Source organism: Canis lupus, chromosome 6, assembly GCF_003254725.2.
Source record: "Canis lupus dingo isolate Sandy chromosome 6, ASM325472v2, whole genome shotgun sequence".
Taxonomy (NCBI): domain Eukaryota; kingdom Metazoa; phylum Chordata; class Mammalia; order Carnivora; family Canidae; genus Canis; species Canis lupus.
The window spans coordinates 400,841-511,426 of NC_064248.1; the positions used below are offsets into that span (position 1 = coordinate 400,841).

Sequence of the window (110,586 nt, forward strand, 5' to 3'; positions counted from 1 at the left end):
TGCTGTTAGCCAGTCATGAGGCCACAGTTCACATTTCTTGCCAGATTCAGAATTCCATATGAAAAATATCCATAATGTTAAAGAAGTAAAGCACTAGGGCCTTTTCTTTTATTTCATCTATTTTTCTTGGTTCTGGAGTTTTTAACTGTTGACTTTGGTCTTGGTAATAGTAGATACTCCCACTACTTTTTTTCTTTAAAACTTGTTGATTCATCCAGCTTCTTAGAGAAATTTTTTTTGTGTTTTATATGTCAAAATACGTAAACTAATAATTGCAGAAACATTCTACGTATTCTAGGTTACATTAAAGATTAGACCCTCCAAATTTTTTTTAAATAGGATCTCCTCCCCGCATGTAGCCCAATTCAGGGCTTGAACTCACAATCCTGAAATCAAGACCTGAGCTGAGATCAAGAGTTGGGCACTGCACCAACTGAGCTGCCCAAGCACCCCTAGACCAAATCTTTATTTACAATTTACTTTTCAGCTTCCATCAAATTAGTTAACCATAATTTAAAGAGAATGGAATCTTCTGACCTTTCCACCATTCTCATGGGTTATAGGGTGCCTTTATGGGCATGGATGAATGTTACAGGCAGGTAGTTTCTAGCCAAGTATAACAGGATAACCATTTCTAACCATTTCATTATACAGACGTAGAATGAAAAGCTCCTTGGCAGGGAGCTAGCTATATCATGAATTCAGGCAACATGTGGATGGCTAGATTTACAGGGCCTTTTCATTTCAATCAAAAAATTCTACGTCTCCGTGATTCTGACCCCTTTCTTACCTTCTATATACCTCTGTTGCTGGAAGCTTCCGACAAGGCTCCCAATATTCCTGCTTCTTGGTATTCACTCTTCTGTATAATGAATGCCTTCCTCTTAAGTGAGGGTGGGATCTGGTGACTAGTTTCTGAGGAATGGAACACACAGAGGTGATAGGATATCACTTCCATGACTAGGTTACAAAAGACTGGGACTTCCGTCTCACTATCTCACTAGCACGTTCTCTTTTGCTGGCACCCTCTCTCGCTCTTTCTACCTGTTCACTCTGAGAAAGCAAGCTGCCGTATGGATGACAAGGACCTGAGGCCATAGCCTCTGGGCAACCGCCATCAGAGAATGAAGGCCCTCAGTCCAACAGCCAGTGAGGAAGTGAATCCTGCCAAAACCACGTCAGGGAGCGTTGAGGCAGATCCTTCTGTTGTCAAGCCTTCAGATAAGGTTGCAGCCTTGTTGACAACTTGACGCGGCCTGGTAAGAACCCTGAGAAAGGGGACACAGCTAGGCTGTGGATTTCTGGAGACCTGGACTCCTGGCTCAGAGAAACTGTGACATTATAAGTCTAGTCATTTTTTTAAAATTTTTATTTATTTATGATAGTCACACACAGAGAGAGAGAGGCAGAGACACAGGCAGAGGGAGAAGCAGGCTCCATGCACCGGGAGCCCGACGTGGGACTCGATCCCGGGTCTCCAGGATTGCGCCCTGGGCCAAAGGCAGGCGCCAAACCGCTGCGCCACCCAGGGATCCCTAAGTCTAGTCATTTTAAGGCACTGAAGACTCTAAAGTTGGGGGTAATTTGTTGTGCAGAAGTAAATAAGCAACACATCATCCAAGATTGTTGGAATCTCAATCCTCACAAGAATCCTCACTCTCTTACCATTGTTTCATCTACCAGAACTCCTTCTGGTGTATCAAATGTTTCGTTTACAGATTTAATTTCCTGAAATTTGCTCTTAAAGGGTTGGACTCGGTCACTTCAGAAGATCCCCTCAGCTGTAAATTTCAGAGTCAAATTCTTCGCTCCAAAAAAAAAAAAAAAAATCATTCCCTTTTTCGTCCTCATGAAATAAGAAGGGTTTATTGGCCACAGTAGCTGGCATAAGACTAACTGGCTGGCTGTGCAGAGGGCTGCTGGTGTGAGCTGATTCAGGAGCAGAATGTGCTGCCATGACCTCTGCAAGCTTCTCTCCCATTCCCCTCCTCCCGCAAAAGGTCCTCACTACCAGCCACCCCTCTCCCATCTGGAAGGGCTCGGACTCAAATGCTTACTGTGTGTTCTTATTGTGCTTCCTGTCTTGTAGCATGACTAAAGATATTTCTGTGATTCCTTTCTTGTTTCGTTTGAAAGAACATTTGAACTTATAGTAAAAAAGTGCCCGAATTGTCCCTTCTGTTCTTCTTTTTGAGGGCACTGAGACAAAGACAGGTTAAGTGGCAGCCAAACCCTGGACTTCCTTCCTTCAAATGGTAGGGCATTCTGAACCCTGAAGTCACTAAGCTTTGTTGGGGAACAAACTTTCGGGGTCCCTTGGGAAGATGGCGCTGCTATCAGCCCTCCCTGGATGGCCTGACAAGGACATTTCATGCTGCTGCCTAAATTCTCCAGAGGAGTCTGAAAGTGATACTGTGAACTTTAAACTCTTCTCTCTTTCCTTCTATTTTCCTTCCTTTATTTCCCTTTCTCTCTCTCTTCATACCATCTTCCTGTATCAGCTGCTATAGGCATTAAAAGAGAGTTTTTTGTGCTTGTTTTTTAATGAAAAACAGATTTATATACCTCAGTGAAAAACTTAGACAAACAACAAACTCCAGCCCCAGGCATTCTAATGAGGCTTGCCGGTCCCCATTTTGAGGTTACAATCTGTGGCCAGGACCTGAGTGACAGGTTCTCTAGTGTATAGTGGATGTTGTTGTGAAGTAACAGATTCCCTGGGGTTGCATCAGCCTATGGATAGATGGAAGGTCACATCAATAGTCATGAATATCCCAAATGTCTCTGGGTCTTCCTTTCACCTATGTCCTGGGATCATCCTTCCACCATTCAGGGGACAACTGGCAGGTTCATTACCCCAGGGCATCTACCACATTCTCCCTTAGCCCCTGCTCTGGTCTCCTTGGTTGATGTCCACAGCCCCTAGGCAGGCTTGACCCCTGCTGAGCAAGTGGCATCTTTGTAGACACTGGTATCTCTGCTGAAAACACTGCTCTGAAGCCCCTAGAGTTAAAAAATGTTTAAAAGTGCCAGTATTGGTCAAAGACTTATGGGCAAGCATCACGATCCATTTGAGCTAATTTTTCCCTAGGTTTACTTTATTTGAAAGGGAGGGATAGAGAGGAAGAAGGGAGTGAGAGGTAAGAGGTGGGGTGAGAGAGAATCTCAAGCAGACTTCCCACTGAGCACAGAGACTGACATGGGGGCTGGATCCCAGGACCCTGAGATCATGACCAGAGCCAAAATCAAGAGTTGCCACTTAACTGACTGAGCTACCTGGGACCCCAGCTTGGGCAAATTTATTTTTTTTAAGATTTTATTTATTTATTCAGAGAGAGAGAGAGAGAGAGAGAGAGGCAGAAACACAGGCAGAAGGAGAAGCAGGCTCCATTCAGGGAGCCTGACGTGGGACTCAATCCTGGGTCTCCAGGATCACGCCTTGGGCTGCAGGCGGCGCTAAACCGCTGTGCCACTGGGGCTGCCCAGCTTGGGCAAATTTAAAAAGAAAGGGAACATTTTTAAAAAGATTTTATTTATTTATTCATGAGAGACACAGAGACATAAGCAGAGGGAGAAGCAGGCTCCCTGTGGGGAGCCTGATGTGGGACTTGATCCCAGGACCCCGGGATCACAACCTGAGCCAAAGGCAGACATTCAGCCGCTGAGTCACCCAGGTGCCCAAGAAAAGGAACATATTATTAAAAAGATATTGGATAGCTTTTAGAATTCCTGGAGGCCCGGGGAAAACATGATAGGAAGCTCGGCAGATAGCAACAAAGGTCCAGATCCTATCTGGGGCTATTACAGTGAAGAAATCCCTCTCCATGATGCCCTGGCAGGACACCCAGCCTGTCCTCACTGACACAAGAATCCTGTCACCATCACCTCCAGAAGAACCTAGGTGGAGATGCTGCCACTGCATCTACTGTCCCTGACACAAAGCCTGTGGGTGTCCCCATGCCCCACCTCCAGCAAAGCTGGGAAAAGCAAGTGTCTAGTGTTTTCACCTCTTTCAGTGGGAGGTGAGCTCTGCTTCCTTAGGTGGGAGATTGCCCAATGTAGGAGCGGTTTACATCCTGGGCACCTGTGAGAGAACTAGACGTTCACTTGTAGTGGGGCTAGATCCTCTGCCCCACTCGACACTTGAGTCCCTCAGCCTGCTCTAGGCCACATGACATTTGTGCACAAAGTGCATGGTGTAGACCCCAGTGTCCACAGGACCAATTGTGGCCCCTCTTCCCCACGGCCACGTCTGACTCCTATTGATCTCTTCATGCACCCTCCTCACCTCCTCCAAACACCTGTGGAAATCTGCTTCTGGAGCAGCCATCTCACCCATCCGGGGCAACAGTTCCTCCACCATGCTGGAAATCAAGGAAATCATGAAAACTCTTTCCTAATTCATGTAGCATTTCCCCTATCTTCTGAGCAAGCAAGTGGTTGAGGGGAGCGGGGGGTGGGTCCTGGTAGGTGTGACAGTATCCTGGCAGGCAGAGCTGGTACTTAAATGTGTTCCATGTCTGGGCCTAAATGGCTCCCTTCCTTCCAAGTATCTACCTGCATCTACTGACTTACATAGAGGGACCTTGGAGAAAAATAAATTTCAATCTGTTCACAATTTAGAACTGTATGAATTTATAGGAAGAGCTTGTTGAGAACATATTCCTAATGGCATGTGGTGTGGTTGCAGATGGTTAAATGGGGCCAGACTGAAGAGAAAAGAGCAGGTGGACATAGGAAACAGACTTGGGTCTGATGTCAGAATCCATCCTACAAGTGTTTTTGCTCTAGGGAGAATGACCATGTGTGTTAGTTGAGAAAATGGTTTTACTACAATCCACCAGTTTGGGGCCCAGATAATAGTGTCCCACCCTCCACAAGTGAGCATAGTACTGAGGGAGGGGAGCTGTTTGTTTATTTGATTCTGTTACTTGCTTTTCATGGACATTTGTGGCCGGGGGAGTCAGCAGGGATTTGCCCCGCAGGGGTGGGGTGACAGCAGGAGACCTGGGGCAGGTCAACTCAGAGATGACTCCTCTGTTGGGCTGCCTTCTAGAGTTTGGGGTTGGTGGTAAAAATTATCCTGAGGCAGTGGCAGCCGTGAATTGACTGGCAGTAGCCAGTCAGTGTGGGGGCCTATACACTGGCATCTCTGAGAGGGTGTGGGGAACCACTGGCTGCAGGGTCTTGGCTCAACCGGCATGACACTAGCAATGGTGAAAGATAAACGAATAGTGAGAGTGATTCAGGGAAATAGGGGGCAGAGGCAGTGCTGTACTTGGCCTCAGAGAGGCACTTCTGAGAACCCCTGGGGGCTGTGACTGCACGGGCCCAGTTCAGTGAGCGATGATGGTAATGGTGATAATAATAGCATGCCAGATACTATTCTAAGTGCTTTCCATGTATTCCACTTAGTCCTCACAATTATATTTTTTTAAGATTTTATTTCTTTGTTTGAGAGAGAGTGTGTGCACTGAGCACGAGTTGGGGGAAGGGGGGGCGGCTAGAGGCAGACTCCCTGCCAAGTAGGGAGCCTGGTCCAGGGCCCATCCCAGGACTTTGAGATCATAACCTGAGCCCAAATCAAGAGTCAGAGGCTTAACTGACTGAACCACCCAGGCGCCCCCTCATGACCTCATTAAGTAGATATTATTATCATCTTCCTTCTACGACTCAGCCTTGGACAGGACATGTGGCAGTTTGTATTTTCCAAAGATGGCTGACACAATATCTCCCAAGCCACACATTATTCTGCAACATGACTTTGGTCCTACCATTGAAAGATGAGGTTTATTCCCCTCCACTTGAATCTGAGCAGGCTTCTGAATCTCTTGTAATCTAGAGAAGGCAGCAGAAATGAGGCACTGTGATTTCCAAGGCCTAGGAAATCTGATTTTCTAGGTCAGAAAGGAGATGCACTTTCCACCTTGTACAGAAATACCTACCCTGAAGCCCTGAGATGCCGTGGAAGTAGTCTGACTGCCGTGAGGCCACCATGCTGTGAGGAAGCTCAAATTAACCCACGTGTAGGTCCCAAAACTACAGGAAGAGAGAGGGAGAGATACCAGCAAGCCTCAGCTGCTCCATCCCCCTCAGCTGTTCCAGTCCCAACCACTCTCTGATTGCAACCACATGAAAGATACTGAGCCAACCAAGCCCTTCTGAAACTCTCAACCACAGAAACCATGAGAATAATAAAAGGATCATTGCTGTTTTAAACCACTACGTTTTGGTGTAATTTGTAATGCAGCAACAGATAAGTAACAACTTGCCCATGGCTTGTAAGTGGTGAGGCTGAAACTTGAACCTCAGTTTGGAGAACAAAAACACAACACATACACACATGGAGGCACTTTTTTTTTTTTTGAGCGCTCCATATATACCTGGGGAGGGGAACTGATTCATGCATAATCATCTGGTGTTCAAAATTCACAAGATCCACTTATAACTTTATTGTCACCGTGTCTGTACCTACAAGTTGATGCAGTCTGAGATATTCAAATTACATAGGAAAGCTAGAGCTTTTTAAAAAAAAAAAGTCTGAAAAAACAAACAAACAAACAAACAAACAAAAATATATGTCTGGTTTCTCTCTAGCATGTGAATGACAAGAATCAAAAATGTTTCTCTGGGGCTCCAGAGTAGCTTGGTGGGTTGGTGAGCTGACTCTTGGTCTCTGCTCAGGTCATGATCTCAGGGTCCTGGGATGGAGCCCCATGTTGAGCCCTGCACTTAGCAGGAAGTCTGCTTGAGGATTCTCCCTCCTTCTCCCTCTTCCTCTCCCACTGCCCCTCCCCTCTCCCTCCAACTCGAGCACACACTCGATCTCTCTCTCTCTTTTAAATAGATAAATAAATCTTTTTTAAAAAATGTTTCTCAGGACGCCGGGGTGGCTCAGTTGAGCATCTGCCTTCGGCTCAGGTTGTGATCCCAGAGTCCTGGGGTCAAGTCCCTCATCCGGCTCTCTGCGTGGAGCCTGCTCCTCCCTCTGTGTCTCTGCCTCTCTCTTGGTGTCTCTCATGAATACATAAATTAAAATCTTAAAAAAAATTGTTTCTCAAAGACTCACCCTAGAGCGGAGGAGCTGGTTAAAAACATGCAGATTCCCAAGTGCCACCTAAATCTCCGAATTTGAATCTCTTAAAGGTAGGACCAGGACTCTGAATTTTTAGCAACTCTTCAGGGAATTTTTGAGCCTGTTAGAATTTGAAAACAACTGCTCTATGACCAATATCATTTAACCTAGAGAATATTCAGGGTGGGGCTTACAAATTACCCTCCCCTGAAAAATCATGCTCTCATTAACCCTTCAGTCAATGTTACTGCCTGAATTTGCCTGATCCTGAGAGGCTTGACAAAAATACACATTCCTATGCTTCTCCTCTGCTGGGAATCAGATATGAAGCAAAACCTGGGGAATCTGCATTTTATGTTAGGTGTTAAATGTTCTTGAAGTAACTACACGATTTGATGTATTTCATGTAGTTATTGGAATACAGATCAGTTAAATTTGGTATAGCATATACCCAATATGATAATCTTCGTCTTCAAATAGCAGTTTATTTTAAGCCATTGCTTCTGGAAAAACCTAATTTCACTGAATGCCACATTTTTTTTTTATCCATAGAGACCAAGATTAAGACAACAATAGTTAACATTTATTAAGCACCTACTATTTAACCCTCCTCAAACACTCTGAGGCAGGCACCACTGCCATCCCCAGTTTATAGATTAAGATACTGAGGCAGAGGGACATTCAGGACCTTTCCAGGCATATGCAGCTAGTAAAGAGGTAGAGCTCCAACCTATGCTCTTAACCTAAACAATACTGTCTCTCTGCCCTTATCCTAGACCAATTTCTCTGATGTTCCACATATGCCTTTATTCAACACTCTTTTTTGAAATGTAGTTTTTATATGAAAGAGGTTTACCTTGTGCTGTGTGTGACTCATGGCTAAAAGGTTGCTAGAAGAGGCCTTGTTTCTTCTAAAAAATATTTTCTACACCAGCAAGGAAAGATCACCAACAAAATGATTAAAGACGATAAAACCTTTTGTTAATGACGTCTGAATAATTTATTCTTGGGCTTCCTGTGAACTGTTGAGGAGTTCATAGAGTATCTTGGGAAGTCTCTAGGAAGTTTCAAAGTAACCAAAATGATGAAATTTCATAATAATTATGTTTGAAGACAACTGCTTTTAGCACTAGTCCCACTAGGAATTCAGCATCTTGGCAGGGGTTTATTTATTATGTGTTTTGCTTTAAACAGGAAGCATGTACACTTATTAGCTTAAAAGTGTTCTTGTCCTCATGTAGAGAGGAAAGTGTATGCAAAAAAAGTAAGTGTGGTGTGCAGGGACAGCCAGGTACAGCTGGCATAGGGCTTCGCAGCTGGCTAGGATATGGACTGTGGGCAAATTAACTCACCTCTTCAGGGGCAGCATATGAGTCTCATCAGAGAATCTCGGAAATCCTCAATGAGAGAATCCTATAAAATGAGGGTTTGCGGCAGTCGCTAGCAAGTGATAGAATATTCTTGGTGATAGAATGTAGGAGAATGCAGAGACATTTAGGTTAGCCAAGCAGGATGAAAAACTGTCTGGAGATGGCCATGAAGTGCAGAAAGATGCCCCAACTCCTGCTGGGGCAATAGGGAAAACATTGATTAGGTCACAGCAGGTCTCCAATGAGAAACTAGGTTTGGTGAGTAACTGGAGAAGTAGAAGGAAAAAAGTGTGTTTCAGATACTCTTGCTGCATAATATATATCCTCTTAGTTTCAAAGGGTTAAAAAACAATCAATCCCTTCCCCCCCCCCCATGGCTCTAGGAATTGACTGGATTCAGCTAGGTGGTCTTCACTTGGGTTCCTCCTGCTGTTGCTATGGTTGGGGCTGGAGTATTGCAGTCTTCTTCAGTTCCATGTCTGGTGACTAATGCTGGCTGTCAGTGGGGACCTGGGGCTGTTGGCTGGGAAATCTAAATGCCCTCTCTGTTTAGCCTGGGCTTCTTCACAGCATGGTGCCTGGGTTCAGAGAGCAAACATCCCAAGAAGACCATGAGGAAGGGGTATCATCTTATATGATCTAGCCTCAGAAGGTACAGAGGGTCACTTCTGCCACAGTCACAGACCCTCTTGTACTCAAAGGAACACAAACCCTACCCTGACAAGAGTGGGGTCAACATCACAGTGAAGAAGGACTTGTAGCATGGGGGGATCTTGTTACCTCCATCTTGGAAAATGCAATCTGCCATAGAGGTTAAGTACAAAGAGCAGAATATTGGATCTTAAGAATTCAGAAATCTGGCCATTCAAAAGGATCACAAGGGCCGCTCCTATGGGCAGTTTAAATGGAATGGAAGCAAAGGTCATCAGAGTTGAGGAAGGTATGGGACGATGAGTCAGGGGAATTGCATGGCCCTCACATGGACACTGACATCCTCAGGAAAGCTGAAGACTTGAGAGAGGTATGGTGAAGGCAGAGAGGGCTGACACTGCTGTAACGGCTTCTAAGCCTTTGGTTCTGGAGTGATTAAAAAAAAAAAAAAAAGTAATCCCCACGGGGAGGACTTCTCTTATTTGGGAAAAGATATTTGCTGTGGGTCTATTGTTTGTGCAAAGATACTAATGGTTAACATTTTTACAGTGCTTATCCTTTCATTCAAAATGTATTTACTAGGTACCTGCTCTAGTCAGGTCTATTTTTTTTTTTAAGATTTTATTTAATTATTTTGAGAGAGAGAGAGAGGGAGAGAGTGCACAAGCAGGGAGAGGGGCAGAGGGAGAGGGAGAAGCAGACTCCCCGCTGAGCAGGAAGCCCAACGTGGGGCTTGATCCCTGGACTTCGGGATCATGACCTGAACTGAAGGCAGATGTTTAACCAACTGAGCACTGAGAGAGAGAGGCAGAGGGAGAGAGAGAATCCCAAGCAGACTCCATGTGGGGCTCCATGCGGCACTCGATCTCACAACTCTGAGATCATGACCTGAGTTGAAATCAAGAATCAGAAGCTTATAGCTGACTGAGCCACACAGGTGCCCCTTGGCAAGTCTATTCTAGATGCTGATCTAGACGCTGATACAGTAGTGAACAAAGCAGACAGAGATCTCTACCCTGTTAGGTTTATATTTTAAAGGGAGAGACAAACATAAAAGAGATTTTTTTTTAAAGCATAACACATATAATGTTATACGGTGGTAAATACTAAGGAAAAAAAATCCACAATCTCTGTGCATATTAGATCCTAGCACAGGGTCTAAGAGCATGGATCTGAGAGCCAGACAGCTGGAGCTTGAATCCCAGTTCTGCGACTTACTAGCTATGTGATGTTTGGCCTCTCTGATCCTCAGTTTCCTTATCTGTAAACCATAGAAAACAATAGTTCCCACATCGACACTTGTTGTCAGGATGAAATGAGTTAATACAGGTAAAGAATTTATAACAGGATGACAGGGACATTGAAGCCTGCTGGGAGGAAGTCACAGGCTTCAGAGTTCCTACTGGAGCTCTGGGACCAAGCTCAGGTTATCAGTCAGGAACCTTGCTGGGGTTCATGGATCTTGGGAGGAAAAGACCTCCATATGAAGACATATCAAAGGATCCTCAGGCTGCCCCAGGGTAGTATGTGGGATGGCAGCGTATAGATGAGATCTCAGCAGATTTCAGGATTTAACCCTGGGTTCAGCCTACTGCAGACCCAGGGAAATATCTGTTTTCACCTTGAAGCAGGAACAAGATTTTGGAACTTAGTTATACTAATAGAGTAGAATGGAAAGGGAGAGGTGGTGAATAATGCACTCATTACATTCTAGTAACAAGCAGAGCATCCGAGTGAAATTTCCCTCTGGGAAAACACATAGGTGGAAAGAGGGAGAACACTTGAATCAGACAAGCCTGGGTTCTTATTGAAGTTCTACCTCTTTTTTTTTTTTAATTCCAGTTAGTTACCATATAGTATAATATGAGTTTCAGGTGTACAATATAGTGATTCCACCCTTCCATGCAACACCCAGTGTGAAGCTCTACCTCTTAAGTAATTAGACAACTTACTCAACCTCTGAGGCTTATTTTTCTCCTGAAAACTGAGGATCATGATACCTACACTATACAGATCTTTTTTTTTTTTTTTTAATTTTTATTTATTCATGATAGTCACAGAGAGAGGGAGAGGCAGAGACACAGGCAGAGGGAGAAGCAGGCTCCATGCACCGGGAGCCCGACGTGGGATTCAATCCCGGGTCTCCAGGATCGCGCCCTGGGCCAAAGGCAGGCGCCAAACCGCTGCGCCACCCAGGGATCCCTATACAGATCTTATGAAGTTTAAGTATAGCTTATCAAGAGGCTGGCACAGTGTCCAGCACTTAGATGTGTGATCAGGTTATGGCCTCTTCACCTAGTGGGTCAACAGGTCACCTGTGTACATAGGATGTGTACTGGTCCACTCCTCATCAATATTTAAAAATGAGCATTTCTTCTGTATCGATGGTTATGAAATGATATCAGAATCCACTCTCTCTCAATAGGACATTTACTTTGAGTGATGTTTTCCTGAAGGACCCTGGGACACCTGGGCTTTCACAGATTCTGCTGTAGAAAGATATCTGGCCAGCTACTTCCAATATTGTCCTGCCATATCCTTGCTGTGACCTCTCCCTAAACAAAAAATGAAGAGTATAGCATCCAGCTCAGCAAAACAAGCTGGGGGGCATGAACAAGCTTATGGAAACCTTTTAGGATTTCTGGTTTGAGCATGGTAGATTAAGCCAACACAGAAAACAAAAAAATACATAAATATTGGATAAAACATTCTCAGAAAAAAAACTTTGCTACATAACCAAGCTTGGCAGGAATAAAGGCACATCTCCAGGTGTTGATGAAAGATAGACCTTGAAACCAGCACAGGGAATGGAGTTGTAGCTGCAGTGGCCTGGGGGGATGTGGCCAGGGATGCTGGCCTCAGAAACCAAGGTGATGAGTAGAGCCAAGATCCCTGCTAGACTGAATCTGTCCCTCCAACAAAAGGGAATGGGGAGAAAGTCTTTGGGAGCACAGAGTTGGAGGTTTCCTGAATGAAGTGTCATTCAAGCTGGTCTCATTCATTCATTCATTCATTCACCCATTCACCAAGTACTGTGCCAGGCACTACACCAACTACTGGGAATATAAAAGACCCAGCCACTGGCCTCATGGAGTTTGCAGTTAGTGGAGACAGCATTAAATGGGCAATTACAATGCAGAAGCTCTACGTGCATTTTTTTTTTTTTTTTTTAGAGAGAGAGAGAGAGAGTTTGTAAACGGGGAGGGGCAGGAGGAGAGAGAGAATCTCAAGCCAACTCCATGCTGAGCATGGAGCCCAATGTGGGGCTTGATCTCAGGACTCTGAGATGACCTGAGTGGAAATCAAGAGTCAGATGTTTAACCAACTGAGCCATCCAAGCTCCCCTCCAAGCTCCCCTCCACTTTTAAAAACAGCTTTATTAAGATAAAATTCACATGCCATAAAAATATACCTTTTTAAAATGGTTTTAGTATATTCATATTGTTGTGATTCCACCACCACTATTGAATTTCAGAACATTAAATGACTTCAATTAGCAATAATCGCGCCTCGGATAAACCTCATTGGCTACGATACTGCCACTGCGCAAAGCTACTTCAAAAAGAAACTCCATAACCATTAGCAGTCACTTAGTATTTTCCATCACCCCAGCTCCTCGTTACTAGGAATCTATTTTCTCTCTCTAGAGGTTTCCCTATTCTGGGCATTTCATTTAAAAGGAATAACACAATATGTAGCCTTTTATGTCTTCTTTCACTTAGCATGTTTTCAAGGTTCATCCATGATGTAGCGTGCATCAGTATTTTGTTCCTTTCTATGGCTGAATAGTAATAGTCCATTGTACGCATATACTTTTGTTTATTCATTTGTCAATTAATGGAAATTTTTGGCCATTAGGAATAATGTTCCTATGAACATGCTCATGTGTAAGTTTTTGTGTGGACACATGTTTTCAATTCTTTTAGATATATACCTAGGAGTGGAATTACTGGGTCATATGGTAATTCTGTGTTTAACATCTTAAAGAATTGCCAAATTGTTTTCCAAGTTACCATTTTATATTCCTTACCAGCAATGTATGAAGTTTCCATCTGTGTATAACTTTTGATGTTTACATTCTTGAATTGGAAATCAACCTCCCAGAGTTGTGCCTATCAGGAGAAGAAGGTCTTGGCTCTCTGATGGTACTGCAGAAAGGGTGATGAACAGCTTTGCCTGTCTGGGAACAGAGGGGCTTCTTTTGTACAACAATAGGGCTCTTCTGTGTGAGCCCCCAACAGGGACAGCCTCACCTAGTTTCTCTCACAGTGTGAGCTCTGTGAGGCAAGGGCCATTTCTCATCTTTTCCACTATGTCTCCAACCCTTACAGCTATTCCTGGCATGTAGTAGGTGCCCAATAAATATTTGTGGAATAAATGATTGGATCAGCCTCTTGCTTCGTCTGTCCAGTTACCTCTTCCTGCTTTTGGGAATAGCACTCCTTTATTCTTTGGGAGGGCTGCTTCTTTGTAGAATCTCCTATGGGTATGTGGGCTGCCAGACCCAGCACTCTTTCTAGCTACAGGGACCATGAATGACCTAAGGCTGGTCAACCTGGAATCTTCATTAGGATTTTTTACAGTGAACTTAAGAGATGATAGGCAGTTCCTTTCTGGTAGGAGAAGACAAAGATGCAAGATGGAAGAACTACAGTAGCTACTTTTCCTTCTGAATGCACAGCTTTCCTGAGAGAACAAAATCAACACATAGATGGGCAGAGAGAATCCTGATGGAGTTTGAATCCCTGGCCTTGTGAACTGGGTTTGTATTAGCAGAATCTTCACTATTATAATAGAGGTGGGAAAGTCTTCCAGGAGAGAGAGATAAGTAAGCCGTGAATAAGTAAGGAGTTTGAAATATCCAAGGTGAGAGGTAGTGAAATGTAAGTGAGGAATTCAAAGTCTTCTCTATCGTTCAGCAAAAAAACACCACTAAGAGAGGGAGAAGGCAAGACATCATGTGGGAGAAGATATCTGCAATAAACTTATTGACAGAGAATTTGTATCCAGAATATATAAGGAATTTCCAGGGGCACCTGGGTGGCTCAGTGGTTGAGTGTCTGCCTTTAGCTCAGGGTGTGATCTCGGGGTCCTGGGATCGAGTCCCATATCGGGCTCCCCGCACCAAGCCTGCTTCTCCCTCTGCCTATGTCTCTGTGTCTCTCTCTGTGTGTCTCATTAATAAATAAATAAAGTCTTTAAAAATAGAATTTCTATAATCTCATAAGACAGACAACCTAATTTTTTAAGTGGGAAATAGACACTTCACAAAGAGAACTTTTATGTACTCAATAACCATATGAAATGTGCTCAAATTCATTAGTCTTCAGGCAAAGACTATTTTCAAACCACAATGAAATCCCTCAAGAGAGCCACCAAAATGTGTAAAAAGTAATAGCACTGATACTGCCAAAGTTTGGTGAGGCTGTAGGGCATAGAGAAATCTCATACATTGCTAATTGGAGTTTAAATTGGTATAACCACTTTGGAAAACTGTTTGATCATGTGGTGGCCCTGAGTACACAACTTAGATCTCCCTTCAAGACAGCCTGCTTCAAGGGGGCTAGTTGGCCAATAGCCTCCAGCTGCCGTACCTTTGGATCCACCCCAGTGTTCATGTTGAGGCCATGGTTTTTCTAGGCTGCTCCCAGCCAGGGACTGTGCTAGTTGTGCAGAGGTGCTAGTTCCAGGCCATCCTGAATCCTGCCTTGCAGGTAGCTCCTATGGTGGACACTCTGTACACTGGGCTCCCTGACAGCCTGGCTGGGACTGCAGGCTTTCACAGTGGTCAGACCTGCATTGTGGTCTGGAGGTTCCTCATGTCTGCTTTTCCTCCATCTCTCTTTTATCCTTCCCAGGAATTGCCCCTGTAAATTTCTTGCACATCGAATTCTACCTTGGCATTTGCTTTGTGGAAGACTGAATTGACAGAGGCAGTATGTACTAATACTGTCTGACTCTAAGCCCACTCTTGGACATATTCCCAATAGAAATGAGTGCTCATGTCCACCAAAATATGCTTATAGAACATTATTAATGGCAGCTAAAAGAAGATCAATGTCTATCAACAGTGGACAGAATGGATAAATAAAATTGTGGTTATAGTCAGGAACAAGACAAGAATGTCCATATTGTTATTTAACATAGTACTGGAAGTCTTAGCCTCAGCAATCAGACAACAAAAATAAATAAAAAGCATCTAAATTGGCAGGGGAGAAGTAAAACTTTCACTATTTGCAGACAACATGATACTCTATGTAGAAAATCTGAAAGACTCCAGCAAAAGATTGCTAGAATACATGAATTCAGCAAAGTAGCAGGATGTAAAATCAACATACAGAAATCTGTTGCATTTCTGTACATCAGTAATGAAGCTGCAGAAAAAGACACCAAGGAATTGGGATCTATCTCATTTACAATTGCACCCAAAACAATAACATACCTAGGAATAAATCTAACCAAAGAGGTAAAAGATCTGTACTCTGAAACTTTATAAAAGAAATGGAAGAAGACACAAAGAAGTGGAAAAGCATTCATTCATGTTAATTGACTGGAAAAACAAACATCCTTAAAATGTGTATAACTACCCAAAGCAGTCTATACATTTAATGCAATCCCTATCAAAATACCACGAACATTTTTCACAGAGTTGGAACAAACAATCCTAAAATTTATATGGAACCAGAAAAGACCCTGAATAGCCTAAACAATCCTGAAAAAGAAAACCAAAGCTAGAGGAATATTGATTCTGGACTTCAAGCTATATTACAAAGCTGTGATCGTCAAGACGGTATGGTACTGGCACAAAAACAGACACATAGATCAATGGAACAAAATAGAAAACCCAGAAATGGACCTACAGCTATCTGGTAAAATAATCTTCAACAAAGCAGGAAAGAGGGGGATCCCTGGGTGGCTTAGCGGTTTAGCGCCTGTCTTCGGCCCAGGGCGTGATTCTGGACTCCGAGGATCGAGTCTCGCATCTGGCTCCCTGTGTGGAGACTGCTTTTCCCTTTGCCTGTGTCTCCGCCTCTCTCTCTCTCTCTTTCTATGTGTGTGTCTCTCATGAATAAATAAGTAAAATCTTTTTAAAAAATCAGGAAAGAATATCCAGTGAAAAGAGAACAGTCTCTTCAATAAATGGTGTTGGGGAAACTGGACAGCAGCATGCAGAAGAAGAAACTGGGCCTCTTATACCATACACAAAAATAAATTCAACATAGATTAAAGACCTAAATGTGAGGACTGAAACTATAAAAATACCAGTGGAGAATACAGACAGCAACCCCTTTGACCTTGGTCATAGCAACTTTTTACTAGACACGTCTATAGAGGCAAAGGAAGTAAAAGCAAAAGTAAACTATTAAGACTTCATCAAGAGAAAAAGTTTCTGCACAGAGAAGGAAACAAAACTAAAAGGCAGCTTCTGGAATGGGAGAAGGTATTTGCAAATGACATATCGGATAAAGGGCTAATATCAAAATCTAGAAAGAACTTATCCAACTCACCACCCCCAAAACTGAATAATCCAGCTAAGAAATGGACAGAAGACATGAATATACATTTCATCAAAGAAGACATCCAGATGGCCAACAGACACATGAAAAGATGCTCAACATCATTCATCATCAGGGAAATACAAATCAAAACCACAATGAGATACCACCTCACAGCTGTCAGAATGTCTGAAATTAACTACTCAGGAAACAACAGATGTTGGTGAGGATGCAGAGAAAGGGGAACCCTCTTGCACTGTTGGTGGGGATGCAAACTGGTGCAGCCACTCTGGAAAACTGTGTGGAGGTTCCTCAAGGAGTTACACATAGCGCTACCCTACGATCCAGCAACTGCATTACTAGGATTACTAGGTATTTATCCAAAGGATACAAAAATACTGATTCAAAGGGATCCATGTACCCTGATGTTTATAACAGCCTTATCAACAAGAGCCCAAATATTCATCAACTGATGAATGGATGAAGATGTGGGATACACACACACACATACACATGCACCACACACACACACACACAATCGAATATTACTCAGCGATTAAGAAAAATAAATCTTGCCATTTGCAACGACGTGGATAGAGCTAGAGGGTATTTTACTAAGCAAAATAAGTCAGTCAGAGAAATACCATATGATTTCACTTGTGTGTGTAACTTAAGAAAACAAAGCAGATGAACATAGGAGGAGTTAAAAAAAAAAAAAAAAGGAGACAGGGAAGCAAACCATAAAAGACTTTTAACTATAGAGAACAGACTGAAGGTTGGTGGAGGGAGGTGGGTAGGGGGATAAGCTAAATGGATGATGGATATTAAGGAGGGCACTTATTATGATGAACACTATGTTATATTTAAGTAATGAATCACTAAATTCTATTATTGAAACCAATATCACACTATAAGTTAACTAACTAGAATTTAAATGAAAATTTGAAATAAAAAATTAAATATAAAGGTAAAACTGCTATTCATATTGTGGACTAGAACACAGCAATGAGAAATAACAAGAGCTATGCATGATAGCATGGATAAACCTCACAGCCATAATGATGAAAGAAGCCAGATGGTCAATGGGCCTCATCAAGTCAGGAAAGGAATATAGAAGGAGGGGGGTTGTGGGAGACTAATCTCATTCAGATTTATGGAAACCAGTACCAGTAGAGAGAGTGGTGATCTTTTGGGGACTGTGGTAAGCAGCCTTTAAGATAACTCCCAGTGATCCCATCTCCTGGTTTCCATGCTTTTGTGTTAACCCCTCCCTTTTGATGCAGATAGGACCTAGAAACTAGCTTCTTTTTTCCTCTCTAGCATTATTAAGAAATAATTGACGTACAACACTGAGTAAGTCTAAAGCGTACGTGATGATTTGATATATGTAGGTATTGTGAGATGACTACCACAATAAAGTTAGTTAACACATCCATCACCTCATACCTTTTGTGTGAGTACGTGGTGAGAACGTTTAAGATTTACTCTCCCAGCAACTTTCAAATATATAATATGGTATTAACTACATTCACCATGTTGTACCTTCGATCTCCAGAACTGATTCATTTTATAATTGGAAGTTTGTACCCTTCGACCAAATTCTCCCCATTTCCCCCACTCTCCAGCCCCTGCCAATCACCAGTCTACTCTGTTTCTGAGTTTGGCTTCTTCAGATTCCACATACAAGTGAGATTGTATAGTATTTGTCTTTTTCTGCTGACTTATTTTACTCACTGTAATGTTCTTAGGATTCATCAACATTGTCTCAAATGATAGGATCTCCTTCATTTTTATGGTTGAATAATATTCCATTGTTTGTACAATACCACATTTTCTTTAACCATTCATTCTTTTTAAAAAGTTCATTTATTTATTTGAGAGAGAGAGAGAGTGCAGAGGGAGGGGCAGAAGGAGAGAATCTTCAAGCAGACTCCCCGGCTGAGCACGGAGCTTATTGGGGGGCTGGATGCTGGTGGGGCTCCATTGTGGCAGGCAGGGTACCCACTGAGCAGGGACCTCATTGCATGGTTCCACTCCACAGCCCGTGATATCATGACCTGAGCTGAAACCAAGAGCTGGTTGCTCAAGCGACTGAACCCCCAGGCACCTCTTTATCTGTTCATCCTTGATGGACAGTTAGGTTGGGGACTAGCTTCTAAGTAACAGAAGGAGTAAAAGTGAGTGGCTGTCTATTCTGAGATGAGCTTACAACAAAGACTTCCATTTCTCTCTCCTATTCCTTGCCCCAGGGGAAGATAGCAGCTTCTTATAGAAAAGGTACAAGTGGCTGGAACTAATGAAGGACCTGAGGCCTGACAATGGTGTTTGAGTGAGACTGAAAGAGGATTCTATGCCTTGAGATGCCTGCAGCCCTGGCTGACAAGTTGAATGCAGCTTTGTGAGGGACCCTGAACCAGAGGACCCAGCAAAAGGGCACCCACATCCCTGACCCACAGAAATTGTGAGAAAATAAGGGACTTTTGTTTTAAGCTGCTAAAGTTGGGGTAATCTGTTTTCCAACAATAGATAATACAAGCACATTGCTTATCACTCAAAATCACTAAATAAAGCTCCTGAAATCTCTTTGAGAGATGCAACCAGGGGAAAAACTGGCCACCTCCAAGAATGTTTCTTTTTTCTTAAGGACAGTGACAATCACACACATGTATATTCTTTTTAATTGTGACCAGCAGGAAGCTCAGAGGCAAATTTATGGTTCAGTTTTAATAATTATGCAAGGCCTTATGACCTGCTTATCTGTGTTCTTACTCCTGGTGTTTCCCTTTATTCTGACTTTTTTCCTTTGTCCTGGTTTTTCAGTTCATTTTCACATTTTTCTATACTACATTATGTTAAGCCATCTCAAATTCACCTTACAGAGAAGCAAAGCATTCATAATAAAATTTTTGGTTTTTTCATAAATAATTTTTAAAGATATTTAAGTTTGCACCTGTTGAACACGAAGGTGCTTGGTGGGGAACAACAGGTAATGGAAGCATGGCTCTGGAGCTCTGGGCATTGGCCAGGGATAATTTGGATTGGGTCAAAAAATATCAAATAATAATGACAGGAAAGGAAAATACGCTGGCAATTGATGATCACCCCTCCCCGGGGGGAGGGGCCGAGGGCTCCCTCAGTCCCGCAGGCTGGTGTCTTTGGAATTTATTCTTCAGTGCCCCCTGCCCCTTTCGCCCCTCAAGCCCCGCCCCGCCCCTCCGGCCCCGCCCCTCCCGGCCCCGCCCCTCCCGGCCCCGCCCCCTCGGTCCTGCCCGCCGCGCGCGCCGCGCCGCCTCAGTCTCCGCCTGCCGGGCCGGCCTCCCGACGGTTGCGCGCCCCGCCCCTCCCTCCGCGCCCGCGCGCGCCTTCTCCGCCCCGCCGGGCCCTCTCCTTTCGGGGCGGTTGGGCCGCGGGCCTGTGGGGGCGGGGCCCAGAGGAGGCGGTAGAGCCAATGGGGCGCGGCGGCGGCGGCGGCGGTGGCGGCGGCGGCGGAGGCGGCGGCGGCGGCGGCGGCGGCTGGGTCGGGCCCCGACGGGCGGCGGCGGCTGAGGTGGAGGCGGAGGGAGGCGGCGGCGGCGAAGGCGGCGGCGGCGGCGGCGGCGGCGGGGGGAAGATGGCGGCGCCCGTCCTGCTGAGAGTGTCGGTGCCGCGGTGGGAGCGGGTGGCCCGGTACGCAGTGTGCGCCGCCGGGATCCTGCTCTCCATCTACGCCTACCACGTGGAGCGGGAGAAGGAGCGGGACCCCGAGCACCGGGCCCTCTGCGACCTGGGGCCCTGGGTGAAGTGCTCCGCCGCCCTGGCCTCCAGGTAGCCCGGCGGGGGGAGCGGGCCGGGAGCGGCCGAGCGCGGGGAGGGCGGAGGCTGGGGGTGGGGAGCGCGCGGCGGGAGCTCGGGCCTGGGGGGTGGCGGGGACCGGGCCGCGGGGGGACCGACGGCGCTGCGAGGTGGCCGGGGCGGGGGGCTGCGGCCCGCGGCCCGCGGGAGGGCCGCGGGGGTGGCGGTGGCGGGGCGGCGAGACGGCGAGGACGGATGAGGTGGCGGAGGCAGCCGGGAGGCCGGAGCGCGCCGGGAGCACTTGGGCAGGCTGGGGCCGGCCGGGAAGGAGCGCCAGGGCTCGCCGAGGGTGGGTCCCGGCCGGCTGGACAGATTTCCCAGTTGTGGCGGGCGGAGCTGGGTCGGGAGTGTGGGACCCTGCGCGGGGGAGCCGCGAGGTCACCGTCCGCCGCTCGTGCCGGCTGGTTGCAGCCCGAGGCTGTGCGGCCGGCGTGGGCTCGGGGCTTGCCTTCCCACCGTCTCCCCGCTGCTAGGACAGGTGTTTCTGTGGTCAGGCCTCTTTGTACTCAGCGCTAAGGAGAATTTGCAGACTTCTTGAGACGGTGACATTTGCAGACAGACACGAATTTGACCCTACTCTGGAAGAAGATACCGGCACTTAACATATCTGATTTCTTGGATTCCCCCTCGTTTATTTCCGTGCGCCCAAGAGGGGGAATTGGCCTGACTTTGGGTCTAGTTAAAGCTTTCTTTACCTAAAATAGAGGGGTATGTCAAGTGTAGTCAATAGAGGGGCATTAGGTAGACTTTTAAACATTGTAGATTAATGTAATGGGAAACTCATAGAAGATTAAAAATACACACCTTGCCTAAGTAGAGGGATTGGTTTGTTTTACTGATAGCTTCAAGTTTTTAAAAATGTTCTAGTGATTTATCTGTCACATTCTGTTTTCTGCACTAGGTTTTCCTAGGCAAGTTAGTTTGGAAAAGAAGAGGAATTTACATCCTGAAGTGGCTGCTTTTTTTTTTTTTTAAGAGGAGAGTTCATTAAAAGTAGCAAACGTAAAATAAATGACTTCAAAATTGATAGGTTGCAATTTTTATAGAGACATGCTTAATATGTTGCATTTCTTAACAGTAGTTATATTCAAGCAGTTCCCCCCCCCCCCCCCCCGTTGATCTGTAAATTGCTAGGTAGACGGTAATGTATAGCTCACTAGTTTATTTTGACCTACATATTGGTGATTACATGAACAAGCAAGCATTGGAGTTTGTCTTGTTATTGTTTACAAACTTCAGGTTGCCAATCTTTTTCTTTCCACTTAGAGGGTTCTGTCTCATTTGCCCTTAAACCAAAATCCTGTGCTTTAGTGGGAAAATAGTCATCATTATTGCTACATTAAACACATGTTTAAAATGTAGATATTAGTTAACAGTTACAATCTATCAATGTGACAGAAAGCTCACATTTTTGGTTGGGTATTTTGAACCAAGTCAGTAGACTTAATAGATTCAGCATCCCTTTGAGAACCACAGAGTGTATTTTATGCAAACATTTGTATGTTTATTTCACTTCCAATGGAAAGGACTTTTATACTTAAAAGTTCCTCGCACCCAAAGTTACTTGAATGAATATGTAGTGAAGAGTCCATCCAGCAGTAGATTTCAAGTGATTTTTAAGAAAAGGAAATAATAACTTTTGATACTAGATTAGTATGCAGTTTAGGCAGATTTATCACCAATTTTAGATTTGCAAATGTTGTAGCCTATAATAAATTAAACTGGACCTTTTAACTTGTGGGCATGGAAAGAGTGCTTTATGTTATTCAAACTGTATGATTAAATTTTTAAAATTGACTTTCCTTTAAAAAGGAGTGTTTTTGAATCATGCAATAAGTATAGACTATAAATATTTTCACATATCCTTTAAGATCCATGTTTTTGTGCCCTTCTAAAAAAATTTTTTTAAAGATTTTATTTATTTATTTATTCATGAGAGACACACACACACACACACACAGAGGCAGAAACATAGGCAGAGGGAGAAGCAGGCTCTCTGCCGGGAGGCCGATATGGGACTTGATCCCGCAGACGCTCAACCACTGAGCCACCCAGTAGTCCCTCTTTTTTAAATTTTTAGTAAAGCACCATAAAATAAATAACATCAAGTAGAATATTGAGTATATATGTATAGTAAGTATATATAAGTATATAAGTAAGACTAAAAATAAGTGGATCTCATCATAGGGTTTTTTTTTTAAGATTTTATTTATTTATTTGACAGAGCACAAGCAGGAGGGGTGGCAGGTAGAGAGAGAGGGAGTAGTAGGCTTTCTGCTGAGGGGGAGCCTGATGTGGGGCTCAATCCCAAGACCCTGGGATCCTGACCTGAGCAGAAGGTAGATGCTTAACCCACTAAGCCACCCAGACACCCCTCTTTATAGTTTTTTTTCTTTATAGTTTTAAATGTGAATTTAATATGTTGTGATTGGAACTAATGTTTAATTGTGTAGCTGTGTACACAAAATATTTTAAATCCAGTGTTCTCTAAAGGAGGATAGGTAAGAAATAAGACATGGCTAACAAAAAAAAATAAAATAAAAATAAAAATAAAAAAAAAAAAGACATGGCTAACAAAAGGAGTTTATTTTCCATAAATAAAGTTTATTTTCCATAAAATTATTTTCAAGACATTTATTCAGTTTGATCAGCCTGTTTATAGACTACTTGCAAAACTACATATATGTATATGCCATATATATGTGTGTGTGTGTATGTATATATATATTTAATGGAGGTTCAGAAATTTGGAAATTAAAATGGCTTGAGTCCGATTTATAGACCAGTTTTTTTTTTGGAATAGGGAGAATAAACATCATTAAAAGTTTTTGTTTTGTCAGAATGGCTTTAAATAAAATCACATTATTGGAGACCTCAAGTAATTCTTTTTATTTGACTTCAGTATTGTTGTTACTTAGCAGAAGTATTAAAAAATATGACTATTTTAGGAAAAGAAAGTCTGAGCCCAGGTTAGAGGGAGTAGAATTGCAGATAAAGGATAAGAAAAATTATGTGATTTAAAGAATCCTGAGGAGAGTCCTCTACCAGAACCCACTGTTAACTCATGTGACTTTGGATTGCTAAAACCCACTTTATTTGCATTTCTCAATCCTTAACTCTCTTGATCCAAATAGAATAGAGATTAATGAGAGAATCTTGAAGGATGTGTGTGTGTAAAGTCCTCAAGTATTTTGGGAGCCAACTCTCTAAGGGAGTAATTCCCAGACTTTGGATTTCTTTCCTTTCCTTTTTTTTTTTGAATTTTACTTTTAAGTAATTTCTGCACCCAGTGTGGGGCTCAAACTCACAACCCAGAGATCAAGAGTCACAATGTTCCACTGATTGAGCCAGCCAGGTTTCCCCCAGACTTTGGATTTCAAAAGGAATCCACCCCCCCCCCCCACCCAAATTGGGAGGGTGCAGTGGAGTTGCCAGTTTTTCTGTTTGTTTGTTGTGTTTTTTTTTTTGGCCAGGTCTAGCCAATAAAAACAGCAACAGTAACTCACATCACTAGCTACTTTCACCATCATTTCATTTAAAGAAAGGATATTTTAACTCAATTTGTAGACAGAATTTCAGAATAGAAGAATCAACTAGCTTTATTAAAAGATTTTCTTTTTTTTAATTAATTATTATTATTAATTATTTATTATTATTTATTTATTTATTTTTATGATAGTCACAGAGAGAGAGAGAGAGGCAGAGACACAGGCAGAGGGAGAAGCAGGCTCCATGCACCGGGAGCCCGATGTGGGACTCGATCCTGGGTCTCCAGAATCGCGCCCTGGGCCAAAGGCAGGCGCCAAACCGCTGCGCCACCCAGGGATCCCAAAAGATTTTCTTTCTTCTCCTTATTTTTCCTCATTTTTATATAAATCAGTAAATAGTCTGTTGCAAAGCTGCATCAGTTTCCCAGTCAACATTAAATAACCCTCATCTGGTACAGAGCTCAGATCCAAAGATTCTGGGTGGGCTCCTACCTCTGCTACTTGTTAGGCTGTGGTCTCAAGCAAGTCACTTATCTTCACGGAGCCTCAGTTGCTTTTTGTGTTAAATGGGGCTGTTAATACCTACTTTGCCAGATGAATAGTGAGATTAATCATGATATAAAGAATAAATACCTGGATGATACCTGGAATAAATTATATACTTAGTTATAGCTATTATCATTGATTGGAGGTATCACCTTTTTTTGCAGTCTCTGATAATAAATGCCTCTAAGTAGTATAAGTTTTTTGTTTTAGTTATAGTCATTTATGTATTTTTTAAAATACATAATTTATGAGGGAGGTAGAGGGATAAGCAGGCTCCCTGCAAGGAGCCCAATGTGGAGTACGACTCAGGACTCTGGGATCATGCCCTGAGCTGCAGGCAGACTCTAAAACACTGAGCCCCCCAGGCGTCCATGTGCAAAGTATTCTTGATAGGTATTTTCTGCAAGTTACATTAGACCCCCTCTTTTTAAAATAAATTTATTTATTCATAAGAGACACACAGAAGCAGAGACATAGGCAGAGGGAGAAGCAGGCTCCCCTCAGGAAACCTGATGTGGGACTTGATCCCAGGACCCTGGGATCACGACCTGAGCCAAAGGCAGACGCTCAACCACTGAGCCACTTAGGTGCCCCAGGTCCCCTTCTAAAAAGGATTTTTATGTTAAGATTAGCACAAGTGATCCTTAAAGATTAATAGGCTTGACAATTCTACATTTTTAAAATAGCGTTTGAAAACTATCAATTCCTCAAAAAGTTGCCTTCTTTTGCAAAATGTTGAACTAGTACCTCTCATGGCTTAAAAAAAGGAGTAGTGCCATCTACTTACTACCTCTTTTATTGAGATCTATTTTTTTAAGATCTTTTTTTAATTATTTTTTTAAGATCTTATTTATTTATTCATGAGAGACACAGAGAGAGAGGCAGAGACATAGGCAGAAGGAGAAACAGGCTCCGTACGAGGAGCCCGATATGGGACTTGACCCTGGAACCCCAAAATCATGACCTGAGCCAAAGGCAGATGCTTAAGCACTGTGCCACCCAGGCATCCCTTTTTTTCTTTTTTTAAAGTAAGCTCTATTGCTCAACATGGGGCTTAAACTCATGACCCCAACTGAGCCAGCCAGGTACCCTGAGATCTTACATTTTTAGAATAGAACCTAGAAGTCTTTGCTGCCCCTTGCTTTGTCCACCTAGACTCAGAGGTTAAACAGCTTGCCCAAGGTAACAATTAATGGCAAATGGGGACTAGAAGCCTAGCTTCCAAAGTACTTATTTAAGGACTGCCCCCCCCCATTCTTTTCAGTTGAATTTTTTTTTTTAAGATTTTATTTATTCATGAGAGAGACACAAAGAGAGGCAGAGACATAGGCAGAGGGAGAAGCAGGCTCTCCGTAGGGAACCCAATGCGGGACTCCATCCCAGGACCCTGGGATCTCGTCCCGAGACAAAGGCAGAGGCACACGCTCAACCACTGAGCCACCCAGGCATCCCTCTTTTTTTTTTTTTTAAGATTTTATTTATTTGTTCATTTGTTCATGAGAGATACAGAGAGAGAGGTAGAGATGCAGGCAGAGGGAGAAACAGGCTCCCCATAGGGAGCCTGACGTGGGATTTAATCCCTGGACCCCCAGGATCATGACCTGAGCCAAAGGCAGATGCTCAACCGCTGAGCCACCTAGCCGCCCCTTCAGTTGAATTCTTGTATAGATAATGCTTCACATTCAAAGATACTAAAGCAAACATGGTGAATAGTCTTTTTCATACCCCTTCACTCTGACTTGAAGTTCTCCCTCTCCGTAAGCAGCTGTGAAACTTTCCAGAGCCATTTTATGCATATACAAGCATAAATATGACCATATTTTTCTTCCCATTTTTAAACAAAGTTATCATGTTATACATTCTGATCTATACCCTACTTTTTGCTAGCATTCTTTCCATCACCATATGTATTTAAGTGCTTATATTCGTACTTGGTGCAATGTTAATAACTGCTAGTATGTAAAAGAAAATTTGTTCTAGAAGTTAGTTTTGACTAATAAAATATTGGTTCTTATGTTATTGTTTCTTGGTCTGGAAATTTCAGAAGCAGTATGAACTTAGAGTATAAGAGGAAAGAATACATTACGAAGAGTAACTGGACTGCCATGTGTTAGAGATAACTGTTAATATGTAAGATAATGTTTACTGTGTGCAAAGCAGTGTTCTAAATGCTTTACTAATTTAATTCTCATAACAGTCCTATGAGGTGCTTTTTTTTTTTAAGATTTTATTTATTTATTTATGAGATACAGAGAGAGAGCGAGAGGCAGACACACAGGCAGAGGGAGAAGCAGGCTCGGCTCCATGCAGGGAGCCCGACGTGGGACTCGATCCTGGGTCTCCAGGATCAGGCCCTGGGCCGAAGGCGGTGCTAAACCACTGAGCCACCCGGGCTGCCCCTATGAGGTGCTTTTATCACCATTTTACAGATGAGAAAACTGAGGCACACAGAACGTAACTGAAAGTTGATTTAGATAGTACGGTGGCAGAAGCCTGATTCTAACCCAAGCAACCTGTCTCAAAAGTCCAAGCTCTTTGCTACTACTTTGAATTCCATTTAGATATGATATTGATCAAGTGATACCTATATTAGCCAAATATTTAAAACTATGCAAGCATTGGTGCCTTTTTTTTAACATCTGTATGCCAAAAAATGCCTAGATTTTGCATTATAGCTTTTACTTGTTTAGAGCAATTTTTGGAAAAGCAAGGACATTATTATGAAGGCGTGGTATTCAAGAAGTTTCTGGAGTATTTGCTTTCGAAGCCTAAACTTGTGAAGACAAGGCATTTGTCTCACCTAGTTAGTGAACAGGCATGCAGAGGGGTGAGCTATCAGGAAGACTTAGCAGAATTGCTAAGAGAAGGAAGATAAGGGCATCTAGGCACCTGGGGTGGGAGGGGAAATTGGTTTGAATTTGTACTAGGGTGGGGAAGCTCTTTCCGAGAGAGGTGTTGAGTCATGGATCCACTGTACATAGAATCAGAAGAATTGGACCTGGGGTGTGGTGCTGGCTAAACTACGATACAGAAGTAGAATTTAAGAGGGATTCATTTCCTTGATGATGTGGAAGACTCCAGGGAACAGCAAGAAGAAAAGCAGAAGATGGTGGCCATTTGAAGGAATAGCAAGTGGTCCTATTTGAATGATAGACCCACTTGGGTGGAGAAAGGACTGGAATCTAGAGCTTGTCCAGAAAAATGCAAAACCAGGCATTCTTGTAAACCACATGCTCTTGTAAACATGGACAAGACTTATACACACTGATCCTGGGGTTTCTCTTCTCTGTAGTATTTATATTCAGTTGTACTAGACAGGTATTAGATGTTCAGTTTCCAAAATTCATTCCCCCCAACTCCTAGTTCTGTGGCAGTGCAGCAGGGATTTCATAAGCATTTGATTCACATTTTAACATGTTAAACTTTAAAACATTTATAAGCATGTATATATTTTCAAATGTATAACATGCTAAATCAGTAGAGACCACTGATTTATACCACCAGGTTATCTCAATGGTGTTATGCTAGATGAAAAAAAAGTGCCAGTCTTTAAAGGTTACACACTATATGAATCCATTTATATAACATTATTGAAATAACAAAATTATAGTGATGGAGAACAGATTAGTAGTTGCCAGAAAGTTCAGAATTGGGGAAAGGGTGGCTTGGTTAAGGAAGGTAGCATAAGGGAGCCTTGTGGGGAAGGAATATTCTGTATTTTAATTGTGGTTACACTGAAGCTACAACTAATAAAATTGCAAACTGGTGAAGTCTCAGTAAACTCTAGATTGTACTAAGGTTAGTTTCTTGGTTGTGGTATTGTACTCTAGTTATGCAAGGGAGGTTTGGTGAAGTGTGTTAGGGACCATCCTGTGCATTTTTTTTTTTTTTTTTGCAAATTCTTGTGATTTATAGTTATTTTAAGATAAAAAGTAAAAAAGCAATTATTTAGAATATTTGAGGGAAAATAAGCAAAAGGAAAAAAATAAAAATATCCATAATGCCAACACTCAGGATTGCTTTCTGTGTGTAGATACTTGAATTTTTAAGAAGACTACTGATTAGGATTATAGCTTTATATTGGTATTTAAAAAATTCAGGCTAGTGCTTGTTTGCTCTTGTAAAATTATATCAGCAAATTCACTACTATAGAACTCTCATTGCTTTATGGTATAACATGTGACTGCCTTATGCATAATATACTGATGTCTTGATTATACAATTTATTCTTAGAGATTTAACTTAGAAATGTTCTTCTACTTAGACTTTTGGACAGGTACAATAAAAGCCTTAGAGCATTAATGTACTATTAAAAAAAGATTAGCATTTGCAACTGCTAATCTCTTTGGATCAGGTTTTTCTTGATACTGTGCAATCAGAACAGAACAAGTCTGACCGCCCCCAATTATCCATAACTTAAATAAAGTTTGTGTTAATCAAAAGACCTTCATTGTAAATGTTATAAACTTGAGCTTTTAAAATATACTGATAGAATGAAATACTGTTTTAATCTGTTTTTCAGTATAGATTCACATAAAATTTCATTTGGAAAAACATTCTTTTGCCAAAAAATTCTTTTAAACCATTAGATTATAAACTACAGTTTCTTTTGTTATAAAGCATCTGTAATTTAGGGGAATGTCAAGATGCTGTTGTCCTCTTGTGTGATAATTGGCCTTTTCAAAGAGAATCATTGTTTTTGAGAAGTAAAATCATGGAAGATCCATGACAAAATAAGAATTAAAAGTGGAGTATAATCAATTCTTCTGCTTTTAAAAGTTTAATTTACTTCTGCTTGTGCATTATGCTAAGAGTAAAGATCACAGTCATTAAAGCAAGAGTACCTGGATTGAATTCTTGGCTGCATAATTTGGTCTCTCTTCTCAGTTTCCACTTCATAAAATGAGGGTAACAGTAGTGTCTAACCCAGGATTATTGGGAATATGAAGTACACCAATCCATCAGTATGTATAAACAGTCTTAGCACAGTGCCTGGCACAAAAGTAAGTGCTCGTAGATGTAGCTAATATTTAAAAAAATGGTTGAGATCATATTGTACATATATCTTTTTTCCCCTCATATATCTTTTTTCCCCTCATTTAACAGGTCACAACTATTTTTTCTTGTTCTTAAAAATTCTACTAGTAATGAGTGTAAGAGAATGTTAGGAGCCCTGTACCCTTGTCATTGGGTATTCTCATTATTTAGACCTTTATGAATTTGTTTTATGGAAAATATCGTCTCTGGCAGCCGTGGTGGCGCAGCGGTTTAGCGCCGTCTTTAGCCCAGGGTGTGATCCTGGAGACTCAGGATTGAGTCACACGTTGGGCTCCCTGCATGGGGCCTGCTTCTCCCTCTGCCTGTGTCTCTGCCTCTCTCTGTGTGTGTCTCTCATGAATAAATAAATAAGTAAAGAAAAGAAAAATATCATCTCATTGTTTTGATTTACATTTCCCCCCAAGCAGAAGCAACTTTTAGTTGGTTTTCACATTTTTATTGTTTTTTAATATTTTATTTATTTATTCATGAAAGACACACAGAGAGAGGCAGAGACACAGGCAGAGGGAGAAGCAAGCTCCATGCAGCAGGAGCCCCACATGGAACTCGATCCTGGGTCTCCAGGATCACGCCCCAGGCCGAAGGCAGGCGCCAAACCGTGGAGCCACCCAGGGATCCCCTTCATGTTTTTATTGTTTGCACTTCTCTTTAGTCTTGCCTGTATACATCTTAGAATTTTTATGTTGATTAGACAAATGCCTTATATATTTAGAGAATATGGATATTTTAACATTTGTTAATACTTTTGCCATGTTCTTTTTTCTTTTTTTTTTTTTTTTTTACGATTTTATTGATTTATTCAAGAGAGACACAGAAAGAGAGGCAGAGACACAGGCAGAGGGAGAAACAGGCTCCCCACATGGAGCCCCATATAGGATTCATTCCCAGAATACGGGATCACGCCCTGAGCCAAAGGCAGATGCTTAGCCGTTGAGCCACCTAGGCATTAATTTTTGTAGTACATAGATTTTTTTTTTAAGTGTGCAAAAATTTTAATTATTTTTCTATGTAATTTTTTCCCATAGGTTTTAAGATTAGAAGGGCATGTCTCATTCTGATGAATGAGTATTTATGATTTCTTTTAGTTTTGAAAAAAAAATTACTTAATCATGTAGAATATAGGTTACAGATGAACCTATAACCTAATTTTTGTATAGACATGTTTAATGTTCACTTGAATTTCTTCTGGAGATTGCCTGTTTATACCTTTGTGCATTTATTTCTCTTCTAAGTTGTCTTTTTTTCTTATTGGTTAGAGGGAATTCTTCAGGTATCACAGTAATTTTTTGTTGTATGTATTACATATATTTTCTTGTTTCTCACCTTTTTTTATTTTTTTATTTTTTTTAAATACTCTTAAGGCATTTATTTATAAAAACGTTCTCTGCCAAGATTTCACATTAGCTTAAAATTCAAATCAGTCTTTACATTTCTCTACTGAGGACTCCACCTCAGTGTATGACATAAAAGCACCTTCTCCAGCAGTGAGTGTTACCAGCATCCACACAGTGAGCCCCATGGTCAGCCTCTCTGTTCCCCAGGTGACCCAACTAGATGTTAATACTGCTCTGCTACAGGGTAAAAGCTCCTAACTCAAACTCATTGGAAAAGGGGTGAAACTTCTGCAAAGTGCACTTTAAGAAGAGGTACTGTTTGCTCATGAAAAGAAACCAGTGAGTCCTCTAAGAATAATAAAAGGGGATATTTTACAGTTAAGCACATGGAGTGAAGAATTCGGATGTTGCTTTGCTGGTCCAGGCTGTTAATACTCTTCTTGTTCCTCCTGTGGGCCTCCTTCATCAGGTATCACAAAGCCTTCATCTGTGGCATAGAGAATGTCCACGATCCTCTGCAATACAGGGTTGTTTTCCCCTTCGTTCTCCTGGCAAATCAATTCAATGTTTCTTAGCTTTCCAAAGTAGAAATCTCTCTCTTTGTCCAAGTCTTCGACGGTAAGTTTCAATACATTGACCTGCTGCATCAATTCAGCTGCTTCATCATCCCCATTGCCCACACCAGGATTCTTTCGCACCACACCCGAGCCAGCCTTAGGGGTTGCAGTAGTTCTGTGTGTTGCAATGGGCCTCTGTGGAGCTGCACTGCTAGAGCTGAGAGGTTTCTTCGGTTTGTTCAGAGCTGGAGCAACAAGGGAGGGAGCCACTGCAGTTTCTTGACCTTGTCTGGCAGCTACAGGGTCATAGTCTTTTCCATCATAGTTTGCATCAAAAAACTTCTTGAACCACTGAACAAATTCAAAATTGTCCTGAAACTTTCCTTTTACTAATTTGTCCACAGGAATTATTTTGTCAACATTCATTCTCTTAAAACCTGCTTGTAGTATTTTGAAGTTCTGGATGTATTCATGCTCTAGTTTAGCCTGGAATTTCACTTTCTTCAAGGCAATGGAGCCAGGGAATAGCATGTCCATAAACCGACAATAGGCAGCCCCTGAGCACAACTGTGCAATCTTTGTCAGATTCAGCTGCAGAGACTCATTGATCCAGGCCAGCATATCACGTCGACTTAGGTTATCACTGGTGACGAACGTTGAGTATACGTTCACTGCCATCTTCGGCTATCGACGGGACCGTGTCCACTGCCTGTGCCTGGCTTCGATTCCATCTTCGTTTCGTTCAAACCGCCCGACCCCCTGTTTCTCACCTTTTAATTTCATTAATGGTATCTTTATTCAACAGAAGTTGAAACTTTTTTATGTGATGCCATTTTTGACTTCTTGGTAACTTTTAGGTTGTTTTCTTTCTTTAATCTTATTTAGCAAACTCTCTAGCATCCTAAGATTTTTTTTTTAACTTTCATGTATTTTGTTTGAATTTTTTTCATATCTAGCTCCTTTTAGTTTGAGTGGAATTTACTTTAGTGTGGGACGTGAGGTAGGGATCTAACTTTTCTAAATTGGTGGGCTTTTGCCTAACTCCATGAATTGACTTGACCATATTTGAAATGACACAGGAATTTCTTTATATGCAGTAGGGTCTCTTTTTGGATTCTCAATTCTGTTCCAGTAATATGTTGTCTGTTTTTCTACACATTTACATTACTACAGTCCCTCTCTCCCCTGTGGCTTTAAATAGTTTGATATCTGATAGGGCAAATATGCCCATTTTAAAACATTTCTTTGGCTATTCTTATGCATTTACTGTGTCAGGTGAATTTTAGAATTTATTTTGATCTCTAAAAAACCATTCCAATGAGATTTTGAATAGAATTATTACTAAATTTATAGATGGATTTGAGACAGAGTCAACCTTTACTTACATTTTCCCATCAAGGAACAAACATACCTATTTATTCTGGAGTTGCTAACCTGTTATTATTTTAACCTAGATGCCCATTGTAGTTTTGTTTTGTATATGATGGATGTAGTGCTGGAAATTAAGAAATTTCATGATGGTATTCTGAACAGGGATCCCAGTAACAGAATTCTCTCCAGTCTATAGCCACTCTTTTCAAGTATATAGGGTCCCTGAGGAGGAAATTTGTATTAATATTTGTACCTGCAAATGAAAACTAAAATACTTTGCATTTTATTCTTAACTGGGACTTGGGCACTAAACTCCCAAGACAAAAGACTGGAATGAGCCCAGCTGGGTTCACATGGAAATGCTTTTTTATTTTTTTCTCAATCCAGTTAAGCCTAAATTGTTTCAAACTAAAACAGGCTGTGAGATGGACCCCGTTCATCTCTTCAATTCTCAAACATGGCTAGATTTTTCCCATGTGATGTGAGCAGAGCCTGCTCTATCTAACTCATTCCTGTCAATGCTCAGGGCCATGTAACCAGAGAGCACGTTTGCTTGGGCTGACTGCTGATCTGGCCTTGGCCACATGCCTCAGGCCTTTTCTGCCTAAGTAGTAGGTTTGGCCCTGGTTCTCACTTAGAGAAAAGAAAGCCCTCTTGAGGCTTACCTTTTAATGGTGATTCTGTCCAGTATCACACACACCCAATCAGTGCTCTCAAATTTGTCCACTTTCTTCCTGAGAGTCAGAGAAAAAGAACAGTCAGGGAGACTTGATCCCTCACTTCTAAAGATAACACAAAAATTTTCAGCCGTTCTCAGAAACATTGGTTTTTCTCTTGGGTTGTTACTTGTCTCTAAACCAAAAAGAGTTGGAGTAAAAAACTGGCTAAGTATTGCACATAACCCATATCCTTTCTTAACTATGCATCAACCTGCAGTGGGTGACTTATTACTCAGGAGACGTTCTCTTCCCTTGCTTAATGGTTCATGACATGTTCTTGATTTTCCTCCTACCACTTGGTTCCTTCTCAGCTTTCTTTACTGGCTTATCCTCCTGTACCTGCCCACTAAATGTTGACACACCAGGGATCAGTCCTACACCCTCTTGTCAGTCTTTCTTTCCCTAAAGTCACATCCATATCCATGGCTTCACTCAAAGATGAACCTAAAATTTAGATCTCTAGCCTGGAAATTTATGTCTCTAGCCTCAATTTTTTTTTAAAGATTTTATTTATTTATTCAACGAGAGATGTACACAGAGAGAGGCAGAGACACAGGCATAGGGAGAAGCAGGCTCCAATGCAGGGAGCCCAATGTGGGACTCGATCCTGGGATCCTGGGATTATGCCCTGAGCTGAAGGCAGATGCTCAACCGCTGAGCCACACAGACATCCCTCTAGTCTTAAAATTTATCTCTCTCCTTTGAACTCTAATTCTGTTTATGTAATTGCCTGCTGGACATCTCTGCTAGGATGTCTTCAAAGTACTATATTTAACATGTCCAAGATTTAATTAATACTCTTCCCTGGGACACCCGTGGCTCAGTGGTTGAGCGTCTGTCTGCCTTGGCTCAGGGTGTGATCCCGGGATCTGGGATCGAGTCCCATGTTGGGCTCCTTGTGAGGAGTCTGCTTCTCCCTCTGCTTATGTCTCTACCTCTTTCTCTTTGTCTCTCATGAATGAATGAATAAATAAATAAATAAAGTAAGTAAGTAAGTCTTTAAAAAAAAATTCTTCCCCTGAAAATGCTGTTTCTCATTCCAGTGAAAGGCATCACCACCTAAGCAGTTGTGCAAAGCAGAAACCTGGGAGTTGTCTTTGGTTGTTTCTCCATGAAATCCAATCAGTCAGCAGGTCCAATTGTTTTTTTTTTAATCTTTTTTTCTGATTTGTAACATACACATGGAAGAGTCATTGAGCTGTGCATCTTTTTTCATGTAATAATCACAAACTGTAACCCTTGTAGCCAACAAACATTCAGGTCATTAAATAGATGATTGTCAGCACTTCAGAAAGCCCTCCTTTAACTCTCACCTTATTAAATATTCTCTTCCTCCTTCTCAAGATTAACTGACTTCTTTTATGATAGTTTCTTACTTTTCTACCTAAGGTTGCATCTAAACTTGGTAGTTTAATTTTCCCTGCCTTTTGAACTTTATAAATAGAACCATTTAGTTTGTATTCTTTATTCCACCTCAGCATTATCTTGTGAGATTCATCTGTTTTATAGAGCTATAGTTTGTTTCATTGCTGAATATTCTGTTAGACAAACGTATCACAATTAACTTATTCCTTTTTTTGAATGGACATTTAAATTATTTTCACTTTGAAGCAGGTATGAATTATGATGCTATGAGCACTTTTATGTATTTTCAATTTTAGTTGGTAATGCCAAACTGTTTTCTAAGTAATTGCAATAATTTTGATTCCTACCAACAATATATCAGATATCCTGTTATTCTACCTGTATGCCAACTCTTGGAATTGTCAATCTGTTAAATTTTATTAACCATTCTGGTGTATATGTAATGGATTTTTGTGGGTAGTTGAGATGTATTTCATATACATTAAAATGCAAAGATTTTAAATGTACAGCTTGAAAATGTTTTCACATATGCATGTGCATTCCTATCACCCAAGAAAGTTCTCTCATGCTCCTTTTCGGTCAGAAGCTGTTACTCTGACAATCCTGCTTTGACTTTTATCACTATAAATTTGTTTTGCCTATTCTTGAACTTGATGTAAATGGTCTCATAACAGTATGTACTCTCTTTTGTCTGGCTTCTTTTGCCCAACATAATAGTGTTTTTTGCAGTTCATCCAAGTTGTTGGTTTTATCAGTTATTTTTTATTGTTTAGTGCCATTGTATGATTTTACACACCCACATGCATGCACACTCTTATTTCTCTAGGGTATATATTGAAGGGTGGATTTTTGGGTCATAGGGTAGGTGTTTAATTTTATTAGAAACCACAGAATAGTTTCCCAAAGTGGTTGTTCTGTTTAAATTCCTATTTGTTTTTTTGTTTTTTTTTTCTTCTTATTTATGATAGTCACACACACACAGAGAGAGAGAGAGGCAGAGACACAGGCAGAGGGAGAAGCAGGCTCCATGCACCGGGAGCCTGACATGGGATTCGATCCCGGGTCTCCAGGATTGCGCCCTGGGCCAAAGGCAGGCGCCAAACCGCTGCGCCACCCAGGGATCCCCCCTATTTGGTTTTAATTTGCATTTCCCTGATTATTGATGGGGTTGAGCAGCCTTTTATATGTTTATTGGCCATTTGGATTATCTTCTCTTTGAAAGACTCATTAAAGTCTCATTAAAATCTTTTGCCCATTTTTCTGCCTGGTGTTCATCTTACTCATTTTAAGATACATTAACATATGTTTGTATATCTGTATATATGTATATTGTAAGATATGTATATACATATACATATATATTTTTTCAGGTAAGCTATATTACAGATATCCTCTTCTACCCTGTTGCTTGCTTTGCCTTTTTGTTTTCTTAAAGGTGTTTCATTAACAGAGATTATTAATTTTAACATAAATAGCCTTCTCCTTCATAATCGGAGCTTTTTGTATCCTAGTGTTGAAGATATTCTGCATGAAGATACTTTCTATTAAATTTTGCCTTTCACATTTAGATCAACATTCTTTTTTTTTTTTTTAATTTATTTATGATAGTCACAGAGAGAGAGAAAGAGAGAGAGAGAGAGGCAGAGACACAGGCAGAGGGAGAAGCAGGCTCCATGCACCGGGAGCCCGACGTGGGACTCGATCCCGGGTCCCCAGGATTGCGCCCTGGGCCAAAGACAGGCGCCAAACGGCTGCACCACACAGGGATCCCTAGATCAACATTCTAAGTGGAATATTTTTAGTGGTCTGGGTTGGAGTCAACTTAATTTTTTTCCTGTATGACTATTCAGTTATTATTATTGTAGCACCAGTTTAAGATCTTATTCTCCCTTGCTCTGTAGAGTTATTTTTTTCATAAATCAGCTGATTGTGTACAAAAGGATTTGTCTGGGCTCTTGTATTCTATTCTTCTATTTGTGTGTCCTTGTGCCAGGGTGCCACTATCTTAACTACTCTATTTCAGTAGTTCTCTGGGACTATGTCCCTTTCATTTCTGGGACCAGGTAGGTCGAGACCTTTTCAGAGAGTCTTTGAGATCAAAAACTATTTTCATAGTAATAATAAGATGTTATTCACCTTATTTTACTCTTTTCCCTCACCAAGTGTACAATAGGTTTTCTAGAGGCTGCATGACATGTGATATTGAAACAGATTGAATGTAAATGCAAAAAAAAAAAAAAATGAATGTAAATGCAGGTATGACAATTCCAACTGTCTCCTCTTAAGCCAGATATTAAGGAGATTTACTTACAAAAATGTAAAACACTGCCTTTCTTTTCATTAAATTGTTATGTTTTGGAAAACAGTTATATTTCATGAAGAATTTATCCCTGTTAATATGTAATCTGTTTCTTGTTTTTTTGTTATTTTTGTTTTCATTTTTTTAAGGTTTTTAATTTATTTATTCAAAGAGACACAGAGAGAGAATGAGAGGCAGAGACATAGGCAGAGGGAGAAGCAGGCTCCATGCAGAGAGCCTGACGTGGGACTCGATCCAGGGTCTCCAGGATCACGCCCTGGGCTGCAGGCGGCGCTAAACCGCTGCGCCACCGGGGCTGCCTATTTGTTTTCAAATTTTTATTTAAACTCAGTTAACATACAATGTTATTTTTAGATAAGTAAATATTTCACAATTTTGTGTTAACTTCAAATGTGATAAATATAGTAGGTAAAATCACATTAACTAAAATCCTGTAGAGTCTCCAGTTTGAGAATTACCTGATCACCAGTAGGTAATGAGTCTTGGTTATTGTTTGCCCCTTGCACTTGCATATATGTTTTAGAGTCTGCTTACAACATTCTGCAGAAATACGCATTTGGCCTTGAGTAATACTGTTAGGGAGAGGTTTTGCACATCTTCTTAACAATTGTTAAAGAAAAAAGTCTACACAGAAATACATTATAAAAAAAACAAGAAAGCAAAGTATATCTGAAAAATATGAAACTTTAACAAGGGACATAAAAAAATTCAATAAATACATGACACATAACTTGAATAGGATAACTCTCACATCAGAAAGATGTCAATATGCCCTCTAAATTGTTGTGTTGTGTATTACTAGATACACTTTTGCATTTTGTCATTTTAAAATTGAGATATGCCTTAAAATTGAGGATACCTTCCAGGGGTGCCTGGGTGACTTAGTGAAGTGTCTGACTCTAGATTTCAGCTCAGGTCATGATCTCCAGGTTTTACGATGAAGTCCTGTGTTGGACCAGTCCTATGGGGAGTCTGCTTGGGATTCTCTCTCCTCTCCTGCCCTTTGTCCTGCTTATGTGCTTGCTTGCTCTCTGTCAAATAAATAAGTAAATAAATCTCTAAAACAAAAGAAATTAAAGAAACCTTCCATTCATTTCTGGCAATGTTGTAGTAGTGAAGAAGTTTTATTTATGAACATCTTAATGAATTTATTTTACTTATTTTCCTTTAATTATAAGCACAAGTCACCTATGATATAAAGACAAAACAGTCTGGGATGCCTGGGTGGCTCGGTGGTTGAGCGTCTGCCTTTGGCTCAGGGTGTGATCCCGGAGTCCCACATTGAGCTACCTGCAGGGAGCCTGCTTCTCCCTCTGCCTGTGTCTCTGCCTCCCTCTCTGTGTGTCTCTCTTGAATAAATAAATAAAATCTTAAAAAAGAAATAAAGACGAAACAGTCTGTAAGTCTAAAAGATGTATTTTAATAGGCCTAAAAGAAAAATCCTCAATCACAAAACAGGAGTCTGTTCATGTGGCAGTGTCCTTTTTTTAGTGCTGCATAAAATTGTGCATCTTACATTGAAGGTATTTTGGACTTGATAAAACATAATTTGTAAACTCAGTGTAATCCCAGTGAATATTTCCACAGGCTTTTCAAAACTCGATTCTAAGGTTTCTATGAAACAGAACCAAAGCAGAATTTTTCATAAAAAATATGAAAATCAATACTCATGAAGAAGGGGGTTGCTGCTGTTAAAGTCAGTGTTAAAGCTGAAGTAATGAAAGGCTCCAGACAGACAGGTTATCCCTGGAACAGAGTTGACAGTAGTGACATAAACTGTTTATGTTTATAGAACTGTTACAGGTAATAAAACAGTGAATTCTTCAATAAGTAGTGTTGGATCAACTTAGTAGCCATTTGAGGAAAAAAAGCTAGCTTGTCATCTCATAAACACAAAGACTTTTATTGAGACGTAATTCACAGATAGGAAAGTATACATATTTTAAGGGACCAATAATACATTTGTGAGTATACACACAGAATCTATCATGTAGATCAAGATATAGACTATCTCTGGCATCCCCCAAATTTCCTTTATATGCCTCCCAGTCAGCCCCCCTTGGTAAGCCACTTTTCTGACCTCTATGCAGAGGTTTTGGTTTTGAAGTAAATCATATAGTAAGTCTTCTTTTGTGTTTAGCTTCTTTTGCTTAACGTTATGTCTGAGATTTATTTATGTTGCATGTAGCAGTTCTTTTATTTACTGTGTGTAGTGTGTTATTATGGCACACTTTATTCTGCTGTTGATAGAATTTTTGGTTGTGTACATTTTTTTTCTTTTGGCTAAGATGAATAAAACTGCTTAGAACATTCTTGTATGTGTTTGGTGGGTGTTAAGTACTCATTTGTTATTCCAATTTGTTATTGGAATTGAATGGAACTACTAGAATATATATATATATATATATATTCAGTTTTTTGAAAACAGTTTTCCAGAATAGGTGTACCGGGTTACACTCTTACTGGCAACATATGAAAGTTCCAGTTGCTCCTAAGTTTTACACAATCCCAGAATCCATGAAGAAAAAAATCGATGAATTGGCCCACAAAATAAATAAAATCTTTTGAAAGGAGGGAAGGTGCTTCCGTGGCTTAGTCGGTTAAGCTCTAACTCTTGGTTTCAGCTCAGGTCGTGATCTTGAGGTTGTGGAACTGAGCCCCCCTGTTGGGCTCTGTGCAGTGTGGAGCCTGCTTGACATTCTCCCTCTCTCTCTACCTCCCAATAAATGAATGAATGAAAAAATTTTTAAATCTTTAAAAAAGGGATCCCTGGGTGGCGCAGCGGTTTGGCGCCTGCCTTTGGCCCGGGGCACGATCCTGGAGACCCGGAATCGAATCCCACGTCGCGCTCCCGGTACATGGAGCCTGCTTCTCCCTCTGCCTGTGTCTCTGCCTCTCTCTCTCTCTCTGTGACTATCATAAATAAATAAAAGTTAAAAAAAAAAATTTAAAAAAAATCTTTAAAAAAAAGAATTAACATACAAAAATGGTGGATTCTTAAAACCATAATGGTGAATGAAATAACTGGTGTGAAAATACAAGTTTCAAAACAGATGAAATTAATCTGTGGTGTTAGAAGTCAGGATAATGTTACCTCACTGAAAAGGAACACAAAATGAGCTTTTGGGGGCTTGTAATGTTCTATCTTAATGTGGGTCCTGGTTACAGAGTTATGTTTACATTGGGAAAATTCTTCAAGCTGTAAACTGAGAATTTATGTACTTTTCTGAACATAAACTATAATTCAATAACAAATTTTAAATAAAAATTGCATTTATACACACAGTCATAAGGAATGTACATACCCTTTGTTTAGCAGTTCTTTTCTGGCTTGTAAACACACACATACATATATATATACACTCTTATACATGGGGGTTAAATAGTATGAAGACATTCATTTCTATGCTTGTAATAACAAAAGTTTTGGACAAAACTTTATTACCTGTGTAACTAATGGTATTCTTACATGGTGAATTAGCAGCCCTTAAAAGGAGTTCTTTGTGAACTAATTTAGTAACATCTCTTAAAATATTTTAATCTTTTTTTTTTTAAGATTTTATTTATTCATAGAGACAGAGAGAAAGAGAGAGAGAGAGAGGCAGAGGGAGAAGCAGAGAGCCTGACGTGGGACCAGGATCACGCCCTGGGCTGCAGGCGGTGCTAAACCGCTGCGCCACGGGGGCTGCCCTCTTAAAATATTTTAAATAAAAATATCAAGCAAGGTGCATGAATGATAAATATTATATGCTAATACAGTTGACCCTTGAGCAACATGTGGATTAGGGGCACTGACTACCTGTGTAGTCTAATCTGCATTTTTTTAAATTGAAGTATAGTTAACATGCAGTGTTACGTTTCAGGAGTACAGCATTATGAATCCATAATTCTATACATGCAATTACACTGTCACCATATAACATTACTGTAAAATTATTGACTGTATATGCTGTACTTTTCATCCCTGTGACTTACTTTATAACTGAAAGTTTGTACCTCTTCCCTTCACCCGTTTTGCCCATCCCCTCACCCACCTCCCTGGCAATCACAAATTTGTTCTCTGTGAGAATTTTTGTTTTTGTTTGTTCATTTGTTTTGTTTTTTAGATTCTACATATAATGAAATCATGTAGTATGTCTTTTTCTCACTGATTTCACTTAGCATGATACCCTCTAGGTCCATCCATATTATCGCGAATGGCTAGATTTCATTCTTATGGCCAAGTCATACTCCAGTGTGTATGTATACCCCATCTTTTCTTATCTATCTGTCCATCAGTGGGCACTTAAGTTGCTTCCATTTCTAGGCTCTTGTAAATAATACTGCAGTAAACGGAGGTGCATATATCTTTTCAAATTAGTGTTTTCATTTGGGTGAATACCTAAGCAGTGGAATGGAACTGTTGGATCATACAGTATTTATAGTTTTTTGAGGACCTCCATACTGTTTTCCACAGTGGCTACACCAATTTACGTTCCCACCAACAGTGCACAAGAGTTCCTTTTTCTCCACATTCTTGCCAGCACTTACTACTCCTTGTCTTTTTAAACTAGCCATTCTGACTAGGGTCAGGTCGTTGTGGTTTTAATTAGCATTTCCCTGTGTATAACTTTTGACTTCCCCAAAACTTAGCTGCTAATAACCTGCATTGACTGGAAGCCTTACTGATAACATAAAGTCAGTTAACACAGATTTTGTATATTATATGTATTCTACACTGTATTCTTAGAATAAAGGAGGCTAGAGGAAAAAATGTTAAAGAGGAAGAGAAAATACATTTACAGTACTATGCTATATTTGTCAAAAACAATTTGTGTATAACCGGTGAAGTTCAAACCTGTGTTGTTCAAGAATCAGCTCTATTTCTGTGTGGGTATATTTTTAAGTCATTTACGTAAATATGTAAATAGAATATTCCCGGAAGGATGAAAGAATATATTAATGCTGGCCCTCTCTGACGAGACGTTGGTGGCTGGGGGACAAAATGAGAGATACTTTCTCTATATACTATTTAACTCTCTTAAAACATTTTTCATAGTGGCAAAATGCGCATAACATAAAATTTACCAAATTAAGCATTTTAAGTAAACAATTCAGTACTGTAAGTTTATTCACATCGTTGTGTATCCAATCTCCAAAACTTTTCATGCCCATTAAACAATTCCTTATTTCCTCATCTCCTTTATTCCTTAGCAATCACAATTCTACTTTGTGTTTCTATGAATTTGACTACTCTAGATACCTCATAAAAGTGGGGTCATACAATATTCGTGTGTATCATGTATTTTTGTGACTGGTATATTTCACTTAGCAGACTGTTTCAAGGCTCATCCATAGTATTTTGTGATCCTTGGATTCTGTACCTTGTTCATTTATTACATTTTTTTTTTTAAGATTTTATTTATTTGAAAGAGAGGGTACACAGCAGGGAGGAGGAGCAGAGGGAAAAGCAGGTTCTCTGCTGAGCAGGGAGCCTGACCCAGGGCTTGATCCCAGGACCATGAGATCATGACCTGAGACAAAGGCAAATGCTTAACCGACGGAGCCACCCAGGCACCCTATTACCTATGTTTAAAAGAGCATTAAGATAAAAAGGTTATGACCTTTTCATCTGGAGCTGACTTTTATTCAGTAAAAAGTTGGTAGTGTGCATTATTCATGTCAACCAATATTTAATGCCAGTTTTGGCAGCAACTTTATGCCAAAATGCCATTTGAAGCTTTACTACATGTTTCTCCTTTTTTTTCATGTATAAATGCCAATCAGAATGGAGGGTCATTTCAGTCCCCAGCCTCTTGACTCATTATGCTCAGTAGTTTTTCCCCTGGGCTTATTGTCCAACTTTGGCCCTCCTCAGAGTCTACCCCTTTACCTCTTGGACAGTTTGGTTCTGAGCCAAGGCCATTGCTTCCTCTTTGTAGATTTCTCCTGTATCTCTGACCTGGGGAGGTGGGTGGGAGGAGAGATTTCATTCTCTAGCTATTCAGTGCTGCTTGAATCATTATTCTAGAGCTTTCTGCAGTAATATTGTTTCCTGTGAACTGAAACTCATTTTTTCATTAGGATTGTTGACTGGATGCGGGGACAGAAGAATAAGTTGAAATGACTCTGAAATTTGAGAGGACTTTGTACCATTAAATAGAGCAGAGAGGGATAGGCAGACTCTAGGTGGAAGGTGCATTACTGGTCTTTGAATATATTGGTTTGAGATACTGACCTATGAAATAGCTTAAGCTGTGAGCTGGAAGTAGGGATTTAGTAAATAATTTCTCATTATAAATTTAGTGTATGCCTGTGTATGTGTAGAAGATCAGAAAAGTATATAGAAGAAAAAAATCCATAAAACACAATCATTCTGAACATTTTAATTGAATTAACTTCTGGGTTTTTTTGTCTGTTTTGGTTACATGTTATGAAAATACATATATAAACTCACATTTTTAAAAATTTATTTTAAAGATTTTAGAGAGCATGAGTGGGGGCGGGCACAGGCAGGGGTGAGGTGTGGGAGGAGGGACAAACATGCGCTGTGCTGAGCATGGAGCCAGATGTGGGGCTTGATTTCATGACCCTGAGATCACGACCTGAGCTGAAATCAAGAGTCGGTCACTTAACCAACTGAACGACCCAGGTGCCTCTGAGGTCTCACATTTTAAAATGGAGTGGAGATTTTACATTTTGTATTCTGCTTTTCTTTGTATTCTCTTCATGAATGAAAAAGTCTGAGGCCAGTTACATATGATACTTCTGTTGTGTTAAGAGTCAGCAGCAAAAGAGGTCATAAATGAAATTGTAGGGCTTGTTGAAAGCACACATGGTAAGATCCTGCACAGATGGAGAAGAAAATGTGGCAAGGACAGAACTTTGGAAACTTGCCTATATTTGAGGATTCAAGAATAAGAAATCTTAGAGAAGTAGGAGAATAAGAGTTTAGTGTCAAACTAAGAGTGGAGCAAATTCCAAGGGACAAGGGAGTAGTTAGAATTGTTAGATATTAAAAGAGAGAACACTAGGTGAATACTTTAGATAGGAAATTGTGAAATCACTGGTTGACTTACAAAATTTGTTGAGCAATGATGGAATAACAGGGACTGAATTTACCCTGCTACCTTAAACCACTAGAAAATTAGAATATGAAATAACAATTTAGAGACAGTGGGTAATAGGCAACACAGGACTGTGATCAATGAAAGAGAAACGAACCTACTGAGCTTAGTGGTTATCCCAATTTCTTGTCTGTAGGTGGTTTTCAGGCTACAGAGCAGGGAACCCCAAATAGAGCCCAGTTGTTTCACTGAGTTAAAAAGACAGCCCAGGGGATCCCCGGGTGGCTCAGCGGTTTGGCGCCTGCCTTTGGCCCAGGGCGCGATCCTGGAGAGCTGGGATCGAATCCCACATCGGGCTCCCGGTGCATGGAGCCTGCTTCTTCTCCCTCTGCCTATGTCTCTGCCCCTCTCTCTCTCTCTCTCTGTGACTATCATAAATTTAAAAAAAAAAAAAAAAAAGAAGACAGCCCAGGGCATGTTCCTGGAGTCCTGGGATCGAGTCCCATATCAGGCTCCCTGCATGGAGCCTGCTTCTCCTTCTGCCTATGTCTCTGCCTCTGTGTGTGTCTCTCATTAATAAATAAATAAAATCTTAAAAAAAAAGAATCAGAAAAATGGAAATAGATCCAGAGATCATAGAATTAACAAATAAGTTAATTAAAGCAACTCTTTTAAATATGCTTTATATGTTCAGGCAGGTAGAGGAAATGGTTAATGTAATGGAGAGAGAAATGGAAGATATAAAAAAAGACCTCAATATAATTTTCAGAGATAGAAATGAAGTGAAAAATATACTCAAGGGATTAGTAGATGAGGCACAGCAAATCAGTGAACTTGAGGATGTAACAATAGAAACTGTTCAAAATGTGAGGAAAATGAATAGATCATCAATGTCTAAAACAGGGACAGTAGTCAGGAATAAGCAGTCTAACATGTCTATTGGAGCCCAGGAAAGAGGGAGAGAGGAGAACAAAAGACATTTTTAGGAATAATGACCAGAAAATTTCCAAATTTGATGAAAATTGCAAATCCACAGATTCAAGAAGCACAACAAATCCCAAGGAGAATATCTCTCATGAATAAATAAATAAAATCTTAAAAAAAGAAAAAAAAACAGGCAGAGAAAAAAGACACATAATGTTAAGTAACAACAATGATGGAATCCTAAAAAATAATGTTTTAATTTATTTTTAATAAACCACTGAGCCACTCAGGCGTCCCTATCTCTGTCTTCTTAACTCAGTGAAACCACTGGGCTCTATTTTGGGTTCCCTGCTCTGTAGCCTGAAAACCACCTACAGACAAGAAATTGGGATAACCACTAAGCTCAGTAGGTTCGTTTCTCTTCTTTCATTGATCACAGTCCTGTGTTGCCTATTACCCACTGTCTCTAAATTGTTATTTCATATTCTAATTTTCTAGTGGTTTAAGGTAGCAGGGTAAATTCAGTCCCTGTTATTCCATCATTGCTCAACAAATTTTGTAAGTCAACCAGTGATTTCACAATTTCCTATCTAAATCCAAAAGAAGGCAGGAAATGAGGGGAAAAGGAACAAAGGGGGGACAAATAGCAAACAGTAAGACTTAAAACACAGGCATATCAGTCTGTCATTACACTAAGTGTAAATGGTCTTGAAAAATTCATTCTATAAAAAATAGTGAAAGGGAATAAAGGGGAAAGAAAATGAGTGAGAAATATCAGAAAGGGAGACAGAACATGAGAGACTCCTAACTCTGGGAAACGAACTAGGGGTGGTAGAAGGGGAGGTGGGCAGGGGGTGGGGGTGACTGGGTGAAGGGCACTGAGGGGGGCACTTGATGGGATGAGCACTGGGTGTTATTCTATATGTTGGCAAATTGAACACCAATAAAAAATAAGTTTATAAAAAAATAAAAACAAAAAAAACAAAACTCATTCTGATTTTTTTTATAAAGATTTATTTATTTATTCATGAGAGATATAGGGAAAGAGGCAGAGACACAGAAAGATGGAGAAGCAAGCTCCTCACAGGGAGCCTGATGCAAGACTCAATCCCCCTGACCTGGGATCATGCCCTAAGCCTAAGTCAGATGCTCAACCACTGAGCTACCCAGGCGTCCCTCATTCTGATCCTTAAAAATTCTTTGCAAAGTAAAAAAGAAAAAAAATTACATCAAATAACATTTTAGTGCACTCTCTTCCAGTTGATTTTTATCTATAAATATGTATTGTGTACATGTATATATGACTATATGAATGTATACCCATAAATACACGCTTTCTTTTTAAGAAAAAAATTGAGGCCATCCTATTTTTTTCATTTAACTTTGAGTCACAAGCATTTTGACACGAAATAAAATATTTGAAAAGAGGGGTACCTGGGTGGCTCAGTTAAGTGTCTGCCTTCTGCTCACATCATGCATGTTCCCAGAGTCCTGGGATCAAGCCCCAGGTTGGGCTCCCCGCTCAGCAGAGTCAGCTTCTCCCTTTATCCCACCCCCTGCTTGTGCTCTCCCTGTCTCTTTGTCAAATAAATGAATAATTTTAAAAAATTCTGTCAATTTCTTTGCATTAAATCTAGCTAGAAAACAAAATGTGTACATTTATTTTACCTTCTTCTTTCCCTCCTTCCTTTTTTCCTCCTTTTTCTTTTTTCCTTCCTTCCTCCTCTCTTCCCCTCCCTCCCTCCTCCCTTCCCTCCCTTCCCTTCCCTTTCCCCTTCCCTTTCCTCCTTCCTTTCCTCCTTTCCTTCCTTTCCTTCCTTTCCTTTCCTTTCCTTTCCTTTCCTTTCCTTTCCTTTCCTTCTTCCTTTCCCCTTTCCTTTCTTTCCCCTTTGCTTTCCTTTCCCGTTTCCTTTCCTTTTCCTTTTCCTTTTTCCTTTCCCCTTTCCTTTCCCCTTTCCCCTTTCCTTTTCCCCTTTCCTTTTCCCCTTTCCTTTCCCCTTTCCTTTTCCTTTTCCTTTTCCTTTCCTTTTTCAGCAATATAGTACTGTCAGGCACCAAGGAGACAGTAGTGAACAAAACAACATGGAAATCGACAGTAGTATACTGTATGCTCAATAAATTTGTTAAAAGAATAAATACTGTTTTTTTTTCTTTCTACAACTCTTATTATTGGTAAAGTTGATCTGTATAATATATTGTTTTAAGATTTATTTATTATTTATTTTAAAGAGAGTGGAGGGGAAGGGGAGCTTGAGAGAGAGTCTTAAGCAGACGCCAGGCTGAGCATGGAGCCTTTTGCAGGGCTCGATCTCATGACCCTGAGATCATGGCCTGAACTGAAGCCAAGGGTCAGTTGCTTAAGTGACTATGCTACCCCAATCTGTATATTTCTTTCTTTTTTTAAGATTTTATTTATTCAGGGATCCCTGGGTGGCGCAGCGGTTTGGCGCCTGCCTTTGGCCCAGGGCGTGATCCTGGAGACCCGGGATCGGATCCCACGTCGGGCTCCCAGTGCATGGAGCCTGCTTCTCTCTCTGCCTGTATCTCTGCCTCTCTCTATCTCTCTGTGTGACTATCATAAATAAATAAATAAAAACTTAAAAAAAAAAAATTAAAAAAAAAATTAAAAAAAAGATTTTATTTATTCATTCACGAGAGACACAGATTGAGAAAGAGAGAGAGAGGCAGGCACAGGCAGAGGCAGAACCAGCCTCCATACAGGGAGCCTGATGTGGGACTCAGTCCCAATCCCGGGACTCCAGGATCATGCCCTGGGTGGGCCTAAGGCAGGCGCTAAACTGCTGAGCCACTCAGGGATCCCCCCCAATCTGTATATTTCTAACATTTTTTTATCTTACCTGTTTTGTCCTTTTTATTAGAATTGTGAGATAATGTATTCATTTATTGTTTTATGTCACTTTTTGTTTGGTAGTATTTCATCTGCTACTCACTGTTTTTTTAAAGATTATATTTATTCATGAAATAGAGGGAGACAGAAACAGAGGGAGAAGCAGACTCCCTGTGGAGTAGGGAGCTCAATGTGAGTCTTGATCCCAGGACCTTGGGATCATGACCTGAGCCAAAGGCAAACTTTTAACTGACTGAGCCACTCCAGTGCCCAAGATTTATTTATTTTATAGAGAGAGTGTAAGTGAGGGGAGAGGCAGAAAGGAAGAGAGAGTATTTCAAGCAGACTCCCTGCTGTGTAATGGAGCTCCATCTCGCAACCCTGAGATCATGACCGGGGCTAAAATCAAGAGTCGGTCACTTAACAGACTGAGCCACCCAGGCACCCTTGCTACTCCATACTTTTATTGCTGTTTTAAATTTGGCAAGTTACGTTTTTCATCTCTGAAAATCTTTTCATCTCTATTAATCTTTCCTCATATGCAGAATTCTCTGAGATTCTTTTAAAACATTAAATGCTATCTGCATTTTATTATTTTCCCCTCAGTTTACACCAGCTACTTGAGACTATCAAGACTTTTATATCTTGTTTTTTTATATTTTGCTCTAGGGTATTTAAACCTCAACTATTTAGTATATTTTGAAATACCTTTGGGCTGGGGAATAAAAGAAAATGTTTATTTGTTTATTAGTATTGTCATTTGCTCCTTTACTTCACTTGGACACAATTAAAATGTGGTATCACAAGGTTTTTAGTAGTACAAAGTTAGGCCTCAAGTTTTTATTTACAAAGTTTGTTATGTGGGAGTATTCTAGACAGCATCTACTTCTTGAACTATTTTTTGAGACCCCAGAAGGTCACTGGACCAAAGATAAACAAGTAATCAAAGAAAGTTTGAATACAAAATACCTATTCTTGAGAGGACTATAAATTGGGAATGTGAAAGAATTTGTTGCCTTTTCTTAATTACTTATACTTTGGAATTTTGACCTGGGAACTCAAAGATAATTGAGAGTTCCTATTCTCTTGAAGTCCACTTTAATGCCAGACACAGATGATATAAGCAAAATAAGTAAAACAGTGGTGTGTGGGTGGGGGGGGGGGGGTGTACCAGAAGGCGAAGGAGATCCAAAATTTGTAATTTACATTTTCTACTGAAAGAGGCCAGCAGAGGTTTTTGCAGAATGAAGGAGATTTGAGATTGCATTTTGGAGTGATAGCATTTAACCTGGGATGAATTTAAAAATTACAAAGCAGTGAATAAGGTTTTCTTCTAGTTGTAAGAGTCCTCATTTAGGGATGGAATACAAAACTTAATGTTTTGTTCAAGATAGGGGATTTGTAGGAGAATGGGACTGAACAACAAAATGCTTGACAGTCAACCTCAGCTTTGTGCATAGAGCTGCTAGAATTCTATTTCACATTAATGCACAATTAACCATTAAAACCTTAAGTTAAAATGGAGGTTTAACAATTTTTTCCTTATATTTGAAAACTATGGTAGCAGTAATTCTTATGGCCTTAGGCATCTTCTTAGCACTGATAATTGTCTTGAAAGAGTGGCTTAAGTTTGCTTTCACAATCCAGAATGACCCTCGATACACCTCCCAGTGTCCAATCTTGATTACCGACAATATATGCTACTATGAATATTACCATTATTTTAAAATCAAGGGGGGAAGGTCTAACATTTTCATTGATATTAGCTAGTGTAATGATCTACAGATTTCTGAGCCAGGTGCTTAATTATTTTGAAGTTCAAATTTACTTGAACTTTAGGGAGTCTGAGATTACAATCAGAACAGTTTGATGTTTCCAAAGACAATCTTGTTCAGTTTGTTAATCTCAGCTGGATAGGTTTTGCTTTTAAGAGAATCTTCATCAGTTTCCCTTTTCCATCAGAGACAATAGTTTCGATGGCTAAAATTAAAATTAAAGACAAAAATATGTTCCAGTCCAGGTTCTCTTTACTTACTGTGAAAACAAGCAGTGTGCCAGACCTGTGAACTCTGATAAATGGAGGCCACAACTACTCTGTATATGATTACCAGCATCTGGTTAAGACATTTTTCTACATTCTTAAAGTTTCCAAATACTTAAAAATTTAAATTTAACTTTAAATGTTTACAGAATCTCAATTAGTATAGATTTATTCAGGATTTATGTGGGTTTATTCTTACCAGAAACTCAAGATAACAAGTAGCTACTTAAGGCTAGCCCAGTGTTTTTCTTTCACTGTAGTAAAAGATAAGTTTTTAAAATTTCCAATCCATTATGGACTGTTATGTTTGCAAAATGAACTATTAAACAAATGAAAACATGCTAAATACAACTCAAGTAGTCTATTCAAATGACAAAATTACATTTTAATAGAATCAATGAAATATGAAGAATTATAAAAACTATGCATGTATGGTCAATTACTATGGTAAATTTCTATATTACACTCTTAACTTTATGTTGTTTGGTAATCGTATCTAAAGTTATGAAATAGTGGGGCACCTGGCTCCCTCAGTCAGTGGAACATGTGACTCTTAATCCTAGGGTTGTGAGTTCAGGCCCCACGTTGAGTGTAAAGATTACTTTAAAAAAATAAAGTTATGAAATAGTAATTGGGTATTTTAAAGATGTAACATATACCTTGAACAAACACTATCTTATCAGTATTTTAAGTTTTAATGTGACATGAGAGTACGTCTTGCTTATTAATTTATCTAGGTTGGGTTGAAGATAGTGTTATTTTCAGATGATGGCATTATAGTTAAACTTGTTAATGCTTTGATTTAATAACACTCTAGAGAAAATATTGAGTTATATTGGTAGGATTAGAAGAGATCTTAAAAGCAGTTTCAGGGATCCCTGGGTGGCGCAGTGGTTTGGCGCCTGCCTTTGGCCCAGCGCGCAATCCTGGAGACCCGGGATCGAATCCCACGTCGGCCTCCCGGTGCATGGAGCCTGCTTCTCCCTCTGCCTGTGTCTCTGCCTCTCTCTCTCTCTCTGTGTGACTATCATAAAATTAAAAAAAAAATTAAAAAAAAAATTAAAAAAAAAAGTTTCATCAAACTCAGGCTATTCATTAGAATTTAACCAAAAACAAGTGATGCTGTAGTCCCCAGTGTATCCTTTATCTTTCAACAGTAGCCAGTTCCAACAGTTTAAGCTGTAAGTGGTTAAATTATCTTTAAATGAAAGAAATGGATTCGGTTCTATTACATTTCCTATCTGTGGATCTCATTTCAGGGTGTTCTGTTACATTTATCAGTTGTATGGTGATAAGCTGAAGAAACACTTCTTCCAAGTGAACTTTGGTTTTTCACTTTACTCTTACTGCTACTGAAAAACATGTTGCATCTCTTCCTTGTTAAGAAGCCTTAAGAACATTCAAAGTTCTGAAGATATTACACAACTTGGTTATCCAGTTCACATCTTTAAGAAATTGGAACCAAACTTTTTATCTCACAGAAACACTAAGAGTTTGTAATTTCAACTTGCCTTCGGTAGCCATTGTTTTAACATTGACATTGTTTTAACATTAATCCATTAATAATCATTTATAAGATGTGTTTATATTTTACATAATAAAAAGAGTACTCTTTAATGCTTTAACATTTATATTTTCACGATTTTTGAGTTCAGCTGACTTTTTATATAACTAGATTTTGTTTACAAAAGAAGCAATGTGTTAATTTACTTTCAGATGCTCCTTCATGTGGGAAATTACTCCAGAATGTTTTCTTGTCATATCAGTTGTGTCATCAGAACATTGTTCTCTGCAAAACTCCAGGCCACTCTTGTTGATGGTGTAATTCTTAGTTTTATCCAGTTCAAAGCTGATTGACTGTGTTTGCTAGCTATAAAACTGCAAACAAGAATTCTTCCTTCATTTCACCATCATATTCAAATAACATATTAGTAATACCTATGGACTTGTCCAGGTGCAATGAAAAATACTTTGCAAATATGGTTTTGTAAATTGATTCTTCCAGATCATGAGTTTCTAAATGTGGTTTGCTGTGTTACCTTTGGAAAGTATTTACCCAATATTTCTAAGCAAGTATTTTTGATGTAGTTATTATCTTGTTTCTTAACAATTGTATTTACCATTTTAGTTTTAGCAGTACAACATGCTAGGAGAGGAAGCCTGTAAAACATTTATGGATGAGATACTGTTTCTGTTAGCCTTTTAGATTCAGTATTCTTTCTTTCAAATAATTCTTTTGGTTTTAAACTTATTTTTGTGTACATTTTGTATGTAAATACTCCTGAAATTTAGATGGTTTTGTTGGTCCATTAACCAGTATATCTCTGCAGTTAATATACTGTGATGTTAGCAGTTCACCATCAATTATGGCTACAAAAATGAACTCACTATAAAAGGGATCATACTCCTGAGTGAAAGTAGGCCTCTGTTAGTCTTCAGAATCAATCATATCCTTCATATTCATTTGGTTTACTGCTACTGGTGCATTCAGAAAGGGCATGTCTTCACTAAAAAGATGCTGAAAAATCCACCAAAGCTGGTTTGTCCACATGTAAATTAGGTTAAAATAATATAAATTTCACTTCCCTAATTTAGTGAATTATGTTAAATTCTAAAATAAAAAGCAAGTTTGAGTTGAAAATGTTCATAAACTTAACTAGTTATAAAAATGAATAAGCCTGCACATCTCAGATTCTTATACACCTTTAGGTAGCTGACAAGATGACCTTAAAATATCATATGTAACTTGATTCTGTGCCATATGCAACTCATGTGAGTTTGACAGCACTTGTATCTGTCTATACTCTGTTCAAAAAGACTTCCATGTCGGGATCCCTGGGTGGTGCAGCAGTTTGGCGCCTGCCTTTGGCCCAGGGCGCGATCCTGGAGACCCGGGATGGAATCCCACGTCAGGCTCCCGGTGCATGGAGCCTGCTTCTCCCTCTGCCTGTGTCTCTGCCTCTCTCTCTCTCTGTGTGACTATCATAAATAAATTAAATTAAAAAAAAAAAAAAAAAGACTTCCATGTCATGGCAGTGTCACACTTTTGTGAAAGTTTCTAAGTGCTTACTTTCAGTTTTTGAACTGCTCTCAACATGGATCCATAAGAGAGTTCATAGACCATCACTGGTTTGTGATCCATGCTTTGAATGTCAGATAATTGTATCACCCTCAATAAAGCTATAGGCTTTATATGTACTAGTACTTAAGTCTAGAAATAACCAGTTTCACTGCATCTTTTAAAAGGATTTGATACCTCTTATATGACACAACAGAGCACATCACACACTTTTGAGTTATATATACATAATAAGATAATACTAAGGTAAAAAATGCCTCATTAGAAACCGGAAATACCATAACTGATATTTAATCATCATTACATTTTACTTTTCAAATATTTGACAATGCATTCATGAAACAGTGTGCAGGCATTTACAGTTTTAACTGAAATTTCAGAGTATTTAAAGTCTTCTTAAATGTTTATGAAGTGTGAATATCCTAATGTAATTTATTAGTGATGATAGAGCTGTAGAGCATTGTTTCTTCTTCAGGCAGCCATCAAGAACCATATACCATGTGGTGTAACTTGTGACCCTCCAAGATCACAGTGCTTACAGCTGATACTTTCCACTGCACAAGTATCTGAACTGGCTTCACTGGGTACTTGATTTGTGTAATGGATCAATGAGAATAACCCAACTTTATTATGAAAATTTTCAGATATACAGAAAAGTTTAAAGAATTTTATAGAGTGGCTATACATCTACTACCTATATTCTACCATTAACCTTTTGCTATACAAATATCCACCTCTATCCAACCATCATTGAAAAAAAAAACCTAAATACATGAGCATGCATATCATAAACTAGAGTTCATTATGTATTTACAGTTTGTCTTCTTAAAAGCTAAAATACTCATAAACTGCAACACACCGAGACTATATGTTCTCTGAGTTTTGACATAAATGCATATACCTTTGTAAGCCAAAACTGTGAAGATACAGGGCAGTGGTACTCAATGAGGGGCAATTTTGCCTCCCAGGGAACATTTGACCCTGTGAAGATATTTTTGGTTGTCCTAACTGTATTGGGTAAGGGTAGGTTAGTACTGACATCTAGTGGGTAGAGTCTGGTCACAATTCTTTGTCAGTAGTACCGCTTTGGAGAAATCCTAATGTAGAACACTACTATAACCCCATGAAGTTTCATGTTGCCTCTTGCCAGTCAATTCCCCACCCCTCATCCCCCAGCCTTCCAGAGGTATCCATTGCTGTGATTCATGATAGCCTTGCCTAAAAGGAAATGTTGCATATAACTCTTCAGGGAAGGCAAACATTTTCCCATTGTAAAAGAAATCTCTTGTAGGGTTACACATAAAGGACACAGATATATAGACAATGCTTTCAGCAACATTTCTATAGCAAATAAAGGAGTTCATCTGATTGTTTCTTTTAGAAACTGCCAAGATGTAATGCTAACATGAAACTCAGTGCAAGCAGTTCTACATAGGAGAGATGATATTGTCCAAAGGCATAGATTTCTGATGGTCCAGGTTGATTTCCAGTTAATACTCATCAAAATGAATGATTGGGATGATCTTCAAACATTCAAATCCTGGTACCCAACCCCCCCCCCTCCAGGATTTGATAAGATAAGTACAACATCCATTTCAAAGCATAGAGAGAGTGTAGGTAACATGGTGCCAGCTAGGAAATCTACCAACTTTGGAGAACAAATAAAAGGAAACTGAGGAAGCTTGCCTTCCCTTAATGTTGGCTATGCATTTTTTGCCTTGGAGGTGTTAATTGAGAAGATTCTTCTTTAAAAACCAAAACAAAGAGTTGTGATTTCACTCCAGCTGAAGTTCCAAGTCCCCAAAGTTCAACACTTTTTCGTCCTTAACAGCTCAGATGGCTAATAGTCATATGTTTATTAGTCATTGATTGATGAATTGATGCATTTGTCGAAGATTACTTGATGACGTCATTCAATCTCATGATTTTAAATACCACCCATATGCTGACAACTCAAATTTTTATCTGTAGCCAAAAACTCATAATCCAATTGCCTACCTGAAATCTCCACTTGGATACATAAAGGGCAGTGTAAAACTTGTGTCCCAAACTGAATTCTGTCTCCCCAAAGCTTTCTCTCTCCCAGCTCAGAAAAATAACTTTTGTTTTCATCTGCTCAAGTTGAAACCTTGGTATCCTCTTAGACAACTTTCCTTCTCTCTCACACTGCACATTCAGTGTGTGAGCCAAGTACTACATGGCTCTACCCTCAAAATTTAGGCTGGTTCTTTTTTTTTTTTTAAGATTTTTATTTATTTATTCACAAGAGACACAGAGGCAGAGACTCAGGCAGAGGGAGAAGCAGGGTACATGCAGGGAGCCTGACGCAGGACTCGATCTCAGGTCTCCAGGATCACACCCTAGGTGGAAGGTGGTGCTAAACCACTGAGCCACTGGGGCTGCCCTAATCCTGGTTTTTTTTTTTTTTTAATTAATTTATTAATTTATTTATTTTATTTATGATAGTCACACAGAGAGAGAGAGAGGCAGAGACACAGGCAGAGGGAGAAGCAGGCTCCATGCACCGGGAGCCCGACGTGGGATTCGATCCCGGGTCTCCAGGATCATGCCCTGGGCCAAAGGCAGGCGCCAAACCGCTGCGCCACCCAGGGATCCCCCCTAATGCTGGTTCTAAAACATTTCTTAACCACCTCCACTTCTCTCATCTGGTCCAAGCCAACATAATCTTTTTCTGGGATTACTGCAGTAGCCTCATAACTAGATTCCCAATTTCTGCCTTTCCCCCTCATAGACTGTTTTTCAGCCATACAGCCAGAGTGATCCTTTTAAAATGTAAACTGGTCCCACCCACAAGTTAGCTCCCTGTTTCATTCAGGGTAAAAGCCAAATTCCTAATAATGGCCTAAACACCCGCATGATCAGCTGACAACCTTGTCCTGATGTTTTTTTACTTTCTCCCTCTTGCTCTTCCCTTCCTTGATATGCTTACTTTGTTGTGTCCATGCTTTCTGACTCTTTTTTTTCAAACCAGCCAGGTGGGCATAGTTTGCTTTTTTACCTCAGTAAAGCCTTCCCTGACTACCGACTTTAAATTTTAAATGTAGTTTATCAAAAAAAAAAAAAAAAAAATTAATTTTAAATGTAGTTTAAATTGCAGTTTTTCAGTCCTATACTCACTTTCCCTGCTTTGTTTGTCTCCATCTGATATATATTTTACTTGCTTGATTGCCTCTCCTTCCATGAGAATGTAAAGTCCATGAGAGCATAAAATCTTGTCTGTTTTGCTTATTGTATTCTGAGCACCTAAAACAGTACCAAGCACAGGGTGGGCACTCAGTATTTGTTGGATAAATGATTGAGTCCCTGCCCTACTACATTCTGTACACTGTGCTGGACTGGATAGCAACAGTGAGTGATTCCTCTCCTCATGGAGCATAGACTCATACGGAAGACGCAGTAATAACAGATACATGTACAGAATCAGAGAAAAGCTCTCAAGGAAATAGCTTAGTTTGTATGAGTAAAAAATGTAGGAAGCTGACAGGAGGGGTAAGAGGCTCTTCCCTGGTCAAGGATCAAAAGCTGGGATCTGAAAAATGAATGTTAAGTAGCTTCTATAAGTGGTATGCCTTTTCTCATTCTTGAAATTGTTTTTCTCTTTTTTAAATTAAAGATGGGTCTTTCTAGGAATTGATTCCTTTTATTAATGTTTGATTTGTACCGTTATACTTGTTTCTATTTAATTGACTATTTGTATTTATTTCTTTTACTTTGGGGAGGTTTAATTTGCTATTACTTTTCTAACTTGTTGAGATTGATACTTAGATCACTGATGCATGTATGTGTTTATGGTTATAAATTCCCTCTACACAGTGTTAGCTAAATCCCACAAGTTTTGATAGTAGTGTTTTTAGCAGATATTTTAATAGGCCTTTCACATGGTTAATTTAATCACTGATATATCTGGATTTAAAAATAACATTTCACAATTTATTTTTTCTACTAGTTCTGCGTTCATTTTACTTCATTTTACTTTCTCAAACAATTGTGGTTTTGGGTTTTGGGAGGTTTTTTGGCTAGTCTATGTAACAAAGCCTCCATTAAAAACCCAGAGGGACTGGACTGGGTTCAGTGAGTTGTTGGGGCTTGCAACTGGCCTCTGAAGTTGGGAGTGGAGGCAATCTTATAGGACTGAGCCCTTAACCTGTAGAATCGGATGCTATCTCCAGGTAGATAGTGATGGAATTGAGTTGAATTCTCAGCTTGCTGGTATCGAAGAATTGCTTGGTTTTGTGGGGGATGGGAAGCCCCTACCCCACGTTGGAATTGGGAACGCCAATATCAAAAAATACCTGCCCATTCTTTTAAGTCATGGTCCATTACTAGCTTAATTGCCAAATCTAGGAGGTACTTTTTACTTTGTATTTTATTAATATTTTCCTTGGGATTTGATATTGAATACTATTTTCTTTGCTAAATCTTCTCTTACTCACTCCTCTTCTACTCTTTCCTGGTTATACTGCCCTAGCCAATTTTCATTCATCCCCATGGATTCCTTCTCTATCATCTTTTTTCTAAAAATTCTCCCTGAGCCTTCTTATTCATGGCTGTCATTTTTAGAACCATACTGCTAAATACACATTTTAGACCCATTTATAAATTTTTAGATTTTTTACTTTGGGCTGCTTACTGAACATGACTATCAGGATTTCTGGGTGGCTTAGTGGTTGAGCGTCTGCCTTCAGCTCGGGGTGTGATCCCGGGGTCCTGGGACCAGAGTCCCACATCAGACTCCCTGCCTGTTTCTCCCTCTGCCTGTGTCTCTGCCCCTCTCTCTGTGTCTCTCATGAATCTCTCTCTATCTCTCTCTCTGGTGAATAAATAAATAAAATATTTTGTAAAAAATACTTTGGCTTTTCTAGTTCTTTTCTGTATAAATTTTTGTCACTAGCTATAAAAAAAATCTCACTGGTATTGGATTAAAATTGCATTGAATGAATCTATAGATCAGTCTGAGGAGAATTAATATCATATATATATTGAATCTTCCAGTCTTTATAATTTTTTAAAAATTTTTATTTATTTATGATAGTCACACACAGAGAGAGAGAGGCAGAGACATAGGCAGAGGGAGAAGCAGGCTCCATGCACCGGGAGCCCGACGTGGGATTCGATTCCGGGTCTCCAGGATCACGCCCTGGGCCAAAGGCAGGCGCTAAACCGCTGTGCCACCCAGGGATCCCGAATCTTCCAGTCTTTAATCACAGTATCTTTCTCCATCCATGTAGATCTTCTTTGATTAATTTCATCAATGTCACATAATTTTCAGCATACAGATACTACACTATTTTGTTAGATTTCTATGTATTTTCTTTATTTGTATGTGTTTACATTATTATAAGTGATGCTCTAAAATTTTTATTTCCAATAATTCATTGCTAGTGTCTGGAAATAACAGGTGATTTTTGTATATTGATCTTGTGTTGTATGACCTTATAAACTCGCTAAACATTAATTCTAGGAGCTTTTTTTGTAGATCTCTTGTATGGAAATAAATGAAGACCACCTACAGGAGAATAAGGGCATTGGCCACCATTACTTGCATTTGGTACAGACTCAAAAGGGCATCTAAAAGGAGAATATGAAAGCTTTTTAATGAAAAAAGGGAAAGCTTCAGGTTGTTCTAATTGGAAGTTGGTATGGGGAAGCTGGAAGCTGGCCTGACTAGAAGTGGGACATCTAGAGTGTATTTGGCTTTCTCTGGTTGGTCCTAAATTGGAAGTAGGGGCAAAAATTGGGGAGGCTGGCAGTTATTGATCAAGTCCTGGCTACTTGGAACCAGTTGATCACTACAGAAGTTGTGGTTTGGCTTCCTGGACTAGTTGTTATGGAGGTTTGTAGGTCAGAGTTCTGCTCGTGTATATGTTCTGGCTCTTGTCTCTTTGTGTATTTATCCTCTTAGGATTCTTTGTAGACAATCATGTGGCCTGCATATAGCATTTTTTGTCTTCCTTTCTAATCTGCATGACTTTGGTTTATTTTCTTCCCTTAATGTACTTGCTAGGATTTCAGTACAATGTTTAATAGAAGTGGTGAGAGCAGACATCTTTGTTTTTGTTCCAATCTTAGAGAGAAAGAACTTAGTCTTTCCCTATTGAATATGATGTTGGCTGTAGGTTTTTTTTGTTTGTTTGTTTTTTGTTTTTTGTTTTTGGGTAGATAACCTTTATCAGATCTAAGAAAACCCTTCTCTTCCTAGTATGCTGAGCATTTTCAAAATCATGAATGGATGGTGTATTTCACAAATGCACTATCTGCCTCTATTGAGATCATTGTGTAGTTTTCTTCTTTAGTTTGTTAATATGATCAATCACATTGATAGATCTTTGAATGTTGAACCAGCCTTGCATTTTCAGAATTAACCCCATTTGGTCATGATACATTATCCTTTCTGTATATTGCTAGATATGATTTATAATTTGTTGAGGATTTTTGTGTCTTCTCATGAGTGATTCTGGTCTGTAGTGGGTTTTTTGTTGTTTCGTTTTGGTTTTGTTTGTCTTGTAATGTTTTTGTCTGGTTTTGATGTCATGGTAATGTTTGCCTTACAAATTAATTGAGTTAAGAAGTGTTCTATTTTCTTCTGTTTTCTGGAAGCAGTTACGTAGAATTGGTACTTCTATACTTGGTAGAATTTGTCAGTGAAACCATCTAGACCTGGAGTTTTTGTTTTGGAAAAAGATTTGAAACTATTAGGGCCATTCAGATTCTGTTTTTTTTTTTTTTTTAAGATTTTTATTTTATTTATTCATGAGAGAGAGAGAGAGAGAGGCAGAGACACAGGCAGAGGGAGAAGCAGGCTCCATGCAGGGAGCCCGACATGGGACTCCATCCTGGGTCTCCAGGATCACACTCTGGGCTGAAGGCGGCGCTAAACTGCTGAGCCACCCAGGCTGCCCAGATTGTTTCTTCTTGAGTGACTTTTAGTATTTGTGATTTTCAAAGTATTGATCTATTTGTAAATTGTCAAATTTATGGGCATAGAATTGTTTGTAGCACTTCCTTATCCTTTTAATGTCTATACCTGTCTGTAATGATATCCTCTCCTCCATATCTGATATCGGTACTTTGTGTCTTCTCTCTCTGTGTCTGTCTCTCTCTTTTTCCCTTTGCCAGCTGTAGGTCATGGTTTATCAGGGTTATTTGATCAGGGAATCAGCTTTTGATTTTATTTACTTTTCCTGTTTTTTTGTTTTCAATTTCATTGATTTTTGCTCTAATCTTAGTTTTGCTATACTTCTTTGGATCACTTCTATGCATTTGCAGCGCAGGGATGAATCTAGGACTTGTATAGGTTCCTACTCAGAATTAGGGATCCCTTTATTGGCTTTCTCCTTGCTGGGATTTTCTTCCTAATCTCTGGTTTCCAGTGGCCCCTTTCCCAGTTCCTCTTGGTAAGAAGACAGGTTTCTCACAGAGAGTTTTAGCCCTCCTTACTGTCAGATAGTTCCACATGACTGAATTCACCCTCAGGGTAAAGCCATGAGGGAAAAGAGAGGAATTATAGGATTCCTCCCACATGCTTAAGACCACAGGGGCCCTTTTCTTATTTCTTAAAGGCAGAGAGAGGATTTTTCACATAGATTGAGGTATCTGGGCCACCATGCTTGAGGTGCAGACCTTTAGAAAAGGCTAGGAGAGAAAAATTAAATGAAAACAAATTGTGGGGGATCCCTGGGTGGCGCAGCGGTTTGGCACCTGCCTTTGGCCCAGGGCGCGATCCTGGAGACCCGGGATCGAATCCCACGTCGGGCTCCCGGTGCATGGAGCCTGCTTCTCCCTCTGCCTGTGTCTCTGCCTCTCTCTCTCTCTCTCTCTGTGTGACTATCATAAATAAATTAAAAAAATTAAAAAAAAAAAAAAAAAAGAAAACAAATTGTGGTAATTCCCATGTTCTCCAGCTCACATGGATCCCTTTTAGTCATCCTCTGGCCAGAAAGTGGGGCTTTTTTATTATCTCTTCCCCCTGGGTAATTCCACGACTTACCCCACCCTGGTTCAAAAACAGAAGGTAAAGGAGGAAGAACCTCTCAGAAAACTCCATTGCACTGGTTTTTATTCAAATTTTGGCCTTTTCTCCCTATCTACCTGCTATTTTTACTTTTTAGGGTCCTTGGGTGGTTGCTTTCTGTATTCTGTTCAATTTTTAGTTATAATCAGTGAGGAAGGAAAGGATAGGTGCTAGAGTGCCCATATTCTGTTCTATCCAAAGCTAGAACTGGCATACATATTTTTAATTTTGGCCTTGGTCTTACAAATTAACTGAGTTAAGGATCCTCAGACATTTGGGGAAAATGTCCAATTTGAGAAACAGATACAAACACACACCAAGGAACTCAGGGAAACAAATGAAGCTGCAAGAAGTAAACCTAAAATAAACATCGATGGCTGTATCTCCTTCGATCTAAGAAAAGAGTTAAGGTAAGAGGAACAATCATAGGATAGGAGAGAATGCTTAAAAATTAAATATAGCAGTAAGTAGCAGTAAGTTTAATAAATGAATTTAATAGAAGACTTGGAAGCGTACATTATGTTAATCTCCAAGAAAATGGAACAAAAGGAAAAAGAGATGGAAAATAAAGAAAAGAGTAAAAAAAAAAAGGTTTAATTTAAGACGTTCAACATTTGGCTAAGTTGTAATACATGAAAAATGTCTAGTTTTGAAAAACATGAATTTCTACATTGAAAGGACCCACCACGGACCCTTCACAATGAATAACTTAAGACCTACACCAAGGCGCATCCTTTGTGAAATTTTAGATCAATAGGATTAAAAAGAATGGCTAAAATTAACAGCTCAGGAAGTAATAGATGTTGGCAAAGATGTGGAAAAAGGGAACCCTCTTAACTTTTGGTAGGAATGCAAACTGGTGCAGCCATTCTGGAAAAACAGTATGAAGGTTCCTCAGAAAGTTAAAATAGAACAACCCTGTGACCCAGAAATTGCACTACTGGGTATTAATCCTAAGGATACAAAAACAGTGATTTGAAGGGGTACATGCACCCCTATGTTTATAGCAGCAATGTCCACAAGAGCCAAACTATGGAAAGAGCCCAGATGTCCATCAACAGATGGAAGGATAAAGAAGATGCAGTATACACACACACACACACACACACACACACAATGGAATATTACGCAGCCATCAAAAGAATAAACTCTTGCCATTTGCAATGATATGGATGGAACTAAAAGGTATTATGCTAAGTGAAATAAGAGAAAGACAAAATACTATTTGATTTCACTCATGTAGAATTTAAGAAACCAAACTGATGAACATAAGGGAAGGAAAGAATAAAATAAAATATAAACAGAGGAAGCAAAACTACAAGAAACTCTTAACTATAGGGAACAAACTATAGGTTGCTGGAGGGCAGGTAGAGGGGTGGAGTAACTGAGCGATGGGCATTAAGGAGAGCACGATCTAGTGAGCACTGGGTGCTGTATGCAACTGAATTGCATACAATTTATTGCATACGTGGAGTTTTATAAGAAGTTTTTCCTCCTTTACCTTCTGTTTTTGAACCAGGGTGGCGTAAGTTGTGGTATAACCCAGGAGGAAGAGATAAATTCTACCCCTAAAACTAATAATATGCTATATGTTAACTACAGTATAAATAAAATCTAAAAATAATTTTTTAAAAAAGTTTCCTAAAGCCTCATAAAGAAACAAAACCAGGTCATATTTAAGAGTCAGCATGGTATCAGATTTTTCAAGGACAATGACTTTAAAAATTCTGAGGGGGAATTATTTTAATTTATAATTATATCCCCTCAAAACTACCAATCCAGTGATGGTAGAAAGATATTTTCAGATCTCAGTATCTCAGAATGTTACCTCCAGTCTATATTTTCTCAAGGAAGCTACAAAAGATTATTTCACTAAAACAGGTGATTAACCAAGGGGAAAAAGGAAGATACTAAATCCACAAAATAAAAGGTTCAGTGTAGGGAAGAGGTTGGAAGTCAGAATGACAGCTGTGCAGCAGGCCCAGACAGCAGCCAGCCTGAAGCAGGTTGTCCAGGATGGATCAGAAAGGTTAAGAGTTCTAGGAGAAAACGTACAGTTTTCAGTATGGGTGATCTTATGGAAAATACTGCTCAGAAATCAATGTTCAAGAAAAAAAAAAAAAAGACTGGGAATTGTTCCAAATTTAAGGCAGCCAAAGAGACATGACAACTGAAAGCTATTTCAGACCATAAAATTGAACCTGTACTGGAAGGAGAAAAATCTATAAAAGACATTACTAGAATAACTAAAACATTTGAAATGTGGACAGTAAATTAGAGTATTATGCCAGTGTGAATTTATGGAATTAACTATAGAATAAAGCCCTATTCTTCAGAAATTCATGCTTAAGTATTTAGAGGTAAAGAACAATGATGTATATAACTTGTTCCAGATGATTCAGGAAATGTGTGTGTATGTGTGTGTGTGTGTAGAGAGAAAGAGGGAGGCACAGTAAATGATACAGCACATGGGATTAAATGATAACAATAGATGAATCTTTCTAAAGACTATATGGGTGTTCCTTATACTGTTTTTGTTTGTTACTTCTTTTATAAGTTGAAACTATTTCCAAATAAGTTTTTAAAAACTTAAATAAAAAGCATGTCAGAGTGTCAAAAAAAGCATATTGCCCAGAAAGATTTTGGAAAATTGATGGTGGCATTGAAAAAAACAAAAAGATAGTTATTAACTCTAAGAAAAGCAATATGTGTATAAAAAGAAATATAATTACAGTTTTATGGACATTTCTGGCATAATATGTTCCTGAAAGAAACTCATTTTCTATGGAATTGAACCTTCAAGATACCAGAGCTAGGAATTTATTGCTTAAAAGGAACTCAACATCAAATAAAAGAAAATGGAAGTGGGAACAAGACTAAACTGTTGTATTTAAGAATGCTCACTTGTGATAAATCCATGTGTTTGATTAGGTTGGAGCATGTGCAAGGGGATAAGGTGGTTGTTATTGAGGGCGTTCAACTTAAAATAATTCATTTTTTAGGACATGAAATATTTATTTTTAATACTAAGTAATATGCTTAAATTCTAAAATAATTTAATATAATGTAATAATTATATATATAAATATTAAGATAGTGGTTTTCCCAGGGGAGGAGGAGTAACTATAAGGGGAGCATAGGAAAGCTTCTGAGGCACTGGTATTGCTCTATTTCTTCATCTAGGTGCTGGTGCACAAGTATACTCAGCTCATGGAAATTCATTCAGTTTTATACATTTATGTGTAAATTTCTATGTGTAAATGATACTTTGTTAAAAAATATATTTAAAAATACCAAGGTCTATAGGGAAACAAAAGATGGGGTGGACCATTCAAATCCAGTGTAACTAAACAGATGATGAAGAGAGAGCAAGAATAATCCTATTTAAAATACTGGAAGAGTTAAGAGACTTGTTAATTTCTACATAAAATAAATAGATGATAAGGTCAATCTAGGACTTCACTTTAGGGCAGATGGCAGAAACATGAAGAAAGCTTGCTGGATGAGGACCTAAGAAAGGGCGGAGGCAGCTGAGTTATGGAGTCAACAGTATGTTGGAGATGTCATGAAAGCCTGAGGCCAAACCATGGTATGGACTGTGTTCCTCTGTGGCCTGCTGCATCCAGTGATCCAATCTGAAAATGGTAAAGAATTTGTGTAAAAAGAAATTTCTGGCTAAATACCAAAGAAACCACTAAAATTAGTTGAAAAGTGCTTGCCTCTGAGGAGGATGACTCCAAGATCATAGAACTGCTAGTTTTTGTCCTAAGTCTATTATTATCTGATTTTGAAAAATACAGATGTATAATTTTAATAAAATTTAGTATCATGGGGATCCCTGGGTGGCGCAGCGGTCTAGTGTCTGCCTTTGGCCCAGGGCTTGATCCTGGAGACCCGGGATCAAATCCCACGTCGGGCTCCCGGTGCATGGAGACTGCTTCTCCCTCTGCCTGTGTCTCTGCCTCTCTCTCTCTCTCTCTCTCTCTCTCTCTCTATCATAAATAAATAAAAATTTTTTAAAAATTTAGTATCATGAAAACAAAAAAATCTTACCAAATGAGTATATAGGTCTTAACACCAAGTTCCTCAGAATTTTTTTTTAGATTTTATTTGTTTGACAGAGTGTGTGCGCACAAGCAGGGGTGAGGGGCAGAGGGATGGGAGAAACAGACTCCCCACTGAGCAAGGAGCCCAACTCAGGGATAGATCTTGGAACTTCAGGATGATAACCTGAGCCGAAAACAGATGCATAACTGACTGAGCCAACCCAGGTGCTTCCAGAAATTTTTATAATAGTAATCAAATATTTTTTGAACATACAGTATTACAAGATACCATGCTAGGCCCAATACAAGTATTATTCCACTTATGTGCATTTTCCAGGATCCATTTTTCCTTTTAAGTGGTTATGACCATTTTGGGTTCTTGAGCTAATGTGAAAAAATAGACCTTTCATCATGAAAAAATTTTAAGCATTATTCAATACCTACTGTCTCCAGTGACCTAAGAATGAGGCCCTTTCCTGGTACAAGCTGGTCATTTCCACAAAAGAAACTTTGACAAAGGAGGGGCACGCTTGGGTGGCTCATTGGTTGAGCATCTGCCTTCGGCTCTGGTCGTGATCCTGGGGTCCTGGGATCAAGTCCCATATTGGGCTCCCCGCAAGGAGCCTGCTTCTCCCAATGCCTGTGTCTCTGCTTCTCTCTGTGTGTCTCTCACAAATAAATAAAATATTAAAAACAAAAAAGTTTGACAAAGATTTTATAAACACAAACATTTACTTTTCTGTTGCTATTGATTTTCATGTCCATGGTTTAACTTTACCACCTGGATCAGTATACATATTTATATGCTAATTTTTGTCTCTGAAAATTTGTTACTAAATTGATGATGTATCATAACCCATGAATTTAGATTGAAAGAAATATGCATTATTTTTTCGTCTTCACCCAGGGCATCACCTCCCATGAACCATGCTGTTAACTCTCAACAAAATGGTAGGAGAGAATGTTCTAGCTCTTTTGTCAAGAACCTCATCTTCTTTGATTTGCCTTGACATTGAGTCTGTCTTATCTGAAACTTTATTATCAAGGGTTGTTCCTATCAGAGGAATGGGTAAAAAATTATCAGAGTAATTGGAATTGTTTGGAGCAACAGAGAAAAATATATTGCAAACAAGCCTTGTATACCAAGAGGTGGAAGCAACCCAGTGTCCATGAGTAGATGAATGGATATACAAAACATGTATATACATAAAATGGCCTACTAGTCAGTCTTTTGTTAAAAGGGAAGGGAGGGGGGATCCCTGGGTGGCGCAGCGGTTTGGCGCCTGCCTTTGGCCCAGGGCGCGATCCTGGAGACCCGGGATCGAATCCCACGTCGGGCTCCCGGTGCATGGAGCCTGCTTCTCCCTCTGCCTGTGTCTCTGCCTCTCTCTCTCTCTCTGTGGCTATCATAAGTAAATAAAAAAAATTTTAAAAATAAAAAATAAAAAAAAATAAAAGGGAAGGGAGGGATCCCTGGGTGGCTTAGCGGTTTAGTGCTGCCTTCGGCCCAGGGTGTGATCCTGGGGACCTGGGATCGAGTCCCGCATCGGGCTTCCTGTGTGGAGCCTGCTTCTCCCTCTGCCTGTGTCTCTGCCTCTCTCTTCACTCTCTCTGAATGAATAAATAAATAAATCTTTAAAAAAAAAGAAAGACATTTCAGGGGCTGATGCTGGAAGTATAAATTGGCAATTAAATTGCACACATTTTGTACAATATACAATAGTTTTTAACATGCTTATGCTACTTAAGCCATTTCTCTCTTTTTAGTCTATCCTATGGAAATAAGTTAATATACAGACTGACACTTTGCACAATATATTTGTTTAATGTTGTATAATCATGAGAAGTAGAAATAGCCTGATGTTCACCAGCAATATCTGCCATTAATTACAGTATATCCATAAAATATAAAACAAAATGTTTAAGATCAAATCTAAAATGTTTTAATAAAGTATGCCGATGTTTGTGCAAGAAAAATAGCTTTATATAAAGGCATGCTATATCAAAATCATTGGGCCTTGAAAATAGAATGCTAGAGAACAGAATGTCTTGTATATACATGTCTACTTATATTTTGACATTAAACCACCACACAGTTATTCCTAACATAGTTATTTCCCACAGCAGTGCTATGAATTGAGTACTTATAATCATCTCCATTTTACAACTGAAAGGATATAGAGTCCAAGATTAAGTGACTTATCCAAAGTCACACAGCCTATTATTAACAGAACCAAGGTTGTCTGACTCCAGAGCCCACACTTCTAGCTCTGGGGGTCCACAGTGGGTAGACCTTTCCTTTGCAGAAATTACATCCTTAGTATTTTTCTTGAACATTTCAAACTTTTTGTCATGTCCGGTTCATTATGCATCCAACCACCTTTGGAAACCAACTGAATTTTAATTTCTGTTTCTTACAGCTCATTTAGATTGGTCTGTTTATTTGTTTTCAGTAAAATGGACTTCTCAGAGTTTTTTTTTTTTCTCAGAGTTTTATAACCATCGAACACAAGCAGTTTAAAATGTTTGAATAGTTTTGTTATACCAGTAGGCCATTACAAAATGCTCATACAATCTAAAATTAGAAAAGCATTGAGGCACCTGTGTGGCTCAGTTGGCTAAGCATCCAACTTTTGATTTCAGCTCAGGGTTCTGGGTTTGAGCCCCCCCCCCACTTTGGGTTCCCTGCTCAGCGGGAGGCTACTTGTCTCCACTCCCTCTGCCCTTCCCCTTGCTTGCACACACGCTCCCTCTCTCACAAATAAGTGCATCTTAAAAAAAAAAACTTGGGCAGCCTGCCTGGCTCAGCAGTTTAGCGCTGCCTTCGGCCCAGGGCATGATCCTGGTGACCCGGGATCGAGTCCCACGTTGGGCTCCCTGCATGGAGCCTGCTTCTCCCTCTGCCTGTGTCTCAGCCTCTCTCTCTCAATCTCTCTCTCTCTCTCGCTCTCTCTTTCTCTCTGTCTCTCATGAATAAATAAATAAAATCTTTAAAAAAAAAACTTTAAAAAATTAGAAAATTATAGGCAAAATATATTTCCTTGACTAAGCTTGAACTGGAGAGGGGAAATGAAAAGCAGCAAGGAGCCAGTGATCTTAAATATAAGTGACAAGAATATCCATAAACGGTATGTGTAAGCCAGCATTTCAACAAATTCTTCCTCAGAGGAAGGAGAATATCAGGAAACCTCATATTGTTATTTACTTCCTTTCTTTATTAGTTTTGTATTCCTGAATGTTTTAGTCGTTATATTAGGGCCTGGTAGATATTCCGTGAGGAGATTACAGTAAATCTTAAATTTGGTTGAGGGGGAAAGAGTGGAGTTGGAAAGACATTAAGGTTTGTCATTAATTAATTTAAATGTGATTGATGAACTCAATATAGTAGCTCTTTTTTTGCTGCTGTTATAAAAGTAATATTTGATCATTAAAGAAAATTTACAAAATGCAACAAAGTAGAAGGAGAAAAAAGTACCCTTATTAAATAAACTATTTCCTACCATTAAGAAACAGTTGATAATTGTGGTATTTATTTTCTTAAAATAATTTATTCTTTTTCTGATAACTTAGTTATACATGTTCTTTGTGGAAAACTAGGATAATACATAAAAGTTTTATAATGAAAATACAAATTAAAAAAAAAGATAAGAAAAATTACCTGTCAGCCCACTACACAGATTTTTTTTAACTGAGGTGAAATTTTATTAAAATTAACCATTTAAAAATGTACATTCAGCCCATTTAGTACACTTGCCGTGTTGTGCAGCCATCACCTCTAATTCCAGAGAGTTTTTCTTTTTTTCTTTTTAAAAAGATTTATTTTTTAGAGAGAAAGAGAGCATGCACAAAGTGTGAGTGGGAGGAGGGCCAGAGGGAGCAAGAGAGAAGCAGACTCCCCACTGGCTGTGGATCCAGACACAAGGCTTGATCCCAGGACCCTGAGATCACAACCTGAGCTGAAATCAAGAGTTGGATGCTTAACTGACTAAGCTACCCAGGGGCCCCTCAAAGCATTTTAATTACTCACAAAGGAGATGCCGTACCCATTAAGCAGGCACTCCTCACCACCCCCTCTCTAACCCCTGGCAACCACAAACCTATTTTCTGTCCCTGTGGATTTACCTCTTCTGACATTTTATGAAAATGGACTGATACAACATGTGACCTTTTGTGTTTGGCTTAGTCCAGTTAGCATAATGTTTTTGAGGTTCATCCACATTGTAGCACATATCAGTGCTTTCATTCCTTTCCATGGCTGAATAATATTCCACTGCGTGAATACACGATGTTTTGTTTATCCATCAGTTGATGGACATCGAGTTGTCTCCACCTTTTAGCTATTGTGACTAATGCTGCTATGAACAAGTACTTGTACTTGCTTGAATACCTGTTTTCAGATCTTCGGAGTGTATACCTAGGAGTGGAAATGCTGGCTTGTACGGTAATTGTTTAACTCTTTGAGGAACCGCCACATTGTTTTCCATTGGTGGCTGCACCATGTTACCCACCAGCAACATACAAGGATTCCAATATCCATATCCTCACCAACATTTATTATTTTCCATTTTTTGTGTTATGGCCATGACATCTTTTAAAAATATAATTAAAAAATAAAAATATAATTTACTATAATGCACATTATTTATTTTTTCAAGGTTCCCCTAACTTTACCTCACCCCAATTTTTAAAATTTGAACAGTATTTGAACTGTAATGTATTTTTTGGGGTAAATTGGTTGGAAGCAATGATTTTCAAACTATTTGATCCCAGTACTCCTTTATACTTTAATAATTATTGAGAACCCCAAGTCATTTTTACTTATGTTATATCTTTGGTATTTACTGTATTAGAAATTAAAAACAGAAAAATTACTTAAATTATTTAAATGTATTCATTCATTTAAAAATAATACTTTAAACCCATTACATGTTAAAATATTTTTGTAAAAAATAACTTTTCCCAAACACACACACATGCACACAGTAATGAAATGAATGGCATTATCAGGGAAATACAAATCAAAACCACAATGAGATACCACCTCACACCAGTGAGAATGGGGAAAATTAACAAGGCAGGAAACCACAAATGTTGGAGAGGATGTGGTGAAAAGGGAACCCTCTTGCACTGTTGGTGGGAATGTGAACTGGTGCAGCCACTCTGGAAAACTGTGGAGGTTCCTCAAAGAGTTAAAAATAGATCTGCCCTATGACCCAGCAATTGCACTGCTGGGGATTTACCCCAAAGATACAGATGCAATGAAACGCCGGGACACCTGCACCCCGATGTTTCTAGCAGCAATGTCCACAATAGCCAAACTGTGGAAGGAGCCTGTGTCCATCGAAAGATGAATGGATAAAAAAGATGTGGTTTATGTATACAATGGAATATTACTCAGCCATTAGAAACGACAAATACCCACCATTTGCTTCGACGTGGATGGAACTGGAGGGTATTACGCTGAGTGAAATAAGTCAATCGGAGAAGGACAAACATTATATGGTCTCATTCATTTAGGGAATATAAAAAATAGTGAAAGGGAATAAAGGGGAAAGGAGAAAAATTAGTGGGAAATATCAGAAAGGGAGACAGAACATGAGAGACTCCTAAGTCTGGTAAACGAACTAGGGGTGATGGAAGGGGAGGTGGGCGGGGGGTGGGGGTGACTGGGTGACGGGCACTGAGGGGGGCACTTGATGGGATGAGCACTGGGTGTTATTCTATATGTTGGCAAATTGAACACCAATAAAAAATAAATTTATAAATAAAAAAATAAAAATAAAATCATGACAGCAGAAAGCAAACTGAGCTGGCAGTGCATCTAATAAACAGTGATTCAAGAAAAAAGAAATGAATGGCATTGTTTCTGTCACCACAAATCTCTTTAATGTCTACTGGAATTGAAGACTGTTGGATTCTCACATTAACCCCTGCATTTCAGTCTTTTGCATTATTAAATGTCACACATGTACCTTTTTGAAAACTTCCCTATACACTTGGGAGGGAGGGAGTGAAAGAGGCAAATGTCTTAGGTTTATCCTCAGGGACCTAGGAGACTAGAGTTGGAGAACAGTGATTTTCATATTTGTTGTTCCTGGCAAAAGTAGATGTGTTTAGAAACCTTTGAACAATTTCTCATTCATAACATAGATGCTGGTTGTTTATGCCCCCAAATAAAAAATATTCAAAGAAGTTACTATTTGGATCAAAGATGAACCTTTTTTTAGAATCAAAAAGTAGATTCTCTTTTACATAATCATTTCATTGATGTTACTATACTGAAACAAAATGAACAGATGTATAAATGTCTGTTGCTTTAAGAAAATATTTCCATACAACATCCATTCATGATAAAAACCCTCAACAAAGTAGGTTGAGGGAACATACCTCAACATATTGAAGGCCATCTATGAAAAACCCACAGCTAATATCATCCTCAGTGGGGAAAAATGAGAGCTTTATGGTCAGGAACAAGACAGGAATGTCCACTCTCACCAGTTTTATTCAACATAGTACTGGAAGTCATGCCAAAGCAATCAGACAAAAAGAAAAGGCATCCGTATGAGCAAGGAAGAAGTGAAACTTTCACTATTTGCAGATGACATGATACTGTATATAGAAAACCTGAAAACTCCACCAAAAAAACTTCTAGAAACGATACACAAATTCAGTAAAGTTGCAGGATACAAAATCAACATACAGAAATTGGTGTCAATGATGAAGCACCAGGAAGAGAAAGAATCAATCCCATTTATAGTTGCACCAAAAATAGTAAGATACCTAGGAATAAACCTAACCAAAGATGTAAAAGATCTGTACTCTGAAAACTACTGATGAAAGAAATTGAAGAGGACACAAAGAAATGGAAAGACATTCCATGCTCATGGATTAGAAGAACAAATACTGTTAAAAAGTCTATACTGGAGCACCTGGGTGGCTTAGTGGTTGAGCATTTGCCTTCAACTCAGGTTGTAATACTGGGGTCCTGGGAATGGAGTCCCACGTCAGACTCCCTGACTCTGCCCATGTCTCTGCCTTTCTCTGTGTCTCTCGTGAATAATTAAATAAAATCTTTTTAAAATGCAGTCTAGGCAGCCCGGGTGGCTCAGTGGTTTGGCGCTGCCTTCAGCCCAGGGTGTGATCCTGGAGACTCGGGATCAAGGTCCGAGTCGGGGTCCCTGCGTGGAACCTGCTTCTCCCTCTGCCTGTTTCTGCCCGCCTCCCCGCCCCCACCGTCTCTCAAGAATAAATAAAGCGCACTTAAAAAAAATAAAAATGCAATCTTATAAATAAATAAATAATAAAATATCTATACTACCTAAAGCAACCCATACATTTAATCCTATCAAAATACCCAAAGCATTTTTCACAGAACTAGAATAAGCAATCCTGGGGGTGCCTGAGTGGTTCAGTTTAGCCTCTGACTCTTGGTTTTGGCTCAGGTCATGATCTCAGGATCTGGCTCCATGTGCAACAGGCAATCTGCTTGGGATTCTCTCTCTTTCCCTCTGCCCCTACTCCCTGCTTGCTATCTTTCTCCCTCTCTCCCCAAAGTAAACAAATAAAGCTTTAAAAAAAAATCCGGGGATCCCTGGGTGGCTCAGCAGTTTAGCGCCTGCCTTTGGCCCCCGGCGCCATCCTGGAGTCCCGGGATCGAGTCCCACGTCGGGCTCCTGGCATGGAGCCTGCTTCTCTCTCCTCCTGTGTCTCTGCCTCTCTCTTTCTCTCTCTCTCTCTCTCTCTCTCCCCTCTCTCTATGTCTATCATAAATAAATAAATAAATCTTTAAAAAATTTTTTAAAAATCGGGATCCCTGGGTGGCGCAGCGGGGGATCCCTGGGTGGCGCAGCGGTTTGGCGCCTGCCTTTGGCCCAGGGCGCGATCCTGGAGACCCGGGATCAAATCCCACGTCAGGCTCCCGGTGCATGGAGCCTGCTTCTCCCTCTGCCTATGTCTCTGCCTCTCTCTCTTTCTCTCTGTGTGACTATCATAAATAAATAAAAATTTTTTAAAAATTAAAAATTTTTTTAAATCCTAGGGACACCTGGGTGACTCAGTGGTTGAGCGACTGCCTTTGGCTCAGGGCCTGATCCTGGAGTTCTAGGATTGAGTCCCACACAGGGCTCCCTGAAGGGAGCCTGCTTCTCCCTCTTCCTGTCTCTGCCTTCTCTCTGTGTCTCTCATGAATAAATAAATTAAATCTTTTTAAAAAATCCTGAAATTTCTATGGAACTACAAAAGAACCTTTTTCAATCTTGAAAAAGAAAACTGGAAGTATCACAATTTCAGACTTCAAGCTATATTACAACGCTATAGTAATCAAAACAGTATGGTACTGGATTAGACACATATATGAATGGAACAGATAGAAAACTCAGAAATAAACCCACAATTACATGGTCTTCAACAAAGGAAGAAAGAATGTAAAATGGGAAAAAGTTTCTTCAACAAATGGTGTTGGGAAAACTGAACAGCTACCTGCAAAAGAATGAAGCTTTATCACTTTCTAACACCATTAATAAAAAATTAAATGGGTGAAAAACCCAAATGTGAGACCTGCCTAGAAGAGAGCAGAGGTAGTAATTTCTCTGACATTGGCCATGGGAACATTTTTCTAGATCTGTCTCCTGAGGCAAGGAAAATAAAAGCAAAAATAAACTATTGGGACTTCATCAAAATTCTGTACAGCAAAGGAGTCAGCAAAACTAAAGACAGCCTACGGAATGAGAGAAGATATTTACAAATTACATGTCCAAAAAGTGATTAGTTGCCAAAATACATAAAGAATTTGTAAAATGCAACACCCAAGAAACAAATAATCCAATTAAAAACTGGGCAGAAGACATGAACAGACATTACTCCAAAGAAGACATATAAATGGGCAGCAGGCACATAAAAAGATGCTCAACATCACTCATCAGGGAAGTGCAAATCAAAATCACAATGAAGTATCCTTACACTGTTAAAATGGCTAAAATAAAAAACAAGAGACAGCTTTTGGTGAGGATGTGGGGAGAAAGGAACCCTCTTGCACTATTGGTGGGAAAGCAAATTGGTGCAGCCACTCTGGAAAACAGTGTGGAGGTTTCTCAAAAAGTTAAAAACAGAACTACTGTGGTGCACCTGGGTGGTTCAGTGGGTTGAGCATCCAACTCTTGATTTTGGCTCATGTCATGATCTTGGTGTCATGGGATTGAACCCTGTGTTGGACTCCATATTCAGCATTGGGTCTACTTATCCCTCTTCCTCTGTTCCTGCCCCCACTGCTGTGAGTGCACACGTGCTCTCGCTCTCTCTCTAAATTTTACACATCTTAAAAAAAAAAAAAAAAAAAGAACTACCCTACAATCCAGCATTCGCACTACTGGGTATCTACTCAATACAAAAACACTAATTCAAAGGATCCAGGCACCCCAGTGTTTATAGCAGCATTATTTACAATAGTCAAATTATGGATACAGCCCAAATGTCCATCCATAGACAAATAGATAAAGGAGATGTGATACACACACACACACACACACACACACACACACACACACACTGGAATATTAGGTATAAAAAATAATGAAATACTGCCATTTTTAGCAACATGGATGGAGCTACAAAGTTATAGTCTGAGCAAAATAAGTCAGAGAAAGACATGATTTTACCCATGTGGAATTTAAGAAACAAAGCAAATGAGCAAAGGGGGGGAAGAGAGAAAGATAAACCAAGAAACAGACTCTTATAGAGAACAAACTGATGGTTACCAGAGGGTCAATGGAGAGGATGTGTGAAATAGGTGATGAGAATTAGAGTACACTTATGATGATCATTAAGTAATGTGTAGAATTGTTGAATCACTATATTGTATGTCTGAAACTAATAGTGTTCTATATGTTAACTATATTGGAATTTTTTTAAAACTTTTTTTTTTTTTTTTTTTTATTTATGATAGTCACAGAGAGAGAGAGAGAGAGGCAGAGACATAGGCAGAGGGAGAAGCAGGCTCCATGCACCTGGAGCCCGACGTGGGACTCGATCCAGGGTCTCCAGGATCGCGCCCTGGGCCAAAGGCAGGCGCTAAACCGCTGCGCCCCCCGAATTTTAAAACTTAATGAAAAAAAATGACCAGCAAATCATCATTTAAAAAAAAAACATTTCCTTTTGCTCAGTTGGTTAATATCCCAGTCCTTCTATAAATTACTTGGGGAAACTCTGGAATAAGTAATATAATAGAATTATTAATATAGACGGGACAAGAAGAAAATGGTTAGTAACTAAGATAAAGCCAGAAATAAAGTTAGCATATAAAATATATTTCATATAGTTCTGTATAGCTTTTAGAAGTAAGGGGAAACCATAATATTTTCAAATGTTCAACTTGAACATTGACTAAAAGATTTTTAAATTACACCACCTTTAGTTTTAAAGGATAGTGTCATTTATGAATGTCTGTTCTTATTCACCTTTCCAAGGAGAATAATTGTATGTAATGCCAGTCTACTTTGCTTGTGAATTGACTTGCTAACACTTTTAACAATAAGTTTATCAAAGTTTACTAAACATTATTTAATTATATTCATCAAGGAATTAAGTGATCTGTTTGGTTGAAAATGCTAAAATAGTAACTATTTTATAACTCTAAATATGATACAAGGGAAGTAGTGTAGCACTGCAATCCAGGAGACCAGAGATCTAAGTTGGGTATTGTGGTTGAATTCCCATAAGCCTGGCTAGCCAGGTACTTGATGCTTATGGTGAAGAAGAGTGTAAATTGATGAGAGGGAACTAAGAATTTAACTGGAGATATGGAGGCACTCTATATGGTGTTGGAGTGTGTGTTTGTTCCATTGTTTATGAAAGGCACTTAGAGTCTTCTTTCACACTCTTGGGTAAGTATTCCAGAATTAGTATGCCAACTACTCAGATGTATCCAGGATTAGTCAGATGTTCCAGAAAAGTTAAGATTTGTGCCTTAAATGTATGTAAATTTTGCTTTGAAAATAATCATTGAGTGGTGAGTGGATAGAGGTGGAAATGAAACAAGAAAGGTGCAATTTCGAAGCTGGGTGATAGGTATATGAGGTTATTACTCTGTTCTGTTAATTTTGTGTATATACATTTAAAGCTCCCCACAATGTTTTTTTTTTAAAGCAGCATTCTGCTCTACCATATTAGAAAGTCATAAGATACTTAAAATTCAGAAATCACCCCTGAAACTAATAAGATGCTATATGTTAACTAACTTGAATTTAAATTATTAAAAAAAAAAGAATTCAGAAATCAAGAAATAGCCATGTAAGCATATTATTTTAAAATGTGGAATTAAGGGGATCCCTGGGTGGCTCAGTGGTTTGGTGCCTGCCTTCAGCCCAGGGCGTGATCCTGGAGTCCCAGGATCGAGTCCCACGTCAGGCTCCCTGCATGGAGCCTGCTTCTCCCTCCTGTGTCTCTGCCTCTCTCTGTGTGTCTCTCATGAATAAATAAATAAAATCTTTTTTTTTAAATGTGGAATTAAATAGGGAAAAAAGGTTAAAAGATATCATAATGCTTGCCTCTGGGGTCAAAATTGTATGTGGAGAGGGCTGGAATATGGGATGCCTATTTTGTAAGACTTTCAGTGTTACTTGATTTTTAAACCTTTATGCATGTATTACTTTGATAAAATGATACATTCTGTGGATTTCTGCATTGTTTTCAAGGAGAATATCAACATGATCCTGTGTGAATAATTAGACACAGAACAATGCTTGGAATATATAAAAATTCTGTTTACCCATGATAATTTTGGCAGTATGCCCAATTATTTCTGTGGCCAAAGGTGGCGATTTACACTTGAATTCCTACTTCCGATGAGTAGGGCTAAGCAGTTTGATTGCATCTAGTTTCTTCCTGTCTACTCTTTTGTTTTTTACCCAATAGTCAAGAATGGTCATAAATAAGCTTATATTACTCTCCTATTTAAAAGCCACTGAATGTTTCCCCATTGCAATTAGGATAAAATTCAAACTATCACGGCCTACAAAAGTCCATAAAAGCTGAAAATGATCAGGTGCTTCATTCTCTTGTCATTCTTCCCTCCTCAGTGTGTCAGCCTCGATGGCCTTCTTCCACACTCATGGCTCATTCCTGCCTCAAAGGCCTCTGTACTTGCCAGTCCTCAAGAGACTGGCTGCTTCTCATCATTCCGGATTTAATTCAAAATGTAGCTCCTTAAAAAGGCCATTTCTGACCACCTACCTAGAGGAGCCATTCTAACCCTTCTCCTCCAAGAGCAGCACTTAGAGTGTGCTCCTCAGACGGGAAGCATGAGCTGGGGGCATTTTGATTTGTTTGGAAATGCAGTCTTAGGTCCTACCACAGACCTGCTAAAGGAAAACCTAGATTTTATTTTTTTTTAATTTATTTATTCATGATAGACATAGAGAGAGGCAGAGACACAGGAGGAGGGAGAAGCAGGCTCCGTGCAGGGAGCCCGACACGGGACTCGATCCCGGGACTCCAGGATCGCGCCCTGGGCCAAAGGCAGGCGCTAAACTGCTGAACCACTTAGGGATCCCCGGAAAACCTGGATTTTAATGAGCCCATAGATGATTGTGTGCACTTTTAAGTTTTCAGAAGCTCTGGTCTAGAATAGCTCCCCCCTCCCTTTCCCTGCATATCTGTTAATAGTGTCATCCATTTCTGAAGATAACTATGTCATTTGTTACATGGTCACTACTTCTCCCTAAATGGAGTAAGAGCTCCACCCAGGGCACCACCTTTTCTGACTTGTTCTCTCCTGTGTTCCAGCATTTGACTCAACCTCTGCACCTAGAGCACGCACAATAAGTATTTGACGTGTAAAAGAATACACAAATATGATTACTTTGTGTTCCTCAAAGTGTGTTACTCTATATGGTGAAAATCTTCGGGGCTCTCACTTCTCTTCCCTCCCAATATCATTATGAAAAGGTTCACTCTTTCTTGAACATTACTAATTAAACTGTGACAAAGAATCACTTATTTACTCTTGTTTTCAGGTAGTTTGTTTTCCAAACGAATATTTAGGTTTTACTGAGTGCTTCACTATGGACTTAAAAACCATGACTGGTGTTTTCTTTTTTATTTTGAAAAGCATGCTCAGTCAGAGTTAAAGTTATCCTCAAAGGTTTTCATCCAAAGTAAATGTTAGTTTGATATTGGAGTCAAATTTTATTAAATCCAAAATAATCTATTTTTTAATAGGAAAATAAGATTCTGAAAACGTTATGTGTAGAATCTGAAGTTAAACTGCAAATAAAAACTGATGCAGCAAATTGTGTATCCGTTTTTTTTACCCTTGAGTTGTGATTCCAGGAAGGACCTGTAGTTTCTGATACTGTTGTAGGTTTAAAGATATGTTCCCAAAATGTGTTTCGTATTGCATATCCTAGTGAAATTTGTCGGGAAACAACATTTCAGTCCACATTTTTTGTGATTTTATTTATTTGTGAGAGAGAATGCGTGCACAGGGAGAGGGGCAAAGGGAGAGGCAGATAATCCCAAGCAGACTGCACTGTGCACCGAGCCTGACCTGGGGCTCGATCATGACCCATGAGGTCCTGACCTGATGAAACCAAGAGTCACCCAGGTGCCCCTCAGTCCACATATTTTGAGTGAAGAAATAAGGCAGCTTAAAGTCAGTGGCTTTCAACTGGGTGAGATTTTCCCCCTTGGGACATTTGGCATTCGCTGAAAACATTTCTGGTTGTCCCAGCTGGCAGGGGAGTACACCTGCCACTAGGGAGTGGAGCCCAGGGACACTGCTAACCCCCTGTAGTGCACTGAGCAGCCCCCGATGGCCAAGAATTCTTTAGGCCAGAATGTCAGTGCTGCTGCTGCTGCTAAGGGACTGGCTTACACCCAGGGAGCCCCTCCTCTGCAATCACTAACACCATCAAAAAAAGGGTACCTTGAGCCTACCTTTTGGATAAAAGAACCTATAGAAATAGGCAACTTAGAGATTCAGATGGGGGTATTACCATGGCATTCTCAGGCAATTTTACATTTTTAAAAATAGGAAGACTTAAAATGGGGTCATTGGTTTTCCTTATTTTACAGATGGGGTCGAGGATTTGGTCTTTTGGGTTCCATTTTTGGAAAGGATGGTGTATTAAACCAGCCAAACAGTGTCTTTGGACTTATATTTTATATACTACAGTTATTACTTGGTAAGTATTTATACAGCAATACAAAAATAAGTTTGTTTTGTTATATTCCCTTCAGTACTTTGTATCTTTCCCCTGAAATGTCTTTATATTAAATAAAAGTAACTTAATGATAGAACCACTAGTTTGTAGCACATTGTTCTGTGGTGAAAATTTGGTTCACTGAGATTCTGATGATGCTGATGCTAACTTTGGTATCTGTTGGTTTTAATCAGGTACAGCAGCATCCCAGAGTGTCCAAAAAAAACCAGCCCTATTCACAGAGCTTATTATTCCAAACAGCCTTCCCCAGAAACTTTTTCCTTGTTAGTTTATATACTGTGCAGATTACTTAAAAATAGTATGCCCTTGAGAGAACATTAACAGGAAGCAGTGTGCATAATTCCACCACCTTTACACACCCACTGTGTCCATCATCTGTTGCTTTTTTCACTTAACTTTTTGTGAATTTTTATGTTGTTTCCTCTCTTCAGTGTTTTATTGTTGATATCAAGGTTTCAAGATTTTTGTGTCCTAAGTAACACTGTGGGGATCAACTTTGTTTAAAGTCCTCCTGACACACACCTCCCCCTTTGAATTAGTTCTGCAAAATAAATTTCCAAACACTGGACAAATGAGTCAAAACACAGATTTTTTCTGATGGACTTTAATACGTATGTATTACCAAACTGCTTATCTCTCAATTGTCTGGCTTCCCCAAAACTTCATCCCTCTTTTTTTTAATTTTATTTTCATTTAAGATTTTATTTATTTATTCATGAGAGACAGAGAGTGGACATTTTTAAAAAGTGTTTTCTGTGAAATCTCTAATGGTTACAAATCCCCATCATTTTAATTTCCTTGCATTGTCACTTTTGTTATTGGGATCCTGATAATAGTCCACTCTCATATTTGTGACAAACATTTTAGCCATTCTTTATACTCTTTTATGTTAGTTTGGTGAATTTTGATTGCACTTTGAGAGTTAAATCCACCATTTTTGCCCTTTGGTTTCCATTGTTACTGTTTTACCCCATCACCTGCTGTCTTTCCTGTGCTCATCTGCCTAACTGAAATTGATTTGTTATCAGGCAAATTGTGAATCTGAATTTTTCTAAATACTCCTATCAGCTTTGCCCAGTTCCATATCCTGTAGAAATACAAAAATATGCACAAGGATATTCATAGGAGTATAGCAAAAAAATGGAAATAGCTTTGCAAAAGTAATGGTTGAATAAATTAGGTTACATCCATACTGGATAATACTATGTAGCTATTAAAGGAAAAAGCAGGTCTTACATGAATATTCTAGAAAGATCAAGATTATAGTTTGGTGAAAAAAACAAATTGTAGTATAATAGGTATAAAAGAAGTATATGTTTATATGTATGCATATAAATGTGTAGGAAAAGGTCTGGTGGTTGGGGGCCTGGGGTGAGACTTTAATTTTTTATTCGATTTATTTTTTTCTGTTTGGATTTCTAAAGAGTATAGTGTATAAGCTGAAATTAAAATAGCCTAAGAAACGCTTCTCATTTTTTTTTTAAAGATTTTATTTATTCATAGAGACAGAGAGAGGGGGGCAGAGACACAGGCAGAGGGAGAAGCAGGCTCTATACAGGAAGCCCGATGTGGGACTCCATCCCGGGTCTCTAGGATCACACCCCAGGCTGCAGGCGGCGCTAAACTGCTGCACCACCGGGACTGCCCTAAGAAACGCTTCTGACTATGTTAATTTTTGGAGATAGAGTTGGATCAAATTTCATTTATAATATTTAATTTGTGAATTTCCTTATACATATTTTTTTAAATGGCATGTATCATGTGTATCTTTTCTGTTCACATTTTGTGTGTGCACATGAAGCATTTTTTTAAAAAAGATTTTATTTATTCATGAGAGACACACAGAGAGGCAGAGACACAGGCAGAGGAAGAAGCAGGCTCCCTGCAGGGAGCCTGATGCAGGACTCAATCCCCGGACCCCAGGATCACACCCTGAGCCAAAGGCAGATGCTCAACCACTGAGCCACCCAGGTATCCCTACATGAAGCATTTTTAATGTCAGAAGGCACATGTGAAGTCATTTAACAGTTTTCCAGAGCACATTATCTTCACGCCCTTCCAAGTTGTTTGAGATACAGCATTTTCAATTAATTTTTCCATAGGTAATACTTTGACAAGTTCAAAAGTAAAAAACATATAAAATGCTCTCCAGCAAAGGGTCTGTCCCCAGCCTTTGCCCCCTCTGCCCACTTCCTACTGCCTTTTGTCCCCAACTGGTGGCTGTGTGTTGTTGCTGTCGTTGCTTTAGGCATGTACAAGAAAATACAAACATAGCTTAATTTTCCACCTTTTTAAAATAGAAAAGGGGGATGCTATACATACTGTTCTTCATACTCTTTATTTTTTGCTTGACTCATTCATAGTGGTGATATTTCCATAGCAGCCCATTAAGAATGAAGACTCATTCTTCTTCACAGCTGCAAAATGGTCCACTGCTTGATTGAACCATCATTTATTTAGAGTTACAGGACCTTGTAAATTCTCCTGGGAATTGTGTCCCAAACCACCATCTACATTACATCAGGACAGGTTGGGTACAATAGTATTGAACTAAAAGCCAGTATTTACAGAGCATTCAAAGTGTTTTATACCTATTAGCTCTTTTACTTGTTTATTTTTAAAGTAAGCTCCATGCCCAGTGTGGGACTTAAACTCAAAACCCTGAGATCAGGGCAGCAGCCCCGGTGGCTTAGCGGTTTAGCGCCGCCTTTAGCCCAGGGCATGATCTTGGAGACCCAGGATCGAGTCCCACATTGGGCTTCCTGCGTGGAACCTGCTTCCCTTCCCCCCCCCCCACCCCCCCCCCCCGCTCTGTCTGTGTGTGTGTCTCCGTGAATAAATAAATAAAATAAAAAAAAAAAAAAAAAAAACCTGAGATCAAGAGTCACAGGCTCTACTGGCTGAGCCAGCCAGGTGCCCCTCCTATTAGCTCTGTTAATCTATGCACACACCAGTATTGGGAAGTAAAAATGAGTATTATCTCAAGTTAAGGAAAAGAGTGGCACTTGTTCATATCATTTGGAAACTAACTCTCTCAGGAAAATGTGACTGCATTAATTTTTGAAGTCTTAGATATTTAGTAAAAGGCCAGACAGAAAAACGTTTAGGTTTTGCTGGCTCTTGTAGCTACTTAGCTCTGCCACAGATGTTACATAAACGAGTGAGCGTGGCTGGGTTCCACTCAGTCTTTGTTTACAAAAGCAGGTGGACAATCAGATTCACCAGTCCCTGGCATAAGTAATCCAGCAATATCTTGAAGTGCCTTGAAGAGCCTTACGGAAGGTAAGGCTAGAATGACTGGTCTTGTGGGCAGGTCCGGCCTTGGTCTGGCCTTTGTGGCTAGACTAGCCCACAGGCAGCTTCTCATCAACAGGCAGTGGGGATTTCAGCTCCTTAATTAACCACTTCAGATCTCCTACCACCGATTAGTTTTTCCTGTTTCTGTTCTCCTTGTCCATTAGTTGTTGGGAGGGAGGGTAGTTGAATATGCTCTGCTATCTCCTCTGTCCTTGAAAATAAATGCACATGTTCTCACGACTGTTGGCTTCAGAAAATTACAAAATAATACATGTGAAGATATCAGATAGCATCAAGAGAGCCCTGGGTTAGCCCACAGAAGTGCCTTTTTCTTGATCTGGTTTGACCTACACGTGGCCAACTGGCCAAACGTGGTTTCTGTTACCTTCCAGGGTGAGCCCTTTCTGAAATGGTTATTACAACTTCAGCAGCGTATTGGTACAATCATCTCCCAGTATGGATTTTTTAAAAATTTGACCTAAACATGAGAAGGCAAGTTTTACTTCCCACAGATGGGGAGCCTGCAGTGAAAAGGTTGGAGGAAGTGTGTCCTGCCTGGGAGAGAAGGTTGTGGTCCTCATGTTCCTTTATCCATTGGGAGTGACGAGACTGTCGATTTTACAGATGAGCCTCATGCATGATGTGATTAGAAGACTGCATGTTTTCTTTGCATGACTTAATGAAGGCTGGTTTATGGTATAAGTAGTATTTCACCTAGAATACTGAAACATCAGAGACACTGCAGCTGTAAAGGGAGTATTCTACATGCAAAATCAACCTGCATAACCTTAACAAAACAGACCAGTAGCTTGTGTTCTCAAAACTCATCGCATTTTCCAGTAAAGTCATATTCCCATGCTGCGGCAAATCACAGAGTGCTAGCTTTTAACACAGAGACTTTCTCTCCGGGGTCAGGGCCTGACTGAGTTGGGTGTCTCTTTCTCTTGCAGGCATGACAGCAAGTGCAGTTGCAGCTTTAATCCTCATGACATCCTCCATCGTGTCCGTGGTAGGCTCCTTGTATCTGGCCTACATTCTGTACTTTGTGCTGAAGGAGTTTTGCATCATATGCGTCATCACATACGTGCTGAACTTCATTCTTCTTATCATCAACTATAAACGACTAGTTTACTTGAACGAGGCCTGGAAACGGCAGCTGCAGCCCAAGCAGGACTAACAAACGGATGAACTCTGGACAGTCGGAAGTCCCCTTTGCCATTAAGTTTATTTTGCAGCAGTTTTTTTGTTTTGTTTTGTTTTGTTTTGATTCTTCACAACAGACACTTTCCCCAAGAATCTTAAACTGATTTTTTAAAATCCTGTAAATTAGAAGGGGCCCTAGCTATTTTCTGTGTCAATCTTTCATTTTCAATATGGATACAAAAAAAAAAAAAAAAAAGGAGCTGCCGAGCCAATCAAAGACAAGCTTTAACTTTACTTTGAAGATGTTTCTGAGATAATGAAACGTAGCCCTAGCCCCCTGCCCATGATTGTCAAGTGAGCAACCATTGCTAGTAATTCTCCAATGTGTATAAATTCAATTTCAGGTATAACAAATGTGATCATGACATGAAAATATTTTAGAATAGATACTGTATTAAATATTGCCATGTTTACAATATGTAATATGTTTTTAGCTGATGGATTGAAACATGTAGATTCCACTAGAATCCATCTATGTAACGTTTGTAAATAAAAGAAACATTGGATCCATCCTGCAGAACTTACTGGACAGCTTAGCCGAAGTGTAGCAGTGAAGAATTGGCAGCCCGACGTTGACTGAAGAAAGAGGGACAATAGTTAAGTCCATACAGAGCATCTTGAGAAAAGTACTGACCACTGTGGGTCCGGCACTGACGGCAAAAATAGGGTAGTCGGTTCCCGTTCGTCTCCTTCCTCCAAAGGGAAGAAACTAAATTTGAACGTTCAAGTCAGAAAACTGGATCAGTTAGGACCTTAAAAGTAAGTCATGTGAGCAGACCTTCACATCCAAGGCCTTCAGGACACTAAAGTTGGGGAAATGGGGTAGATTTCTTTGGAGAAAAGCTGGAAATATTAATATGGCATTTTTAGATAGTTTCTTACAGTAGCTGAATTTTCATGCAGATCTCTTTCCTTAACATTGGTGCCAGTTGACCAGACAGTATTGACCTTGAAATAACCAGTATAAGCCCAGTTGCTCCGGAGTAGGATTGCTCTTGGGTACCTCTGTAGTATTTCCTCCTGTTTCATTCTGCACTAATTGGATGTCTAGTTTAATTGTTTTAGAGTCAATATTACAGTTGTAAATTTTAGGGCTGACATGCTGCTCTGTTTGTTCCGTCGGGAGTAGTGCAGGTAGAAATAGCTGAAGGCGAAGTACACAAGTGGTGTCACTGCTCTTCCTGGTAACTACGCAAATGCCTCGGTTTTAAAGGTGATGTGAATAAACCCAAATGAAATTGTGACAATATGTTTCTCTGGTTAACACCTTATATCAGAATGTTAAAAGTGCCTTCTGTCTTAAATCTCAAACCAAATATTTTGTGTGTTGAACTTGGGCAGAAGTGTCCTTCCTTCCTCTTACCATGACGTAGAAAACTTGCATTATTCTCTAGAAAGGTTCTGTATGATCATTTTATTCCTTAGATTGAAAAGTAGTAGCAATGTTTTTGCTTCCAATTAATCATTATGTTAAAAATAGACTGGTAACCTTCACGTACTTTAACAAGCCGCCTTTTTTTGAAGGGAGGGGACAGGCTCTGCTCTGTAAACCCTAATGAGTAAAGTCAGCAACTGTTCAGCAGTTTCCAACTAACTGTCCTAATTGAGGCAATGTATTTTTCTGGCCCAAGGCAGGTAGAAAATCAGAATTGTAATGAACTTTCACCCGGTTTTAACCAGTTTTGTAAAAGCTGAATTCGGATTTCAAGGCTTCTGTTTTCCCATGAATGTGAATATTTCGATGCCTGTCTTATGATGTATGTATTGTTGTTGTTGCTGTAGTTAGAGAACTCCAGAAAGCACTGGACTGGATGTCTGGTGTTCATGGAGAAACAAATCCTGCTGTTGCAGGGCTTGTGCACTGAGGTCATCTTGTGGCAGTGCTTTCAGTTCTACCCAGCAGCTTCCTGGTTCTTTCTTCTAAGCTAGAGTGGAAATGGTTAACCGTGAAGACTTCTGTGGTATATATAACACTGGTTGTGCTAAATAAGTTCCTTGTGTCCCAATTTAAAATGGTTTTTCATCCTATTTTGTATCAATCAGCAAAGTATAGTTAAAGCTTGTCTTGATGCTGCGTTCTTGCGAATGTCTTCAACTCTTACATGGTCAAACATAAAAATGTCCTGCCAGACCCTTCAAGGTTTTCCTTTGCTTTCCTAATAAGCCTTGGGGAAAACACCACTGTTTCAGTTGTACAAAATATTTGCCATGTTCCTGTAACCCCAGTAGAATTAATGGGTTTTTTTTTTCCTCACTGAGCAATGAAAGTGTGCTGCCTGAAATAACAGCATTTTAACGCCTGTATCTCGGTAAGCAGCAGGACCCTGGTGGAAGAATTTAGGCTCCCCTCTACATCCTCTCTTCCACCTCAAGAAGGAGACCATGCTGTAAGATTGTTCAGATTGTTATGACTTTTAGATTCCATATTTAAAACACTGCAACATTGCTAGCCACCAACATTGAAGAACAAATTAGCGGGGAGAAGGAGTCAGATCTTTGGGTTTTGCAGTAATTCTACTCTTCTTGTAACAAATGAAGCCCCTTATTTACTTGGTAGTCCTATCATTTGAAGAAATTGGAGAAGCTGTCATTAGATGACAAATTCTAGGGAAACTAGGTGGTTTAGAGAATTCAGTTTTTTGTTGCAGCTAGGTGCTTTCTGCGAAGGTAAACTGGTGAAATAACTCAGGTTTAACTAGCTGCGTGCCAGGAAATTACTTCTACTTGATGTCCGTCGCCTCTCATTAAATCCGTTACTTTTAAAGATGTTGAAAAACATTGACTATGTTCATACAAAGATCTGTCATTTGGTGCAAGAGATCTTTGGACCCTACTCAGTAGGCTATAGGACCAAGACTCCAGAGAAATTAAAACTATTTGTTGGCTTTAGTTTGCTTGTACTTCATTCATAAGATTATCAGCAAACATGCAAAGCTATCTTCAGCAACTACTTCGTAACAGATTGGAACCAGCACAGACATGAGCGAAAGCTGGCAAATCTTGTCTCGAAAATTCGTGTTAGACAAATGCCAACAAGAAATCCACTGTCATTTTTGGAAACCTATTTTAAAGGAATACCTAACATGCAACCTTTGTCCTGGTATTTTCCCCCAACACACAAGCATTGGTGGAACATCTCTATTCAGCAGCACTTCCGATTCCTGATCTGTGAGAACCACCCTTCAATCAAACAAAAGGGGCAGGGGTGGGAATCCAGGCTACTCGGTTAATTTCTTTCTTTTTTTTTTTTTATAAACTAGCCCAGAAAACGTGAAATGTTTTATATAAAACTGTATTAAGCATGGCCTAAGTATTAGGTGTATGATCTGTATAGTATGTTCCATCAAAAAATATTTATTACTAGTGCTTTAAGCTCCAGAGTAAACATTCTTTAAAGTGGAGTTCACTGGGCAGACTTCCCCCTTTAATATAGATAGAATTATTCTTTATCAGAGATTTAGGACACAGTTTTGCTAACTGGTAAAAACAAATGTAAATATGTAAGAATGTTTATTTGTTGCACATAACTTTTTTGGTATAAAATAAATGTAGACGTTACCTGTGGAAGCTGTGCTGCCATCCTTCTTATAGTTCAAACAAGGAGCTGAAAAGAATCCAGTCTTCCAAAAAAAAAGAATCCAGTCTTCCCATAAACTTTCCTTGAAGCTGACACATTAATTCCATTTTTACAGATGCACTGAAATTGATTGTTTTTCCCTGAAATGCAGTTTATGGAGAACACATGCAGCATTCTTAGAGATTCTAGTTCATGGAATTTGCGTGGGCTTATGATGTGTGTGGTTGTCAAGAATTAGTGAAAAAGAAGTTAGTGCTCAGAGTTGTATAAGCACACCAAAGGTGCTGTCAGCTCTTGCCCACAGCTTTTGCTTTTTTTCTTTTATAAACTAGCCCAGAAAACGTGAAATGTTTTATATAAAACTGTATTAAGCATGGCCTAAGTATAGGCCTAAAAACGCTACTCTCTCTTTTTTTTTTCCTTTTTTTTTTTTTTTTTTTTGCTACTCTGTCTCCTAAAAAAGTAACTAACATCTCCAAGGATGATGAATCCACATAAAATACAGTTCAGCCATGTTTTAGTGACTTTAACAAATGCCTCTGTGATAGAACCTTGGGACTTAGGACATGGCACTTACCCCTAACTTGTCAAACATTTAAGTGTGTCTGCTCTGTGTAACCTTTTTTAAATGTCAAGTAAAAAATCATAGATCATTCCTAGACATTAATGTAACACAAAACCTGATACCTTCAAAGAACGTAAGTTCAAAAACGTGTAAACCCTAGAATCTCTAACTTCATATCTGAACCAACTACACTCACATTTAAAAGTGGTCAATGGATGACCACTAAAAGGAGGTTAAATGGTCCTTACTGTTCCCTTCCTGCAAGAAAGGAAGGATTAAAAATAGGCATGTGCTGAGATGTGTGGAATCAACCCCAAGTGAAGTGAATTAAGTTCTGGATTAAGAACCACGTTGGTTCATGGTCCTCTGTATTTGACTAGACGCCAACAGGAGTCTTTTTCCAAAGCACGGAGCTTTCAACCAGGACTGACACCTTAGGAACAGTGTACCTTCCTTGCCTTACTGGAGCCCGTGGGAGAGGAGGACCATCCCCTAGGAGCAGAGCAGGTGCCACCACCCAGAGGTACAAAAGATCCCATCACAGTCACTGTAGTTTAATGTCCTTCTGTCCCTCTCTGTCAAGACTAGACTATGGCTGAGGTGGGACTAATGTCTGGAAGAACAGGTAGCCTCTGACATTCCCCAGCTCCTGTCTTCTCATTTGTCAGCTTAGCTTTGTGGGACCTGGTATGCAGACCTGGCTCCTTATCCCAGCAACAGCACCTTCTGTCTATGCCGTGGGCCTGGAGCTCCCCTGGAGCTCCCCTGCGGAGCCCACGAGCAGTTCTCTTTTCCTCCCGCTTTGCTGCAGCAGCACCGTCGGTGACCGGCAGCCCTGACTGTGGTGTGAGTGTAGAAGGGGCTCCACAGCGAGCACAGAGGTCTGGGGTAGCAGCCTGACACCTAAACACAGTTCCGGATGCTTTCCAGCCACACAGATTATTCAACAGATGGACGGTCACTTCTAAGATGACTCTTTATTCACACACAACAAAAGCCTTTATTTCCACCTCTAAGATTCCCTTCCAGTGAATCAGTACAGGCTGCAGGCAGGAACGTCCCAGGCGGCCACACGCGGTCCATGGGGTCCGTGGACGTGGTCCCTTCCCCTCCGGGGCAGACAGAGGCTTCAGAGGGCGAACGGGCTGTTTTCCAAACACTGGGACTTGGCCGCGGACCGGTGGTGCCCGGTTTCATTGGCAAGTTTCCAGTACCTCTCTCGCAAAAGGAAGGCCGCCGCTTTGGGTTGTCTCTGGCGAGTGAAGATGCCCTTTCTGTTCCCTACTGCTCTCTGTGGTGCTGGAAATGGAGGGAAAGGAGGTTCAGGCCCCTCGATGGGCCGGGCAGAAGCAGCCTGCAGAAGCGGCTGCACGACGGCAGCGTACAGATTGAAATACCGCTCCTCCCCGAAACCTCAGCTCCCTAATGGGTTATTTCTTTGGTCTGTCACGGGGAAAACACCCCAAATTATTTTTCTTTTATCTGCGACACGAGGTTTTAAGCACGAGTCCCCAGCTGCCTGGTCAGGGGCCGGAGGCTGAGGCAGTTACCCCAGAAAGACTTGGGCTTTTCTGAAAAGCCCAATCTCCCAGTGGGAGCCGGAGCCGGAGCCGGAGCTCTGGGTGGGCGGGGCTGGCTGCGGCTCGCGCGCACCTTCCCTCTCCACCAGAGAAACCACAGTCTGGCTCAAGTGGGAAGGGCTTTCCCTATAAGCAAATGCCAGGCACCGTGCCAAGCGCTTTATCAAATAAATTCCTACTTCAACCTGCACGGTGCCTTATCCCCACTTACAGGCTCATAAAAGTCAGGTAATCTGTCCACTCACACAGCTCACTGCCTGTACGCAGAGCCGACACACCCGTTCACGAAACCAGGCTGCAGAAGCCATGGATCCCATCTACCAAACGGAGAGGCTTGTGTTTTCATTCCTTTTTCTCTTTACCTCCCTCCTCTCCATTCTAATTTTTAATTAAACTTTCACGTTCTAAAGGCCTGTCTTTCCTTGTGTTATGTTCTAATGTCCACTACTACCAAATCCTTCCTCACCTCCCCAAATTGCTATGCTAAGTTTATGGTGTATCAGAAAACTAGCAATACCTACAGGAACAGGAAGAAAGGAGATACATTCATTTGGAACCTAACTGAAGTGGCCCTCACCTCTCCCCACTTCAGAAATATGCAGACTTCAGACCCTCCCACATTCAAAACACTTTGACACTTACTTGTACTTGGTAAACCTGCCTTTTACAAGTGGATGATGTAAACCATACTGAAATACCCTAAGTTTCCCGGGCTCAGTATGCTGAGTATGCTACTCTGGCATAACAAGTGTATCCCACAAGTAAATCCAATACAAGGTCCACTTTTTTCTCACACTGTTGTGAAACCGACAAAGGTAAGTTGGTCATTTTTGCCTCAAGAGAAGAGGTTCTACCGTTTACTTTTATACCATAAAATGATTTGGGAAGCAGGCAAGTGACTTCTGCTTGCTAGATACCACTTGGTTCTCCTAAGAAATTCTCCCATCACCTACATTGATTAGAGCTTCCCCGCTCGTTTCCACTGTTCTTACAACCCAATGTCCTGAACTAAAGGCCAACCTGAAAAAATGAGAAATGGTACATTCTGTAAACCAAACTGCCACTTACACTGGTCAGTCATAAAATCAGCAAAATTCCAGATGAGCTCTCCAACCACATATTCTTTGCGTTTCTGATCCAGCACCAAGTGATACTGCTCGAGCAGACCTTTCTGGTACTCCTCACTGAACATCAGAGGTGGATCCTACGGTTCAAAGCAAATGGACAATTTAAGAGGCAGAACTAAAAAAAAAAAAAAAAAAAAAAAAAAAAAAAGAGGCAGAACTTGTAGAACTGTAAACGTCAGATAAAAATAAAGACCCATGTGATGGTGACCAGAATAGCCATGCCCACAGTGGGCTGTAGTGACCCAGGACCGCTGGCACTGGTGGACAGCCAGGCTGTGACGAGGCCCAGAGGAAAGGAAAGAGATTTTCTGTAAACAACCTGAATTAGCAACTGCTTTAGCAACAGGACTTGGTATTTTCTTTACCTTACTCTTCTGTCCCTATTTAAGACCAGGACAGCCTTAAAGCTGAGTGACAGTGGAAGTAAAAATAAGCCTTCGAATAATAAAACTAAACCTCAAGTTTTAAGTAGCTGCCAGCGCATAATTTGAGAACTAGCGTGACTCACTGAACTCACCTCATATCTATCTGTATCTGGTCTGGGGAAGCGACTATTTAGCACATCTATCCATTCCCCAAATGACTTAGTATGTGCTTCCATAGAGGTTTTGGCCATGAAGTGATAAGCAGGGAAGGTCAGTGTGTCCCTGCCCCTGCTGGTTCTACCCTCCAGACAGACTCAAGCTGTAGGTGTACTGAGGGTGAGCAGCAGATTAGTTAGTAGGGGGCTGAGACGCACCCCACACAGCTCCCCGGAAGGCAGCCAAGCTCCCAGTTCCCAGGAGAGGGTCCTCATGAGAGCAGAGGCCGTGTCTGTGGACTTGTTCAGGATTTGGTAAAGAGCTCCTACGTGTGGTGCACACTTCAACGTAACGATCATTCAGATGTCCCATGGGAATCTGGGGGCACTCACATCTTCAGTGTTCAAGGATGCAGCATCTCAGTTATTTTACAGGAGAACAAAACCCTGCAAGCTTTGATTTTCTGTTCCAATGAGAAGGATTATAATGTTATATCAGATGCACTGGTAAGGTCATAGTACAGCTGAGCCATGTTTTGTTCTGGTTCCAAAGCTGAATTTGAGGGCAGGGCAATATGTAGATTTTCTTACTTTGTTTTTACTGGGAACAACCCTGCATGGCCTAATACTAGCCACACCTAGCTATTTAAAATAAAGACTAAATTAAACTAAATCAACTCGGTCAGTTGATTTAGCCACATTTCAAGTCCTCAGTAGCCACATGTAGCTAGTGGCTTCTGAACACTGCAGAAAAATTCATCACGGCAAATGATGCAGTCAGCACTAGATCTAGCCTGATCCTCTTCAAGATTCAGAGTTGGCCACCTTCTCAAAGATGAAGAACTGGTGTTCTCATACGCTATCTCCCCCTACTCTAGCAGTCTGTAAAAGTGGCATTCTGTGTAAGCAAGATGAATTTAAGGGTATGAACAGGAGTACCAAGGATAAATACATTGTGTGTCAACAAGGAATCTGGTACTTGTGACAGGTGAGTGTGACTGACGGGGGGGGGGGGGGGGGAAGCGATGAGGGGCTTGCTGTGGTGTAAGAATCCACAGGGAAAAAAATCCCCACAAGATAAAGTATCGTATCTTTGGTGAGGAAATAAAAAGAGGAGGGTGTGAAAAACTCTAGTGATTAAAATTTGCTCCAAGATTTCATTCATTTCCTTAATATTATTTGGTACCCACTGAGTGCGGACACTGCTGAGGGCCTGGGAAGCAAGGATAAACAGGATTCAGTAGTTCTCTTGAAACCACAGTCTTGCCAAGAAGAGAGTCAAAGAAATGATGACAGAATCCAGTGAGAAGGGCTGAGACAGAGGCTGAGCAGGCCTGGGGCAAGTGGGTAAACCTCCCCAAAGGGGGGACACCTGAGCAGAGACTGGAGCAGAGTAGAGTCCACCATTACAGGTGGCAGATGTGGTACCAGCAGGGGTATTCCAGGCCGAAGGAATGCCCCCAGCAGAGCAGCAGCCCACGAGCAGTGAGAACCGCCCAGTGACCAGGAGGGAAGGCAGAGGAGGAGGAGGACCTGGGGTAGGCAGAGACCTCAGCGCCCTGGCCAGGGGCCAGGGCCTTCGTGTGGGGCCACGGGAAGCCAGTGAGGGGCTTCCAAGGTTTGGATTTGCTCAGGAGGCCACTCGGGCAGTTGGTGGGAGGCTCTCTGGAGACGGGACCGAGGCCTGAACCCTGGAGGACCGGGGGATGTGAGCCCGAGGAGCACAGTGAGCAATGGGGGAGCCCTGTCTGGCCTGGGAGAATGAGTGGCACCGCTGTTCACTGCTTACCTGGTGGAAGCCTGCAATTGTCTCTGCCCCGTACTCGCTCTGGATTATTGGTTTCTGGTAGGTCCTATACCAGTTCTCAAACTCGGTGGCCAGCTGCAGCTGAATCACCTCCATGTGCCCATAGTCGTGATACCAAGAGTAGTAACTGTTGACACAGATGACGTCCACATACGGCGCCTAGGAGGAGAGCATTACACCTGTTCACGGGCCAGAAAGCTGGAGGAGAGCACCAGGGCGCAGGTGGCAGGGGGTGTACACCACACCCCCCCCACCCGTGCAGCAGGCAGAGGCAGGTCTGTGACTGTGGCTGATGCTGTGGACCTGGCTGCGCCTGTACCCTGGAGGGCTTCTCTCTCTATGGCCTGTCACACTAGCCCTCCCTCACTTGGCCCTGGGGAAAGGTGCCCCACTAAAGGACACGTGCAGTCTTTCTCCTGGCGAACATCTTGGCTAAGCACCATCTGTGAGCTGGTGCTGGGGGCCGCAGGGGGCCGCACACTCCCTCCTGGCGGGAGGCAGAGCTGGTGTCTACTTGGACGGTGCTTGGGACACAGCAGCCAACACCAGGCAGCCAGCTGCCCCGTCCCGCCTAATTGCCTGCACAAATGCCAACCTCCACGGCCTCCCTGGGCCGGCCAGGCCCCGACTTTCCTGGGCAAGTGAGCCCCTTGGTATGAGACGGGCAGTGGCAGAGGGCGGCAACAGCAACACAACGCCTATGGGTGGCCACAGGCCCCAGATGAGGGCACCTCCTGCCTTGGGGGCGCGGGCCCGGCTTCCTGGGCACCCGGGTGGGGGGGCCAGGACCCAAGGAGGCGCCGCCTGTGCTCCAGGAACAGTGTTTTGCCATGGTCTTCATGCTTCTCTGAGGGGCTGCAGGCCTCCGGGCACTCTGTGGCGAGGGCTCCCTATTCATACTTGCAGAGCATTTTCCCCTGCATTCTCCCCGTGGTGTTGGCTCCTCCTGCGTCACGTTCTCTTACGGAGCAGCCTGCTGCTCCCTCCTGAAGCAGCGTTTCCTGGCTCCCGTGTTGTCCAGCTTCAGTACAACACAACACACAGTCCGAGGGGCTGCCGCACTGGGGCGGGGGTGCGGGCAGCACAGCCAGGCCAGCTGCCCTCCATCCGCCCAGCCCGTGTTGCCACAGCCAGGTGACAGCGGGAATCGCTGCGGAGCTTTGTAAAAATGCAGGGTGCCACCAAGGCCTTACTGAACCAGCATCAGCTCAGAATCCAGGCATCCGTACCTTCAGGAGCTTCCTTTGTGGTTCTGACAACCAGGCAGGTTTAAGGGACGCTGGACAGTGACAACGCTAAGCTCTCCTAAACGGAGGAGCGCCCATGAGACCTCGCTGTGCCAGCCTCCTCGGGTTAGGAAGCCAGTCCACCTGTCCAACAAGCAGCCAGCAACCCTTCACCTGAACACCGTCCAGGAAAGCGCTGGGGCCAGTTGCTCCAGGCTCGTCTCCGCAGCCCATGTTAGCCAGCATCACGGAAGGCGAGGGGACAAGTGGGGGAAGAGAAGTGGTGCGGAGAACCCCAGGCTCACCCCCAGGTCTGCTTCATAGTTGGAATTGGTCACAAAGGTCACGGGCCGGGAGGGGTCCAAGGCCTTGGTGTGAGCAATCAGCGTCCTATTGGCAGAAGGCAGAAGACAAGGCCTGGTCAGTGTGGGCAGGGTCCTCCCACAGCCGTCCCTCCCTCCCTCCCATCAACCATCCCAAGCCCTGCTCCCCTCCCCACCTTGAGGAGGACTTTAGGTGAGCAAACACGTCCTTCTCACCTTAGCTCACACTGCCCAGCAACTTTCTTTCTCCCTTCCCCAATCCCAACCCCAGAGAGTGGGCCACCCTCGCAAGGTATGCAGGCCCCCGGCACTGGGGTCCCGGGCTGGGTGCTGCCCCAAACGGCATGCTGACCCTCCAAGAAAGCTAGTGGCCCCGACGGATACTAAGTTACCAAGCAGGGGGTGCGTGCGAGGAGGCAGGTGTGCACGGGGGACACCTCGACCTCTGCAGCCTCACACAGTTTGCACAGGGAAAGGCTCCAAGCCCGGTACAAGTGGCAGGAGGACCAGGAAGGGGAGCAGAGCTCTGAGAGGCAGGACATTGGCAAGCCAGCCCCAGACTCTGAAGAAACGACAGCTATGCTGAGTCGCGCTCACCAAGGAGGGACTTTCAGGAGAGGCTTCGGACAGAGGGCCCAGCCTGTGCTCAGGACTCAACCCGGGGACCCATCAGAGGCACGCGGTGCCGGTCACCCCGCTCACTGGTCAAGCCCGCATCCCTCTTCCTCGCCCCCACAGCCAACTTCCTTCTTCTTGACTCTCCTCACTCCGCTCCTCTCCCCAAGCCTAGCCTGAGTCCCAAAGCCATACTAAAGAGAAACAGCCCTTGGGGCACTGGGACGCTGCAAAGCCTCGCTGGCTCCTCAGGCCCCTGCCCACCTCCCACTGCCCCAGCGAGGGTGCCCTCTATCGCCCACACCTCCCCGAACCCTGGGACCAGCGCTCCTGTTGCCTCACCGCACACCAGCCCCCCCACTCAGCACAGCCCGCACCCCAAGGCTCTGGGCTGCGTGCTCAGAGCTCTCCTTTGCCCAGGTGGGCCCACTGCCCAGAGCCCCACATCTCCTACCCACAGCTCAGCCCACAGGGCTCCATGCCGGGGATGCCCCCAGCTGCCCCCACAGCAAGTGAAGTCATCACGCTCTGCAGGCTGGGATCACTGCATAATTGTGAGAACACCAAGGAAGCAAGGCCCACCAGAGGTAGTAAACCCTCCCAATGCTGCCCCTAAGTGGGGTTCTGTCCACTGCCATGCCTGGTGGGGGAAGTATTTAGTGAATGAGACCATGAACTTTGGACAGACTCATCCTGTCCAATGATGGAACTTTAGAAAAGTTAGAATATGCACATCACTGAGAACCCTGTTAAGAATTGTGTGCCTAAGAAGAAGACATAGACATGGCCAACACGCACATGAAGAAATGCTCCACATCACTTGCCATCAGGGAAATACAAATCAAAACCACAATGAGATCCCACCTCACACCAGTGAGAATGGGGAAAATTAACAAGGCAGGAAACCACAAATGTTGGAGAGGATGCTGGAGAAAAGGGAACCCTCTTGCACTGTTGGTGGGAATGTGAACTGGTGCAGCCACTCTGGAAAACTGTGTGGAGGTTCCTCAAAGAGTTAAAAATAGACCTGCCCTACGACCCAGCAATTGCACTGTTGGGGATTTACCCCAAAGATACAGATGCAATGAAACGCCGGGACACCTGCACCCCGATGTTCATAGCAGCAATGGCCACAATAGCCAAACTGTGGAAGGAGCCTCGGTGTCCATCGAAAGATGAGTGGATAAAGAAAATGTGGTTCATGTATACAATGGAATATTCCTCAGCCATTAGAAACGACAAATACCCACCATTTGCTTCAACATGGATGGAACTGGAGGGTATTATGCTGAGTGAAGTAAGTCAGTCGAAGAAGAACAAACATTGTATGTTCTCATTCATCTGGGGGATATAAATAATAGTGAAAGGGAATAGAAGGAAAGGGAGAAGAAATGGGTAGGAAATATCAGAAAGGGAGACAGAACATGAAAGACTCTTAACTCTGGGAAATGAACTGGGGGTGGTAGAAGGCATGGTGGAAAGGGTGGTGGGCGGAGGGTGGGGGGACTGGGTGGTGGGCACTGAGGTGGGCACTTGACGGGATGAGCACTGGGTGTTATTCTGTATGTTGGCAAATTGAACACCAATAAAAAACAAATTTATTGAAAAAAAAAAAGAATCATGTGCCTAGAAAGTCCAGTTTTATAAAACCTAACTCCTCTTTACAGATGATTCCAAAGGATCACAAAGTGGGGTTTTTTTGTACCTTTAACATACACTAAATTTCCCAGGAATGGAGACAACATAAAACGAGAGAAGAGTGTAACTGTTTTGTTTAGACCTTTACCCAGAGACACCATCTTAGAAACACATGGCAGTGAAGGCAGTGCGGCCAGCAGTTAGCAGTCACCAACACGGTGCCCCCACTGTCGGCAACTGTAGCTGTGCTTTCACGGTGACTCCACATCCAGGTGCCAGCATCTGGCCCCCTCACTGGGTCTTCGGGGGAGTGAGACCCATATGTTCACATATTATTTTATAAATGAACATCTGTCCTAGGCATCTGGGTGGCTCAGCGGTTGAGCATCTGCCTTCAGCTCAGGTCACGATCCCAGTGTCCTGGGATCGAGTCCCACGTCAGGCTCCCTGCATGGAGCCTGCTTCTCCCTCTGCCTGTGTCTCTGCCTCTCTCTCTCTCTCTCTCTCTCTGTGTGTCCCTCATGAATAAACGAATATAATTTTTTTAAATTAAAAAAAAAAGATAAATAAATGACAGTACCTTGTGTCACAGGCTACCTTTTTGTAACCTTGAAGTTATATGTCTGAGTCTGTGTACAAGTTATGTCCAGATTTCATTTCAAGTGTGAAAAGGGGACAATGGGTCTCACCCAGGTTGAAATCACAAAGTGGTAGGTGGTACTCAGTCCCCTGAATGGGCTGTGTGCAGAGGCGCACCCAGTCGGGCTAGGAGCCAGGCTGCTTCCCAAGGCACTCACCTGCCCCCACCCTGCCTCGCCCCGGGGCTGACCTCTCATCCCTGCCTTGGCCCAGGGCCCCGTCAGGGGACTCACTTGAAGTAGTAAGCAGCAGGCTTCAGGAAGGAAGTGGGCTCATTGGCTACAGACCACATGACTACAGATGGGTGATTCTTATCCCGACGCACCAGCTCCCCCATCACCTCCAGATGGTGCTGCAGGGACACATTGCTGTAGCTCTGGCTGCAGCACAGGGAGGAAGAGCAGCAAGTCAGGGCCCGCTGCCTGGGGCAGGCTGGGCACACCAGGAGCGGGGGGGGGGGCACTCACACCAGCATGATGCCCACACCAGGGCTCTCGTCGATGACCACGATCCCATAGCGGTCGCAGAGCTGCATCACCTCCTCCGCGTAGGGGTAGTGGCTGGTGCGGAAGGCATTGGCGCCCAGCCAGCGCAACAGGTTGAAGTCCTTCACCAGCAGCGGCCAGTCAAAGCCCTTCCCTCGGATCTAGGGGAGTGCATGGCAGAGTGAACCCCCAGCCCCCATCCTGGTGCACTTCCTTCTAGAGCGAGGCCATGCAAGGCTCACCCTCTCAGCCGTCTCTCGGGCCCAAGCGCAAGCCCCATCAGGCAGTGGTTTCCTGCACTTTGCTGGACTGCTCTGAGTCACCCCCGATTGCTTCAGGGGCCATGGAGAAGGCAATGGTGAGGAACAGCCCTCACAGCGACCCAGCGGCTACAACTCACATCGGCATCCTCATGTTTGTTGACCCCATGGAAATAGAAAGGTTTCCCGTTGATGAGGAACTGGCGCTCTGTGACGGCCACGGTGCGAATCCCCACGGGGAGAGTATAGAAGTCTGACACAGGCCCAGCGGCCATCTGCGCAGTCAGCCTCACCTGCGAAGGCAAAGCACCAGGTGTGAGGCAGTCCATGCGGGCCTGAGTCCACACAGGGCCCTTGGTAAACCGCAGTGACCCACCTCTGGGACCGCAAGCAGAAATCACCGGCTTCTGCCACCAGTAAGGAGGTACCCGCTCCCTGGTGCCTGCTCTTTGAAACTGGGCCTCCCCACCAAGGATTGGGGAAAATCAATCAATTGATTGATTGGAACACTTCAATCCAATTGACCAGGAGGCTCAGAGGACCACGTGTGCCTGACCCTCTGTCCTGCACCCCGCCCCCCAGAAGCCAAGGCTGTGGGGTGGGGGCCAAAGGCCTTCTGTAGCCCCCATCCTAACCACCATTACCTCCAACGAGTACAGGTAGGCGGGGTGCTCATGCATCAGGTACGGCCACCAGAGGTGGACATTGGGCACCTGCAGCCGGCCCTGGCTCCCTGTCCCCTGGGCCACGACCTTGCCTTCCTCATCCAGAAGATACACTTCCAGCTGGAAGTGTTCACTGCCCTGGACAAAAATCTGGTAATCCACCAGCCCTGCAAAAGACGAGATAGATCAAGACAAAAGAGAGAAGGACAGACACAGCCTGGGTCATGAAGAGGAGAGCTCCCTGCGGCGACCACTGAGGAGTCCACAGCCAACAACTGTTTATTTCTGGATCTCAGTCTGCACTGAGGGGGGGTTAAGGGAGGGCAACACGGTGGGAAGAGACAGGGATTCTCCTGGATCCCGAGCTATTCACCCAAAGCTATGATTTTAGGCAAGCCCCACTTCTCCTTGGGCTTCATTTGCTCACAAAATGAGGTCAGACCAGATGGATGACGTCTGCTGCCCATGCCAGTGCAGACAGGCTGGATTCCAGATCTGCTCAGGTGGATGGGAAGGCTGAGGCTCAAGAGATGCTGGGAGAGCCTCTCTCCTCAAGGATTTTTCTAAACAGGGAGCAGAGCTACCTGGAGCCTGGCTGAGCAAAGTTCATGCCAGGCACCCTCACCAGTGTCTTGGTCCACGCCGGTGGTGACGGTGATGTCGTCGATGTAGGTAGTAGGTGTGGTGTAGAGGAGCACAGGGCGATGCAGGCCCGCGTAGTTGAAGAAGTCAAAGTATGTGTTCTGGACGAAGTAACCCTTGGGGTACCTGGGATGGCAGAACAATGCCCAGCTGGGGCCTTGCTCTGTCCTTCAGCCTCAGCTCACATGTCTCCCTGACCTCCCAGAGCCAGGGCCTCACTTCTGCTAAGGCCACCCAGCCCCTAGTCGGAAGCCCAGTGGGTGGGGGGCGGGGGGGCAGGGGAGCAGAGTGCTGCTCACTTGGAAGCGTCTGTCTTGTAGACGATGGTCCCTGGCGGCAGAGTGTGGGGGGTGAGCGTGTTGTTGATGGCAAGGGTAATACGGCAGGAGGACAGGGGCCCGCTCTGGACCAACTTGCTGATGTCAGCTTCGAAGGGGAGGTGACCCCCCTCGTGCTCTGCCACATGGACCCCATTCACCCACTGCAGACACAAGGAGACATGGGGAGGGTACGGCAAGTCAGTGCCAGCCACCTTAGGCACCCTTACCCAGATGGACGCTACGTGGGGGCGGGGAGTCCTGCCAGCTGCCGCCTGGCTCAGGGATGGGGGAAGTGAGCGCTGGGAGAATAAATCAGGCCACTGGCTCCCAAACCAGGCCACTAACCCCAGTGTGGGGCCTGAGCATGGCCCCCATCCACTGCAGGAGCAGGCTTGTCAGGTGACCCCTGTGAACCAGACACCCCGAAGCAGCTCCGACCACCTGCCCTGCCTGATGCTCGCTGTACTGACCACGATGGCATAGTAGTGGGCGCTGCCAATCCTCAGCACCACTCTCGTGCCCGGGTCCTGGCTCCATCGCCGGGGCAGGGTGGCCTCCCGCTCGTACCACACCCAGCCGACAAAGCTGCGCAGCTGCCTATCCTGGCCCACATCATTGAAGCTGGACGGAACTGGCATGTCCAGGGTGGGGCCCGACTGAGGAAAGAAGGCCTGGGATCAGGGCCGGATCACCAAAGACACAGGCAACCCGTTCCCCAGGGGCCAGGATCCCCCACCATCCTGCCTGCAGAAAGGAGGCTGGACAAGACGACTTCCCCCAGGCCCTGGGATCCCAGGCCATCCCCCCTCATGACTCCACGAAGTAGACACTGGACACTCACTCAATCAACAGTGTGCAGTGAGCACCTACAACACTCTTCTAGGTCCCAGGAATAAAACTGTGAACAAGGTCTTTGCTGTCAGGTGATCAGCTCTATGAAGAATGTGGAGGAGTCAGGGGGGCCCTTTTGGGGGCCATATGGGATACCACCTCAGGACAAGCTGGCAGGACTGCATAAACCTGAGCCTGGCAGGGAAACCCTGACCACCTCAGGTAGAGGGCTAGGCACGAACAGGACAGACAGCTCAGGGAGCCTGCAAACAGCCTGGGGAAGACTTCCTAACACGCTGAAATGAGACTTCCAAAGATTCAATAAGTATTGGCTGAATGGACGCGTAACTTGATGACAAGAAATCCACTGCAAGGATGGTTTGTGTCCAGGGCTTGGCGGGGGGGAGGGGGGTGCAGTTCTTTCTCAGGGTAGTCTGTGGACAAGGGTGGGGCCAGGCCACAACCCTGCCCAAGGCAAGAGGAACGGTGGACAGGCAGAAGAGGAAGATAATTAACTGACAGCCCCAGAGAGGAAGGCGACCGTGTGGGGGCTGCTCTGCAGAGGAAACTGAGCAGGCACAACGCCAGCACCCAGCCTTCCATTCTTCCTCCCCCTGTGAATGGGTGGCAGACACTGAGAAAGGAGGATCCAGGAGTGGCCTGGACCAGCGGCCAAACAGGCCGACGCCACCAAAGTCAGATGGGAGACCTGGGAGTGGTCCTGGGCTGCCTGGGTGCCAAGCCCTGTCCCGTGGGGGGCCCCTGGGATCAGGCCCCTCGTGCCCGGCCCGTGGGGAGACCCTGGGATCAGGCCCCTCGTGCCCGGCCCGTGGGGGGCCCCTGGGATCAGGCCCCTCGTGCCCGGCCCGTGGGGAGACCCTGGGATCAGGCCCCTCGTGCCCGGCCCGTGGGGGGCCCTGGGATCAGGCCCCTCGTGCCCGGCCCGTGGGGGGCCCTGGGATCAGGCCCCTCGTGCCCGGCCCGTGGGGAGACCCTGGGATCAGGCCCCTCGTGCCCCGGCCCCCGCCCCACAACCGTCCGGGCCGGCTCCCCGCAGGTGGCTCCTCCCGTTCGCTCGCTCCCCGTCGGCCCGTCCATCCGAGGCTCCTGCCGCCATCGCTGCGGGGCCCAGGTCAGGCGCCCGCCCTCGCCCCCCGGGACCCGCACCTCGCGCAGCGGCGCCCGGTACCACTGCTGCTCGAAGCCCTGGCGCCGGCCGTCGGAGAAGTCGGCGCGGAAGCTCCAGAGGCCGTCGAGGTCCTTGCGCTCCCGCGACGGGCTCTCCCGGGGGTACAGCATCCCGCCCTCCAGCGCCAGCCCGCAGGTCCAAAGCAGCGGGCCGAGCGCTACCCAGGCCCCCGCCGGCCCCCGAGACATGCTTCCGTCGCGGCCGCGCGTGGCCCCGGCTCGCAGCCCGCAGCCCGCAGCCCGCAGCCCCGCCAGCAGCCGGGCACCCAGGCGCGCGGGCGGGGCGGGGCGGGGCGGCGCGGGGGCCGCAGGGTCACGTGCCCCGCCTGACGCCGCCCGCGCCATCTTGGTTGAAGGCGGGAGCGCCGTCCGGAGGAAGCCGGCGGCCGCAGGGTCCGCGGCTCTGCCAGGGGGCGGGAGCCGGGGGGGCGGGCGGGCCCCGGGAACGGGAATGGCGGGGGCACCCGGTGGCCCGGGCGATGGCCTCGCGGTCGTAGCCTCGACCCTGCGCCTCCTCCCCCTTGGCGTTGCGCGGTCCTAAAGATGCGCGGAGGGGATGCGGGGTCCAGGAACCTAATCTGCGTAAAATTGTTCGGATATTTACCTGATGTTTAAAACTATTGCCTTTTCTTTTTTTCTCTGATCTTATACTCACGAAAGCAACCTTCTGATAATGGATTTTAAAACTGGCAAAAAAAAAAAAAAAAAAAAAAAACTGGCAACAGAGTTACTAGGGTACTAAAAATAAAATATATTCTAGAAGCCCAAATGCTTACGATATAAAAACAAGAATAGGATGCAAAAGTAGGTACAGGATGATCCCAATATTGTTAAGATCATATCCACACAAATACAGATGTGAAGTGTTGCTGGTGTTATAGAGGATTTGCATTTTGTTTTTCAGACTTTCTGATTTTCTGAAGTTTTCTGTAGTAAATATGCATTATTCTTATAATCAGAATCAAACCAATAAATGTATTTTTAAAACAAGCAGGCAAAAAAAAAAGTAATTAAAGGTCTTTTGGCCCCTATAAACTAATACATTGATTTTTCATTTACCCTTCAGCTTTAATACATTTATTTTCTACTGCCTAACGGGGAGAGAGGAGGATAGAAAACTAACGAAACAATTTGCATACTTCTGAACCTGAAAACCAGACCCTGGTGGGGGTCTCCACCCACTCCCACCTCCACCCCCAAGTTTTCAGCCTTGTAGAAATACATGAGCCTGGAGTTGTAAACCTGGGAGTTGTCAGCCTTAAGAATGGATGAGGTCACCAAAGGAATGAAGGCAGGTAGAGGAGGGATCCAAAGATGAGTCTACAGACTCCCCAACATTATGAATACAGATGAGTAGGAGGAATGGGCAGGTCCCCATCTCTTCCAGGCCAGATCCAACCCCCCTAGCATTGTTTGTCGTGATCTGACCTATTCCTGGCCCTGGGACCTGAACACCCCATGTTCCTGCATGCCTCTGTGCTGTGCTTATGCCCTTCCTTTTGCCTGGAAGCCCTTCGTTCTCCTCCTATAATTCTCCAAACAGCTTTTTCCTCATATCCCTTTGGCTTCCACATCTCTTCCCCTACAGACAAATTCACTGAAGAATTTGGCCCTTGGCTTCATCCTTCAGGGGCCCTTGGACCCTTCCCCATCCCACTTCTTGTCCCTGTGAGTAGCCTCCCCATCCTGGGCCTCAGTTCTGTGACCTCCTCTTCTTTAGTCCTTTTTCTTCCCATGGTTGCTTATTTACTGGACCACATTCTTGATTCTTTCTTTTCTGAAACCTCTCTACCTCCAAGATTCCTCCCAGACCACAACCTCCGCAGACATTCCCCCATCCCTGTTGACTATAAACTTGCTCCCTTACCACCCTGAAGCTCCACTTCCTCTGCCCTCCCCATTTTTCTGGTTCTTGTGATCCTCCTCTCATTTTTCTGGAAACCATTCTTCTGCCAATGCTGCCTTTCCGGAGGGGCCACCCACCACTCCATAGCTTTTCTTCTGGAGCATCTCCACCCCTGCCTCTCCTTTTGTCTTCCTTGCTTGCTGCCACCATCAACCTCACCCCAGGGAAATCTTCCCCTCTGCAACCCCACCCCCCAGCCTGACCTGAGAATGAGACCAGCTCCCTCTTTGCTGTTCCCAAATGCAGGTGCACAAACACTTTGTATTCTAAGGACTCATCTGCCAGTAACTCTACAGAAAGAGAAGGAATCAGCTAACAAATATGGGCATATTCTGAGTTCCAGCTCTCATGGGCACTGTTTTCCAGCTCTGCTCTTATTTCTGAGCCTTTCCTCCAAATATCTTTCCGAGGACTTGCCTGAATTGGTCACCAGATGATGTAGCCCCTCAACCTCCAGTGAACAGCTTGAGAATCCCAAGTGGTTTTGAGGGGGCTTATTCCTCCCTGTCCTGGAATAAGCCCTCCAAGGCATTTCTTCCTGTCTGCAAATTGCTAAATCCAGCCTTTTTTTTTTTTAATCTTCATTCAAGCATATTTCAGTGAGGCAATTGACACTTCAATGTGTTCTTCTTAAAACAATGTCCCAATAAACGCCATGACAAGACTGGTACTTCCCAACTGCCCTACACCCTACCTGTGGGATTATGGAGGAAAAGGAGTGGCCAGGATGTTCCTGTGAGTGAGAATCCAAAGCAGTAGGAAACTAGGAAAGGAGGGCAAACCATGTGTGGAAGGCTGCCTTGAGTAAAATTTTTCTCAATGGTTGCATCCAGGACAAACATGAGTTCCTTGCAGAGGCAGATGAACCCTGAAGCTAAAAGTTTAAGCTTCAGGGGCCCTCGCTTGCCAAAGCCCCTTCTAAGTCTCTAAGAGGGGTGCTAGCACTTGTTCACATGGTGTCCCATCCCCTCTGCTGCCTCAGACTTCAGCAAGAGTTGAATTCTCTGAAAGCTCAGGTTCACCCCGTGCTGACAGCATCCCACCTGGAGCAGGCTCTAAATTGCTAAATTCAGCTTCTTCAAGAGACTTGAGAAGTGAGGGTGAAAGTCCTAATATTAATATTAGGGTATTAATAACCTAGAGAGGGGTGCCTGGGTGGCTCAGTGGTTGAGTGTCTGCCTTCAGCTCAAGTCATGATCCTGGAGTCCTGGGATCGAGACTCACATTGGGCTACCTGCTCAGTGAGGAGCCTATCTCCCTCTCCCTCTGCTGTTCCCCATGCTTGTGCTCTCTGGCTCTCTCTCTCTGAGAAATAAATTAGTTAAAATCTTAAAACAAACAAACAAACAAACAAACCTGGAGACACTGTCATCTGAAGGGAGCTAAGTAGCACTGGATGAGTGTTTCAGCCTTTCCTCCTCTGGAGAACAACTCTAGGAGGCATTATGTGTAGTCAAGGTGTGATCTTGATAATGCACTTTGATATCGGCTTTTCCTTCTTCTGTTACCTTTCTGCTACCTTACTCCTAGTGTCACTTCCCAAATAAATGCCTGCACCTAATAGGTCTTTGTTTTAGGTTCTGCTTTCAAGAGGATCCAACTGGAAGTGGCTCTAGAAAACCAACCATCAGGATGGGATTCTGGAACTGGACAACATTTCTGGTCATTCAACAACAAGGGCCTGTTGTTCCTTTAGGTGGAGAGTGATAGCTCCTTGGGTGCTGAAGCATTAGAATTACTAAGACCTAGTGTGAATTGCAGTAAGGAATGGTTGGAGGGGAGTCGTTAGATCATGCAATATAACTTGAATGAAATGTGAGTAAGGGTGATTATAAGGATTTTGGAATTAGCTGCTTTTGCTGAGTGCCCAGGGAACCTTGAAGAAAAAGAATGGCAGGCTCCATTCAGCCAACTAATAATATAGGGCTCAGTGTGAAAGCTTCTGGCCTCCTTGGCACTGTTTAAAAAACTCTCCTCCTGGTTTTATAGGAAGACTATTGAAAACTGGGCCAAGTATTTAACCATATGGTGCCAGAGCTGCTAGACTAAGGGCCCTGATAGGGAAGGAGTGAGACCTTGGTATCTGGGATCTGGACACTTGGGTGGTTATATCTGAAAATCTTGAACCCCCAGATTTACCTGAATCCTCTAACCAGTTAAAGAAGCCCTATGCCCTTGAAAGTAGCCTCCTCTTGGGGCACCTGGGTGATTCAGTGCTTGAGCATCTGCCTTTGGCTCAGGTCATGATGCCAGGGTCCTGGGATTGAGTCCCACCTCAGACTCCCCACAGGGAGTCTGCTTCTCCCTCTGCCTATGTCCCTGCCTCTCTGTCTCTCATAAATTAAAAAAAAAAAAAAAGAAAGAAAGAAAAGAAAGAGGAAAGAAAGAAGAAAGAAAGAAAGAAAGAAAGAAAGAAAGAAAGAAAGAAAAGAAAGAAAAGAAAAGAAAAGAAAAGAAAGAAAAGAAAAGAAAAGAAAAGAAAAGAAAAGAAGCCTCCTCTTGACAGAAAACTCAGGTGGAACTCCCACCTGAGGAGGATGCCCCTCCTGATCCCAACCTTTCTCCTCTTTTTGCCTCCAGATTAATAACTGAGGTCAAAGTCTCAGCACAACATGAACAGGAAAATACAGGCCTACTCCGAGGAAATAGTTTACTCTGTGAAAGAATTCCAAGACTTGGCTAATATGTACTGACAGAAAAAGGGGAACTTGAGAAGGAGTAGACTTGAATATATCAGAGCAGGGTGTGGGACGTAAAGCTGGATAGGGGGAGTTTACAGACATAGTATAAGGCAACTTTTCCAAGAGTTGGGATTTAAAGTCCTGGAAAGGCTATATCAAGTCAACCTTATTATACTTATGGCAAGGTTGTTCACCTCTTGAACACAACAGTGGCTAACCATAAATGAGGTAAGGATGTTCCTACTGCCTTGGGGGCGGGGGGGGGGGGGTACTGAGGAAGTCCTGGCAATTCCTCTCTACCCCATCCCATCTGCCAAGATAGTAAACAGGAGCAATATTTCACTCCAGTGTTACTGCAGGATGGACCCACCATCTACCACAGTGTGCCAGAGTAGTGGTCCCTATTTTATCTCTATCCAATTCACAGAAAGAAGTGAGGGGCAGTGAAATAGTGCAAGGGCAGCTCCCCTCAGAGGGGGATAGGAGCCAATGGATAAATGCTCCCACCTTCTTCCCTTTAGGCCACACATTCTAAAAGACGTTATGTCTACTTCTCCGAGTCCCCAGAGGAATCAACCGCACATTTCCGATAGTATTGTCTTCACCCCTATCTAGGCTGTTCCTTTTTCTATTTTATTCTCCCTGCTTCCTAGAATCATCTCTCAAATAAACTATTAGCATCCAAGCCCTTATCACAAGCTGTGTTTTGGGGGAGCCCAAATTAAAACACACAAATTTACACTTTTGTAAAATTTACAAAAAGTAAGAAATCTTTACTTCACTTGGCTAAGTCCACTCTTTCTTTCCTCTGGTTTTTCTCTTGTCTTCATGTTTGATGATGTTGGAATGGACTCCAGCATCTTTGAGATATGGCTAAGGGGAAGTTGAGCTTTAGTCTGGGTTTAACGAAATATAATTATGTGGTTGAGCCACTTGCCCAAAGTTATTGACAGTGGGTCCAGTGTGAAGAGGCTTCCCGCAGTGCTCCAACTACGCACTGCAAGAACCTAGTTCCCTGATACCATGATACCAATATGCAAGGCCAGAGATGAACATTTGATTTACTGCCACTGGGTGTATGTTTGTGATGAAGGATGAACTAGGCTTTTTTTTTTTTTAAGATTTTATTTATTCATGAGAGACAGAGAGAGAAAGAAAGAGGCAAAGACACAGGCAGAGAGGGGAGAAGCAGGCTCCATGCAGGGAGCCTGATGTGGGACTCGATCCCAGGACCCCGGGATCACATCCTGAGCCGAAGGCAGACGCTCAACTGCTGAGCCACCCAGGCGTCCCATGAACTAGGCTTTAAATGTACTTAATGTGTGTAAAATTCTTCCAATCACTAGGTCAGTACAATTGTAAGCAGACATTCTTGTTGGTACCTACACATAAGGTAAGATCACTCTTAACAGAATAGCCTCGACAATTTGGTATATACCTTTATATCTATACAGATACATTGTTTTCTTTTGTATAAGATTTGTGTAAAATAGAATTTATTACAATTCCTGTGTTTGTAGGGTACAACCTGTACCAGTACCATAAATGGCGATTTTATCTTTTTGTGAACTCACACCCGATGTATCAGCTCACGCCTTAGCATTTGTCTTGGGAGGTTTGGTGGCTCCAAACAAAACAGTGTACAAAACTGCCATCCATATAGCAAAATGGCCTAAAGAAACAAATGTTCTAGTGATGGAACTTTCACACATAAATCCATGAATATTGAAAAAGAGTAATTTGATTGAATAAGTATGTGACTTTGTCCAATGTAGCAACTATTATTAAATGCATTTGAGTTGCTCTTGTGTGTGCCTTAATTTCAGATTGATTTTGTATTCCTTCTCAGAATTACTGACCATATCATTTTTCAATGTGTGATATCTTAGTCTGCTTGGGTCACCATAATAGAATACCACACACTGGGTGACATAAACTACGGAAGTTTCTTTTTCTCACAGTTTTGGAAGCTAGAACTCCAACACCAAGGCTTTGGCTGGTTTGGTTTCTGGTGAGGGCTACATGCAGACTGCCAACTTCCCACCATGTCCTCCCACAGCCTTTCCTCGTGGGGGCACACAGAAAGAGAGAGCTTTCTGGCATCTTCTCTTACAGGGACACTTGTCCCATCAGATCAGAACCCCACCCTTATGGCCCCATTTAACCTTTATTATTTCCTTACTCCAGATTAGACACAAGTGGGGATTATGGCCCCGACATTTGAGCTTTGGGGGGGTGGGGGGACACAAACATTCAGTTCATAACAGAAGAGAGTGAAGTATCCTAGAGGAGGCTGAAGCGGCAAGCTGGAAAAAAAAAAAAAGACATAGAGAAAGATTGGCAGAAGCTTCAAAATGTCAGAACTCTCTTATTATATCACAAAGGAAAGTAAAATTCTAATGATCCATCTGTTTATTGTAAACCTTCATCTTATATTTCATTAAGAAAACAAGAAAAGCAGGGATTGGAGTAATGAGTCTATAAGGCAAGGCTTGCGGAAGATTGCTGGTGGCCACCAGAAGCTAAGAGAGAAGGATGGAACAGATGTTCCCTCAGAGGCTCCAGAAGGAGCCAAGTCTACCAGCACTTGGATTTTGGATTTCCGGTCTCCAGATCTGAGATAATAAATTTCTGTTGTTTTAAACCAAGAAAGAAAGCAAAGGAAAGAAAGAGACAGAAAGTGAGAGAGAGAGAAAAAAGAAGAAGAAAGAAAGAAAGAAAGAAAGAAAGAAAGAAAGAAAGAAAAAGAAAGAAAGAAAGAAAGAAAGAAAGAAAGAAAGAAAGAAAGAAAGAAAGAGAAAAGGAAGGAAGGAAGGAAGGAAGGAAGGAAGGAAGAAAAGGAAAGGAGAGAGAGGGAAGGAAGGAAGAGAGAGAGAAAGAAAGGGTGAAAGAGAAAGAAGAAAGGGAAGGGAAAGGAAGAAAAAAATTAAAATAAAACCTTTTAACATAGGAAACCCTCACCTTCCTTCCACCACCAAATCTACCCGCCCCCTTGCAGTTGCCCCCACATTCTCTGCCTGCATTCCTATTGGCCTGGATGAATTGCTGCTGCTCCCATCAAAGCCCAGTCCCTCCATGTGGGCTCCGAATCCCATCTCCTCTGGCCTTCTCAAGGACTTCCTCTCAGTGACCCCTCCTTCTGTGGCATTGACAGTGTTTGTCTTGCTTTTGGACCATTTCTGTGTAGCATTCAAACATGTTCTAGATCTCTCTTCATGAAAAGTGTTTTCCCTTAACCCCATGTTCCTCTCCACAGCAAAATTTATCGGAAGAATTTTCTATGCTCAATGTTGCCAGATTTTTCCATTCTAGCAACTGATTTCAGCCAGTTTTAACACTCCATGGAAACTGCTCTTGGCATGATCACCAATTATTTCCATGTTGTTAGATCCAAACTACTTTGGATCTTCTTACACTCTGTAACCTTTGACCTGGTTATTCAAGTCAACACTCTCCCAGGCCTCCCTGAGACTACATGATCTTGGTTTGCCTTCCACCTCACTAACACTTCTCAGCCTCCTCTTCTAGATCCTTCTCTTCTGCCTGAGCCTAAAATGTTGGAGTGTCCCAGGGCTCTTTATCTATATTCCCCCCCTATCAAATTATCTCATCCATTCTCATGGTTTTATATCTCATTTATATTATGATAAAATTCCCTGAGATCCATGTCTTTGTGTAATGTCCTCCCGTATCACATCAGGGTTGGTCTATGAGATCAGGAAGAGATGGTACAAGTGCTTATAAGACTAGGTCATAGTGTGGGTTCTGCCTCCTGCTCTCTTTTGGCTCTCTTGCTTTGGGGGAAGCTAGCTGCAAGTCCTGAGGACATTGGAGCCCCCTATGGAGCTATGCATGCCTCTTGCCAATAGCCGGTAAGGAACTCAGGCCTCCTGCCAATAGCTTTGTGGTTTTGCCATCTTGGAAATGGATCCTCCAGCCCCCTCAAGCTTTCAAGTGACTGCAGCCTGAACTAACAACACCTTAACTGCAACTTTATGAGAGACCCAGACCCAGAATAACCCAGCTAAGCTGCTCCCAAATTCCTGACCAATGGAAACTGTGAGATAATAAGTGTTTG

General features: G+C 42.0%; 3 protein-coding genes and 1 non-coding gene across 8 annotated transcripts; 1 reads left to right on the forward strand and 3 right to left on the reverse strand.

The window, feature by feature from the left end:
• Positions 1 to 12,508: 12,508 nt before the first annotated feature.
• On the reverse strand, positions 12,509 to 12,650 carry LOC112646390 (U4 spliceosomal RNA). The gene has a single exon (XR_007411635.1). It is a non-coding gene; the product is annotated as a U4 spliceosomal RNA (small nuclear RNA).
• Positions 12,651 to 20,131: 7,481 nt separating this feature from the next.
• VKORC1L1 (vitamin K epoxide reductase complex subunit 1 like 1) lies at positions 20,132 to 87,480 on the forward strand. The gene is made up of 3 exons (XM_025425718.3): positions 20,132 to 20,396; positions 79,265 to 79,374; positions 83,661 to 87,480. The coding sequence occupies exons 1-3, from the start codon at positions 20,203 to 20,205 to the stop codon at positions 83,885 to 83,887; spliced, it is 531 nt and encodes a 176-aa protein (XP_025281503.1). The 5' UTR covers positions 20,132 to 20,202; the 3' UTR covers positions 83,888 to 87,480.
• LOC118354988 (microtubule-associated protein RP/EB family member 1-like) lies at positions 30,275 to 34,551 on the reverse strand. Its single transcript, XM_035717637.2, has one exon. The coding sequence runs from the start codon at positions 32,082 to 32,084 to the stop codon at positions 31,278 to 31,280; it is 807 nt and encodes a 268-aa protein (XP_035573530.1). The 5' UTR covers positions 32,085 to 34,551; the 3' UTR covers positions 30,275 to 31,277.
• A 1,533-nt stretch (positions 87,481 to 89,013) lies between the features above and the next one.
• GUSB (glucuronidase beta) lies at positions 89,014 to 102,162 on the reverse strand. Of its 5 annotated transcripts, XM_035717634.2 has the most exons (13): positions 101,901 to 102,028; positions 100,744 to 100,835; positions 100,373 to 100,558; positions 99,882 to 100,063; positions 99,566 to 99,708; positions 98,920 to 99,107; positions 98,416 to 98,568; positions 97,998 to 98,176; positions 97,764 to 97,910; positions 94,621 to 94,705; positions 93,072 to 93,248; positions 90,704 to 90,839; positions 89,014 to 89,354 (listed from the first exon to the last, which is right to left on the reverse strand). In XM_035717634.2, the coding sequence occupies exons 3-13, from the start codon at positions 100,538 to 100,540 to the stop codon at positions 89,185 to 89,187; spliced, it is 1,728 nt and encodes a 575-aa protein (XP_035573527.1). In that variant the 5' UTR covers positions 100,541 to 100,558; positions 100,744 to 100,835; positions 101,901 to 102,028; the 3' UTR covers positions 89,014 to 89,184. The 5 variants fall into 5 exon arrangements, with proteins under 5 accessions (XP_035573527.1, XP_025281504.1, XP_048966734.1 ...); XM_025425719.3 differs by lacking the exon at positions 100,744 to 100,835 and having other exon boundaries at positions 101,901 to 102,157; XM_035717633.2 differs by lacking the exons at positions 89,014 to 89,354; positions 100,744 to 100,835 and adding an exon at positions 89,860 to 89,952 and having other exon boundaries at positions 101,901 to 102,162.
• Positions 102,163 to 110,586: the final 8,424 nt, after the last annotated feature.

Bases quoted from the DNA above. Each gene is read 5' to 3' on its own strand.
- VKORC1L1 (XM_025425718.3), top strand. From the start codon at position 20,203: ATGGCGGCGCCCGTCCTGCTGAGAGTGTCGGTGCCGCGGTGGGAGCGG. The intron at 20,397-79,264 runs GTAGCCCGGCGG...CTTATTTTACAG, and splicing joins TCCGCCGCCCTGGCCTCCAG to ATGGGGTCGAGGATTTGGTC. The intron at 79,375-83,660 runs GTAAGTATTTAT...TTTCTCTTGCAG, and splicing joins TATACTACAGTTATTACTTG to GCATGACAGCAAGTGCAGTT.
- LOC118354988 (XM_035717637.2), bottom strand. From the start codon at position 32,084: ATGGCAGTGAACGTATACTCAACGTTCGTCACCAGTGATAACCTAAGT.
- GUSB (XM_025425719.3), bottom strand. From the start codon at position 102,110: ATGTCTCGGGGGCCGGCGGGGGCCTGGGTAGCGCTCGGCCCGCTGCTT. The intron at 100,064-100,372 runs GTCAGTACAGCG...TTGTGTCTGCAG, and splicing joins CCCACTACTATGCCATCGTG to TGGGTGAATGGGGTCCATGT. The intron at 94,706-97,763 runs GTGAGTCCCCTG...TTCTGCCAATAG, and splicing joins CCTGCTGCTTACTACTTCAA to GACGCTGATTGCTCACACCA.